The 144,179-nt window shown below is 39.9% G+C and overlaps 2 protein-coding genes across 11 annotated transcripts; one reads left to right on the forward strand and one right to left on the reverse strand.

Annotated features, from left to right (window-relative positions):
• The first annotated feature begins 1,266 nt into the window (after positions 1–1,266).
• SEMA4D (semaphorin 4D) lies at positions 1,267–112,730 on the forward strand. 10 transcript variants are annotated; one of them, XM_053968789.1, is made up of 20 exons: positions 1,267–1,569; positions 56,033–56,095; positions 63,362–63,753; positions 65,921–66,066; positions 67,247–67,309; positions 69,644–69,742; positions 70,862–70,955; positions 71,889–72,002; positions 72,915–73,066; positions 74,775–74,950; positions 75,078–75,234; positions 75,974–76,196; positions 76,618–76,733; positions 79,713–79,885; positions 80,109–80,152; positions 83,941–84,147; positions 94,605–94,814; positions 97,496–97,593; positions 106,992–107,039; positions 111,694–112,730. In XM_053968789.1, exons 3-20 carry the CDS (start codon positions 63,660–63,662, stop codon positions 111,790–111,792), a joined length of 2,313 nt encoding a protein of 770 aa, XP_053824764.1. In that variant the 5' UTR covers positions 1,267–1,569; positions 56,033–56,095; positions 63,362–63,659; the 3' UTR covers positions 111,793–112,730. The 10 variants fall into 10 exon arrangements, with proteins under 10 accessions (XP_053824764.1, XP_053824765.1, XP_053824767.1 ...); XM_053968790.1 differs by lacking the exon at positions 106,992–107,039; XM_053968792.1 differs by lacking the exon at positions 83,941–84,147.
• Positions 112,731–127,398: 14,668 nt separating this feature from the next.
• On the reverse strand, positions 127,399–130,509 carry CKS2 (CDC28 protein kinase regulatory subunit 2). The gene is made up of 3 exons (XM_053931782.1): positions 130,334–130,509; positions 128,786–128,913; positions 127,399–127,842 (listed from the first exon to the last, which is right to left on the reverse strand). The coding sequence occupies exons 1-3, from the start codon at positions 130,390–130,392 to the stop codon at positions 127,790–127,792; spliced, it is 240 nt and encodes a 79-aa protein (XP_053787757.1). The 5' UTR covers positions 130,393–130,509; the 3' UTR covers positions 127,399–127,789.
• Positions 130,510–144,179: the final 13,670 nt, after the last annotated feature.

Consider the following 144,179-nt stretch of genomic DNA (forward strand, 5'->3'; position numbering starts at 1 on the left):
CTGTAAGACTCAGGTTAACCATCAGAAGTGGTTTTGCCCCTTCCTTGCAGACCATGGCTTCTCAGCCCCTCCTGCCGCCGTCCCCCAGAGCTGGGTATGACTATTTTCTTCTCCATGCTTCATATCCAATGTTTTGATGGCATTATGGCCTTATTTGATGTCAATGGTGTAATGAACACTGGTTATCCATTGTTAAGGTAGACTGTTACATCACCATTTTGAAAATGTAGTGCAGGAAAACTCATTTACCACTGTTCACCACACAACAGACTGTTTGCTGCCTATGCTAATACCCTTCTTCATACGTTACCATTTCGAAGACCCTGAAATATCAAGGTTGCTTTGCATGTAACTTCCTTCATCTGAAGTTATTATCATGTCTCTATGCTCTAAGAGGCTTGATCTCCTCAATGATTTCTTCTTGACGTTATTTCTTACCTACAGCTAATATGAATTATTAGAGATTGCCTAGCATGTTATTGTAAAAATACAATATTGTGTAATGCTGGAATTTAAAGGTCAGCCAGTAAAGCAAGTGCTATTATCTGACAAACTAAAAATTTTGTTCAGTCTTGCTTCAATGACTACTGCTAACCAAGTTATGGCAATCTCATGACACTGGTATCACCTGTTCCACAGCAGTAAAAAAACGCAAACCAAACCCCAATTCAAAACCAGACACCCATGTGCTGGTCCATGTCATTCATCTGAACAGTCACACCAGGCGTGCACGGACATGATGGTAATCAATAGCTCATCAGTGACTCAGCAGAACGGTCGCGGTTGAGATCTGTGCATTTACTGACCTATTTTCTGTCCTCCTTTTATATACCGCCAAGCAGTCACCTAAGCGAACCTATGCTTTTAAGGTGCAATAATTCCATTAACATTTGCTTATGATACGAGTTATTTCATTCCCATGGTACCGAGAGACTGGATCGCAGGTGCGGTTTTCCCTGTGGTCTGCGGCGAGCGGATCTATCCTGCCCGCGACGAAAAGGCGGGGGAGAAACAGTGGAATGCGACAAGTGGCACTAGGTGCGAGGAGCTGCGGCGGCTCTTGCTCGGCCCGGCTGAACTGCGGGACACCGCACCTGCTTTCGGCAGAGGCGCCTCGGTGCCTTGCCAAGCCACGCAGCCCCAGGTGGCGCGGGAGGAGCCGCTCCGCCGGCGCCGTGACGGGGCTAATGTCACCCGGCGCCGTTGCCGCTCCGGCCGCGCCGCGAGGCCGCTGCCGTTAACGGGGCTGCGCCGGGCGCGGGGGAAAGGACGAGCAGTACCGAGGACAGGGCGGCTCAGGCCCCTGCCAGACCCCCGGGAGCGAGGGCCCGGACCGCCCCCAGCACCGCTCGGCCGCCATACTGCGGGGCAACCCAAACTTGTTACACACGGGCACCAACTCCTCCTCCTCCTGCTCCTGCTCCTGCTCCTGCTCCTGCCCCTCCCGCCGCCGCCGCCCTGCCCCCACCGGCGCGGGGAGGAGGGGGCTGCGCCGGCCCAGCCGCAGCCGCGGGGAAGGCGCCGAGGCAGGCGGGGGCCGTGCGAAGGGAGCGCCGCAGCCCCCCGCAGGTAGGAGCGCCCGGCGGGGCGGGCTGTGCGCCGGCCGGGGAGGAGGAGACGGCGGCTGGGGGCGGGCGGAGGGAGCGGGCGGCGGCGAGGGAGGGGTCGGCGCTGGGACAGCGACCGCCCGTGCCCGCCGCGCTTTCTCCTGCCGAGGTGGGTGCGGGGCTGGGGGACCCGGGCTTGGGGGCGGGCGGCGCGGCCGCACCTACGGAACGCAGTCCGTCCTGCCGCCTGACAGGGCCCGGGCCACCGCTGGGTTCGGGCGGGGGGCGAGCGCGCTGGCAGCCCCCGCCTGCGACGCGGCCGGAGGGAGACGGAGAGGAGGAGCCTCCAGCTGCAGCAAATGAGCGAGGGCTGCCAGGTTTATAAATCTGCTTTTCCCCCCACCGTCCCCGAGCCCCGCCGACTCCGGCGGCAGCGACCGCCAGCCTCCGCCAGGTGCGTGCCCGGGATGGCGGTCGGGCCCCCACTGCCCGCGCTTGCCGCACCTGCCGCGGAGACGGGGGCCGGGGGCGCGCCCGAGGGTGGTGAGGATGGATGTGAGGCGTTTTCGCCTGGCTGAAAAGCGGTCGGTTTCCAAGGGCCAGCAGCTCAGGTTGCCAGGAGTGTGTCCGGCGCTTCGGGGAGGCCGTTGTCTACTGGGAACTGCCGTCCCTCATTGAGCGAAGAGCAGTACGCGATACTGGGTGCTTGCTGTCGGGGAACCGGCTGCATGTGTTCTGAAGAGCTGTTATGTGCTGCTTTATTTTTTAGCTGTCAGGAGCGTTTAAATCAGGTCTCCACAGAGGTGCTGAGTTTGCAAGGTATGGGTGAAGAGAGAGTCTTCGGTCCCCATTTGCCCCTCAGCTAATTCTGAGGGGATGTCTTCACTGCTTCCCGGAGGTGTGGGTTGTTGCATGGTATTTCCCGCGTATACAAATCTACGCATCATGGGCGTTTAAAAGGAGAGGGATTGAGTGGATGAATGCAGCCGTGGTAACTTCATTGTTGCAGCTCCTTTCTATTACATGACTGCTTTTAGCAGGGAGGGGAACAGGAGCTTGATTCTGCTCTGGTGTAGGAGGGAACCTGGTGGATCTGTAGATTGAAGGGATTTTTCAAGTCTGCTTTCTGGTTTAATGCTGAAACATTTTCCTGTCTTCCTTCATGTCTTTATTGTCATGTACCTGTTATGGGGAGTTACTTCGGCTGAAAAAATTTTTAAGTTTAAATGTTTAAACCTTTACGTTTATAGCACCCAGGTATTTCTAGTATCTCTGGAAATCAGTGTAGTAATAAAGCCTCTTTTTAAAATAAAATTAGAATTCACACAGTAATTAGCAGACGTCTGTTGAGTGCTTTGTGTCCATCAGGCTCAGAAATAGCTACTGATCTCATACTCCTTTTTGGATACCTGTATGGAGGTTTTGTTAGAGAACAGTTTAATGACTTCTTTTATTAGAAAGAGTGCGAGCTCAGGCAGTTACGCAAGTGCGCCTAAAGGAAGCCGTGCTGGCTGCATGGATGGCGAATGTGGAGGCCGAGCCGGAGTGGGAGTATCGTTTACAAACTGAGTTAGAAAGGGGCATTGTAAGAGAGAGAGCCGAGTCGAGTGGCTCGTGTCGGGTGAAACACTGTACGTACCATGTTCCCTGCTGTGCAGGGAAGAGCGTTTGTACCTTGTGCTGCCTGGGTGTGTGGCAGGCTATGTATGGATGGCCACTCATTCTTTCCGGTAGCAGAGATGAGGTATAGGTGACTTTTTCCACTGGAAGCAAACGGATGGCATGGGAATGTGTTACTGCGTTTAAATTCTTAGAGGAAAAAAAAAAAAAAGGCAATGTAAATGGGGAGCTGGATTGACAGATGAAGTCTGTCTTTACTATCATCTCTGGGCTTGTAGAGGAAGTATTTCACCATCTCTCCACCTCTCCTCTGAAGCAATTACTTTATATACCTTTTTCGATGGTCCTGCATTGCTACAGAGTCTGCTGACAGAAACTGCTTGCATTCATACCTACCAAAATAGGTCTATAGCTGGTTTTTAAATTTCTCTCGTGTTGTTTTTTTTTTTTAAGAAACAAAAACCATTGTAGCTAGTGGGGAGGGTGGTAGCTACTTCCACATCAAGCGTTTGATGTGAATGTTCTATTTCAAAACTCTAACACTGATTCATAGGTTTTTCTGGATACTCTTAAGTACAGGTGTGCCTACAGACTTAATTTAATATGCTGTGTTGCCATCTCTTTGCTGGTATTTTGATTCAGTCTCCTCTCCTCCCTCCATCCCAGTCCCTGCCTAAACAGCTATTACATTGAGCACTCGGTAACCTTCTCTTGTTAACCTTGCATGGATACAGCAGTACCCTGCCAAAATGTGTGGATTTATACCACTAAGAGGTCCTGCAAACAGAAGAGATGTTCTGGATGCCCTGGCGCATCCCATATTGGCCTGCCTCCTGAGCAGCTGAGCCTCAAAATTCCCTGCTTCATGCAGCCTTTTGCTGGGGAGGAGCTGGAGAACTCGAGAGGATCTGTCATCTGCTGAAGGCCTCTTGGGCGGAGTTGAAAGCTGCACTGTGCTTGCTCTGCAGCACACTCTTGTCCTCTCTCCCAGCTGTTTTAGGGGGTGAGTGCCAAATGAATATTTTTGTTTTAAAATACATTTTCTTAGCTGTTTTCTTGCAGTGAAGCAAGTGGGAGGTCTCTTTCCGTCATGTCAAAATCAGTTCTTGTTCTGGGCTGCTAGCATTAGATAAAATACTTGCTTATGTCACCTACTTTGCAAAAGGTGTTGAATAAGTTGATTGGTGGTTGTGCCGTAATCTGATTTTTAAGGATGACTTTTTAAAGTGGGACGCTAAATCAGTAGAAATAAAATCTTGGAGCATTTCTATCATAGTTACATTATCTTGGAACTCCGACGATTGTTTTTAGTTTTGGTTTTCTTCAGGAAAAAGGGAATCCCAAGCTAGTTGTTGCAATAGGGATTTTATAGATAACAAGAATATAAAGTATTTCCCCTGAATGTTCAGAGGTGAAGTTACTTATGCCAGGTCTTGCTGTGCATAGGCAATGAAATAATTGCCAAAGTTGACTAACATGTCTTGTAAGCCCTCCAGTGCTTCCAAGTGTTGGATCTTGTTGAGTTCATATTCTGTGATTTAAATGAGTTGAAAAGTAGCTTCTGAAGGTATGTGACCATGAAAGCATTATTCATGTATGGGTGGTGATCTACTATGAGTCTTACAAAACTAAAAATCAGGTACTTGTAGACATGACTGAGACAATTTTTCACAGTATTTTAAATTCTGGGTAGCATGTGAGAGTAGGGTTGGAGATTTAAAGATGACAACAAAAACAAGTAAAGCAGATAGGAAACTTTCATTGTGGTAATATTAAACAGTTTGGTGAGGGAGTTGCTGTATACTGTGTTAATTAACTGAAGAAAGGTATGCTCATTTGGAAACCTGCATAATAAACAAGGAGCTGGGAAGTGCTTTTGGCTTTTTGTTTGGTTGCTTTTTGTCTGAAGTTTTCTGCCTCCGTTTTTCTAACTAGTCATTTCTCTGATGATAAAACAATATTTTATAAGGTCGTCTTCATCTGGCTTTGCATAGTAGTCCTGTGCTTGAGCGTCTAGGTAGATAGGTAAAAAAAGTGTATTGAAAAGAATGAGAAAAGTCCCACTTAACTTTACTTGTGTCTTGAGCTTGGGAAGATGAAGTGGCTGAAGAGCTGCTTTTTAGCATACAACTAGTTGAGTACCAGAAGGAGCTTGGGAGTGCCAAAAGGCACTGTTGAAGCTTCCATTTGCAGTTAACTTGCCTGTGTGTTGATATAGTGTGCAGGCTAGATGTGGAAGCTGTTTTAATTGTTTTCCTTCTGATATGGAGGTTTTGTCCTTGTTTCTTGGATGAATTGATGAAAGGAACCAAGAATTAGTTTTTCTGTTCCCATAGCTCTTCAGCCACAAAGAGAAAAAATAGAACCTCCAGTTTCAGACTAATGTGTGCTGTCATCCTGGATTGGGAAGTTACAGATCTTGCTGTCGAGGACTGGATTAATGAGGTCTTACATTTAATTGTATTCTGGCCAAAAACTTTTATATTCTTTTATCTGCCTGTAAAGTTCCAGGAATGCAAAGGCCTGTTTAGCTTCTGGATGTGCTGCTGTAGCCTGGCTTCACCATGAGGGAGGATATTGCCTGCAGTAAGAAGGGTGTTGAGCTCCTCTTCTAGCCAAGGGTGTCCAAGAACTGCTCTGTTTCCTCCTGCTCTCTGTAGCACCAAGTTGTGCAGCGAGCTTTTAGGTATGTCTGTGTTTCTGAAAACAAAATTAATAAATATACCAGAACTTACTTTCAGTAAATGTATTGCTTTCTCTTTTTTTATTATGGGATGGAAGAGGAAAAGAAGACTTGTATTGAATGAAAAGTCATGAGTGTTTTTTTCAGTACTGTAACTCTGAGACTTTTGACACATAAGTCTTTTAAAGCACCTGACAGCAGCATTTCCTTCCAGAGTGTGTTGTTCTGTACTGAGGGAGCCAGTTCTTGTGGCCTGGAGGGGGGAAACAAAACAGATGACAAAATACGAAAGAACTGTAAACAGAGGAAAATAACAATAAAAATCTGTAGATGTAAGCAGATAAGGAACTTAAGAACCTTTATAAAGACTGTCCATATAGTTAATTGGAGACCATGTTTATTGAAGACCCAGTTTTTTGGTACAAGTAATAGTGGAAACATTTTTTGTCTTTCTCTGCTCTTCCACCTATTTCTTTTTGTCTCTATTCATGTACAACAGTGAACCCATAATCCACTAGGCATTTTCTGCATTGATCCTCTTAAAAAATTAGTATTAGCCTATATATGAAGCAGACAGGCTAAAGAGGATTGAACACTGCTGCAAAATTAGTACCTGTTGGCCTCATTGCAAGGACAGGCAGGTTCCCTGTTTCTTGTATGGAGCCTGGTTGTGTGTTCCACTGCAGGGTTGTGCAGGCTGAGCAGATGTGTAGGTGATAAAGCACTGGTATGGAAGTGACTTGGAAATACATGGAATTAGCAGACTGGGAAATTGTGATGTTGTTATTGCATTTAATTTCTTAGCTGGGAGACAGAAAGGACTATGCAAAGCAGGGGAGGGTTTATGGAGATGGCCGGTTCAACTGGGAAAGCAGGGAGGAGAGGAAAAACTTTTACAGACTTGCTTAGCTCTTTGCTGGTGTGCAACATAGAGACCAAAGGTTGTCTGTTACCTAAAGCAGGTCTGACAGAACTGCAGCAAGGCAAGACAATGGGGAGGCTGGAGTTCCCTGTGCCTGAGTGAAACCTCCAGGTCCATACAGATTTAGCATACATTGCAAATGGCAGAGACAAGGAGTAGGGGGAAGAATGCATGAAACGTGATTATAGTTCTTGCTTTGTTGAAGAGTAGTTTTCACAGCCAGCCTTTAACAGTATTTCTGAGGTTTTTTCCTTCTCCCAATATAAAGCAGGCATTCTTCTTGCCCCAAATAATTGATTTATAAGTATATGCTCAGTTGTGTTTTTTTTTTTTTTAATAAACAAATGATGCTGTATGCACTTTGTCATTGAATATACAAAGAGATGAATAGAAATGTGGAGGATTTTTGTTTTTGTAGAATGTCTTTGTTCTTATTTCCACTGAAAGAGATAATGAGTTACGATTGTGTGTTACTGGAAAAACAATGCAGGGTGAGGGGAAGGGACCTAGAGATGTGGAAGCTCTTGGATTAGTATGTGAATTCTCTCTCTGTGTTAATTTTATATGTTCTGGAGAGAATGGAGCAATATAGACTTTTTAAAAAACAAAGTGCACATTGAATTGATGTCTTAAATCAGGTCATTGAAGTTGTGCTTGACATTGGTTAGGTTTGTTGTAATTAAACTCATAATTCTGGAATACTTCAAAAGGAGCTATTGTTTGGTTTGCTGAGCATGATACAGACTGGTCAAAGTTTGTATGAGGACACAGTTAATCCCATAATTTATCTCCATAAAATGCATTACTTTACCTTTCTGGTTTGCAGATCATTTCTTGTGACAGTAGGAAAGACTGAACTGGCAATACCATGTAGTGTTTGGGATTGTCATATGCACATGGATAACTAGTTTGTTTGCTAGAATTACAGTAACTTGTAAGAATGTATGTCAATACAGTATTTTACATATACTCTTCTCTGTGCTTTCACCTCATCTAGTAATGCTTGAATTTATTCAGAAGATATTTATTAAGTCACATTTAAGAAATAAAATCCCAGTTAACGCAAGCTGAACCTTTGACTGTTCAGTAAAATCAGATGGGACTCCTTTTGTTTGTCTGAGGATGTAAGGAAGACAGTTTGTGGAAGGGGGGGATCATTGGACCAGCTGATACAATGACAGGCTTTGGGACAATCAGTATTCTCTCAACCTAATCTTATAAAATATTTATTGCCCTTCTTTCTGAGCCCCATCTTGGATGTTCTCAGTAGACTGTGTAATTCATGCCAGACATTGCACTGTGGGCCATGAGATATTGCCGTGTCTGAATCTGTACTTAGTTTGAGTATGGTAAGAACTGTCTGCAAAGCATTTAAGAAAAGTGTGGTTTGCACACAGAAATGAATAATCAGGCCCTCGTCTTGTAAGCAGGTTTGTGTTGGTGGAACATAGCTGAAGCTGGGCATATGCCTGCAGAGGTTGTCCTCTAGTACAGGGACTTGCCCAAGTATGCTTTCCTGGCCTCCCAAAGTAATGACAAAAATCCAAACCAAACAAAGCCCCCCCGCAAGAAAACAAGACAACGACAGCAAAACGATCCAAACCAACCAAAACCACACATACACACACACACAACCTCCCAAAAACAAAACCCCCCAGTAACAAGCTTTAGTTGTCTGCAGACTTTAGGAGTCTGCTAGACCAATGCTGTGCTCATAGCTTTTTTTTCCCCCCATATATCTGTTGTTTCTTTTCACTAAAAGTGCCTAAAATGGCCAGAGGCAAGAAATTCAGGCATTCCTGTTTCCACTCAGCAATTGCATATGATTACTAAGGATTTGCTGTAGGTGCATATGTATGCTTACACAGATCCCCATCTGTGTATGGCTGTAGACCTAAAGTGTCCATTTGTCAGAAAATAATTCATTGATGAGAGCTGTAGCTATAAAGAAAATAAGTACCTTTGATGGAATTAATATCCCCACTAAGAAAGCAAAGCTACAAAAAACCTTGCAAAGCAATTAAAAAGTGTCTGTATTTGCACAGTGGTAGGAATTAATTTTTTTTTTCCTGTTAAAATCTAGTCTTATTTAGATGAGAGAGTGACTGCCTTTTTCTTCATTAAATTATTGGGATTGTTGAAAGTCTAAATGTTTAGCTGCTTGGTCCTGTGGAAATAAATTTACTGCTCAGTTAAATCTTACTTAGGTTTTACTCAGCATCAGTGAAATTGATAAACTGCCTTGAAAGGTCACCCTGATTATCTTCTAGGTAAGTGAGACATAGAATGTAGTTTCATTTCTTTTGTACTGGAATTAGTTGTGAAGGATTGTGTGAGACCTTTCCATAGGCTTAAGAGCTTTTATCTCTACAATTTCCTTTCTCTAAAGAATTAAAAAATAAAAGAAGCAACCCATAGGCATACATTCCCAGTATATTAGCTGTTTAATGTATTTGACTGGCTATTTTTAATGAGGGTGAATACTAATGAAATAGTTACTTTCTTCAAATATGTAGATAAATTTGTTCTAAACGCATGTTGAATCTTTTCTTTTATGTGTCTAAGGGATTTATTACTCCAATATCGGAGGGTTTGCGACACAAATCTACTTCATACAAACACATGACTGTATAAATGTGTATATTGGCTCATGTGTGTATTAAGATGTCAATAAGAGCACATTCTTATATGGTTGAATTTGCCTCTTTGGAATTAATTTAAAATAATATTTTAAAAAGGCATCTGTTTTGTATTTCCCTTGAAATGGGCCTCCTACGTGCATAAATTGATTGTGCATCAAATGGTACATACTGATATCCAGGAATTCCACTGAGGTTTTTAAGAACTTTTTCCCTCTTTAGCAAGATGTTATTACCAGAGGTAAAAGTAACTGTTATTCAGAAACTGTCTTCTGTTCTCTAATTTAATTGTTGGCTTTTGTGAGAGTTCAGTTCCTGTTGCTGCATGTCTGCCTCTGTTTTTCTTCATAGCTCTGCTTTCCATCTTCCGGAATAGGATGCAGATTTATTATATGTCAATTGCTTTGGAAAAAGGAATTTCACAACAGATTATGAAATGATGCTCTTGATCAAGTGAAGGATCTGATGGCCTGTGCAACGTCCGGTTTCTGCTTCATGGTTGCTGAGAAAGCAGTGTACTTTGAAGATGAATTTGCTGTAGTGTGACGGAGGGATGGTGCTGAAGTGAGTTTGGGAGCATGTCCTGGGAGAATGGGTGAGTGCAGCAGAAAATCAGTTGAGCAGGAGTAGTTACTGTTTGTCTGTGGAAGGTGAATGGAGTCAGCTGTGCTAATTTCTATGCAATAAATGGCCTTTGAGAGTGAAAGGTGTTAATGTGGCCCTGTCATTACAAGGCGCCTGACAGTGAAGGGAACTTTGAGGTTCCCACAGAGAGATGTCAGCCTGCATATTTCCATGGCAACAGCCATCCCCTACACATTTATAACCTTTGATTAAAGATACAGAAAGGAGGGGGAAATGTTTTAAAAGTTACAAATGTATAGCTTTAACTAGATCTTTCATTTTGACAATAACCCTTATTTACATTCCTTGGAGTGTTGAGAGTTTTTAAGGAGAAGAGCTGTAGACTTTGAGATGACAGTTGGGGGCATAAGTGATGTTCTGGAGATGAATATCTGACTTTGATCGTAGCTACACCAACATCACCAAGTTAGTTGCTGTTGATTTACATTAGTGTATTTTGTACCAAAACTGTGCTCAAAGTTTATTATGCAAGGGGTTTGTTACTCTGATAAAAGTGATTGTGGGGATTTGTGAAAGAATTTAAAAGAAATTAGAGGCAAAACTTATAAATTGTTTTAGATTATGTGATTTTTTTTTAATCTTTTACATAAGCAGGAAAGGTGAGTTTAGCTCACATTCTTACCACATGGCTTAGAAAGTCAGAAGACTTCTAGTTACAAAATCTTTAGAAAATTTATTAACTAATAAAACACTATTAATGAAGCTATTTATGCTTTTAACTTAATCTTTAAATATTTTTCTCATAAAGACTCATGCTACAGTGTAAGCTTTCTTAACTAATCATGTTATAACACACAAACCTACAATACTATACCCTGAAACTCTAAACTTTCCTCTACTTAGTTTGACATGTTTCTACTTTAAATCCACATCCTCACTTCTAACACCTAAATTTAGAAGACTTTTCCAAAGTCTCAGATCAAATCCTATGTTTAATTCTAAGCTTTGCCTTACAAGCCCAAAGTTCTGAGAATTCTCTACATTTCAAAATCCAACATTTGAGGAAAAGAACTGCTACTTCTCTGTTGAATAAGACTTACTTTCAAAGAGGAGGAATGTGAGATAGCCTGAATTGTAGTTTCTTAAGCCGTATAGTGGCTGATGTGCAAAAACCTTAGGCTGGAGGGGAGAGCAAACTGTTCCTGCAGAAACTTGGGCTTGCTCTTGGCTTGCAAGCTGTGTGGAAGGGCATATTTATGCTTGCTGCATCTTCAAATCTCTCCCTCCTTTACCCATCTCTGTGTTCTTGACAGTATTTTTCTTCATGCAGTGGTGGCCAGGTATCAGGATTGCAAAACCTCTGTCCAGGTTAGCTATTCTCACTTGTAATTCTCAGGTCCACCATGTTGTACTTCCTGGGAATTTTTGTTATCAAAAAGCACCAGAATTTTGCCATCCATCACTTTCCTTGGATCATCCTTGTAAAGAAATAGTGAATTACTTTTGGGTTTCATGTTTATGCTAGAAGAAGTTGAGCTGTAATACCAGAACTAATGCAGTGGGACCTTTGCAGAGGGATGAAATAAAACTGTGATACTTCTGTGCTTTTGCTTTGGACAGCTAGGCTGTCTTTTTGCTTTTGACTAATCAGTACTGACTCTAGGTGAGTCTATTGCTATCATGGTGAGGGAAAATGACAGGTATTTTGTTGTGTCTGCATGCAGAGTCTCTTCAGCATTTTGCCATCATGTCTTTCAGAAGGAAGAGGTGTACAGATGCTACGAAGTTTAGTTGGTGATTGATAGTTTAAATGGACAGAGTTGCCTAGGCTTGCCAAAACAGGGAGTTTTAGTGCTACAGGTGTATTGTTCCATCAGAATTGCTAAGGCTGAGCAGACTGTGGTTACTACGAGCCTCAAGTACTGCTTCTGCCTTGACCATGAAGCAAAGCACATTTCATGCTGCTCTCTTGTACAGATCCCTAATGGTTCTTGAGAAAGTTTTTGGTACTGAACGACCCAGTTGGTTATTGTGGAAAGTTCATAGTGACTATGCAAACAGGACCGGAAAGTTCATGATGCTGGGATATTTAGAAGGATAGTCTGCATTATAAAAGAGATAAGAAAAAGAAAACTTGGAGGAAAAATTAGAAGGTATTGCAAACTCCTTTTTTTTCATTTAGGCTGCTAAGGATATTGATAGTGTTACTAATCTGTGTAATTTTTTATTAATTCTCATGTGTTTGGGATGGTTTACAGTGACTGTTCTGATACGAGTATTTCTTGTCACTTTGAAATAAGAGAAGTGTTGTCTGCTAGGGATCTAAGTAAAAGCAGAAAACAGGTCTTTCTGACATGAGGACCACATGTCAAATGGACATGGCAGCATAGATACAACATTTCCATCCATTTTCATGAATTAGAAAGGTGAGGTTTAGCACTAGTCAGTGTGGATGTTTTTTATTTTTAAGTAGACAGAGGATGAGGCATTGTTTTGACAATTTTTGGTTTTAACCAGAGTTAAACAGATGCATTTTAAAGCCAAAGTAGCTTTTGGGTCAAGTTGCCTTACTGCCTGAATGCAAGACGTTATGCAAGTGAATATAGGTACATCCATGAAGATCATGATCATTTGTCTTCTGAGAGAAGAGTGCTGTCAGTAAAACACCAGTCACAACCCCTCTCTCTGAGGTTTTGTTCTGCCAGTTACCACCAGAGAAGAAAGTTGTGCTGTTTTTGTCAACTTCTGCAATGTGGCAGAAGAACATTCCCATAGCAGTTTTACAGTGCCAGGAGTGGATTGGAGTAATGCTTGAGAGTCGAAAACATTGTTAGCTAGCTCCTATCTCAATTACAGCTAAGATTCTAACCACTATTTTAGGGTCCTGAAAACTTGTTTGCAAACTTTGTGAGGGTTTATATCCTATGTCACTAAGAGAGGATAAAACCAAGCAAGATCCAGATAAATAACATTAATTGAAACTGCCTAAAAGGGAGATAGAGATGTTTAGAGGTGGGACTCAAGTGGTCTAAAGGATACTGAAAGCGTGTGTTAGAGTTTGAAGATGGGTACTTAAAATGCAGAACAGACTCTGATGATCTGAACATGTACTTCTGGTTGGAGAGGTGGTGTGGCAGCTCTGAACTTGAATGTTCAGACGATGATGTTTGAGCAGTCTTTGAACAGTTTGCCCTGATCCTGAAATGTCTGCCTGGATAAAGCTCAGCTGGATAGATACGGATGTAGAAGATAATACTGTAGCCTTGTTTGGGATTTGCAGGTTTTTATGTTAGCTTCTGAAAAATGTTTCAATGATCTCACTAGGAAGAGCAGTGTGGATTTTTAATGTACTTACATTACAGCCAGTAGCACAATAAAAATGTTTGGTTAGATGTTCTTGCGGGATTGCTGCTGTGACTTCAAAACTTCTTCAGATGTGATCAAATGACTTCAGCAGGCTCTTTTGAGACCCTTCCTGAGGTGTTGGAAATCCTTTGAGGTTGCATGAGTTCAAGATGTTCAGACCTTGGGATTTAAGATTTACAGAGTCGAAAATTGTAAATGTAGCTGAGATTCTGTATTTGGTTACTTAGGCAACATGCTATTAGTTTTTTTCTTTATATATTGCCACCCCTGAGCATGCCCTCTGTTCAGATAGATGTACCCTTTGGTTAGGGTTAAAATTAATCAAATATTGGCAGTAAAGCCACAAGCATTTTTTTATAGGCCATACTATCTGAAGGTGGCATATATTAAGATTCTTGTGGGAAGCAAGAACAAACGAAGTTTTATTGCTGAGACACTGACAAAAATGATGTATATCAATTTTAGCATTCAAAGAGGGAAAGTACAGTTTTGAGCCATGGTGTTTGTTTTGGCATGTAGTTTTTTTTAAAAATGCATTGATGGAACTGTTTGTACTGTTGTGAGCCAGAACAATGTCAGGTGGGTACTGCATGTACTGGAACAAGCAACTTTAGTGTTTCCTGAATCATCCTAAGTAGAGTAATGTGAAGGACAAAACTGTAATAAAACCAGATGATTATTGCTTTTCACTGAAAGAGAAAAGCTGTAGCTAAAATTCAGTTTAGTTTAAATTCTTCATGTTTCATTTCTTTTACTTCAAAGGAGTTCATAAAAGCATAGTTGATACCTTGCTTTTGAAGACAAATATATTCCATGGGACTTAGAAGTCAGGCTTCATTAAAATTAAAGTCACTTTAGTCTAAATTTTAATATCAAGCTGCTTAGAAATTGTTTTAATCTGAATTTTAGGTTAAAACTGCAAAGATTGTTGGTGTAGTGTGTTTTTAATGACTGATAAATGTATCTTGTTATATAAATCAGGTTACATATGTGGATTTCTAGTACCTAGGACAAAGAAGTATTGTATATAAAGAAGTATTATATATATTGTATATATATTGGTTTTCAGTTGCCTTAAATTCCTAATGCTATCACGTACATCAAATTACAAACATAGCTGTTTGTTCTCCTTGCACATTGGCACAGATTTTCCAGACTCATCATGCCGAACCAGTAGTGGCATTTGTGCCAAAGGGTTAAGTGTATGGAATAAGAGGCAAGGCATGCAGAATCCAGGACAGCACCAGCAGTGTGATAATGGCCTTGTATTTGTATCAGTACTTTGAGTGCCTGTGTTTGTGGCAGAGGCAGGGAGTGGGAAGGTGAAAGCTGTTTACTTTTCATAAAGTGCACAGCAAGATGCAGAATTCCTCAGAGGCTGTGTCGTGGCCCAGCTGTTAGGCAGCAAGTTACCCATAGGAGTAAAGTACTTGTGCTTGTTTTGGGGTTGAACTTTGTGGCAGGTGGAAATAGGAGTTCACTTTATAAAACAGCTGGGTGTTTGCTGCAGTAATTGTGGCGTGTGTCTGGACTTCGGCTGTAACTCCCTGCTCAGCTCTTTGGCAGGAGGACAGTGTGATCTGTCCAAAGCCTGAGGTCTCTGAGAGGCATGTGGAACAGCCTAGCTCTGAAACTGCTGAAGGGGGAGAAACTCTGATAGCAGGGAGGATTAGTAATGATGCTTAATGCTTCTTGTGGCCATCTGCAGAGTTGAAAATGTTTTAGTGAGGTTCGCTGATCATTTTGTAATGGCTTTGTGTTGGGGGACATATAGACATGCATCATAGAGGAATACATTAATTAATCAAGAAAATGTTTCTAGTGAGAACGGGAAACACTTAAAAACCTGAGCTTTTCATTAGTACTTCCCCTTTCCTGTCCAGCCTTTCTGTTTGATGAAATACAGGAGTTTTACTTCTGGAACTGACTTCCTTAATTCACAGCATTAAGTGGCAGCCTCACTGGGGCTGCAGCCTGCTTATTGGCCTTGGCAATCTGGCAAAATTTTCTTTTACTCAAGGTTTCTTTATCTGATTATATTGCTGTAATGTTTCTTCAAGTTTCTCAGGATGCCTTGATTATTTTCAGGATCTAAAGCACTTCTTACTTTTGGATCTCCCAAAGTACAGTTTGGGAGATTCTTTCTCCATTTTCAGAATTTTGATTTAATTTTAATTCCTAATTGTATTTGTTTTTCCGAGTTTGCGTGAAAAGGTTGAAAGTATTTCTGTATTACTGTGATGTGACATAAAGCAAGGGTGGTGTAATGTTTTGTAGTTGATGAAAATGTGAGCTTTAAAAAACATTCAGGAAACAGAGAAGAAATATAAGTGGTATTTTGAGACATTGAGGAAGTAATTATAAAGGCTTCAGAAGCTCTCTTCCAACAGTCAAACTGTGCCTGAGAAACCCAAATTAGGTAGTTCCCTTTATGCGGAAAAGAGGGACTTGGAGGTTGTGAAAGGATGATGTTTGTCACTTTCATAATTAATGAGTTCCATTTTCTGCAAAAATCTAAAGACTTTAGGCTCAAGTGTAATTGATGACTTTATGATGCTACTGGGGCTGTCATATTCTGGTGACATTCGAGGGCCCTAAACGGGCAGATGTATTAAGAGTTTATGGTACCTAAAGGCCAGTGGGAAACGTGGTCACTGCCACATGAAGTAGTTTAAAACAAGAAGAAAGTGAGCCTCATGGAAGGAGGAGGAACATAGTTTTGAAAGATAATTTGAGTGGTCCTGCTCCTTTGAGTCGCTCAACTTTGCCTTTGGCTGTTATATCTGAAAATGCTTTCCAAGTAAGTCTTTCTGCGGAAGTGAATCCCAAATGCTTGGAGGAGGGAAAGGTGGCAGTAGCTGTTAGTTTATGGAATATACAGCAAAATTAAAGGGGTGTGGGGAAGGGTATATATGAGCATCAGCCATGTGTCTGAGCTGTGTGGCACAGACATCAAGAGTGGATAGTTAGAAAGGGCGTGGAGTTGGGATGGATGGAAAACTGGATAAAAAGAAAGACGTGGGATTTATGTTTTCTTACAGAAAAGGTGATTTATGTCTAGATTTTCAAGTGAATTTGTCATATGGAAAGAGAGGGTGACTTGCTCTGAAGAAATGCATCCATACAGTTTCTAGATTTTGATGTTTCATTGTGGAGTGAAACTATAGTGTGTATTACTGATCTGATAAAAGCCGAAACATGTATTATTCTGATTCACATGTTACCTTTTTGGTATACCCACTGCAAATACATTAACAAAGCCCATGATCACTTTTCTTCTTCATCCCTCCAGTTTGCTGAGAAATAGGTAACTAGTTTTATTTTCTAAGGTATTTGTGCAGAGAAGTAAATTCATTGCATTTTGTAAATCTGGTAAAATTTTACTGGTATCCTTCCTATGCCAGAGCATTAGAACTTGAAAACCTGCTGATGCTGATTATCATGTTCACTCTATGGTAAAAATTTAAAGATAATGCAGTTGATTATTGCTTGTGGTTTTGTATCTAGGTATACCAAACATGCTGGGAATTCATTTCTACAGATGGATTTTCCCTGAGGTTTGTATTCAGGCTGCGCTGATTCATCCTTGGCATAGCTGTATCAATAAGCTAAGTCCTAATAGGCAGCTGGTAATAGAATTGGATTTTTAGAGGGCAGCCTTATTGGCATATGGCTCTCATTATGGGAGAGTACCACATCTAAAGTCATCTTAGTTCTTGATGTTACAGTAGTGCCGTGTAGAGATGGTGCTATTGCTCCAGGGAGAAGATGGAAATTCGTCACATCACTCAGCTGTCCTCCTGCTGATTAAGGAGTGACACTGTCCAAGATGCCTTTAGGAGGCAGGCAATTATTTTCAGACAGAGAGATGTTAACCAAGAACTGAAGCCTTATTGGGAGCAAAGGGTAAGCAGGGCTGGAGAGGGGGAGGCTATTCCCAAAACATTTATTTTGCTGCTTTTTAGTATCAGTGTCTCTTGAGAAAGGTTTTCCATTTACATGGTGAAGCATTTAGCACTTGTGAGCTGACTATGTGAAGAGCTAAGTGTTCTCTGTTTCATATTCTTTATCTTTTCACTTGTTCAAATGTAAAACAACTTAGTGCTAATTTGCATCCTGTTAGTGAGAGCAGCACTGATGCTCTTTTCTCTTTCTACTCATTTCAGATAGTATTATGGAGGTTGTTTTGTTTTTGTTTCAATATTGATCTAAAATCTAGTTTTAAGCAGCAAAGGGATTTATATACAGCAGGCTGCTGCCATGTGGTCATTATTTTTGTGGCAGGCTCATTACTTGATGACAAAATTCAGGGCATTGCCAACTGCTCAAGGCAACTGTTTACTACTGTCCTTGTAATAGAGCTCTGAGAACAGCCATGCAGCTTGAGTTGCAGGTAAGAAATTAATTTTTTAGGTATTTTGTTAGGCAGAGTAAATTGAAAGCTCATTTAGAGATTCATCTAGTAAATGAGGTGTCACAATAGGGAGTAATTTAGTGGTAGTGGAAAAGAATTTTTTAACTTGTAAAATGGGCTCCAAAATATAGGCTCCAAATTGGAGAGGTTTGCACAGTATCGTCACTGTTGACTGCTCAATTTCATTACATCATAACTATCAATGAAGCTCTTCGAATTGCTCAGCAGATTGAAGTTTCCTAAACTGACTCTGAGTCATGTTGCCTATGTGGAGATTAATTGTAAATGTTCTTATGTGTATGTGTACGTCAGGATCTCTTTCTGTGACTAGTTTTCATCATTTTGGTAATAGCCTTGGTTCATCTGGAGGCATATGTAAGTGTGGTCCCCAAGAACAGCAATGCCTGAGTAAGGGCCTCAGTGTTGTCTAGTAGGACCTACTGGGAAGCTGTTTTCTTTTTTGTTTGTTTTTCTTTGTTTGTACATTGTTTATACATACTGTATGTTTTCTATTGCTATACAGCTTAAATGTGAAGAAATGAAAAACAGTGATGCCTGTTTTGAGTAAATTGTAACTGAACAATTGGCTGCTTTGTTTACACTATAAGTGTGCAAAACTGTAACTTGAATCTTGAGATTTATTTTGAAGATATCAGGCTTTGGTGTGATTTGTAGAAATGTATACAGAATAATCTGTGTTTACAAAAGTGAATGGCAGTTGCATATCACTATGCCCAAAGTGACATGCTGAAGTTAGATGAACAAATGGGGGCTCAAATGACAGGCACAGACCTCAGTTGTGCTTGTGCTCTTGAATGTATTTTCTGGTTATTGGTTCTGAATCATGCCATTGCTTTTGCTTTTTATTGAAACTTGTGGTATGTATTGCATTAACTAGCATTTGCTTTTTCCAGTTTTGTGATTTTAAAAATTTAACTGTACCTTGATTATCAGCATCACTGAAACTCACTTGAATGAGTGAACAGTCTGCCCAGTGCAAACATCAGTAGGGTGTTGTTTGGAAATATGTGCAAAACAAAACACTTTGAGAAGCTAAGAATTTAAGAAGAAACATACCTGGTACTCACTTAACATGTATATTTTCTTCAATAATTTTTAATACGTTAATTTTTGCTTTAATGTGTTTTAATATGACCTTTAGTCAAGGTCTCACTGAACCTATGAATTCCCGATGAGTTTTTTTAAAATGTGCTTAGACAAAGAAGACCAAAATGTTACAGTTACCACTGTAACAATGACCGAAAAGCAAATTCAGAGAAATGAATGTTTGTCATTGAGTTGTTTTGTATTGATTGGGCGTGCAGTGCTGTCTGAAGTTCGATATCCTGAAATTTCTTTTTCTCTCCTACTATGACAAAAAAGGTGTGTATATATATATATGTTTATTTCCAGGAAAATCAGCAGATAGCAGACTAGAGATGATGATGTAGTGTGCAAAATGGGGAAGGATTTTACAGCAAATGAGGTGATGGCACACACAAAGAATTGGATATCTCTCTTGAGGAAGTCCATCTTTGTTGGGAGGGGAGACTTTCCTGAAGAATGTGGCTGAGAAGATGGTGTGCACAGATCAGTGTGCAGGGAGCACTGAATGGCTGCAGGCGGGGGAGTAGAGTTTGGCTTGGTGGTGGTGGGTCCTTTAGGAAGAGTTTGCCACAGCAGGCTTTTTTTTTGTTTTGGTTTGGTTTTGGAGGCTGCTGGGAGATGAGGATTGTTTTTGTGGGTTCAGGTGGTTTTTCTTTTTAGCCAGTTGGAGTGATTTGAGAGGGTGGTCCCATCTATCAGTGGGAGATGTGTGTGATACAGACCTGCTTTTCTCATGAATGGCTGAAACCTGGCACATGGCGTAACTTTCATTGGGGAGTGGTAAGCTGATACTTCTGGTCTGCAGTAGCTATCATTAGTGTTTTGCCCTCTCCATTTTCTGTCTGGGTATGTAGCTGTGTCTGCTTTTACCTCTTCCTTTCCCTTTTTAATTTTTATTTTAAGCTAATGCCTTATGACTGCTGTCTTGCATAACTCTCTACAGCTTTATTTATTGATGCACTTGAGTACAGAATGTTATTTTTTTCTTTACTTTTGTTCCTGTTGCTTATGTGGTAATTAGTTTTCCTCTGAGCTCTGCAGATGCTGCCAGACAGGGGCAGAGGCGCCAGTGCTGTGGGGCAGCTCGGGAGGTCCTCTGCTGACCTGGCAGTGACTGATGCTGTTGGGAAGCCTCACTGAGGCTCCAGCCTGCCTGTTGGCCATACCTCCACTCCAGGCCATGGGCTGCTCTCTCCAGGAATAAAAGCACTGGAACAGGCTGTTAGGGAACCTTCACAGAGGGAGCCTCTGGGCTGCGCAAGGTGTCAGGACATAAACCGCAGCTGGTCACAGCAAGTGGAACTGAGAGTGTTCCTCATGTGAAAGTTGTGTCCTTCTCCACTGCTTCTCATTTTACAGAAATCACATTTTGCCATTGTTTCTTTTCTTTTTTAACCTACAAAACCATGAATTTGCCAGATAATTTTCATAATGCAGTTTTTATTTATGTGCTGAGAGTTACTGCTTTTTAGTCACAGAATTGTGCTGTAAGCTTCAGCTGAAGAAGTGTAGTTGCAGATTAGAAGTGGACTGTGTTCAGGTTTTCTTTCTCATTGTTCTGTCAAGAATGAAATAGTTAAAACAATGAGAAGTTTCTGGTTACTATGTTTGTATCAGCTGACCACGTGTTTTTCTTATTAATGAACTATAGCTGAGTAGTTGGCATTTGCTGAGAGGGAGGGTGAATGGGAGAGGGAAGTGATCAATCATCAGACTTTGCTTTGTAGACCAGCTATTTAACATAGTGCAGTAAAACTTAGCAATTTTGGCAATTCAGAATGATGCTGGCAGATTCACATTTTTTTCTGTGTGAACAAAGTAGCTGTGACTGTTCTGGTTGTTGCTATTAGCCTTCATCAGTGTAAAATAAGGTCCACAAAACCTGCTGTGAAACTAATGATCTCTTTTGAAAAAATCACAAATGTTTGGGATTAATGCAGGCACTTCAGCAGAGTGACCAAGGACCAGAATGGGGGTATGTTAGCACAGCGTGCAAGAGCAGAAGCCAGTGGTGTGTGCAGTGGTTTGCAGAAATAGTGCTGACAAAGTCACCCCATTGCATGAGCTACCAGAGATGCAAACAGTCAAGAGGTTTGGGAAGAGCTGCAGTGACTGAGTTGCCATGCTTTATTGGCCTCTGGAAAAGTCACTGTATGAAGTGCAGCTGAATGAAGTTTCTTTTAAAAAATAGTTTGTTCTAAAAAGTTTTAAGTGACTTTGGGTGATAGCATCATGATCTTGAAATTAGTTTATGTGGGCAATATAATTTTGCTGTTAGAATTTTACAGCTGGGAGGCTTTCAAAAAGATCAGTAAAGTAAGGCACTTATATTTGCTTCAAAGACCTAAGTAAAATGAGTGCATAGCCCAGTTTTCATTACTGTTTTTTCCTTTTATATTAAGTGTTGCTTTAAACTTTAAAGGCATCAGTCAATGAAAGAAGCCTGTACTTTTCAACATTTTTCTAATAAATATAAGTAAATATATCACTGTATTAATATCTATTGTAGTAGCTAACATATAATATATACTAATATATTATTATAACTAATTATAGTAATTACATTATTAATCATGTAAATACAGATTTTCTTTTCTGGAAATCTAGTGCAGGTCAGGATCCTGAAGGGCCATATTTGCTTGAAGTTCAGTGTTTTTCTGAGGATGGATGAGGAACTACGGGAAGAAAAAACAAGTTATATGTGTTTCTTTGATTAGAGAAGCTACTAGTTACAAGCTTAGGAGCGTTTACTGCTTGTATTATAGGATCTGCCTTCTTGATTTCGATTTGTGGGTGAAAGAAGCAGATGAAATATTTCAGGACATTTCTCTCTTCAAGAATGGAGAAGGGAGGATACTTGAGCTCAGCGTCAACTGGCTGTGTTTTGTCCATCTTACTGATTGATAGGGATTCATTACTACCTGAAGGGACCACCCGTGCCTTTAGATGCTCCAGACATACAGGGTTTCTGGGAAAAGGGAGTATGTTTAACTCTGTGTCAAGAGTAGCACTTTAACACCAGGCACTAGATCAGTGGTCCTCCTCTGCTTAGGAATTTGTAGTCTTGTAGAGAAAGACTGGTGTAGGAGGAAAGATCCTCAGTTGAAAGATCCACCAGGGAAAGACTGGTGTAGTAGGAAAGAGCCTTGCTGGCACTTGCTGTTGACTTCAGTTTGGCAGATGATACGCAGATTAAAGTGTTCTGCTAAACCTTTTGGTCCATAATGCCTTCTTCAGAGTAGAAACAGTATAAGCACAAATACTCTGGTCAATTGATAATTTGGACAAGATGTGTGATACTGAGAGGGATGAGAGAGTTCCTCCAAACAGTGTTGCTACTGTAGGCAAAACATGACACATTGCTGCTTTTCTTCTGCTCCAGACTGTCCCAGACAGCTTCAGATCCAATGTCAGGTTTTCAGAGAGAGTTTTCCGAAGGCTAGCATGTATGTGGAATGTACAATGTCTGGAAGCTGAAATTTTCCCATTTATGTGATTTTACAGTGTATCACTTTACAGTTCTACAATGAAATTTTTCTTCACATGGGATTTGCTATGAAGGCTCTTAATTATCCTGTGCGAGCTGGGGAGTTCCATTTGCATTGTTACATTGTATTTTACCTTCTGTTATAATTGCTGTTTATGAACTACGCTATGCTAGAGTTTTTCTAGAAATGGTGAAATAAATGGTGTAGCACTATGTAAGCTTAACATGTGAAATGAATGTGTGCTGAGACATTTCCTTTTCATGGCATGAAATTTCTCAGTTAAGTATGTAAAAATACGCAGTGAGAACATTTGTAATTAAGCCATGTAAGGTTAATGGAGTTAATATGGAGAACTTGTATTGCAATGATTCATAGCAAATAAGAACAGACTTAGGGAAGTGTGGCTTTGTTACAGAAACTTTTTAAAAGTCTAGGTGGGATTTTTCAAAGATATGTATATAGGCAATGAGAAATGAGGAAAGTTTTTTCACAATAATTTTCATATAGGTCACTGAGTAGAGCTTTGCTCTGTAATCACTAGATGTTGTTTCCAAAGCACATATGTACTGATGCTAGGGTTTCGCTTCCAACTTGACAGTGGGTTGGGCAGTTTGATAATGGAAAAAGATCTGTGTTGAAAGGATAAATTACTGTTTTTTGGTGTGATGTGAGTTTTTTTGGACTTGTATTTTGTTTTGGGTGAAAGAATAGAGAAATGTATTTAAAACAGTCGTAAGACTGCTGCTTTGGTCTTTGTTGTCTTTCTCAGAGGTGCACACGTATGAAGTCTTTCTGAGCTCTACATGGGCTGGTGAGACAGCTGCACTTGTAGCAGCAGACTGCGGAGTGGGTTTTGCCCTGAGAAGGGGCTGTGCTACAGAGCTATGCATGCTACTGCTGCAGCTGTGCTCTATCCTTCATTGCTTCTGCAGCTTTGTGGCATGGCTACATTATAGACCTGTGTAAAAAATGTAAAAGATAGTAAAATTCTTGATAGAGCCCCAAAATAATTTTTTGTAGCACCCCAGAATTACAGCAGCTGGTGTCCTGCCTACTCTTTCAATGCCCACTCTCTTGCCTGAGATGGCGGGGGTGGGGCGGGGAGGTAGGTTGGCGAGCTTCAGCTAAAAGTGAAAACATAACCTGGTGAAAAAAGTGAGCCACTGCTTCCCTGAAGAAAAGCTAATTAAAGGTGTTGCCTTAGTCCCTGAGTAACACAAACCTCTGGAATGGATGAGTGAAATTTTTTAATGAGACTTGTCCACTACTCTCATCTTCCCCATGTAGAAAATAGATCTTTCCTCATTTTTATTCTAATGATTGCAAATCCCCTATGTCATCTTATTTCTAAGCCTTAATTACTCTCCTCTGTGAGAGCCTGCACATTTTGTTGTTGATCATCAGTTTCTGGCTGTTGGATCTTTTCATACCTTATTAAATTAGTGATCATGCTATCCAATATCACCTTCTCCTATCAACATGATAAAATTTTAAATTGCTTACCTATTGCTTAGACTGTAGTAGGTGTTTCATAGGCAAATTGGTTACTGTTGGAAGCATTGATCTTTGTGGACAGAAAGTCCACAAAGTAATGGACTTGTAGTGTTTGTAGTGTTCACATTCCAGAATATAGTTTTGCAAAAGTGGAACACTTCAAATACTGTAAAATGACATCATAGAAAGAAGTTACTGAACAAAATCAGTACTGACTCTTACTGGCTTTTTCCCCCCATGGATTTACTAAATGTTGTAAATACAGTGCTGGATAGTTCACCATCTAAAAGCACAGTCCTGGAACACTCAACCTGATAATTCGGTTTTAAGTAAATAAATAATTTGGCTGCTTTTACTTTTCTATGTGAGGGTTGAAGAGGTGGATGAGTGATTATGTTATTGAAAGTACTAGTTAAATATCCTAGGCTGTTTACACTGTAACTAATAATGCTGAGTAACTCTGGGAGTGAATCTGTTTTTACTTTGAGTATACAGCTGTAATAGTTGCATGCTATATTAAACTGCAAACAGCTTTTAAATACAGGTGGAGTAGCAATTTTTGGACCAGCAAATGCAGTAAAACTTGAATTGAGCTTCTTGTTCAATTAGTTGTATGTTAGTAAGTGTATGTTCATCTATTAACCTGAGTGGCATCGTCTGCTGCCTGTCTGTTCTGTAAAAATGAAAGCAGTATCCACCTGCAGCAAATTTAGGCTATGTCTGCCTTAAATCCTACTTTTGTGAGCAAGTGAAAGGGGGGTGTTTTAAAGAAAAAACAGTCCTGAGGGGAACAACAGAGGCTTGGGGAACGCTGCAGTAGACAGTGTACATGGTGGTTGGAGTTCCTTGGAGGTGTGAGTTGGAGTAAAAGCTGCTTTTTGTACATTGCCTATAGATAGGCTTTACCAGTGAAATAGACTCAGCAGCTGGAGTCACAATACTGGAAAAATAACCTTTTATTCAGTTTTCCTGTAATACTTTAGCATAGGGAACAGTTGCTCACTTCCCGGTTGCCTTTTTTTTTTTTTTTGTTTTTTTTTTTTTTTAGCTTGATGCATCTTTCTGAAGCTGAACCCAAACTTCATAAGTTCTTGAAAAGCTTTGTAGGGAAGTATGTACAAAATCAGTTTAGGAGGAGGAAATGGTTGCTACCAGTTACATGACACTGTTCATGCAGATGATGCTGACTTGCAAGGAAAATGTGTGCTCCTGAATTTATACCCTTAACTTCACGATGCTGGTGTGCTTCAGTGGTGATTCTCATGAGGTGTACATATTCCGTCTCAAGCATGTCCCTTTACAGTAGCCTTTTGTGACGTAGTCTGTTTTTCAGCACAATTTACTTTGACATTTGCTTGAGTAGGTTTTTCTGTTGAAAAGGGTATTTCAGATACAGTATGGTAAGGTTTACAAAAGAGTTGCATCTAATTGCTCAGACTGAAGTACTCAACCCTCCTGGCTTGCACACACTCTGCCCATGAAACATGTTAATCCCCTCCTGCCCTCCCCCCATTGAAGAAGCCTGATACATTTCCTTTTGCATTAGTTGGGCCTTCTGGGAAATACATGCAGAAATAAAAGACTTTTCTATAGCCCTTTTTCCCTCAGGAATGCATAGAAACTAGCTCCTTGGATGTGGTCCACAAACTTGAAACTTGATTGGGGGTGGGGGAGGGAAGGAAATCTATAATCCCATGCACATGTTACTGAGAGAGTCTTATTGAAAACTGAGGTAGAGGTATAGAAGCTCAGAATATCTTACGGTACTTTGCAAATAAAGAATTTGTTTGGTTGGGTTTTTTTTTTTTTTAACCTATGTGTTTTGCTGAGGTTTGACTCCAAAGCAGGTATTTAAAACTTTCTTAGCTTTGTGACCTTTGTTTGTCCTTCATCTTCGTTAGCAGTGTCTGCCCAGACAGTCTGCATTGAAAAGGCTTGCTTTGTTTGCAAAGATTACTCAGGTATGGTGGTAGTTTCTCAACTAGCAGTGGTACTCAGGCATTTTACCTTAACTATAGCCCTTGCCTTGGGATAGTTATTTGTGCATACTGGTTACACATGGCTGGAAGCCCACAAGAAAGGTGACAGCAGGCTTTTACATGGTATCGCTGTGTTGGTAATTGATATCTGTAGTGTACTACAGGCAGAAAGGCCATGCTTGAGATTGGTGGAGTGTTTGGTTGTATAGGAGTGCCTGCAGCTTGGGATGGGCTGGCTGTCATGTTGCAAAGGACACCGAGTTTTGAGCTGCCTGTGTATGGCAGTAGCTCTTGGGGCATGCCAGTGCTGCACCTTTACAAGAAGGACCTTGTGAGGAGCTTACCTGGGGATGGTTAGCTGTGGAGGTATGGTGGTGCTGCCAGAGCATAGAGTATCGAGTGTTGTGGTTGCCTGTCCATGTTGTTGGGTATGGGGCAGTGTCCATGCTGTCCTCCTCCTGCCTGAAAGAGGAGTCTGTGATTTGAGATATGTGAAGCACGAATGCAACCCCTTATGGGCAGAAGAGTGTGGTTGTTCCCAACATAGGCTTGCCTGTGGGTTCATCTTTGCTATGGGCAAAACCAAAGTTGCCTCTTTCTCCTCCATCATTATATTTATTATTTTAATGTAGCCTGAAAATTGCACAATAGATCTCTTTATTATGAATACATATGCAAATATCTAACGTCACCATTTGCTCATTAAGATCAACTCAAATATAGCAGCATTAATGGTGCTTTATGTGTTTCTCTTGGTCATGGCGTTCATGGAGACTTGTGCCTCTCGCTGTTGGTGCACCGCTGTCATTGCATATGCCAGAAAAGCCAGTCGGAGCTACTTCTGCCTGTTCCCACTCCCCTGAATTGCTCCCTTGCAGCTTCCTCAGAAGTGGTAATGCCGCTGCTTAGAGGCCTGATGCTGCAGTGCATCAGTGCTGCTTGCTGATGGTGTGTCTCCACCAGTGACAAAGCAGCACCGCTGCAGGGCCAAGAGCTGCCTCAGCTGGTTTTGCCAGTAAGAGGAGTATTGGTGAAACCCTGGTGTGATCTGTGCTGTGGTGAGCTGGAAAACGGCCTCAGCAAATTAAGAGTGAATCTGACTTGACTGAAGTGACAGTTTCTTTCAGCTGACAAAAATATTTCCTAAGTGTTGGCTTTCTTTCGCTTATTATTTAGTGTGGAATTGTATGTCATGTTCATTGGCAGCCACCAAAGGAGCGAATTATTTTAATTCCATTCCTCTTTGTGAAGCAAGAAATTATGATCTCTGTGATGATGGGTTGTCAGGCTGTCTCTTACCCCCCCAGGTTTTAGGATGGAATTGCAGAGGATGGAGTGTTGGTGACCTGTTGCACAATGTCCTCTTCCTTTGATGCTGATGTCTTTGCCTCGTGTCTCAGTGCTCTCTGCACCTTGATTTCTGCTATGGGTCAGTTTAATATGACCATCTGGCATTCTAATGTCACCAGCTGACAGTTTCTTAGAGAAGGCTGCATTTTTTAAATTTTAATTCAGGTTATTAATTGATCTTGTTTGTCAAGGCACAGATTTTCACCGTGGGGTTCACTCCTGTCCTGGTTTTGGACAAATTAGGGGAAAACACCTCCAAAGGAGCCCCCTATAGGAAACCAAACCCTCCGCAACCTCCCCCCCACCACCGGGTTCGGGAGGAATTCCTTCAGAGGGGAAAGTGGAAAAAACTTGTTTATTAAGGCACAACGAAAAAACACTCCCCAGCACAAGAGAAATAGCCCAAGATGACCACAGATGTTTTCACCAGTCCAAGGGGGTTGAGCTCTATCTCTCTTCGCCGCAGAGGGTACGCAGCTTCTTTCGCAGACCCCGGGGGAGCTCCTGCCCGGAGTAGGTCCGATGTCTTCGGGGGGGGGGGGGGGGAAGGGAACAACGGAAACCGGGAAAAAGGGAAAAAAAAAAAATGGCCAAAAAGCAAGCCAGCAAAAAGCAGAGAAAAAAGAGAGGAAAGCAGAGCCAGCAAAGCATGCAGCCAGCAGCAAGCAAAGCAGCAAGCAAGCCAAGCAGCAAGGCAGCAGCCAGCCCGGGGGTGGGGGGGGGAAGGAAGACAAAACAAACTGAGGACAGGGAACAAAAACCACGATTGGGATAATGAGCATGAAAATGTCCTGTCCCCACGACAACTCCCAATAGGTGAGTGAGCTTAGTTTAAGTCCAGACCTTCAGTGTAGAGGGAGGGCTCTCCTTAAAGTATGTAAGGGTGGTGTTTGGCTTTGTAGGCTTTAGGGGACACTTTCCAAGACTGACCAGCTCACTATGATTAATTACTTGGCTACTAATCAATGGGGGGATGTTTTCTGCATTTTTGTTATTGTCAATGGTTGGTGCTTTTTCACAGCTTGCATTCTGCTTAAGTAGTTTCTCTAAGATTTAATACACTGCTTCCAAATTATATTTTTAATTATGTTGAGCAAGTTGCTGATTTTAATATAGAGTCTTCATTTAATAATGACTTCTCAGGCTGTAGGCGATGTTTCGCTACAAAACTGGTTCACTTGGGCTCACTCATACGTGACAGTTGCCGTGAAGTTTGCTGGTCCAGTTGTCTTAACAGCAGACTACTTACTAGGTAAGAAGGCTGAAACCAGAAGTTTTTGTTAAATTTAGAAACTAACTGTAGTTAGATTCACTTTGCAGACAATCATACAGTACATAAATATAGCATGTGGTTAATCTTTTGTGGTAGCACTTGCTATTGAATGGTGGAAAAATTCTAAGAGAAGTGTGTTTGAAAACACAACTGTTTAATGACAGCTCTTAATTTACTCCTTGATGTTTAAATTTTTAAGTACGCAGAAATACTTCTGTATCAAAACTTGCATCACAGGGACAGTATGGTGGGCAGCATCTTTTTAATAATCCTCCTGAAAGAATGGTTGCTATAGACGTGATGAATCTTCAGTCTATTTGCTGAGGGGTGCCTGGAGGGAAAAAAATGTACTTAGTCATACTGTATGTGTTTATCTAGAACTTTAAACTCCTAATTTTCCATATTGTTTCAACTGCATTTATTTCAAGTAACACATTTGACTATGGAATAGGGTTTAGACATGGAAAAAGTATTTCCTCCTTTTACAAGGCTGGTATGGTGCTCATGGGTTGGAAAACTGCATGTCAGCAGAGTTTCTTCAAAGCAAGAAATAGGTGAAAGTTGGGTAGAGTTTAGTGTTGGGGATTTTTTAAAATGTCTAGTTAAAATACATATCATTTGACAGGTTCTTGGTGAAAAACTTGGGCAAGAGTTTCAGGGCATAAAGTGTGAACTCATGAAAGCTGACTTTGCCTTAGGAAAAGAAGATTGACCCATAATGTGAAACAAACTGATCAGCTGATGTTTTTCAGCATGGATAAGATGCCTTTTAAGGGTCTGATAATTCAATTGTGTGGTTTAACATTGAACAAGGCCCTTTTTAAAAATAATAAAACTGTCTGGTATTGTGTCTTAAATTCTTAATGGTAGATGATAGCTGTAGACCTCCTTCCTTTTTCTGCAAGGTATTTCAGTGTCTGTTGAGTAGGGGCCCTCTGGCTATTGCAGCAGTGTTGACCAGCAGCTGCTGACTCAGTGTGACCAGTCTTTTGGGGCAGCCAAAGGCTGATTGGGAATGTGAGATGTGTTAGGGATCCAGGGAGGTTCTGACCCAAACACTTCACCAAACAAAAATACCACTGGGCATCCATTAAAGGGGGATAGTTACTGCTGGAGTGGCAGGCTCTTCAAGTTTATGTCATCTGAAGATTGTTAGGAGTGCAGAGTTAATTTTCTTTCTAAATTAGGTGTGGAGTTCACCTTTCTTGTGCTTGACAGTGACTCTTACTTTGAATATCTTGATATTAACTTTTTTGTTCCTCCTTTTTTTTTAAGTATGTGGAGTCTGGCATAGCAAGATCAGCCCCAGAGTCAGCATTGCTGTCCTCACAGGCCTTTATGCCCTTCTTCAAGGCATGGGGCGAGGATAGGGGACAAGGAGGAGCAGCTGCCAAGCCCTTCCTTGCTTTCAGGTAGTGTGACAGGAGAGCCATCCCTGTTCAACATCAGACTCTGGGAAGGGTTGCTGGAGCTGAACGAGGCCAGGAGGAGCCTGTTCTGAAGGATGGGTGGGAAGCACGTTGTTTTGCTTTGCCCTCGGTTAATGGTTGAGAAAGTTACAATGCCACAGCTCCTTTCGGCAGCACTACAAAAATGGCCTCCGTCTCTAGTTTTATGCCTCTCACCAGGTTTTTACATTCAGTGTTTTCCATGGTGATCACTGCCTCTGTCAGCTTCTTGCCTAGCTGTATCCCCATCTGCCTGGCTGCTCCCTCCCTGCCCCCTGTGCCTGCCCCCTGTGCCTGCCAGAGAGACCAGGCTCTGACACTCTGGAAGGTGCATCCTCCATCTTTTACCTTCCCTGTGGTTTTTGGGGAACAGTGCTGTGCAGCATGGTTTGGTTTACATTGCAGACAGTTGAAATGGTGGTTTGTGAGCATACAGGTCCACACTGGCTTCTGATCCAGCACCAGAGGGAGAGCAAACCAAAGCCCTCTGGCACAGGGCTTGCGTTGCTGGCCCTGGGAGGTGGAACTGGGCCTGCCACACCAGCTCCATGTCCCATTTAATGTTGGTAAAGAACTGTGAATCACCTCTTTGTATCTGTAGAAATTGGATTCAGCAAAAACAGCAGTTTTAACGAGTAAAATGCCTGTCCTAGGGTATTTGTATTTGATGATGACAACAGGGCCTATTGTGAGGGTTGGCCTCTGTCTCTTCTGGGTAGTGATGCTGTTAGTAAGGTTTTCTAATGTGTAATCTGGGACTATTCTTTGTCCAAACTGATCTATTTTGTCTGAATGCTAACTGATACCATCTTGGTCCATCAGGTTTCTACAATTTCCAGGGCTCACTTACAACACAGTATTGGATTGTTTGGTTTGTTTGGGTTGGTTTTTTTTTTTTTTGTGTTTTTTTTTTTTTTTGTTTTTTTTTTTGTTTTTTTTTTTTTTTCTTTTCCTGTTTTGGTGTTGCTGAAGTCTTCTCTGTAATGTTCTCAATTCTGAAGGTATCCATTTTTAAAGTAGTTTTGCCTGTTTGTTGAGGAGCTTTCTAGAGCAGATGAGGTAGCCACTACCTTAAATTCCCATGGTCACTGCTGTTCTGGTGCCCTAGATTACTGAACTGAGATGACATCAATTGCTTCCCATGTAAGTCAAATTCTAAAAAAAAAAAAAATGGGCCCCTACACCAGAAAGTCAGCTGGTGGAGAACACAGGATCCTTTCTCTGGCCTTGCTTTTTTTCTCCATTGTTTTCCTCCCTGTGGCTGAGTAGGGCACTCACATCTGAGAGGACAGGAGCCAGATGCAGTGGTGGCCAGACTGGCTGAAGGACATGGGGAAGCAAAGCTATGTTGTGGGGCATGTGCAGCACTGAGCATTATAGTGTGAGGGAACTCTTGTTGGGGGAGGCAGTCCTGGGGAAGATCCACCAGGCATGCCTTGGGAAACTACAGTGGTGTAAGGGAAAAGCATTACCCTAGGGTCCCCGCCTTCTCCCATGTCTATCATTGGTCAAACCCTCCCCTGTTAATGTCCATCAACTAGTTATGCCATCCCCAGTTCTGGAAAGTTCCTTGTTACGTACTGTTATTGGTTTCTTCACTAAACCACTCCTTCCCATCTCCCTCATTGGTTCTGTTTAATGTTACTTCATTCCTGCTCCTCCCAGGAGCTTCTCCCCTATTGGTCCCTCTGTAGCCTGCTCCCACCTTTCCTTCCCCGGTTATAATCCCCGACCCCGATTTTGAGTGATTTCTGCTAAAAGGTGAAGGTAAGAGGTTTGTTGGTTTGTAATGAAAGGGGAAGAAGGAAATAACTCAAAACGTTTAATTTTGTTTTATAATCCTATATGCTCCTTTTCCTCTTGCAAACTACTTTTATGTAGGTCTTAGTTGATGGGAATAAGGGGATGGAGGGGTTTTTGTGTCTTTTAGCAATTTAAGAACGGAACGCAGATAGAAGAGAAGTACACGTATTCATGGCATGGCCAAAGTTGTACCACAAGACAAATCTGTTGTGTTTAGTAGCTTATCTCTGTTCCTTACTTGGTTAGAAGGACTTCTACCTGACACCCCTCCTTTACCCCCATGAAGTGATGTAGCTACAGTGGAAAAGGAGTGCAAAAGTATGCTAAGGCTTAACTTTATGCTTCTTAACCTTAGGAACCGTGCTGAGCTGACTAAAAGTTGTGCAACTTACTGAAAGACCTTTATGTACTGAAAAGAAACTGTTTTAAGAAGGGAAAAAAAAAACAAAAACCAACAAACCCCAAGAAATGGCTGCACTTGTGCCCTCTATGTTCTAAAAAGTATCTCTGTCTTACAGATTCTGGAAAGTAAATGGTTGCTTTAGGCTTCTCTTTTCAGTAACTGTAGAGCTACCTAAATTGACATCTGAGGACTCCAGTGCTGACAGCCCCCAGAGGCTGCTGGTCTCAGTCATGACTTTCGGCTCTGAACCTGGTTGCTTTCAAAACAGGGGGTTTTGGACAGACATTGTCTGAATGTCTCGAAAAACAGTTTTAAAATTCACTTGCAAGGATTGTTTTGAAAGTTTGGAGCTTTATTGTAATGTCTTAGCAACTGGGACAGATTCCATATATGTTTTTAATATGTGATGCTTGTAATGCATTTCAGTTTAGTGGAGCTCACAAAAGCTTGGTTTAGTCTTCCTCCATTATCTTATTTGCCTGTGAGGGAGTACAGGATGTTACCTGAGACATGGAGGGTTGATAAGTACTAGAAAATGTTTACAGTGAGATAAATTCAAGAAGCACTGCCTGGGTGACTTGTCAAAGAAAAGGTAATGGGCATAAATGGACAAATACAAATGCTGAGGAAGAAAAATTTAGCTGACTCTTTAGGGTAATATATGTAAGACTGCAGTGTTTGGAAACTGAAAGCGGGTATTTCAGAGCAGTAATGAAGCACATTTCCATAAAAGAAAAGTGGCAATGGATTCTACCACTGCAGGAGGCTGTATGTTGGGGACTGCTTTTCTAGTAACAGATTTTCACTTCAGCTGACTTGTGGAGGGGTTTTAGCAGCCTCAGTTACTCTGAAGGGCAAGCCAATTTTCAGCGACAGCTTTGGTTTTGTTAACTGTGTGTTTTTTTCCTATCCATATCTTCCCTTCTGTGAATGCTTGTCATGTAGTATTTGTTCTTTATGAGTTTGTTTCATTTCTTACAGGCTTCACCTGGTCTGATTCACAGCACTGTGTTAGTGACTTTTGTCTTTCGACTTCATGCGTTGTTTCATCTGTATCCTAGTGCAGAAGCAGAGATATTTGAAAACAAGAGAAATGTTGGTAGTTGGGAGAATTACACTTTATATCTAGTATCTAGTTTCTTTTGGTTGATTTTGAAGATAGCATTAAGGCATGTTTTTATAAACTTAAGGTCATAAAAAGTAGTGAATTTTAAAACTTTAAGGTATTCATCTATCATTTTCATGAGATTATCACTTACAGGCACTTGACATCAGCCAACTCAGATCCATTTTGCTAATTGAAAAACATTATCTCCCTTTGTGAATTCCTAAATCATGTGGGTTTGTTACATATCCTGACACTAACAGGCTGTGATTGAATAAATCAGTACTACTAGAGGCTCTTTACTTGTCTCAGCCTGTTATTTAATTTTATTCTGGGATTTTTTTTCTTTACTTGTTTCTGAAGCTTTATGTGTTCTTTCATCATTTTTCTCTTCTCATGAAAATTGGTATGAAAGTATTTAGTCTGCTCTTTTCAGTTGGTCCTCACATTGTGCCACCTGTGATTGCTCTTTGTAACTACTAGTGTGGTTAATCAAACATCACAATTTAGAAACAACATGGATACGATTGATTTTTATTTTTAAATGTGTTATATGTGTTAATGGAACACCACCAGAAGCTCAAAATCCTTTTTACCTTCCTTTATGAAAGGAATTTTCTCCTTACCATTTCCTTACGGTGTTCTGCAATTTCTTGCATCATATTTTTGCTGAAGAATAACTGTCATATCACAAATGTTTTGGAAGAAGTAAATATCTGATTTTTTTTTTAGATGTTTGTCTCATACTTGAGTGTCAAAATGTTGTGTTTTTTTCATAGGTTTGAAAAGTATCAAAAGAGCGCAAAATATGGTGACCAAGGAGAATGAAAGGAAGATAAACTGTCCTTCCAGGGGAGGGGTTTTGTACTACCATTCTAGCTAATGGCAGTAGTTAAGTAGTATGATGTTGTACTTAAAATCTGATGGCTGTTATGAAAAGCTGCTGTTTAGTGAAAAACTGTAAGAGGAAACTTAGGGGAAACTTCTTTGTTTTATTTTTACTAAGAGTTTTCACCACTTCTTTCAGTGCAAAATCTTTTTTCACTGTTGTGTTTGTTGAGAGAAGTGGAGCTACCTGCAGAAGTTCAAGTCCTTGTTAACTGTACAACAGTCACCTTTTGTTCTCCATTTGAATATGTAAAAGACTGACTAACAATGGTTTCGTTATGTGATGGCTCCTGAATGCTGTTGCCTGATGGGCAAGGAAGCGTCAGCTTTAATTAATGGACAGTCTGTTAGTACAGTTTGTTTGTTTAAACTGTGCTAGGAGGCCCATTGCTCAGTGATACACGCTAACCTACAGGAATATTTAGTTGTCTGCATTAGAAACCTTTTAGACTGGTGTATGAGTTGCAGCATCTAAAACTCATTGATTGGCAGAAAAGTTAGACTTGTGCCAGTAGCTGTGAATTATGATTTATCTGTTTTGAAGCTCTTCTTCTGAGAGTGACAGGCTTACTATCCAGTTCTTCTGACAGGGAAGCAAGTGGATGCCATCACACTTAGGCAGGGCTTTAATCACAGACCCGGTTCTATTTCTCAAGATGGCAGTACCCACCTAAACTGTTTTAGTAGCTGCAGTGTTTTCTCTGGGAGCCCCTTACATTTAAGTAAGGTAGACAAACCTTTTAAAACAAAGTTTCACATACCCTTTACTCAAGAATGCATGGCTTGAAAAGCAAAGGTTAATGAAGTGCCTGTGTGTGAAAGTCTTAGTTGTATGTTAACTTTTTTTGGCAGCTCTAAAATATCCTGATTACAGCTTTTGTACAAAGCGTTTTCTGTCTGCTGCAGCTGTCGAGACTATGCCGTGTGACATGATCAGTCTGTCACTGTTCATTGATCTGGAGGGGGGTAGCCATTAATTACTCACTCCACTACCTACTTCTCTAGCAGTGCTTTTAGAATCTTCTGATGAGAGTACTGTTCTAACTTTGATAGCGTGAGAGGACAGAATTTGGTTAAACTTCAGTGTATTTCAAATTAATGTACTTCATATGGTTTCTACACAGAACTGTGTCTTTCAGATGGGTTTTTTGTTCTTCCAGCCTTTTGCTGTCTGATGTTGCATCAGGCTGAGGGCTGTGAGAGTTTGTGTTTAAACTGTAAATGTAGTTGGTTTGCATTTGCCATACCCATTGCCTTGATTTTCTAAGTGATATTTATGGTACATTTTCTGTCGTCAACATATGGCAAGTAAATTTTAAACATGCTAACCGTGCATACTTTTTTGTGCTATCCAAGTAGTGAAACCAGCTTGTGGTACAAATTATACTTGCTGAACTTGTCATCAGGCATTTATCTGCTGTATCTCACAGCACTCAAAATGGCTTTTGGCATTCTGCAGTCAGTGAAGTTGGAAGACAAAAGTAAATAAACAGGCTTCAGCATAGGTGACTTGTCCCTTGCTAGTTTTCCTCAGTGTTCATTTTTGAGTCCTGCTGTTGACCATTTGTGATGCATCATTATATTCTCATAATGTTAAATCATTACGTCCCTGCCAGAGTCTGCTAGTTTTCATGGGAACGCAAGAGGACTGTGGGACTGCTGTCATTCAGTAACTTATTTATTTATTTATTAATGTTCTGTGAGCAGCTCACATTTTGGCTGGCAGTGAGAATGGAGTAATGTGGGCTTGGCATCTCCCATACACTGCTGTAGAGAGAGGCTTTGGAGGCAGCTGAAGCCCACATTATCTGTCTGCTTAAGGAACTGAAATGAGGTCTAGGATTGGAAGAGAGCAAAGATAGTGGGATCTGCATTGAGTCCTGCTATTCAGAACTCGGGATCTTCCACCCTTTAATTCACCTGCATGATAAGCTTTGACATGTAGTTGGTACTGTTGTAGGTAAGAATCCTGTCTTATGTAGCTGTGTGTCTCAGTGATGCTCAGGTTGGTGTTTTTGAAGTGCTCTCCTGTGTATTTGTGTGACAAAAGCTCATCCTGGGCATTTGCACTTATGCCTATTCAGTCCTCTGGTATCAGCGCAGAGTTTTCAGAGCCTCAGAGGTCCAGCCTTTCTGTATGCTTCTCACCTTCACTGTAGCTCAAACACGAGTTAGCACAGACTTCAAATAAAATAGGCTGGTATTCTGCAGTGTTTTCTCACTTGGTTAGCAAGAGCGTTAACCCTGTGTGTGCTGTGAGCTGAAGAGGCATGCATCACAGTTTGTCAAGTGGAGCTTCCAGAAGGAAAATTACATATAAGAGATTCAAAAGATACATTCATGCAATTAGAAATTGAAGAGACAGGTGGATGGATCAGTGGAAACCTGAATTTGTGAGGAACACATTCAAGTTGCTTTGTTCCATGGCAGCAACTGGTCTGGTAGCTTCCAGTGTGTTTTCTCTGGTTGGCAGAATTTCAGTCAAAACATTAACAGTTTCCAAAACTGTAGTTCTGCACTCCAAAAGAGAGCATATTCTTCCTGAAAATCTGCAGTTAAATGAGCTTTTACTTCTTTCCTTTCATTAGTAATAAAATTTGTCTGGCTCTGTATTGAGCTGCAGTTAGAAACTGATCTGGCTGCAGCATTCTAGGTGCATTCACAATAAGGCCCATCTTGCCATCCCTCTGTAGATGTGCCTTCAGTGTGGCCCAGGGGGTGATGCTGATGCAGTTCAATTAATAAAGATTTTGCTGTCATGGCACAAATTTTTGGGCCAGAGCAGAGGAGCAGAAGTATATTTGTGTGTTTTAAATCAATGAATGTAGCAAACACCCTACTTACATAATTTTCCTTTGAATTATGAACTGGTTTTGCTTCTTAGAACAGGAGATGCTGTGTGTTTTCAACACTTACAGCACTGTCCTAGTGCTTTCTGATTTGATTTTCATGAATCTTGTGCTTCAGTCACTTAACAGAATGAGGAAATGACACCATTTGGAACAGGAGAACTGGCTTCTATGAAAAGTTTAATTTTGGCCTTATGGAGGCCCTTTGGTAGCTTTGGCTGAGTTTGGAAGCCATCCCTGTGAGCCACTTGTTATTTTAGATGACTTACCTGTGGCTGTGAGCGTAGGCATGTGATTGCTTTTGAAAAGTTTTTGAAAAAAAAATACTGCTTAATTATTACAGTACATTGCAGTTCTACTTCTTTTTCTCCATGTATAAAATCCCAAAATTACAGCCTTGCTTTCCTTGCTGTTTGCTCTTTGAATCATGAAAAGGCCAAGTTTGGGAGGTGCAATTCTGGTTTTATTGCAAAGAAATCTGGGAGAAAAAAATATAAATGGAGATTTCCTCCCCACCCCTCCCTTCATGCTACAACAGGCTTGGCTCTCTCAAGAAGCAGCTCTTTGACAATATGTTCTGAACTATGAGCATGGAATTTTGACACTTAGTGCTCTGAGAACAGAGCAAATGTTTGCACACAGGTTTTGGTGTGGAATTTTGCTGGTTTTTGCTTTGGTCTGATTTTTGCCTTCCTGTGCTACTGCCATAACTTTCCTGGGCACCAGCTGTTTACTGAAATTTGGATATGCAGTGTATCTTAGTACATTAAGTGTGAGTTCCACAGAGAAACCATGCTTAAGATGTCTCCCCTTCTTTTTGCCAGTCTTCCAGAAAGTCTCAGTGTAGAAAAAATGAAACCCAAAACATGCATGCTGTATATTCAGGCTGCTACTCTTGGTGTCTGAAGACTCTGTTTCCCTGCAAACAAAGTAAGGTGTTGTTATTGTGCCATTTACAGTTTTTGTTTTTGGTGGTTTTTTTGTGGTTTTTTTTTTTTTTTTTTTTTTTTGGTTTTTTTTGGTTTTGTTTTGGTTTTTTTTTTGGTTTTTTTTTTTTTTTTTAATTTAGCATAACCATTAACTGCGTTTGAAAGTGATCTAGAAGAGACAGACAAAACTGAAGGTCCCATTGTGTTTGGTACCATGATAAATGTAATTTCTTAATCGATTTGCAGCACTGTTGATTTCAGAGTTGTGTTGGATGCACAATGAAACAGGTTTTGAACTTGTGGGTAAAGGGAGTATTTTTCAATGGGAAAACCATGCTTACTCTTAATTTGTACTGCCAGATGCAGCAGAAGTTAATCCTTTCCTGCGATGTATCTCCTTGAAAAATCATGTTTTAAGCTGCTGCCAGAGAGATGCTAACAGATGGGAAATTGGAGAAATGTGCCTCTGAGTTTGTAGTGTGAAAAGTCAGTACATGTTCTCTATCTGTACTATGTGTAAAAGCAGTAACTTCACATAGGAGACTGACCTCAGGTTCATTCTTGCTGGTTATGCCACTTCCAGTACTCTTGTCCTGTACATCCCGCATGGATAGGCAGCATCCTGACAGCTGAAACCAGCTGTCCCAGGTGTATGGCAGTTAAACATCACACTTTCCTGCAGCGCCTGCAGCAGTTGTTTTAAATCTGTATTTCCTGATAGCTATTTTACAGATGCATTGGATAGAGTTTAAATGAACAGAAGTTGTTAATTTCTTGCCTGTGCTTATATCAGACTGTAACACTGAGGTATTTTTAAATTGTCGATCATTTAGCTTCCTCAATTGTACATTGTTTACATTACCAATTAATCCATTCAAATATTTAAAAACAAGCGTTCCAAGATTCAATTTGCATTCCAATTTACTAGTTTATTGCCTTTCTTCAAAATACAAGTATTGTCAAAAATGTTGTCAGTAACGTGCTATCTGCATATGATATATGCAGATACTGAAGTATTTTAATGTAAATATGAACAAAATATTTTCAGGAATTTTTGTATGCTTCTTGCTTTGCTTTTTACAAAGGTTGTAGCCTTGGGATGCTAGCCAGACTTTGAACTGTAAAAGAGAGCATGAAGAATGCAGGATGTTTTTAGAATACACTGAACTGTGAGCAGATGGCTTCATTAAATTCTTTTTAGGCTAGGAAAGCAGTTGCTGCTTTTGGAGCAAAATTGGCTAGAGCAACTGCTTGTACATTGCCATCCTAAGTGTGTGGCAGGTAGAATATTTGTACAGCTCTGTGTAAAACAATTGGTCCATGTACCTTCAAAATACAGATGCAAGTGAGTGGTGCCTCTGTTCTGTGAAATGATAGGTATGATTTAGAACAAAAGACTGAACGTTTCATCAGTAAACTTTCTGTGCATGTTTCTCTGCTAGTTGATTTTTTGCTCCTTGACCCCAGAATTATGTTCTTTGCCACAAAATCCTTTGTTTTGCTCTTTTTTTTTTTTTGCTTCCTTTCTGGAGAGCACAGTGGAAAACTACATTGATAACTTAAATGTAACAAAATGGAGTTAAAAATGCTTTTGAGGGAAAGTGATACCCAAAAGGTAATTTTCTTCTTTTAGAATAAAAAAACCTTCTGGCAGAAATGTATCAAGAGCATGATTGCTCAGGGTTTCAGTGTTCTTGTGTTGATCAAAGTTTTGTGTGTGCAGTCTAAGCAAATTTTTGCTTTGCTTGCACCTTGCCATTGGGTACTTGATGCACAATTTTCTCCTATTCCTTCTAGCTCCAGTGTTAAAAAAGAAGTTCTAAAGTTTGGGTCAAGGCAAATAGTCTCAAGTCACAATACCTGAATATCCTCCTACAATAAGAATGTCTGCTGAGCTTCAAAGATAGCTTTAAGGAGGATAATTTGAAGGGCTGTTAGGTCCTTTCAGAGTTGAGTGTTTCCTTTAATTTGTTGTCTTTACAATTAAATTTGAAGGCAATAAATCTGTTATCTGGGAAGACAGTTTCCTGCTATAATGCTAACTTTATTGGTATTGATTGCAGCATATCCATTCTTTTCCCTGTGAAATGCCTCTTTATTACAAATTAGATACTAGCTTGTTTTAAGTAGTGGAGGAGGACTGCTACGTCTGCTGCTGGTAGGTCTGAACTTGCGTGTTAAGGCTTGTCTGTTGCTATACGGTTTATTCTGGGAATGTAAAACAAGGGCTCTAAACAAGCTTCTTTGTTGGTTCCAGCTCTGTTAAAATGCCTCTAGCAGATAATCTGGGACAGTAGTGTTGGGATTAATTTGTTGTTTATGATTGAGTCAGGGGAATGCCTTTATTTATCAAGGTACTTGTGTACCGGTTTGTTTCACTATACTGAACCAAATAACTCAGTGTAGTAGTTGTGCTGAAGTTTGTTGCAAATGTTTACATGTATTTGCATAATCAAGACCATAGTTTTTAACCAGGTTGCTTTTTTAAGGCTAAATTTGTGATGTACACATGCATTGTGGAAACTGCCTGAGCCAGACGACATATTGCTGGGGGAAATTTTGTGCTTAATTAGAATCAATACATTCCACCATGAGAGTAGAAAATGACCTTGAATTTGGGAGGATGAATTACTGGCATATTACTGGCCTTGTTTGAAGTTTCTCCCTGTGTTATTTGCACCCTGAATTCTCCTGTTAAGCTTTGTATGTCTATGATACTTTCTTTTAAAATGCTATCTTTTATCTGTGTGTTTTCCAGAACTCTTACGTGGTACTAAGAGAGCTGGACAGTGCCACTATTGTGATAGAAGTATCTGAGCAGATCCACTGTAAATGCAATTCTGACCCTAGCTATCTCATGCCTGCCACTGTTCATAAGAGAAAGCTTTTGGACTTAACCTGGTACATGTTTATGAAAACAGTCATGGCTGTAAATGGAGCAGTTCACCCCACCCAGTGGTGTATCAGGTATTCACAAGATTGGCAGCATTTTTCTTACCTCTTTTTTCCTCTCTGCCTCTTTGTTGCTGACAGGTGCAGCACTACTTCATAAGGTTGTGGGGACCCTAATGGGCAGGTGTTTTAGATTCTAGATTGCACCCATTTTCACCTTTCATTTGAACAAGAACTGAATGTTTTATAACCATAGTTGTGGTACATCACTGTTTTAGCAATATGTGCTACGAAAAGTAGTCTTGTTAAACGCCAGGCCTTGCACGTCCTCTGGACAGGAACTCAGTGCTATATTTGTGTCTGTCATTCTCTATTGATGTTTTGCAAACAAAGACTGCTAAGCCATTCGGACATCTGGGCTGAATCACGTTTAAACAGCTTATGTGAGCAAATGTTTCTAGCCGTTCACGTGGTGAAATGTTAGCAGCAAAGCCTGGGATGTTCTGCATAGAGACGAGTGGCTTAATGTGGTTATGATTTAACTAAATTCATGCAGCTTGTTCTAACTATGGCCTTTTCTTCGTAAAGGCAGAAATTACTGCCACTTTGTAGTCTAGGTTTAATCTTCCAACCCATGGAAATTCTCTGCTTTTGCTCTTGTTCTGTTTAGCTTCTGTCAACTGCAGATCCTTTATAAGCAGAAACAAAGGAAAGGATGTCTGCAGACATTTTGCAGATCAGATGCCTCTTGTGTCTGGTCAGCCTTGGTTTGGACCAAATAATACACAAGACCTGAAAACAGTTTTTTCTAGTTTGGTAGTGTTTTTTTTCTGCTGGTGGAGTAGATTTTCAGCTTCCTTGAAACTGGAGATGTAATAATGATCCATATTTTAAGATAAATCGTCTGCTAAGACTGGAATGCAAATAATTCTTAGTTGGAGTCTACTTTGTTTCCATATTTTTCCTATTATGCAGCATAGGAAAATAGTGTTCCCGTATTTACTTCTGCAACTTTTGCCTGGTTGTCAGTGCTGTAGCTCATAGGTGTGAACAGCTTCACACTACTCTGAGCTGCTGCAGAAAGGCCCAAGAGCAGGGTGGGAGGAAGGCCAGTACTCCAAGGATACAGCCTTAAGTCATGGCTTCAGGTTATGCTTAATTGACTGCAGTTGCCTCTTCCATGTCCTTTTGCTCCCTTCCCTAACTAACCTCTTGTGCTGCTGGTACTGCTTCTCTTGAGTGAGATCTTGATGATGATGGGACTGTAGAGTGGCCTGGTTAAAAATTTATTCTTTGTCTTATTCCCCTGAGATAGCTTTCTTCTGAACAGCTGTCTGATATTTAAATTTGATTTTTATTTTTACTTTTTTTCACCACTGTACTGTGTGGCATGTTACTTGCCCAAACAAGCTGTGCCTGTTCTGTTCTTGTATTGTTCTCTTTAGTGCTTAGTGCAAATCCTGCTAATCGGTCGTTGTTTCTGTTTCAGGTGCAAAAAACTTGAGTCACTGTTACACTAGCGTCATCAGGTCCTGTTGATGGGCAGCATCCACTGTGTAGATTAAGAATCTGAATGCTGTGTAAACCCTGGCCTGACTATTGTATTGTTTGCAGAGTGGACTAGTAACTTGACTTTCAGGCCTGTAGAGTTGCCTTATCCTCCCCCTGCTGGTGATCAGCCTTCTGCAGTCTCATGGATGTATTTCTCACAGACGGGCTTCTAAAGGTGACATGTCCAATAGAGTTTCTAATCTTTCTAATCCAATAGAGTTTAATCTTTTGGACTACAAACAATTGACATTATTGAAATGGGATTTGACAATATTTTATATTCTCTAAGCATTTTTATTTGCTATTTCCTGTTTAAATTTGCCAAGCTAGCAGCAGAACAACTCCATGTTCCTCCATAGCTTTGCTGGTATGAAGACCTCTTCCTTGAGAAACAGTTTTTAACAGTTTTTGTTAAGTCTTCCAGTGTGCTGCAGTAACACACTGAGGTGTTTGCTTTATCTGCTTTAATAGATCACTTTAAGGTCTTGTAATCTTATTTGTCTCAATTTCAAGATGGGAGGGCAAGGATTGAAGGACTACAGACTTTTATTGGATGAACATTTCACCTGAAAAATACCATTCAACTCTAGGTTGTTTAGTCTCAGTGAGGCAGTCCAAATGATGGCACATTTATTCCTTGAAATCATGCATCTCTGCTGTTGATACCCCAAGAACAGACTCCGTGCTTTGCTGTCTGAGGGAGTGCTTCTTGATGCATGTTGGTCTGAAAATATATTAATCATCCTGGAGTCAAAACTATGATATAGGACCCTGCATAGCAATGGGAGAGAGAAGTTCACCTGACCCGTGCTTCTGGCAGCATGGAAGAGAGCAGAGGGTCTGGCATCGGGTCTTTGCTTGCACTCGCACCTCTCGCTTATCAGCAACTAATGGAGAGGGGTTTATTTAGGGCACAGGATATGGCTGCTAGAAGACCAGATAGAGTGCTCCTGAGATAGAATAGGCACTTCTTGAAATCTGTCTGCATTCGTATTCATGAGACTGTCTCAGCTGATGTGTGTAAGTACTGAAAGTGTGCTTGTGCTACCCCTGTGGCTGGCATAGATCGTTCATGCAGAAGAGTCCCGTGGTGGCAAAGGAGTGGTTGCTAGAATGAGGTAGCTCTGGTAGGTGTTGAGGTAGCTTTGAAGGAGTGTGGTGAGTGGCTGGGAGATCCTCACAGAGGAGGATGAAAATTGATGGGAGGTGCTCACAAGCAAGCTATGCTACCAGCTCCTGTTAAAGGGACAGATAAATAATGTTTATTAAACTTGTTTTCCCCCTGAAGCCTTATGAAGTGGCTTAGTAGGGAGAGAACTGTTTGGTGAGTAACATAAGCATTAAGATGTGTAAGCTGAAAGTAGTGCAAACTTTCACTGAATTGTTGAAATTGTAACACTTATAAGCCACACGAAAATCTTCACTAGACAGGCTTCTCACCTTCTTTCTTTTGAAGTTGCTGAAGTCTTCAAGTCTTTCTGATTAGTAAAATTTTGCTTTTTTGAGCTATTGTTCAAGTGCCCTACCAGGAAGGGGCTTTCACTGAGTCCATTGTGACATTTCGGTAGGCTTCCTGAGCCAGGCTTTCACCAGCAGCCTCTGCGTGCCACAGGAGCTGGTGGAGTGCTCTGCTCAGTAGCTGTTTCCCCAGGCATGGTCACCTTCTGCTTTTGCAGTTAACTGTGTCCTTCGGAAGTGAAGCAGTTGATGCCAGGCTCTTGCACTCTTTCTCAGACATGGAACTGGCAACTGCACTGTCGTATATCAGAGAAGCTTGAACATAACCCATGTCTCTGAGAGCTGGAAAATGTACCAGAGCACTGGAGAGAAGATAGATGCCATTGACAAATTCTGAGCCTTGGATGGAAAAAGACTCATCACTCATGGACTGGTCTGAGCAATTGCTAGTCAGCAGCTCATCTTGGTCAGGATCTGACCAGATTGTTTTCAGGACATGCATTCTCAGGAAGTGTCCTGTGAGGCCTGTCTCTTGTTAAACAGGAAGGACTCCTCTAGGAGATCTTGCAAAAAATCCTGTAGTAGATAGAATGAAGCAACCAGTTTTCATAGTTTGAGAAGCAGTGGGAGATGCATCTTTGGTTCCCTGTGCATCATGAGTAATTTGGAGAAATTAGGTGAATGTCAGCAAGATGAAACTTTTATATCACTGCTGAAACATATATGAAATAATAATTCTTTACCTTGTCATAAGTTCATCGTTGTCTTGGTGAAGGTTCATTTTAAGCAGTACTTTCAAATGTTTGTGTTTTAAATTTTTTGTTTCATTCTAACACAAAGGTAAGTAAGCAATGGCTTTTTTTCCTGCTGAAGGATGACGTCGTTTAACATCACATAAGGTGATGACAGTGTGACAAGTGTTTTGCTTGCAGTCTTGAGGGAGGGGTCAACTGTGGTGAAATTGCATCACCATTTTCTGTCACTTAAACATTGGATATGCCACCAGCCTTTCAGAGCATGTTAAAATTCAAAAAACTTTAACTTATTCAGATGTTTTTGAAGTGCCATGGCTCAAAAGAGCTAATGATAAAGTGCATAATCCCCATTATGTTAGAAAGATAGAGAAGCTGTTTGAGCATAGATACTCTGGTACCTATATTTTCTAGATTATCTCAGAGAACAATCAGGGAAATTTTGTAATCAATAAGGAGCAGCTTATGTTGTGCCTCGAGGTGTGCAGTTGGCTGACCTTGCTGGTGAGCAACTTAGACCATTGCATGCAGTTTCTCATGTGTCACTGAACAACGAATCTCTTGTTAAAGACAGTATTTTGCCAAGGAGAAATATGTCTGCAGCCTGTAAGAATAAGGAGGCTTAAATAAAGCTTGCTAGCAAACAGTCCAGCAGGAGACAGGATTCTTAGCAAGAAAAATAATGAGATCTGTCATTCTGTCTTAAATTGTAGAGGAACGATAGCAAAGCAGCTAATACATGGATGTTAATCTGGTGTACTGATTTCAGTTTGTGTAGTGTGTATACTCTTGGTTACCTTGGATGACTTCTAATAGATCTGCAAAAGCTACTTAAGAAAAGCAAGCTGATTGTTAGTAGATTTAAATTCTTAGTGCAGGTCTACACATCCTATAGGAAACTTGAAGATTAGTGGGTTTCAATTAAAAAAAAAGTCTGGATTCAAAGAAGTCTAGATAATAATTTGCTGGAAAGAAAACTGTATATCGGAAGCTGCTCTACAAATAAATAACATTATCCAGCTGGGTTCACATTTTAATAATGGGACATTGTTTTGCATTTTTTTTGGGTTAAACTCTTGCAATAGTTTAAAGCTAATATTCCAATTAAAAAAAACTGGAGAAAGTGTCAAGGGAGAGTGAGAAGGAAAACAAGACTTCAGTAAGAGTCATTCATTTGTTTACTGTATTAAGTCTGCCTTTATCAAGCAAAAATAAAAACCAAAACAAACCACCAGACTTTTAGCAAATGAGCTGCACAGCAATTGAAATTTAAATTTAGAAAATTAATACATCCACAAAGAACATTAACCTTTAAAGTTTAATTAATTTGAATTGATGTAGAAGGATGATACTTGTTTTGCTTTGTAGAAAGGGCCCATTAAAGGGCTGTATGGGGGGCTTTTGTTAGTTTCTTGCCGTATTAAGCTTTAGAAGAGAAGGGTATTTTGTGGTGTAGGATGATGCTTGGAATATAGACAGTGAAGGTGCCCTCTCAGGTCCTGTCTCTTATTTATTCAGGATTGTGCACCAAAGAAAGGGAATAGAGCAGTCTTAAGGATGTTCTTTGGATGTTCTCTGGTAATGTCTTACCAGTGTCTGACAACCGCAGAAAGTTAAAAAGGGATACAGGGAAGCAGCTAGGGGCTTGAACGCCTCTGCAGAGTCTGGTTCACAAGCAACATCAATTGCCACTGAATTCTCTGACATATCTGTCTTGTTTGGGATTAAGTTTTGCATTTGGCTCAGCTTAACGTAATTTTTGAACTCTGACATTTGAAATGTGAAAGCTGTAAGTGTTCTGAGGGGGGGGGGGGAATATCTGGTTTGAGATAAAACATGGTTGCAGTGGCATTTGCAGGTCAGCGCTGCCAAGGAAGGCTTTGTTTCTCTGTTGAGCCCCAAACCTTGTAGGAAGCAGATGAATCTCATCTTGCCTCTAATGCCTTTGTGTAATTTTCCAGTTCTGCTTTTCTGTAATATTAAAACCCCTCAAATTTAGCTTTCAATGGCTAGAAACTTGTAGTAATTATCTGTTTTGTCAACAGAGTTTGAGGCAGAACCTCTGTGGTGTGCATGTCTCCTATCTTTCCTGTTAAAATATCTATAATGATAGTGCAAACAAGGTTTTCAAAGTTAATCATCGAGTGTTATAATGACTCTCTGCAGCATTTCATTTGGCATAAGAAAAAGCTCATTTTAGATTTGCAGGAGTTAAAATCCCAGTAATGCTCATGAGAATGTTCTGCGAGCAAAGCTTCTGTTAATCCTGTTCCTGACATGCTCACACATAATTTGATGTGAAATCTGAAGCACCTGTACTGAAAGATCTGCACCTGTGTTTTTGGATGTACGGAAAGCAGTAATATGGGCACAAACTGATACCCAGTAACTAGGTAAAGGTCAAAATGACCTTTGCATTATTAATATCAGTACAAGGGTTGTATTGAGGCAGGAACAGTTATGATCAATGCTGCATAACCCCATAGAATAGATCTAACAGCACATGATTAATCACTGCGTTTGTGGAAGATATCCCAAAGTCAGAAGGTTTTGGTTTTTTTTTTCCAAACTCCTGAGTCAGTCATTGCTGAGTTATTGCTGACTGAGTTCTGCTTATGTTTAACAAGTTCTGTTCTGCGCAAACATTTTTGTATTTGCTGGTATCTATAATTTATTTGTATATCTTACGGAAGAGTACAGACTCCCTGGCTGTACATAGTTTAAAAAACAGTAAAGGTTATTAGTGAGCAATGGTAAAATAATCTATGGATGATTTGTAAAATCCATGTGTGTGCTGTCTGTGGAAAGCATTAGGAGAGTATTTCAGAAGTATGTTTCTGTTACTTTTCAGCATAAAATATTGAGAGGGTTGATGTATCCTTTTTTAACACAATAAAAAAGGATAATTCCTTTCTGACCCATCTGAATCTTAAACACAGCAAAATCCCAAACCTTTTAAAATGCTTGCCACTGAAGCTGTTTGCATTAGCTATATCTGTTAAAGTGGGATGATGATTTCAAGGCTATTTTACTGTAGTTCTTGCTTGGTAAGAAAACATGAGTTGCATTTTGCTGTTGGAGAGAATCTCTTGTGAAGATCTCAGCTATCTAAAATGACCCTTGCAGTTCGTGGTGAACTGTGAATTTTGATCCTAGACCTTGTATGTCCTGTTTTGAGTGAGGTTGGCTGGGACATGGCAGTTGTGCTGTGGGATGTGATCTTTGCCAGTCCTTAGGGATAGTGGAATTCCTTGAATATGCAAGCAAATGTAATGGTAAGGCACTTTGTGGCAAGGGTTTAAGCTGATGAGAAGGAATTGTAGTTGCTTATCACTGGCAGAATAAAGTAAGTTGTTTTTGTAATGATGTTGCAGCAGAAGAGCAGTGTTGATTCTTGGGGAAGTGGTGTTACCCTTGGATGGACTTCTGCATCTTTTCAACATCTTTTTCAGCAGGTAGTCCTGCAGAAAGCTCCGTACCTGGTGGGTGCTATGTAGCATCAGAGGGGAGGGCTGTATTATGTCTGTCACAGGCCTAGTCATATACAGCCTTCAGGCCTTCAAGGTTTTCTTTTATGGGCCAGGATCTCTCATCTCTTCCTCACTTTCTCTTATTTTGGCCCTGAAGGAGGAGTCCAAGGAGGACTTGGAATGAGTCTAACACTTACTTGCCACTCCCATTTTTTTTCCCCCCTGCCCAAGCAAGGCCCGGAGTTATGTCCCCCATAGTGTTGCACTTATATTTCAATCTGCCACAAGCTAGCATGGCTGCTGAAAGGGACACTATGTGTGGATTTAAACTCCCTTGATCCAGCACCTCCCCAAAGCAGATTTTTAGCCTGTGGAAGCTGATCAGTTGACATCCCTGATCAGTTGCACACTGGTGTAGGTCTGGATGCTGAGTTATGGATGGAGACCAGAGGACACACATGTGACCAGAGGCAGGATGGCTGAAGTAAGCAGGCTGAATGCCTTGCAACTGTTAGGAAGAAGAGTAGTTATCTTGCTTGTTTTTCCCAGCCCAATTCAGGGACCCAGGAAATAATTGTTTTAAGCCATTCACCCTGGCACATTGCTAAATTTATGATGAGTGTCTTAAAACTTGGATGTTCATGTAATTTATCAGTTGGTGGTGTCTAGGAGCTATAGAGCCTAAATGTGCTGTTTTAACAAGAGTGAATTACCTCATCCTGCAAGTGGAAAACTGCAGGAGAAAGAGGAAAAAAAATGTTACCTGGTGGTAGACCAGGTATGAAGGCTGAGAATGTCAGATTTGTATTAATGCAATGAAACTTGAAAAACTGCATTGCTTCTTTATGCTGTTGCTGTGGTATATGAAAATAGAGCTTCACATGTGTTGTCTGAAAGTCAGATATCAAAGAATGGGTATGGAAAGTAAAAATAAGCTATTTCTGTTACTTTCATTAATGCAAGGATAAGCAGACCTGAGGGAAATTACCGGTTTTATAGTATGTTGTTGTTGTTAATTCTTTATTCTGTATCAGGTTCTCAGTGGAAATAAGTTTAGAAGCCAAGACTGCGTTTGCTTTCAGAAGATTCTTTATATGACTTTATTGCATGAATAGGTGACAGGAAAAAAGGAATTGAAGTTCTGAGTAAGTGTTTTGTCATACGGAAACCTGAGTGGTGAAACTTGCTGCTTTGCAGCTTACCAAACAAACAGCACATGCTCTGGCTTCAGCTTGGAGCTTTGGAAAGAGAATTGACAGCATTTCATGGTGACTCTTCAGCTAAGTGCCACAGAAATAAAATTAATTGAGAAAAAAATTGTTTTGAGAGAGGGCTTTACTGCACCATGTTCAATATGTGTAATGTCAGATGGAGTAAAAATTGCACAGATTTTACTGTTCAGGCAGCATGATTCATGTCAAATACAAAGCTGGATTTGCATGGTTGGCAGTAGAAGCAGCTCTGTGGAGGGACAGATAAAATAAAGCGCCTGGGAGTGTTGATGCTTCTATTCCCTCACTGCATCCAAAACTGAGAACTCCAAATTATTATCACAGACCTCTTTGGCATTTTGTTGTTGAAGTTCTTCATCCCAAATGTAACTGGGAATGTGGTACAGGTGGATTCAAGAATGTATGAATTTCTTGTGGTCCATTCTGATTGTCTTGCTGTATTGAATGGGCATGTTTTTGTTGTGCTATGAAGTGTTGTCCTAACCAGTTCTTGTGACATTCTCATTATAATTTGTGCAATTGAACATGAGAGGAAGATAGTTTCAAAGTGGCATGCGTGATAAAGCAGGTGTGATCCATGTTAGTAAGATAAAGATACTCAGAACTACAAAAATTTTACCTGTTCATAAGTCAGAGATGTCCTTGCATAACTTGTAAGGCTTGAGGAAATCCCTTTTTATAGCTTTTTTAGGGTTTTTTTGGACACAAGCAGTTTTGTTTTGGTTTTACAAAAAATGGGTGCATTCCACCTGTGAATTTTAATTAGGATTTTTTTTTTTAATAGTAGATACCGCTGCAAGGTTCAATTTCTGATTTTTATATAGCCAAAGACAATTAAGTTTTGTTTTCGTTACTTCTCCACTGTTTTGAATAACTTGGTTCAAATTCCCTACTTCAGCAACCTTGTGCATCTCCCTCAGGGAGGCTGTGCTAGGTCTTATGCAACAGGGAGCTGACTCTGGCTCCTTGAACTGAAGTTGCCTCTTTCTTCCAGCACAGAAGCTTTTTCTCAGGACGGACAGGTAACATCTTCCAAGGCTTCTCTTTAAGGTGCAAAATGTTTTGCTGTGCAGTTGAAGATTACTGGTTTGTAATTTTATGTGTTGAGGTGAAAATTGCTCCTCCCTTTCCTTCTGTTGCACTTAATGCCAAATAAGTTTAGGGAATTTAAGAAAAAAAGAAGGAAGGCAGTGTTTTGAACATGCTTTTAAAGCTAGTTTAAGGCTGGTTTTGCATACTGTCCCTGAGCAGTGCATGGTCTTGACAGTGTGTAGGAATATGTGCAGCCTTACAAGTTGAGTGTTCTCAGTGGGCACACTGGCCCAGAGATGTTTTGGTACTGAAAACTTGCTGTGTGGAAAAGGTAGTTGTTGTATTTGCCTCCTCTGAGAGTCAAGAAACTTCAGAATCTGGAACCTGTCAGTAACTGGCATATTTTGTTAAAAACGGGCTTGAAAACCTGAAAAACTAGAATCTGATACTGAACAACTGGGTTTTTCTGCACTATCAAGATAGTAAAATACTCAGTTCTAAAGAATGTGAAAGATTCTTCATGTCTTGTGTGTTTTTTGGTTTTTGTTTGTTTGTTTTTTTTTTTTTTTTTTTTTTTTTTAACTTGGGGTTTTTTTTTGTTCTGGGAAGGGGTCGTGTATTTCTCAAGGCAAGAGAAAAATACCAAGACAGTATTGAAAAACACTAAATATAAAACACTGTAAAATCTAGGTGTTTTGTAATCTATGTTCAGATAACTCTTAAACATATTCAGACTATCACCTGTGAGCACTGCTAATGCAGTTTATGTAAACAATTCAGAACAGTAAAACCAGGAAATACTATAGTATTACATAGTTGAAAAGGAACAAAAGTTCCTCTGAAAGTGACAAAATTTATTTGCTTATTTGATCTAAGCTCTTAAGAAAGTAGGTGGTATAATACAGTATGTTGATCTTAGCTTTCCTGGGTTGGCATGTTGTCAAAATGAATGTGGAAATAGGTAACTTCCCTTATTAATATTTGAAGATGTTTCCCCATAATTGGCAGCTGATAGTCTTCTGGGTAAGACACGTGTTTTTGTGGGTCTTCAGGGGCTTTTTAACTCTTGATTTTCCTTTTGGGACCTTAAAGAGCATCTGATAAAGAACAATAATGAAAAATGCAGGCAGAAGTTTAACTTTTGTTTTCTATTACTTCTCACTGAAAAACAAGAGTAAGATTTAGAGGCTTGTCTGCTGTTTCTTCTTGTTCAGGTTTTTTAACCAGCAAATAATTTCCAGGGTTGCTCCCTTTCTGATGGGAGACATGGATTACATGGGATTTTATGACAAGACGGGTAGTAATTATCTCCTTTATATTGATCTTGTTGAAGTAGAAAAATTGTTCATTGTAGAAGTGGTCACAGTGATCTCTGCTCTTTAAAGACTATGTTTCTTTATTGACCAGAATATTGTGGTGATCCTTCTGAATTTTTTTCTTCCCCAAGTGAAGGCTGTGTGAATACATAAAGATTTTCCATATCCCTGAAGTGGTGCCTTAAAAAGATGAATCTCTTGCAAAGTGCTGGTGCTTGTTACTTTTTTTATGCATTTGTGTATCCTTGTTTCTTCTCTCATGCACTGTGTCTGTTGGTCTCACACAGCTGTGTTGGTGTTCTCTGCCTTTACTGGAATTTGATTCCGAACCACTACCTTATTTTTTATTAAAATATTCTTGTTTTGATATTTGTACAGTATTGTAACTGGAAGAAAGCTGAAACTGTGAAACCCACTCAGATCCTTTCCTGAAGAAGGGTTGGGATGCATGGATACTATCATGAAAGCTCCCATTCAGTTTTTGGAAGTTAAGTTGTTTAACTACAGATTCTCTCAATATCCTTAAAAATGGGATAAACTCTCGTCACGGCAGTAGCTGGTCCAGCCTTGATATTTTTATTTTGCCATTGGGATACAGGAGATATATGTAGCTCTCTGCCACCAGTTTAGTCTCTGTATTTTTCTTGGCTTTTTTGAAGATGCTTGTGAGATCTGAGGAGTGCTGAGGTGACAGGTATTAGAACTGAGGATCCCAGCAGAGTTTGGGTGAGATAGGGCTGTCTTTTCAAGATCTAACAGGGCTTTTTTCACTTCACTGTTTCAGAACAAGGTTTAGCATAGGCCTCTGCTTCAGCTTAAAGCTCATGTAAACATCCTGTAATGTTTAGGAAATGCAGATGGGTGTTGATAGGCCAGTAAATGGGTCTGTGAAATTAAGACTTTTTTATAAAAAGTAAACTTTGCAGGCAGGTAAGGGGTGGAAGAAATTTGAGCTTTGCTCTGTAAGTATTGTATCATGTTTGTTACTTAATTTGTCAGCCCCAGTGTCTTGCACAGGTGGTGCACGTATAATCACCAGCCCCATCCAGACTGGGTGGGGGCCGTGTCAGCAGCAGTTATTTTAGTGTTTCAGATCAATTATTTAAATACAGTGTTGGTAATATGTACGGTTCTTGAAGTTTGTAGTCTAGCCTACCTTTTCATGTAATTCACAACTCTAAAACCACACTAACATTAACAGGAAAGTTCTTAGTCACAGACACTGTCTGTGGGCAGCTGTCTGTGCAGTCTTACTCATAGCTGTATGTTGACTTCATTGTGCCTTCCACGTAAGCTTTTAAAATAGTTTTTTAAGAAAGCCAGTATGTATAGGTTGTGGCTGACTTGAAATAGAGGTTGGAAATACAGCTCTAGTTGTGATTATCAAGATATTTATCTGGAAATGGTATTTCGGTGAGGTTGGTGTATAGTGCTGTAGCACTAGAAATGTTCCCAAACTTAAAATTTGCCCCTATGGGCTCCCAAAGAGTCTTCCAAGTAAAGAAAATTTGTTTATAAGCTAGTTTTCTTGAATTTCCTTTCTTCTTCTCTTCATTTAGAATCACAAGGACCTGGTTACAGCAGGATGTGCTTGAATAGAAAATGAAAGAAATGCTTCTGAGCTGGATGGTAATTGATGTGCAGAAGGAAAAGTAGTACATGGTAGTTGTTCTTTGGATTTTTAATTTTTTTTTTTAAATGCAAGTAGGATGTGACAGCCAGAAGTACCTTGTAATACATTAATGTGGTTTGGAATTTGACAGATTAGAAGGCCTTCAAATAAATAAAGTGTATGCAAACACACATATATGAAGGATTGTGGATCTTTTATGAAAAATTTCGTTAAGGTGACTATCCCTTTATTCTGCATAATGTATTCCAGGCTGTCTTTCATTTATAATCCAGTGGGTGTTTTCTTTAATCTTTGAAGACTTAGTCACAGTTGTCAAAATAATGAGCTATTCATGGTGTAATTTTTCTCCCCAAGCTTAAGTAATCATTGCCAGAAGAAACAGTTCAGAGGTTTTTTTTCCCATAAGTTTAGACTTTAGTACTCTTAAAACCTGACAGGGCATAAGATTTGTTCAGGATTTTCTGCACTACCTGCTGTAAAGGATCACCTGTGAGGTTTGGGTCAAACAAGAGCACCTGAAGGATGTCTGCCAACCTGCAGTGCTCATGTGGATGTTTAATTTCATGCTCAAATCTTAGCTGGATTAGCGGGCTTAATTATGTCATAGCTTCTGGCAAGCTGGGAGTAGTTTCCTGTGTGTAGCATGGCTACATGTGGTGTCTTGACAGTCAGGCAGTGGCAGTGTGACCAAAGGAGCAGAATGAGCCACTGCTTGGAAACCACCTTGCACCTTAGCCCAGCCACTCTCACACCCACCCCTAAGCCTGTGGGCTTCTCTGCTGGAAACACTGATGGTTACTGGCCCCTTCCCAAGGACCACACTGAGGAGGGATAGACTGTTCTTAGGAGCAGAGTTCCTGAGCTGAGGTGCCAGAGCTTGGAAGTCCTAGCAGCTCATCTGCTTCTTACCATCTCCGTGGAGATCCAGAGGCTGGCTGAGATGTGGCCTGGCCTCCAGCCATCTGCCACCTGTCTTTCAATCCCCACTGACCTCAGATCATAGTTCAGAAACCTGGAGCTATTTGCTGAGACTTGAAAACCTCCATGTTAGGCTGTTTAAAGTAAGCCAGGAAAGTATACAGATCAGCTGATTTGCTGCTAGGCTTTTCAGAGGAGTTTCACACCTACTGTAGCTATTCATTTAGATGCAAGTGCTTTGTTGCAGTGAAAGTGCTTTACAAACTATAGGCTGCTGGAAGCTCTTTCTCAAGAGAGGCAAAGGAGAATTTTCTTTCTCCCTTAAGGTACCTGAAGCTAAAATAGGTTATTACAGTTTGCTCTGGGAGCCTAAGCTGTAAGGAGGCGTACTTGGATCTGAAAACTCCAGTAGCGATAGTGGCTATGTTGGTTGATAGCCTCTTGTGGCAACCAGGAAGTTTCTGTAAATTTTAGCTATTCACTTCAGTACTGAGTAGCTAAAGCCATAGAGATGATCTGGTGTAAGTTGGTTTGTGGAGAGCTTCATTACTGATCAGATGATTTACAGATGATTTACTTGCCTGCTCTAGTTTGTTTTCAACAGAATGAAAGGTGGATTGGGGTTTTTTGCATCAAAAGTGAGTCAATTACATTCTGCTGCTGTTTGTGAAAAGTAGCCAGTTGGTAATAATATGGATGGATGTAATGGATTTTCGTGGGGTAGCTTCAAAAACGATTGTAGGTAGAATCAGACTACCTTGCCCTCTTTCTATAGCCTAAAAGATACTGAAAATACTGTTTTGTAAGCAAAAGTGTGCTTGATGTAGCTGTTTGATGCCTTTTACTACACTGGTAACCACAAAACATGCACTGTTGAAGATCTCTGGAAAAGACCTTGTAGAGGCTCTCCCTTAGAGACAGACCTGCAGTGTTGAGCTGTTTCTTGTAATTTTCTCTAGCCTGTTTGTTTTGAGGCTTCTGTCTTCTGAGTTGTCATAATCTTCTGGGACAAGAATGAAGCCTTCAGAAGTGCAATGGAGATTTTTTTGTCAGGTGCATCATCTTACCACTTGCGTCTTTGGGAATCTCTTTACTATTGACTACAGTGAAATCTGAAACTTCAGACCATCAGTGACTTGCATTTAGAAAACAATGTCCCTTCACATGGCTTAGACTTCTAAAAGTTCTTCGGTGAATTACGCTAAATAGAATCTGATGTAACAGTGTTATGAGTCTGCATATTGGAAGCATGTTACGTAGAAGAGTCTTGGGATAAATGCTTTGTTGTGCCCAGTTGTGATTGCTTCAGAGTGGCCCATCTTGTCCTGTGATTACAGCAAAATAAATACAAGCATGCTGGGTTTCATTGTCAATATCCAGGGCCTCTTTCCTAAGCTTGTGCATAATGCAGTTCCTTAATAATGCAGGAAAGTGTTGGAACTGCTTCATATGAATTTAGTAAAGGTAGTTGTTTGTGAGCCTGAGTGGTGTCTAACCTCTCTCTAGTACATCCCATACCAGCACGTGAGGGGTCCCAGACTCTTACCAATATCAGTAATTGCTACTGCAATGCAAGTGCTGAATAATTTTGTGCTGGATAGGTATGAGCCAGCTTGGGATAGGAGAAACAAATTGAGTTTTAAAAGGCCTGATGTAGCTGCTTTTTATCAGGTCTGCTTAATATTTTTTTGTGTTACGTGCAGTGTCAGGATCTTGGCTCATTGGATGCAAATGCAGCAGTTCTGGTTTTTGTCAGGAATGCTCTGCCCTGGAGATCTGGAAAAGCCAAACTTTTGGAGGAGGATTTATTATAATTTCCATATCAGAACGTGCCCTTCAGGATTATGTAGTACTTATGTCAAAGCCTGTTTCTTACCTCTTTTCAGAAAGGACGTTTTTCTGACGCCTTCGCAGCTCTGGAGTGTGCAGGAGGCTACAAAGGGTGGCAGGTATGTGCATTGAAACCAGAGGTACATCCCCACAGCAATGGGAGGTTGTGTTGGATTCGTGGTGACTTTGTTACAGGTGTCCTTGTTAGCAAAACAAATAAATGTACTTCAGGAATACTGGGGACTTGGTGCATACCAAAAAATGTAAATCAGGATTGGATTATAAGTTTGATTTATTAGATTCTTTTGCTTCAAGACCAAAATACTTAGGAAACATACCAGAAAAGGACTTCTTTGACTCAGGAACATACTCTTGTATTTACCTGTTCTTTAGTTACCACTAAAAGGTCATGTTCAGGGTTCCACCTTCCCTGTGTTACGTGGTTTATGTGTATGAAGGGGTACTGGCCTTGCTTTTGGATATGTTTGACTCTGAAAGTGTTGCTGGACACCTAGGATAGTTTTTTTTAAAGCACACATACCTGTTAATTTAGACATGCAGGTACTTTCATGTGTGCCATTAGTTGCCAAGAGGCATCTTCAAATAACTTCAAATGACTCATTCAGTCCTATGAGCCCAAGAAAAAATGAGAAAGAAACTGAGCAATGTTTTTGATTGTGACAGTATGTTCAACTAGTAGGAAAAGAGAACTCAGGAACTTTCTTGCTTGGTTTTAACTGCAGCACTGTCACTGTCACAATGCAGGTTTAATATCTGGGAGTACTCAATCAGGCAGAAAAGGGTCTTAGAACATGCTGAAGGCAGCTCTCGAATTCTGTATTTGGCATCACTCAGCATCAAAGTTAGCTCTTTACTGTTGCTCTTTGAAGTTGAATCCTATTCCTAGAGATCTGCCCACAATAATCTTAAAAATAAGGATTTTAATCTGTCTTGTCATTATTTTTTTTGCACAATACTTTATCTTCGTGTAATCTTTGCCCACAAAAAAAGAATGTAGTAGTAAAAGAACAGAAATGTGAATTTTAAAAAGTAACAGATCTCTAGCAGTATCCCTCTGAAGATAAATTCTCTTATTCAAGAACAAACATTAGTTTCCTGAGGGCTTCTTGATGACATATTTATCATGCAGAAACAGAAAATACTAATTTCTGGTCTAAAACTGCAAATTTGTTTCCTCAGCTTTTATATTTTAGCACTAGTGCACATCCTCCAGCAGGCTTTGTGGTAGAGATAAAGACCACACCAAATTGTCTTAGAAATCTTCATCTAATTTGTACTCATCTAGCAACTACAAAGTATTTAGGTTACAGTTCGAAATGCAAATAATCCCATGTTCTATATGTATGTTAATTATAAATGGCTACTGTTTGCTAGTTTGAGGCTGTACCTTACCTCAGGAGAAAATGAATCCATATGTATTTTATAATAAAATGATTGTAAATAATGTTTTTCATTAGACTGTATAAAAATGGCACTGTGCTTGAGGTTTTTAAAAGGGTGAGAACTAAAGCAAAGGATATAACCACTCTTGTCTTTACTGGTCTGAAATTCACAAAATGTATAAATAAAACTTAGGTGTCAAAGGTAGTTTGTACACTTCTCATTGTGCAATTTTGATTATTTAAAATACAATTATTGCTAACTTTTCAGTTTTGGAAACAAAATCGAAAAAGAAGAAAACAGGTTTAAGCAAAATCTCATTGTTGGATTTCTCTGGTTTGTTTTTCGAGTATGGATCCTTAGAATCTGTTCTAAAATAGGCATCAATAAATATTAAAACAGACTTGTATACTATTAAAGCTTCAAAAGAAAGTTATTTAGGGAGAATTCGGAATTTATGCCCTCTGACAGTTGAATCCTTTAACTTGCCCTTTTCTGCTGGCGGAAGCAACTCACTCATAAATTCGCTTGTCTCCACATATTGAGCTTCATGTCCCTCCTCATAGTAACTTACAAGTTATTCCTTGCAAGTTCTGCAAATGTTTTTGGATTTTCTGTTGTTTGAGTTGTTTTTTTTTTTTTTTTAATTATCTAAAAATACTGGGGTAGACTGCCTGGCAAACCTGCCATGGTTGTTTTACTCCTGGCAGTGGGAAGGAAGGGTGTCTTACAGTTAGTTGTTCCTTACTGTGAAGTCCTCATTTTGCTGTCCCTGGACAACGAGTGATGTGCAGTGATTTTACAGAGAGGTAGGGAAGCATGTATTTTAAAGGACCTTCCTTTAAGGAAGGTGGTCTTTTGTCTGGCAGCCCCTCCTTGGGGGCTGGCATCACTTGTGGTCATGGAGCTGTTGGGGAAGAAAAGTGGGTGATGGCATGAGTAAGTACAGAGTAAATGAGGGATTGCAAGGAAAGATAAACCCTGTGGAGGAGAATAAAGTGCAATACAAATAGGAAGGAAAATTATGGAGGCTGGGGAATCATGAAGAGAGTGACAGAATTAGGCCAGAATAGCCAGCATGTCTTTGGCTTTCTTCAAGGGAGAGGCTGGATCCTTTGTGATGGTAATGATCATTTATTGGGAATCACAAGAGTCCCAGCTATGATGCTGACTGTTTCTGGTGTGTTAATAAATTCTCCTGGTTTTAACCTTCATACACAAAATAAAACTAGATCCACTTAGCAGTTTATGTAATACTGAGCCAAACTGAGAAGTTGCACAATGCAACTAAGTCTTTATCGGAATTAAAAATATTTCAAAACAAGTGTTGCAAAATTGACAGTTTCCTAGCTTTGAAATTCCAGAATCTGGCTAACTTGTGTGGTATTTGCTCATACGAAATAGATACTTGGATTCAGCCGTACCATGCTGACAGGGGAAGAAGACACTTGCCTCTGGGTTGCATTAATTACTTATAAAAAAAAAACTGGGTACTGGCAAGGGTTGTGGAATTGATATATCAAAGATGAAGTTTTGTTTTTTGTGAACTTCTTTGTGTGTACTTTGCCTCTGTGTCCTGGAGGATGAAGGATTGACAGTCTCCTTCCCATGGTTGGTTTTCCACCTTCTCACACTGCATGACTAGGATTTTGCTTTTTTCCAGAAGGTGGACTAAAGTACTGCTTCTTTGATGCCTAGTGACACAGGTGATGGGAGAGACCACTGATGGTTTCTGATCAGTATATGCCATTGCAATGCCCTGGTTTCAGAACTTGTGCTAGTATTCCTTACTAGCAGTTATGCAGCCTAAAATTTTTCTAACAGCTTTGAATATCTATCCTTCAAGAGAGCAGAAAGCTGTTTTTACCCATTTCTCTTTCCATGCATTACAATTTTATGTGTCAAGGGGAATGTTCACAGCTTTGAGCTTCCAGCTGTGCTGTGCCAAACGGACAGGAGCTGCATTGATTGCTTCTACAGTTGCCCTGGTTTTAGTCCCCATAAATACAAGCATCACAGAAAACTCAATTTGCTCCATTTCATCATTACACATTACATCATGGATGTAAAATTATCATCAGAGTCGCTAAATTATGGATTTGCTGATGATTTACCTCAAAATTTTTAACAGTTTTACAGAAAAGTAGACCCGTGGTCATTTTAATCAGAATTTAATTATGTAACCAAATATTTCAGGTTACTTTCTCCTTTCCTTCAGTGTACTTGTTTCCAAGCAAATGATGGCTTATTTTTTTGGGAATAATGCTCAAAGTATTAGGAGAACTAACTTTTTATAAATTCAGAGTACTCAGATCTAATCAAAGCTAGTGAACACTGATGGAACTGAGTTAATCTGGAAATGAGGCCATTGTCTGGGTTGGTTTTTTTTGGTTTGTTTTTTTTTTTTTTTTTTACTTCTTGTACCCCTTGTGTTATGTAAAAAGTGGTTCATATTAGATTATTAATGACCTCTCAGTGGATGTCTGTGAAGGACTTATTCCAGATAATTTTCAGCACAGGGAAGGGAGGGGCAGGGGAGAGTAACTAAATTGAAGGCTAAATTAAAGGACAAGGTTCTGAGTTTATTTTCATCTCTGTTTAAAGTTATAGAAATGAGAACAGAGTGGATCTTGCACAATTGGGCATGTAATGCTCACAGTAGTAATTTTGTAACATGCAAAATTTTGCCCTAGATCAAGTAATGTCCAACAAGTCTAACTAATGTGAAAAATGACCTTTCTTGCAATCCTGTACAATAGGAATGAAATCACAGATTTCCATTTTGTTTAGCCAAAGCAATTCTCAGTCCACACAGGAAAGCAGGCACTAAAGGATCCAGCCAGATGCTTTGTTTCTTTGAAAAGATAATGTAATTTGTTTCAAGCTTCATTGTCATTTTGCATTTACTGTGGTAGGCAAGCTAGACTAGGAATGTAATTTGACTATAGGAAAACTCAGGATTTTTCTTTACTAGGGCTTAGATTTGCTAATCCTATTTGAAAGTCCAAAAAATTTACAGGACTTCAGAAGTCTCCTCTGGAGTTGTCTCTGCTGTATGGTATTGTACATATGTATGGTATATGTATGGTATTGATAGGTTTAAGGTGTCCTGGCTGTATCTTTAAAAAATAAATTAAAAATAAATAAAAAAAACCTTTAAAAATTAAAAAATAAATTCAGGAGTTAAGGGGGAATTGATTTTTAAATGCAGTCTTTTCAGAAACAAAAGGTAGCATTAAGAAAAGGATTAGCTGTGTTCAAACTGCTTTTTTCCTCTTTACGTTTCTCTTAAAATAAAATAGCTAAACTGCCTGGAACTTAATAATTGATTGTTCCCTTTTTAAACACTTACCTGTAAAGCTGCCTCAGAATATGTCATGCCTTGTAACTCAGATGAGTGGGCACTTTTTAATGTATTGGAGAGCAAAACCTGGAATTGCTTGCGTATGATGATAAACAGGAAGGATGAAAGACACATAAAAAAACCTAACTTAAGTAAGCTTAACTGAAAACATGATTAAAACCCAAAACGATTTATATGTTCTGCTAGTTGTATTTGTGCTTACCAAGTGCTTACCAAGACCAGAAACACCAGAAAAAAATACAGAATTACAGGTTCAGCTTGAGCAAGTTACAGTCTTGTATGGATTTTTTTCTTAGTAGATAAGATACTTATAGAAATAATTGAGATTTCTAAATCTTTTAGTCTTGCCTGTGATCATTTAGTAAAGCAGGTGTAGACACTTAGAATATAGTTGCCCATCTTCTACTTGGCTACCTTACTTAAGATCCACTGGCTGTGCTTATTAAAGATTATTCCTTGCCTTTTCCTGCTTAAACCCTGGTCCTCCCAGAGGAATCTTGCTTGTGCTTAGAGAAGTTCTTGATGCAGCTTTCCCTTAGTCTTTCTATCTCTGTGTTTTACAGGTACTGGCCCCTTCCCTTTCAATGTTACTAATGATTTTGTAACCTTCTGTCATGGGTTGACGCTGGCTGGATGCCAGGCTCCCACAAAAGCTGCTCACTCACTCTCCTGAGCAGCTGGACAGAGGAGAGAACATTTAAGGAAGGGTTTATGGGTAGAGATAAGGACTGGTAGAGATCGCTCATCTAATATCATCATGGGCGAAGCAGGCTCTAATTAGAGGTATGAATTGAAAACATTACTAACACAGAGCAGAATAATGAGAAGTAAAAAAAGCCCTTAAAAACAACTTCCACCCCACACCTTCCTCCTTTCTAAGCTCTACCTCCTTACCCCAGTGGTGAAAGAGGACAGGGAATGGGGATTATGTAAATTCATCAGCCATGGTTTATCCTGCTGCTCAGGGGGAGGAGCCATTCCCCAGCTACACCTTGGGGTTCCTCCTGTTCTCCATGTACTTCTCTGACATGAGTCCCTCTCAAGAGCAACAGCTTTCTGTGACCTGCTGCAATGTGAGTCCCTCCCATGGACACACAGTCCTCCCAAAACTGCTGCAGCGTGGATCACTCTTCCACAGGGTGCAGTCCTTCAAGGAAAGACTGCAGGGGAGCAGAGCCTCTCTCTTCACAGTTCTCTCAGGGGGGTCATAGCTTCCTGTAGCATCCACCTGCTCCAGCCTGGAGCTCCTCCATGGGCTGTGGGTGGATCTCAGCATCTCCATGGACATCCCTGGGCTGCTGGGGCACAGCTGCTTCACCATGGTCTTTACCAAGAGCTGCAGGGGAATCCCAGCTCTGTGACTGGAGCACCTCCTTGTTCACTGACATTGGTGACTGCAGGGCTCTTGATCCTCTCACATGTTCTCTCTCTGCTCTTTTCTGCTCACAGTTAAAACTGTTCCACCAACTGTGTTTTGATTTCTTCTTAAATATGTTATCACAGAGGCATTACCACTATTTGTAATCAGGCCAGCCTTGGCCAATAGCCTGTCTGTCTTTGGAGCTGCCACAGACTGGCTCTACTGGATGTGGTGGAAGCTTCTCGCAGATTCTTCCATGAGCCACCCCTGTAGCCCACCCGCTACCAAAACCAGGCCATGCAAAATCAATACAACTTCACTTGCCCTCCTGCTGCATAACCTTCAGGTATTACAGTTATCTTGTATTGCAGTGTATCTCTTACTAGAGTCACCTCAGTGTCTCAGGCAGTGGTGGCACAGTGAAAATCCAGCATTTTGTGCCATGCTGCAAAGGACAGTGTTTTTTTCATCACCAGCCCAAGTGTACAGGCCTCAAAACCTATTTATAATCTAGTAATGATGAATGCATTCACTGCTTCTGGAGTCTTCACCTAGGAGCGGTTGTAGGAAGACAGGAGGAGTGGAGACTTCTGGAAGATGGTGTAGAAAGCAGTGAACAGTTTTGTTTATTAGGACAGGCCTTTCTGGGTCTGAGAGTAATAGTTGACTTAGACTCACAGTGACTTTCATGGTACTGTCTGTCTAACAGTTTCACTGTTGAAGTGTTTTCGCAGTGCATCAGCTCTTTATTTCTATAGCTGTATTTCTACCTCCTGGACACCACACACCTTGAGCGAGTTAGTCGTGTTACAGAAAACTTCACTAAAAAAGACTTTTCTAAGATCCCAAGTATGGGGAGGTACAGCAGATTTGTGTAACCATTATTACTATTAATGCTGCACGTCTCATGTTCTTAGTGGTTTTTGTTATCTTTGTTTATTATTTGTTAGAGAGATGGGATTTTCCTTGACACACTATTGAAAGAATAGACTAGAATCAAGTTTTGTGCATTAAGCATAATTGACAATTCAAAGTATTTACACTTGGAAATTCTAGATTGAAATGATTGCTTTCAATTATTGTGCATTTGCCATGTAATGTATGTCTTGTTTTTAAGAATAGAATTTTCACCAATTAATATATTTTGTACCCAAATTAAGATATGCAGACAGCTGTAGAAATACTGCAACATCAGTGCTATTTTTTGCAGTATTTGTTTTGCTTTATCTTCTACTTCTTTCTTTCCTCCTCTCTCTGCAGCATCATTTATTTCTCTGGCAAACAGAAGAATGCACTCAGTCACACTTCTCAGCAGCTCTGCAGCCTGGGGAGTGTGTGGGCAGTCTTTGTATGCAGCATCCTGGAAAATGTGCGTTCTCTTGAAGTGATCTGCTGAAAACCACGTACTTGTACAGTTGTTCCAGCCTCCCTTGCTGTGTTGCTCTCAAGAGCTGAAATGCCTGGTGTCTAATACTCTCTGGGGTCTCTATTTCATCTGCCAAAGAAACACTACCTGCTGCAGTTATCCAGTGAACCCCAAAGAGCACGGACACTGAAGATGGCTCTGTGTGCTTTTTGTACAGTTTGGGGTTTCTTACTAGAAGTGGCAGTAGCATTTGGCCCAGTGCCAAGGATCACTTGGGAACACAAAGGTAAGAACAGAAATTTAAGTATTGTAATTTGGGACATTGCCACATCCTCAGGGTTTCTGTGGGATTTGAAACTCACTGAGGCTTTAGGTTCTTTCAGCCAATTTTCTGTGAATTGGTCAGGAGTTGCTACTTTGCTCACCTCATGAAATGCTTAGGACTAGAATATTCAAAAGTCACTCAGGCACTGGGTTAACTGATTTTGGTTCCTTCAAGCAGCTTTGAAAGCATAGCTGTTTTGAAACAGAGGAGGAATTCAAAATTTGGCTTTCTCAGCTGAAGTATATTGCAACTGAAACTTGTTTCAAGAGAAAACCCCAGTAGGTGTATTTCATTTAAAACAAATTATTTGTTTATTAAAATAAGCATTTTATTTTAATAAGCAGTTATTTGCTTATTAAAATAAGCATTTGGCCCTCTTTCAACATTGTTCTATGGTGTCTAGATACGAAAGTCTTTCACAGAACGGTGCTTTTCTTGCATTTGAAATTGCAGCACATATTCATAATCTCCCAATACAGTAATCAGAACTCTGCAAATAAAAGTGCAAAGAGAACAAAGAGAAATAATAGAAATCAGGGAATCCCTAGCTTTTGGTTTAACAATTTAGCCTGGGTCTGAAAAGAACTTCAGAGCAAAGTCTATAGAGTAGTTAATTTGTAAATATATGCATTTTTCCTTTTTTCTGCTCCCCGCCCTCCCCCCCCCTCCCCCCCATGGGCAGTTTTAAGAGTTTTTGTCTTTGGGCCCTTCTCTAACATTAATAAGTAGCAATTGATTACTTACCCAAGTGTACAGTAACTGAACAAACCCAAACAGATACATTGGCTGTATAATGAAGCAATCTTAAATAAAGATGTTAAATTCTGAGTAGACATTCTGTAGGAAAAAATAGATGGAGATTAAGAATGTAGTAGGAATAACCAGATTACAGGATGACTGTAGGAAGTGTTTTTCCTGATTGTTAGTATAGCAGTTAGAGAGTTGCTGACACAGCCTTTCAGAAATGGTGGCCTAGACAAGTTGCTGTTTAATGGTATAGTGAGGTACTGCTGACTCACATCCAAATTAGTCAAAATAAATGGAGTTTATTTTCATTCCCACTATTTCTCTTATCTGTCTGCTAAAGATTGTTGCATTTACATGTTGGAAACCTACTTTGAATAGGAGAGGGAATTCAGTTCAGTGGAGTTGTATGAATCAGTTAATCCATTTTGGGAGAATTTTCTTGCCAAGTAAAATATTTCAAAATTACATGCTTGAGAATCTATTTTATAATTAATGTTTCTGGAGTATTACAGTTGAAAATGTGCAGTTACTAATGATACAATTGGAAGTAATAGTACATTGTTTTAATCTGTATCATAAAAAGCCATGCTTAATTAATCCTGCATCTTCATGTACAAAAGCTTTCAGTCATTTTTACATTATAATTGTACATTCAGAAAAAATACTCTTTTGTATGAATCAGTTTGTGTCAACTTTCTTCAAGCCATTCTCGTCCATTCCACATGCTTCATCATTCCACTGCCTTTTCTAGCATACCTCCCTCTTTTTCTTATTTCTGTTCATCTTAATTTTTTCCCTCATGCTGTTACTTTGTGGGTATGTTGTGTATTTCATCTCTGGTTTTCACAATCAGCTGCAATTATTTGTTAATTCTTCTCTATCTTCTTCTTGTTATTGTCAGTATGCTGAAGAGTTGTCTTAAGGTGGAGGATGTTTTGTAGGATTTGCTCAGGGTAGTTGCAAAGGGATGTGGTGACTGGCCTGATTTTCCGCATTAGATTGGTATATGGAAAGGAAAAGGTGAGGAACAATCTGACAGTGGATGTGGAAAATACTAGTTTAGAAAAAGCAAGTAGAGAAAAAATGAAGGAAGAAGTGAGTTACAGGGACAAGTAAGAGGACCACAAGAGGAAATACTCGAGCATTTGAAATTGAATGAGAAAGTCAGGATAAGTGATTTTGATGTTGGTGGAAGCTGCTCTTTCTGCTGAATCAAGCTTCTAAGGGGTCCCTTGTCTTTTACACGGGTTGTCTGAATTAACCTTTGTTGTTTTCAAGTTTTCCAACAGCTGTTTAGACAACTGAGAAGAAATTGTTCATGAGTTTGTCCCTAAGTGATTGTGTTTCTTCATGAGGTGCTATATTTTTTCCGTTTCAACAGAGGTCCAGCTAATACATTTTAATGAATCAAAAGTATCAAACTATTCAACCTTGCTGTTAAGTGAAGACAAAAATGTTCTATATGTAGGAGCCAGGGAAGTGATCTTTGCCTTAAACGCAGTGAATATTGCTGAGAAGCAGAACGAGGTATGCCTTTTAATACATTACCCTCCATGTAAAAATTGTACTCCGAATTTGACTTAACTTCCTGATATCAGTAGCATTGCATTTTAAACAAATAGGTACCTAAAAGAGAAATTGCTCTGTATGGCCTACTCCAGTATTATTTCTAGAAGATTTTACAGAGTAAAAGAGAGTTAAGAAAGAAGAAGCTGGATATAAACAAGTAATTGGAGATCTCCTTGGGTATTTTCTTCTTGGGAGCAAGGATGGATGAGAGGGACTGTGGGTATCACCTGTAGTGGTAGTTCTTACATGTTTTCTTAATGCCAGGAGTGGGCCATTTTCTGTTCATCTGAGTCAAAATGTAAACTGAAACAGAAGCAAATCTGAGGCTTGCTTGGAGCAGGCTGCAGATGCGCTGCAAAAGAAGGCCCTGTCCTTTCAGTCTCATCTTCTGTTTTGTGTCTAGGTGTGTCTGCACAGCACGTGGTGGTGCAGACAAGTCTGATCAGCTCGCTCAGAGAAGTACTTTGAATATATTTGTGCTGGTTTCTCAAAGTAGATTAGCTCAGGCAGAAGTCTGCTAATGTTATATTGCTTCCAGGTCCTTCCCAGGCTCCTGCATTTCATCCCATCAGCAACACAGGCTGACATGTAGAGGTACAGCATGGACTACCACCCAGGGTGCTTTAGAAGATACTTAAATGATTTTTAATCTGAAGAACATGTTCATGGGTTGTGGTGGGCACTTTCACCAGCATATACATATACAACACTGCTGTAAAGTTGTACTAAGTATAATGCAAATTAGTCGAGTAAATTTTCTTAGGTTCCTTCCCCCCAAGTGTTTTTTATTCAAGTGTTAATGAACTAGAGAAGTACTTCAAATTGAAAAAATACTTAAGCCAGTTACAGTTGCATTTCCCTAATGCATATATTAATGAAAAGTTCATTAGCCATTTGTGGGGAATCATCATTATGAACCCAGAAGATGGCAGTTTAGTTCTGATTAAGGCACATGGATTTGAAAATGTCACCTCCCTGGGAAAAAATGGCTTTGAACCTTTGAATGCTACTTGCAAAGTGTCTTGCATTTCCTCTAGATGGGGTTGCCTTTTCTTGTGTGTATTACTGCAATATTTGCAGACCTTGCATTGAGTTAAAGATCTTTCAGTGTGCTTTTTTGTTACGTTTTTTTACATAGTTACACTGGAAGGTCGCAGAAGATAAAAGGACTAAATGTGCATTTAAGGGCAAATCAGAACAGGTATGTACTTTTATTGAACTTTGAGAAAGATCTTGCACATTTTACTTCAAGAGAAGTGGCATTAAAAGAAGAAAGTCTCCAACTGTTTGAAATTAAAATTTTTTAAAATCACCTATATTTTTTTAATTAACTTGAGTGTTAGAAACTACAGCATGCTTAGTCTTTTTTCTTCTTAGTTCATTATTTTTGTTGTTGAATATTATTTGAATGTTTGAAAATCTGAACACACCCTAATGTGTACTGAATGCTAATGGTTTTCCATTAAGATAATAAACCAGTATTGCTGTCACTGAAGTAATTGATAGCAACTGTTGTGTTTTGTTATTGCAATATTTCCTTCACAGCATTTGATTTTGAGGAGTAAATGATTAATTTTGTGTGCTTTGCTTTAGGGCATAGGGTTTTTTTATTAAGCCAGTGTATTTTTTCGCTAGCTCCGTATATGTGTATTTTGTGTTGCTTGGTGCTTGTGCCTCTTGTGGTGTGACTCAGACAGCTCAGAGGGCGGCCAGACCTCCTGTCAGCTTGGCAGGGTCCCCTGGTGTTTCTGGGAACCACCAACTCCTCATGACTGCTAGGGCACAGGCTGGCCTGTCTTGCCTTTCTTGCCTGTTTACTTGGGGTAGTTGACTGTATGTGGATGTACCTTTCTGTTTGTGTAACACCATTTCATTTAATGATGCAGTAAAGCAAGGATTTGCTGGGAAAGGCTGATGGTCAAGCCTTCAACACAGGTTTGAAAGTAGAAGTCTGCAAGTCCTCTGAATACAAAAAGCAGATCTGTTCTGCACTTGGAGGGATGTGATGCTTGAACGTGCAGCCTGTTTAGTTCGTACTCGTAAAAAAACCCCAAATGCTGCATCCAGGACTGATGACAGCTATCCTGCATTCATGTGGTTCATCAGGATGAGAGTGGGCTGTCTCCCTTTGACTAGCTACTTCTTTTCCTTGACTGACCACTGATGATCATCAGTACATTATTTGAACATGAAGCGTGACAGATGTTTAAGGTGTGTTTCCTCCTTGTCTACCTCTGCAGGATAGGATCAGAGAATACTTTTTTTTTTTAATGGACCAGTTGTGGTTGCTATTAATAATACTGATACACAGCCATGACAAATATGGGATATAAGTTTCTCTTATGTGTGAACAAACATATGTTTAGCAGACATGTGTGTGAATCTCCAAAAGTCCTCTCAAAAAATTTTAGTGGGGTATAATAGACCCCATAAATATGTACTTCGATAAAGCTCTGAATCTATTTTATTTTCTCCTGCTCCCAGTTTAGCAGCTCATACTTACTGCTAGCCATGCATTTTCCTCACTTTATTTCTAATCTTCTACTAGTCCCATTTATGCTGTAGCTAAGGTGTTTTGCACAGTGCAGTAGTTTCAAAAGGGTCAAGGTATTAAGCCACTGCTGCTATTTCTTAAACTTAAATGTGCAGTTCTCTCCCCCACCCATCAGCACTGTACTGTATAATGTCAGCAGAAAGCATTCATACAGGTTTTCAAGAGCCTTAATCTGGCAGAAGACTAGTTTTAGACTCCTCCCCCTGCTTTTTTCTCTCATGCAGTCACAGAAATACCTAATTTGTCTCATAAGAAGGAATAGTAAGGACAGTGCTTAAACTTGCTTAAGAAGTTCCTGGAACAACAGGTAGTGGAGGGATCTAGCAGTATATCAGCAAGAATTGAGAGGTGTTATTAACACTGTTTTTTTCTCTCTCTTTAAGTGGTTGCTTAGAGTTGTTTTACTTCATTATTCTTAATTTTTATTGTATCCTTTATAAAAGATTTTGTTCCAACTCCTTATTCTGTTTCAGAGCTAAAGATATTATGAAGCTTCCTTGGACAGTATCAAAGACTGAAAAGAAAGAAAGAGAGCTATAGGCGACAAAGCTTTGTGGCTAGTTTAAGGGTATTAGAGATTTTGCACTTAACAAACAACCTTGGATGTCATTGTTTCATCTAGCTGTACAAGGGATGACAAAGTCTAAAACTCAGTTCATGTTTAACTAGTTGTTCCCATGGACTTGGAGGTGTGTTTGGAGCTTGTCCTTCCATAAAACAGCTTGGGATGGACCCTGCTGATCATGCTGTCCCGCTAGGACACTGAGGCAGTGCATACTACTGGCTTTAGGAAACCAGCTGTTCGCTGGATTGATTAGAGCTCGTGGAGATTCTAGGGAGATGGTGTCCCAGTGTTGCCCATGTGTCACCTGGGCTTGCTAGTGTAATGTGGCATAAGTAGTGGCAATGGACAATGTTTTTTGTTTATGTTGGAATGTGGAAGCTATGGTTTATTAGTCCTTTCCTCATCCTCTATTACAGACAGAATGTCGTAATTATGTGCGCGTCTTGCAACAGCTGAATGATACTTTCCTCTACGTGTGTGGAACTAATGCATTTCAGCCAACGTGTGATTACCTGGTAAGAAATGTACACGTGTTTTGACCAGCACCAGCTGGAATGTAAAAGCAGCTCAGGCAAACAATGAGTTGCTCTGCTTTCCTAAAACTGTTGGATCTTCACTGCTGGCTTGTAAGGTCAGGAGCACTTGTTGCACTGTCCCATCATAATGGCAGAGTATAATGCTCCTTTTTCAGAGCACTTAATGAATTACTGACTCATCTTGTCTAACTGCAGATCTACTTTTTCTTATCTTTTATGCTTCTTCCAGTATTGTGTGTTAGCATGAAACCACTTACTAAAACTGAAATCACATTGTTTGCAACTACCACTCATTACTGAATCTGCCTGAAATTTCTCAGATTCCTGTCTCTGCTTGTCTCTGCTCCTGGCTGTGCCAAAGATGTGTAGTGCTGAATCCTTCAGACTAAAGTTTCAGCACAAAATTATAACTCTATTTTCTTGCCACTGACTCTTTTATCATTTCCTTACTGCAGCACTCAGCAATTCAAAAATTGAGAAATCTTGTAATTCTTTGTGCCTTTAGCTTCCAGTGCTTTCATTACATAGTATAACTGATCACTTCCCAAATACCGTAGCTACCTTTCAGCTTTCTGATCCTCATTATTTTGGTTTGCAGGGGATTTATAAAGTAGTAGGAAAAGTACTCTGTTGCTTTTTAAAGCATAATTGGATTATGCCCTATCTCACAAATTTACCATCGTCTCAAAAATTGTTTAATCCATCTCAGAAAGCCTTCTTGATTTGAGTCTGCATTTTTTTTCAAGCTAATTGAATAGTTGCTGGTTCTTTCTATGTATTGGTTAATTTCTCTGCCTTTCCTGCTGTCTAGCTTTTTTGGGTGCTCATTCTTGAGGTCTGTCTGGATTTAGCTTTTCATCTTTTGCTCTTTTCTGCTTCCACCATCACAAATTATAGGATCATGTTTTTTCTCTGTTATTTGGGCTTGATAAGATTTTCTGAAAACACATATGCCTTCTATAATTTTACACAGAATGCCTTTGATGCTGGAAGTTGATGATATAGCTCATTATTTAGTGTTTAGTTTTTAGCTAACTTTGCACAAGTTGAGTGGCTGAAAGAAAAAAGTGCTAATAGTTGTTCTGTGGTTTTCAACAGAATTTAATTTCATTTGAACTTGGAGGTAAAAATGAAGATGGTAAGGGCAGATGTCCATATGATCCTGGTCAAAGCTACACATCTGTTATGGTTGGTAAGTTCCGACTTTGCATTCCTCATTCTTACGTTTAAAAATGTTCTGTCTTTTCCACTGTCACCCTCCAGTCTGTCATTATCAAAATTGTGGCTTGCCATCCATATTTTTTCATCTGTATTGTGTATCTGTATAGATGTTAAAATACTTACGTAGTCAGCCTAAGTATGTTTCTTAAAAGGAGAACTTCAAACTCTAGGTTGTTTGGAAGCAATTTATAAAATACCAATTTTCAAACTGTATTTCTTGATGCTAAACTTACTTAGTCTGGACAGTCTAAATGTACTTAGACTGCCCTTATAGTATCAATTACTGTAATTCCAGTAAATATAACAAGCAGTATTGTTCTGAAGACATGCTACAGAATAGGGAAGTGAAATATTTAATGCAAGTGTACTTACTGCCTGGAAACACAACACTGAATCTTAATTTGGGGAAGCCAGAATTTGTGGCTTTTACCTACATGTATCAAGATCATAAAAGAGAAGCTCAACATTACATGAAACAGGAAATGAGAATAAAAAAATAGCCTGCCTGCATTGTGCCTAAATCTGTACAAATAGAGTTTGAATAATGGTGGCATAGAAAGTGAGGAAAATAATTCCAGACTTCTGGTGCATTTAAGTAAATTTGTATGTTTGAAGATAAACTGTAGGTTTTCATGTTAAATGTTAAGATGCCACAAAAACAAGGTTGACTTTTGTCAGTTCTTGTGTTAGAGCAGTAATAATAATAAACCCAAGTGTGGAAGTGTTCGCTTGAGAATGATTGACAGAATTGTAAACATAAAGGACATGTCTAGGGCAATTGGGAAGAAATCTTTGTCTACCTTTTCTTGTGGTAAGTTAAAACTTACATAGACTCACAAAATATTTATGTACTCTTTTTGGTATCCAGTCCATAAGTTCTAATATATTTGGTTTTGTGTTGAAGATGAGGAGCTTTATTCTGGGACTTCCTACAATTTCTTGGGAAGTGAACCTATTATTTCACGGCACTCGCATCAGAGCCGTCTGAGAACAGAGTATGCAGTACCTTGGCTTAATGGTAAGTGAGCATGAGAACTGGCCCAAACAAGTTACTTTTTCTTTTTCAATATCATATGTGCAGAGTTTGAGTGTCTTACCTGGGTAAAGAGCAATTGTCTGATGTCTCAAAGAGATGGATTTGGTTATACTGGCATACACTGTGAGTGTGTGCCCTCATGCATACCACCAAGAGATTTTATTTCGAAATTTCAGGGTTTTTATCAGCACTGATGATGAAAACAGCTTCAGAATGTTTCAACTTGACATTAATGGTTTGTTTCTCATCTGCTTGTGTATCCATGCAATAATACAGCTTAATTATGATATGGTTTGGAATTGAATGGTTTTGGTCTTGAATTGGTTCTTAAATTGAGCTGATCATGGTTCTTGACACTTCAAGTTCCTGAATTTCTAAATTCACTGAATTTTGTGAATTTTCAGGGTTTTGAGGCTTTGTGCCAAAAAGGACCAAAATCATGACCATTGTCCAAAAAGTACAGGATTCTGAGTTCTGTAATAAATGTTGTAATGGCACTGTCATTTTAGTGCTTCAGCTAATAGCTGAAATAGAGGAGAGGCAGGCAAGGGAGGATTACCTCTCCAGGCCCATTAGAAAACCACATTTGAGTGTGGACTGAAGAATGCTGAAGTAATGAGCTGTCAGATCACAGCGATCTTGCACTATCTTAGTGTTCTCACATAGCTTTTGTGGTGTTCTGAGTTTTTTTCTGTTTCTGTTTTTTTTTGTGGCTTGGGTTTTTTAGAAATCCTGTTCATATGATGTACAGCAAACTGTGTAAGTAGGTCAGCGAGTGGAGAGGAGGGTAAATGCAGTGTGGAGTTTGGGTGAAAGACAACTTCTGAGGGTCTTTGAGAGAATCAAGTTTGTAGTCACATATATAATAAAAAATTCTTCTGTTTGTATCTGTAGAGCCCAACTTTGTTTTTGCTGATGTGATAAGAGCAGATCCAAACAGCACAGATGGAGAAGACGACAAGATATACTTCTTTTTTACTGAGGTGTCCGTGGAATATGAATTTGTTGGAAAATTGATGATTCCAAGAATAGCTAGAGTATGCAAGGTGGGAGATAGTTCAGTTTACTTTTACTGTATCTCACAGAATCTTGCATGTGCATGTTAAAAAGCATTCATTATTCTGGACCTACTGCCAGGTAAATGGAGGTGTTTGAGTTTAGTAGACATAAATGAATAAGCTGTTCCATTTAGTTTGTCAGAACTGAGAAGGCCTAATGATTGGTTTGTAAATAAATACATTATTTGGTTTTGCACAGTTGTGAAATTTCAGTACATCATGGGGTTCTGGTCTTCTGGGAGAAAACAGAGCAACCATGACAAAACCCAGCAACAGAAAAAGTGTTGCTTCAGTTTTCATTGTTAATTTTTTCAAACAAGTACAGCTCCCTGTGAAGAAGTGACTTTGGTTGGAGCTTAGCAGGTAGGATGTGTGTCAGGTGACTTATAAGTAGCTGTATGCAAACACAACTGTAGCCATGTCCACAGCAAAATAGTTCTTGACTGTAGTGTAGCAGATGGGACTTCTATGAAGCTGCTACAGCTGCCGGAGCCTGAAGGGAAATGGTCACCAGCAGCCTGATTCTGTCACACTTGCTGTGCTTAAACCTCAATGTGTTAAGCTGATTCAAGTACATCCTCAGGAGTGCTGGTTAAAAGTCTTGATGGAAGTTTTTTCAGTAGAAAATGTTTACCAATTTTTTTTTTCAGTGGAATGTATCAATTTCCTTTTTTTCCAACAGGAAATTTATCTGGCTGTTTCATTTTTATTTTGACTTTACTGCTTTGTATTTAAACAGGGAAGTCAAAACATCAATAACAAGTTAATGCCCTTGAGATTTCCATTAAATAAGGAGCTGGAGGCAGGTTTAGATGGGGATTGCTATTATGGCACTCTGCCCACAGACAGCTTGTGCACACTTTAAAAGGGGAGTACAGTGGAATATGAGAGCTTCATTTATTATATTGTTATATATTTCAGAGTGTTGTTTGAAATAGAAATCAGTGACAGATTGCAAATCTGTAAGCATTTATGCCTAATTGTTTTAATACATTTTGCAGATTTCCTTTAATACATTGCATACACAATTGGATAATGAATGGAATTATTAATACTGTTTCAATATGTCCTTTTATAACGGAAATATCAGAGCTACAGCTCAATTATCAAATATTTTGAAATGTATGTCTAGTCAGTATATCTTAAATTAAGCCTTGGTACCTGGCAATCCTTAATAAAGGTGGTAACTTCTAGGAGGATTAAAGAATTGCTGGATTTCTTCTAATGAAATTATCAGTGTCAGGCAAGTCTTAAGGCATATTGCAGCATTAGCATTTAAATCAGTTTTGATGTCACTGAACAAATGCAGTATTACGTATTTCTCTTCAAGGACAGTATAATACTTCCATGCTTGTTTTACTTTTTTCCTAATGATACATTGCCCTCTCAGTTTTTGTGAGTGATGCTGAAGTATGGTTCTTCATTAACTCTCATATTTCATCTTCCCTGTATGTGTGATAGACATAATTTTGCATTATTTTTGTTGAACCAGTTTTCCTGTGGCTTTCATACTGTTTTGTTTGTGAATATGTTAATATTTATTGCTGTTGCTAGAGATGAAATAGGTGTTGCTATAGATGAAATATTATAAAACACCAGGGCTTTGTAATTGCATGCTATAGAGCAGTGGTTCTTAAGTGCAAAAATGCTGCTAGTTCTCCTCACAAACACCTTTTTATTTTTTTAATATCATAAGAGAGACCAAGGAGGATTAAGGACCTTGCAAAAAAAATGGACTTCATTTCTCAAGGCCAGACTGATTTGTACCATCCCTGATAAGAATTTAATTTTCAATGTTATCAATGATGCTTTTATTCTCAAATCTCCAACTTTGAAGGAACCAGTGATATATGGAGTCTTCACCCCACAACTGTAAGTGTGCTATAGCCTTTTCCTGGATAAGTACCTTTAATCTCAATTTGTTACTACAAGAAAATTATGTTACTCCTATGTTTTGTTGGATTTTGTTTTTTTTCCTAATTTCTTCCTGAATTAATAGGAATAATGTGGGGTTGTCAGCAGTGTGTGTATACAATCTGTCTACTGTAGAAGAGGTTTTCTCAAAAGGAAAATACATGCAGAGTGCTACAGTGGAACAGTCTCATATAAAGTGGGTACGATACTATGGGGAAATTCCGAATCCTCGACCTGGTGCGGTAAGTTTCTATAGTCTTGGATATCGTGACTTTTTCAATGTTCAGGAGGAACCAGACTAGGGAATACTAGTAACCTACTAATACTTGCCCTCACCTGGTTACTTCTTATAAAAACTTCATAGAAAAATACTCAAGTGATATGTTCTGAACTTTATATCTGGGAATCAAAGTCTGGGTTTTTTTAATTTGGAATTAAGTTGTTTGCTAGTTTCATATTTCATTATTTTGCTAATAATTTTCTCATTGTGAAATAGAACTCAGTTTACACTAGCAACATCATACCCTTTTTGTTCATATGAAAGGAAGTGTAGCAACTGTTGTATTGTCTCAGTAGAATCAGCATATTTATCTAATGTAGTGCACTGCATTTCCTAGTGCTGGGTCTCTTTCAGACTTTTTTTACTTCCTTATGTTCCTTACAGTCATACTGTTGCTAGTACTGAAAGAGGTAATGGTTAAAAGTACTGAAGGTGCGTGAGAGCACAGAAGGAATATTGTCCTAGATTGTATTTTGGACCAAAACAAAAATGTAGTCCAAAGCTCAGGGATTAGCACATCAAAGTGCTGTGAGGACCTTTCTTGGTACAATGAGTATAGTGTACAGGTGTGGTTACTGACCAGAATAATGTGGAGAAGAAAATGCATGCAACTGCTGTTAATTGTCTTTATTTTGTACAAGTAAATGGTACAATTTGGTTCTCTTCTTTCTTTTTCACTTGCTCCCTATCCCCCCTTCTAGTGTATAAACAATGAAGCCAGAGCATCAAACTACATGAGTTCTCTGAATTTACCAGACAAAACATTACAGTTTGTTAGAGATCATCCTCTAATGGATGACTCAGTGACTCCAATGGGAGACAGACCTCGCCTAGTAAAGCGAGATGTGAAGTATACACAGATTGTAGTTGACAGAGTCAGAGCACTCAATGGCACCATCTATGATGTTATGTTCATCGGTACAGGTGAGTTCTGCAGAGCACCTGGTTTTGGTGATGCACTGATTCTTAAGTTTTTTTAGAGAAACTCTTGAGATTTCCATATTTACAGGGCTTTTACAGTAGCTGATGTAAAAACAAGTAAGGTGTCATAGTAAGTGGACAATCTTAGGTGCTTTGAAAAAATATTGCATGAAAAGAACTGCAGAGCTTCAGTGAATTTAGCAAAACCACACAATATAATTCCCAGCTGGTCCTTCTGTGCCCCAAAATGTTATTTCCTGCTTAGAAGTCCTGATCATGGCAAGTTTAATGGTTGCCTTTGACACAGAATTGTTCTGCTGAGCAGCAAGCAGATTACTGAGAAAACTTAGAGCAGTTGTGAAGGCTTTTTTATTGCCTTTTAATTTCAAAGCTCTTACTTAAATACATTGCTTTCTTGTTTCAGATCGAGGAGCCCTGCACAAAGCTATCAGCTATGAAAATGGAATGCATATTATTGAAGAAACACAGCTTTTTCCAAATTTTGAACCAGTCCAAACTCTCTTGCTTTCATCCAAAACAGTGAGTGTTACAAGCATCACAGCATTTATTGCCTTTTGTTCTTTCACAAAACTTTTTTTGCACCACTTTGTGACCTTGGGACAAGAGACTATCGCTGTGCATAGAGCCAGCCAAAGGCTGCATTTGTAACTCAACATGCTGCAGCAATCACATATTGCCTGCTGCATTTCAGTATGTTTGGTAGGTGGTAAGCTTCTGGAGATATTTAGACTTGGGGAATGGCTAGAGGAGCACAGGGTCTTCACTTGGTTTCCATATGCAGAAGCAGGAAACTGTAAGATGTTTAAGAAACTAGTTTCAGTTTTGCAGGGCTGTAAAAAACCTGACCCCTTGTGGCCACTGCAGATTTGTGAGGAAAATTCCCAGGGATTGAGGTTAGCAGAGGAGTGTGTGTGGTTTTGAGGAAAAAGACCTAAGAAGAGAGAACAGTCTTCTAGCATAAGGACTCATAATTGTGTAGTTGACTTCTGCTGGCCCAATTCTCTCAGGCTTCTGCATGCTGGTTGTGTCATGGGAGCAGTCACGTTGCTGCAGCTGTAGGTGGGGGCCTCTGGTGAGGTCCTGTCTGCCCAATGGGCACCAGCTGCAGCTCCAGCTGCATGGCACAAGAGCTGCTGCACACTCCAAACCTGGCAGCTGTCCTGCACTGTTTATCAGTTGTTTGGTTTAATCCTAGAGTGCTTTTATGACAGTAGGAGAAGAGTCACTGTGTGTAGTTTGTTCATGAGTTAGATTTCTGCCCCTGCTTGCTCAGAACTTCACATCCATGAATATATCTGTCTGTGCCTAAAGTCACTTGTAGCATCAGCATCAGTGAGGTGTTCTGGGTTTCATAAAGATTGAATGCCTCTTTTGAAGTGTCTAGTGGTAATACCAGTATTCAGTAGCTACCTAGTGATCCATACATAAATGCTCTGCAGCTTAGGTGCTTAGGAATACTTTGAAACAGCTTTTATGTTCGAGTGATATTTAATAAAATTTTGCATGTCAACATGATCAGCTCAGTGGAACTGAGCTTTATGCCATAATTTTTACAAGCTCATTCTGTGTGCTTATTTATCCTTTCATGCTTATAATAGAAAGAAAGGACAGAGTGTGTTTTTGCTAGACAAATGGAAAGCAGGATTAAAAGCATCTGTGCTTAGTTTTCCATAAACTTATTTGTATTATTTTTGTATGATATGTCATACTGACAACTCGCTTATGTATCTGTGCAGTTATGTATTATATGTGTATATATACACACACACAAAATAGTTGCTTAATCTGCAAAAAAAGGTTCAAATTACTTGTTTTGACAGGCAGTTTTGGAATTTGCCCTGTCATAGGAGGTAATGATTGATAGCTCTTCTAATATATATGCTAATACCCATTAATTGTGGGATCATTCCTACACTGGCTTAATTATGATTTGCCTATTTCAGGGGAATGCTAAGAAAGAGATGGGCATTAAGCCTGATACAGATACGCATCATGTAGCAATTTCAGCATGCACTTTGTATGCTGAAGGCTGCTGTAGGAATAATAGCATTGAATTTATTCACTCTGGGTCCAGGTGCCACATTCTCACTGAAGTAATGCTGTCCAGAACATTCCCATAAAACCAGAGATCCTTTTCAGTGATGGGGAGTGGGAGTTTGGGTCAGCTGCCAGAGTCATGGTAACTGTATAGTCACTATACCACCCAAACAGGGATTCCTGCTGCTCCCCAGCCTGAAAACACAAGTTTCTGCCTCCACAGTCAGTGGCTACTGAAGTCCATCACAGAGCTGGTAATTGTGTTACATGTCATGGCATCTCACAGTAGTGGACTAACCACAGAAGGGTAATAATTACCCTCATGGTGGGCTTTAGACCTCTTTGGAGTCAGAGTCCTTTCTAAGAGCATTTTTCAGTAGTCTCTAGGTTCTTCCCATAGTGTGTGGAGGGTGGTGGGCAATCAGATGAACCTACAGTAGATCACCTTAATTCCTGCTTGACTGGAAAGTGTGTCTTTTTCAAACAGTTTGCTCAGCTCACTGCATGTTCCCTGGAATCTTTGATGTATGAGCTGGGAAACATGCCAAGACACTACAGCCCATGTGCAGTATTGCACTGTTGCAGTGTTATCCAGCAGAGCATTTGAGAGTGAGCAGTGCTTAGTGTACTTTGGAAATCCTTGAGCAGAACGGGAAGCTTTTCCTAGGAAGTTGTATGTCTCAAACACTTTAAACTTCTTCTGTGAACACTGCAGCACTTCCCTTTGAGGTTTTGCCTGATAGTGTGTAAAGTTACAGTGTACCTTTAGCTATCATTTTCCCTGAGCTCTAAAGCAGCTGAGTGAGATCGAACAGCTGCCTGCCTTTTACATTGAGTGTGGTCTCTTCCTGCTCCGCTCCCAGTCAGACTGCTTTGGGATCCCCAGCAGCAATGGTTCAACAGCCATTACGATTATTTTCCCCTTCTTCTCGGTGTCTTGCCACTGCTGTTTCCTTTGAGTACTACCAGTGTTTTTTCTTAAGAAGCATTTGACTCTCTTAAGGATGATGCTGATGTGGCTGCAGAGAGTGGCTGGCTAAAGAGCTGAAGGCAGTAAGGCTGCTTTGCGTTAATAGGAGCAGCCCTACTGCCTGCTCAGTCTTGCATGTGCCAACTGCAGCCTTGTCACCAGCACAGCCATGACTTGCCTCATAGAAGGATTATTGCATTCATATTTCTGGGAAAATTGATTTAGTCATAGTTAGACATGGTTACTTTCCACATACCCATTCCAGTTTTTTGTTGTCTTTTTTGCACTTTTCAGCATTGCTGCAGTATTTCCAAGATAACTTTCTAGAAACAAAAGCTAATCAAATGCTTACTCTACTGAGGCACCACTTTTTTACAAAAAAGGCTGTATGTATGCAGTTCTTTAATAACACTTAAATTGTTACATGAATTGGGTTGTTTGGGTTTGAGGCTGTGATTTTTTTTTCTTTAATTGTACTTTGTTTTCTTTAGGGCAGAAGATACCTCTTTGCTGGTTCAAATTCTGGTGTGGTGCAGTCTCCAGTGGCATTTTGTGACAAGTACACCACTTGTGTTGACTGTGTTTTAGCAAGGGATCCTTATTGTGCTTGGAAACCTCTTGAAGCTTCCTGCATTGATATTTTTAAAGAAGGTGAAATGGAAAGGTAATAGTATCCTTTGATGTCCTTACAGTTACAATCAATAGTTAATCAGTCTTGTCCCATACTGATAATTGGAATTTTAAAAATGGAATGTTTTAAAATACAAACTTTTTCCTATCCATTTATATCTGCTAGTGCTGTTTAGATGACTCTTATTAATCCAAGGGGATGGGCAGACTTTAGGAAACAAGATTTGAAGTTGTAACGGTTGGACTTCCTTTTACAGGAACTGGATTCAAAACATAGGTGGAGATGCATCTTCTTGTTCTGGTGAGTTTGTCTTTGAAGAGCTCCTTCATATGTCTGGGTGGAGCGGTGAGAGAGTTCTGTTTAGTTCAGCTTTGCTTTTGTGATTATCTGGACATTCATTTACATTGTAATAGGTATGGGATTCTGCCTTGAATATTTGAGCATCTGTACAACCTGCATGTTGTCTTAAAAACTGTCTGTGTTTGTATGCATTTCAGTGTGCAGTGCACAACCCCTGAAATGAATGGGGGCACCTCAACAGTGACTTGTGAATGAAAGCAATACCAGAAGTACTTCTAATGCAGAGGCCTCTGTCTCTTTGATGCAGCATTTGACATTCTACTGTGAGCTTTGACAAGTGCTTGGTTATTGCTGCTAGATCAGATTAAATTATTCCGAAAACTGGTTTGATGGTGAATAGAGAGGGGAAACTTAGAACATGATACAGAGCAGCTGAAGGACCTTCCATAGTGCTTTAAAGCAAGTAACCACAGGTCCTTTCTTTGTCCTGTGTGCTGCTGCCACCAGATCAAGGAGATCATAAAGTGGAGTAGAGTTACAGGAGATTTTAGCTACAAGTAAAAAAAGCTCTTAGGAGATTGATGTACTTACTTTTTATTTATAATCCAAGCAAAGTATGGACCACCATGAGAGCTTTACTTTTAATTTTTTTTATTAACTTATGGGATGCCATAAGTTGTGGGTGTGCCGTAAGTGGAAATATCCTTTTTTTCAAAAGAGAGTTCCTAGTTCAGTTTCCTCTTGGATACTTCGTAGTTGCTGCTTTACTTGAAATGCACTGATTGGATATAAAGTGAGACCAGGTACAGTATCTTTCTCGAACAGTGACTTCGCAGGTGCACACTCAGTTGTGGATCAGTGAGGTCTCACCTTTATCTAGAAGCGGAGGCTGTCTTAGAGTTGAGGTGTCCTGTCTCTTAGTTTGTCTTGATGTTCCACATGCAGCTTGGTATTCCACTGAGATTCTTGCATGCTGTCCACCTGGTTTTGTGAGGTGAATGCCATAATCTTCATGCTTCCAGTAAGACTGTAACACAGTCTGGTGAAGCTGTACAGATTAGAGCAAACTGGAATCATTGCTGATACTCTGCACGTTCATTTTGATGTTCCAGATAAAGTAAGAGAGAATCCCCTACAGCATACATTCAAGCATGGGAGCACAGCAGAACTCAAGTGTTCTCAAAAGTCCAATCTGGCACAGGTAGTTTGGAAGTTCAAAGATGATGTTCTGAGAGTGGAGAGTCCCAAGTACCGTCTGCTGGAGAAGGCACTGCTCATCTTCAATTTATCAGAAGGAGACAGTGGTGTTTACCAATGCTTGTCAGAAGAAAAAGTGAAAAATAAGAAATTTTCTCAAGTGCTGGCTAAGCATGTTTTGGAACTGAAAAAAATGCAGCATACCGTGGTGGGCCCCACTGCAACAGCTGCACCAACAGAAGGTAATAGTGATGTGCCAAAAGTGTCAGCTGCCTCCAACACAGAGCTCTTCAATTCAATTCCTGATGCAGTTCCAGAAAAGACAATGTTCCTCAAGTCAAATGATAACTTCCTGTTGATGTTCCTCTTCCTCTTCTTTTTCATTCTCTTTTTGTGCCTGCTTTCCTACAACTGTTACAAAGGCTACTTGCCAGGGCAGTGCTTGAAATTTCGCTCTGTGATGCTGCTTGGTAAGAAGAAAACTAAGTCAGATTTTTCTGATTGCGAGCAAAGTGTGAAAGAGACACTGGTGGAGCAGGGCAGTGTCAGCCACCAGAGTGGGGAGCAGCCCAAGCCTGCGCATGACACTGGCTACGAGACAGAGCCCGACTGCGGGAACAGCCAGCTGCAGGCTGGGGATTCGCAGGCGTCCCGCGAGGCCAAGGACAAGCCCTTCGACGTCAAGTGCGAGCTCAAGTACGCCGACTCGGACGTGGAGGGGGACTGAAGGAGCCCGTGGTCCCTCTCAGTGGCGGAAGTGAGCTGTGCTCCCGCAGCTGGCTGTTTGAGCACGGAGACCCTGGGTGTAACCCCATAGCAGGGGTTACAAGCGTAAGCTGTACAGCAAGCCAATTTTCGTTCAGATCTCAACAGATTAGAGAAGTGGTGTACTTGTCTGGAGACATAGCATCTTGTGTGGTACTGTCTTTTTTTCTGTTTTTTCAGATGGCCAGTTTCAGATCACTACTTGTTTATTCCCAGTTTTCCCCCCACTGAGCACTTTGCTCTAGTGAAGCTACTTGCTTGTTCTTTGGCCATATTCTTCAATAGAGTAAAAGTAACTTTACAATTCAGTTGGCTTTAAAAAATACTTCAGTCTTCACATATTTTTAGTTGCCATTAAAAAAAGATCTAGTTCCATTTTAATTCCAAATTGGAAATTGAGTTTAGTTTATCAGATTGGTAAATTATAGACTTTTGTCCAGATTGGGACATATTTTTTCTTTCCTTCTAGTGATTGTTTTTAGTTTTATGCTTTGTGTTTTGGCACACTAGATCTTTTTAGTTAAAGTTAATTTTTTAACTGCTCTACAAGTATCTTAGATTTTAAGGTATAATGGGGATAGCATTGCCTTGATTTGTGTAAGACTCAGGGATAATCTTGTTTAAAGGCTCTTTGCTGCTTTCTAGAAACGTAGGTACAACAATATCAGTACAAAACATGGAGTAAGTGGGGAATGGGGAAGGAGGAAACAAATGTTTCTTTTTTTAATTTTTTTTCCTCCCCCCCACCAGCCAGCCAGCTGGACGTAGTCACATTTTACTTTCTGAACAAAACTGGATTTATTTTTTTTTTCTTTAGTTAATAGAACAGTACAGGCAAGCAACTGTCAGTTAGCAGTGACAAGGAAAGAGGTTTCTTGCATTGTGGAAGCAAAACAGGAATCAAGAAGAATTAACTCCAACAATTCAGCTAGTGACTCGCTGGAATGGACTGTTAGGACACAGCCTGATGAGAAAACGTTGCTGATTTTTTTCTTCTTTTCAGATTCAGAAATAACTCAGCTTCTTTTTGTGACAAATACTTGCAGCGTCACCCTTTCTGGATGATACCTTCACTCTCCTATGCAACTGGAGACTGGAACTGGAGCTGCTTAAACAATCAGTCCTTTGAACTGTTTATGTGAATCATGCCTGCTAATGTGAAAGTGTGCATTTGTTCTCAGCCTGGTTCACAGCAGCACTGTTTGTCTGTAAAAGCATTTTATGTGTGCAGTACAGTCCTGAAGAATTGTTCTTCTCACTGCTTCGTTCTGTAAATATTGCTAGAAGTAGAATACATTTTAACAGTAAATAGCAGTATGCCTGGGCTGCTTTTCTGTGTTGAACCTTCATGCAAACATAATTTAGACCATCTTAGTGTAAACAGTTTATATTTTATAAGATTCAGTTTGGTTTTATTTTTCTATTTTTAATTATGTACATATAACAGAATAAATATTAAAATAAATTGTATTACATCTTGGATTTTCTGAAATGTGACACGACAGTGCTTTCCATTTGGCAAGCACTAATGTTCCTTGTGATTTCCTTTGGGGGGAATGTAAAAACTTCATAATTAATTTGAAGCAGCCTCTCAGCTTCAACTGAATGGGTAATAATGGAGGGTGGGGAGATGGGAAGGATGGGAGAAAAACATTTTGGGAGGAGGAGGAGAGTGCTCTTCTCTAGGGACCTAGGGACACTTCGTCTTACTACCTTTCTAAAACTCATTTGTCTTTTGCATTATTTTCTCATTGAATGATGTATTTCTTGCAACTTCTTTCCTTAGTACCCTTTTACTTTCTTTTCTGTCCTCTTCTGTCACACAGCCTCATCTCCTATATCTTTCCCTCCTACTGGTACCTCCTTTTTGTCCTGTGTGGGAAGTGATTCACCTCCTTCACCCACCAGTACCCAGCCTGATGTTTGGTCTAGCAAAGACCCTGTAAAGGTCATGTTGTTGCCACCTTTCCTAAGTGACCAGGCACAGCATGTTAGTGTGCGGGGACCCTTCCACCTCTTCTGCCAAGCCACAGGTAAGTTGGAGGACCCCTGTATAAGCCAGCACTTTCTGCATTAAAGTTTTAGCTATGTCACCATATACTGTATAAATCTTCCTTTTGTGATGTTTGGGGGTGGAAAACAAGAACAAAGAGAGTATAAGGATGCCAGCATGCATCAGGATGCCAACATGCTCTTACCAAGAATAAGTCACTGCAAGTACCATACCGTATAATGGAGGCTCTGATTCAGCAATCCACTTCAGTATGTTGATAGTGGATTTTATTAGGCTCACTTGCGTTCTGAAGGAATTCGGTGAATCAGGATTGCATCTGGATGTTTAGCAGGTAGATATTTTCATTGTCAGTGTGTATGCAGTTTAAAAAACACACTTCTTATTTGAAATTTGAATTTGAACTTAGCATATTTTGTGGACCAGGTCAGTCATTCCTTTTTCCATCTTACTTCAAGTGGCAAAGTATATACACTAGTAACTTCCATTTTATAGCAGATATGTTATCTGACGTGTACAGGAGGACACAGCTATTTTTTCACAGCAGTTCAGCTTTTTTTCCAGTTTTTGTTTGGATTGTTACAAATTATAATTTGTAATTGCTGGTTTAAACTAAGTATGATTTAATGGATCAAAACAGGTCTTCATATGTAACCTTATTCTTTAAAAGAAGAAATTATATAGCTTGAATATAAAAAATAGTGTTGTTCCCATATTGGCATCTCTGTTAGCCTTACGTGGAATCAGATGGAAATGCATGAGTCTTTATTAACATAGATCTTAACAAACGCACTGTTCGTATTTCCATGGTTAAAAGGAGCAACTGTGGGATGAAGGTTCTTTCATAGACTAGAATAATTCAGATTGGAAAGCACATTTCAGCAGTTATTTGTTCACTTTTGTGACAGGTAATTCAGACACTTAGTAGTCCACTATGAAAATAAAGTTACAATAGCACAAAAGACTTAAACAATTTGATAATTGTGCTACAGACCTAGACTTCATTTTAGAATTCCTTTTTTTCATCCGCCAGTACCCAACTTAACATAATGCTGATGCTGCTCTTAAAAATTGTCAGTAATTGTATTTGAATTTAGGAAGGAAGGCACAGTGTCCTAAAGTCAGCACATGGACTCCACTCCTCAGGAGGTGTAGGGGTGAATAGTGGAAGAAACTCTTAACAACCACCTGAAATCCAAGGGATGCAGTAATGGTACAGGTGGGGTCAAAGTGACCAGCTATAGAAGCACTTCAAATGCATGTCAAAGCAGGGAAGGGCTGGTCTTTGTATTATGGATGGAGTTTTTGCTCCCTTTGGGAAGCGAGGCAATTGGCTGACACATCAAACTCTTCTTACCCAGAATTACAATTTCAGTCTCTTGATTTAAAAAACATGCAGACCAGCAAATGCAGACCAGCACACAGAACTGGTGCAGATACTTGCATCTTTCTGTGTCTTGCACGTGAGGCTATATTAATTAATCCTGGGTGGGGGGTGGCTAAATAATTGCTTTTGCAAGGAAGGTCTCTGTTTGGATTTGTTCAGTATCAGTTTATATGTCTTTATATTAACATAGCTTTAGTGGAACTTGATTTCTCTCAGCTATTAAAATAAGGTAAAATACGTTGCAAAGTGCAAAAGGGTTAAATGAGACTGGCAGAGAATTGAATGTTGTGCCTGGTTGTCTGCAAAAAAGGATATGGCATCAGTAAATGTATGATGCAAATACATTGCCACATCATCCAGTAAAAACCTCAAAGCTTAATTTTAATTAAGTTTCTAGCTTAATTGTTACTTTATCAGAATTGTTGAATCTCTTCATTTTTTTAAATTGTAAATATCTATTTCAAGCTGTCTGGAAACTCAGCAGGAGTTGGTGAGTTCTTTTGATCATCTATTACTCATCCCACATGTTTTAACCTGAAAGCTCACCTAAGGATAAGACTTTACAACCTTGTAACTGGCTCATTTCCATAAGGTAAAGTTAAGTGGATACAGCACAAACAGCATTTGTGGCAAACTGGTACATTTTTTCTGAAAAATAAGTTTTTTCAAGCATGGAATACTTCCAGTCTTTTGGAAGAGGGAGGGATAAATCTCCCTTTGCAAATTTTCTCCCAGTTTGTCTGTTTACCCCCAAAGAGTCTAACATTTCTCCAGAGACCTGTCTGCTCTATGTGTGTGGACAAACATTAGGTTTCCTGTGTACTTTCTCTAATAGAAAATTTCTCTCCCATTACAGAATTTTTTAAACTTCTAGAGGCAGTTCAGGCAAGTTTCAAATAAATTGAACAAAGTACTACACTGTCTAGTTCAGGGGAGAAACAGTGATTTGGCGATGTACGCACCTGCTGTATAATTTCTCTGGTGTGCTCTGTTGAAATTGGGTATAGTAGGAACAGGTTTTTTCCCAGAGTTTTGATTCTACTCGAATATGTTTTACTGGAATGTCCTCCCCCTGCTTTAGCTACATGTCCATAATTTCACAGACAAAACTAAAATACAGTGAGTGTGCTGTGTGATAGTTTAAATGCTTTTATAATCAAATGCTGCAAAACACTGTGCTTCACCTGCAGATCAAGCCTCTTTGTGTCCATGGTGTCAAGATGACTCCCTCCCTTAAATTCATCTGTAGCTGGAGATTTTACATATTGGATTGTTTTCATTCTCAGTAAAAAATCCCTAGTAGTGTGAAAAAAGTTCTGTGAACTTGGAAATACACTTTCAAGGAGTTGCTATTTCATGGAGATACTGAGATGGGTATCTGGTAACACGTACAATGCCTGTTCCCTGTGGTTACACTGTTTTAGAAGGAGTACAAGAAAAGTTTCCTGCATCTGTGGAAGAATAGATCCATAACTTGCAATAATCAGAGTTGCAAGTGGTTCATTAGAGATTCCTCTTTGTTGGAGCCTGAAGTTGCACTGAAAAACATGCAGAAGGGTGGGGAAATTTTTTTCCCGTAGGAGGAGGAGGTCACCTGTCAGAGACTGACTTACCCATGGAAATGAGTAAGTCATTCTTGGATGAGAGTTTTTTGGTTGGTTGGTTGGTTGGTTGGTTGGTTTGGTTGGTTGGTTTTTTTTTTGGTTTTTTTTTTTTTTTGTGGTTTTTTTTTTTTTTGTGGTTTTTGTTGTTGTTTTTGTTTTCTTTTTGGGTTTTTGTTTGTTTGTTTGTTTGGTTTTTTTGCCTCATTTGCATGATTGCATCAGCCATGGTGCCCTGGGGTGGTCTGGTCTGGTGTTGAGCTCAGGTAAGGCATGGAGGTGTGCATCAGCCAGAGCAGAATGAGCCTGCCTAGGAATGTTCTTTGTGCTGGACAAAATGTTTGTCTGGAATGACAAATGACATCATTTAAATTACAGTGTATCAGTATCTTACAGTGAACTTTACTTGGGTTGTTACTTTTCTGTTCTTACAAGAACACCAATATCAAATAGAAATTTTTCATGCACTGGTGTTTTATAATCAGTTGAAGTTGGTAAGTGGCTCTTAATTACAGCTAGGGAGAGATACAAGGCTAGTTTTTGAAATGTGGTAATAGTTTAATTGGTAGCCTTGAAAGGAAAAGCTCTGCATCTTCCAGGACAAATCAATCCACAAATATTTCAAAACTTTAGAAAATTTTTGAATTTTTATGCAGTATATTTTCAGACTTACACAGTGATGCTTTCCTAAGGAATACCCATGACTTTAATGTGCAAGAAGAATACCTTTTTGGGTTTTTTGTTGTTGCTTTTGGGATTATTTTTTGTTGCTGTTGTTTGGTTGTTCTGTTTTGTTTTGTTTTAACTTTAAATTAGTTTTCCTGTAAAGACTAGAATAAGTTCAATGTAAAAATAATTTAAGATTAAGGCAAATTAAAAAGCATCAGGCATCAAATTATAAAAGAGGAGAGCAAGGAAAAGAAGTAGAACCAAAAGTGTCTTGTTATTTTTTCCTTAGAAGATTTCGTTAATTTATTGTTTTCCTACATTTCACAGTGTGCAGCTGACTGCACTTGTACAGGTTTTTCCTGCGGAATGAGTAATAAGGTGCAGGTGGGAAACATCTTGTGTGGCTTTTGGTAGTTTATAAATTATTAAAACATAAAGACCCTGAAGTACCTTGGGAGATTCAGTCCACCTAGGACTAGCAGCTGCAGCCTGCAGTAGTTAGTGCTTTTGTGATGTGCATAGAGCACTTGAGGCTGCACACCTGCTGCAGTGTGTCCCGTGCACAGCAGTTGGTGTTTTGTACACTCACCACTCAGTCTTACAGGCTGCATCTCATGTCAGCAGAGGGCTTGGGGAAATAAAGCCCTTGCATGGTTTTCAGAGCTTTGCACTGGTAAAAACCCCAGTTTTTACCAGATTTTAGCCTCACAGTTTGAATAAGCCACCCTTTTGAGAGAACAACTTGTCAAAAATTCTGGTGAGGCCAAGGCAGAGAGCTGGCACCTCTGTGCAGGAGTACCTTTGTGAAACAGCAGCTTTGCTATTCAGTTGTACAGTTCATCTTTTCAGCTTGCTTGAGGATTGGGTGCTGCATGGGCTGTCAGCAGAGATGAACTGCCTGGGTCACAAAACGGGCAGTATTCTCCATTTGAATTTAATGTACACAATTTTGGGAGACTGCGAGGGAGTAGAATTTGCACCAGCTTTTGTAGTGTGACTAGGTATCTATGAAAGAAGAAGCTTGCTTCACATCGGGGACTTTGAGACCCAAATACCTTTTGGAATGCCTTCTCTCAGGAGGGAGAGGGATTAACTTAGGTGTGTATTTTCTTCTCTGTACTGCTTGCTTGCAGAAGTTTACCTGACCTCCCAGTTTAGCCTTTCTTTTTTTGCAGTTCAGCATAAATATTTCAACTTTTTCTTCTTGCTAATGTGGAACTCTTGATTCAGTAATGTCTCAGCTTGAAGCAGTAACCTGGTAGTAACTGCTACACCCTGGCCTTGATTGAGCAGCTGTATTTCCCAGCCCTGCCTAGTGAGATGTGATGGGTTTGGACTGGTACTGGAATCTGGACCATAACCACAATTTTATGCTATTTTCCTCAGAACATCTTGTTACTTCCTACTTCAGGATTGCAACCTGACTACCCGTACACTTGTTTTACTTCCCCATGAGAGCTACAGCCTGTAGACTTGTAATTATAATCCGTCCGTGTGGTGGCTGATAAAATGAGTTAAACCAAATAATTTAAACCAAAGCTGTCATATTTTTTTAACTATTTCAGCAGGAACTGCTACGAGAACTGTCTCAGTGTTTTGTGTGCATTGTCCCCGGAGTAGAGATGAAAATGTCATTTCCATCTCTTCAGTCATCTTCCTGCTAGATCTACCTGTCAAACACAGCAAAAGCAGTAGTTTATGTTCTCTGGAGAATAGAAGTGATTTTTGGAGAGCATGTTACTCCTTAAAATATGTTGTCCAAATTTCTTCACTTTATTTTAAAACTTAACATAGTAGCCTTGTTAACTGATAGGATGGTAGAAAATAATTAGGCAAATACTAAGTGCCAGGGGAAGTTTAGGCTGGACATCAGGAAAAAGTTCTTCACAGAAAGAGTGGTGGGGCATTTTGGAATAAGCTGCCCAGGGAGGTGCTGGAGTCACCATCCCTGGAAGGGTTTAAGGAAAGACTGGATGTGGCACTTAGTGCTGTGCTCTAGTTGATAAGGTGGTGTTGGTTTATAGGTTGGACTTGAGGATCTCAAAGGTCTTTCCCAACCTCATTAATTCTGTGATACTGTGAAAGGGGAACCTAATTTTTTTTTTTTTTTTTTTTTTTTTTTTTTTTTTTTTTTTTTTTTTTTTGTTACAGTGCCTGGTTCTACCTTACTAGTGCTTCATCAGATTTTTTTTTTTTTTTTTTTTTTTTTTCACGGACAATTATTCAAGTTCCAATTGCAAAACCTTTTTCTGGACACTCTCAGCATGTGAATAAATGCATGAACAGTTACAAATTGCATTTTTTTATCTAATGGGCCAGTCAGCCTTTTTCCCAACCTGCTTTTAAATCCACTCTGAGAAGAGTGGAATCCAAGAAGGTGGATGCTGTGTCCTGCTTGCACCTACGTGTGCTGTGTATCACCTCTAGGGACTGGTTGCTGCTCCCAGCCCTTACATGGTTCACGTTCCGCAGGAAGCACTTCTTGCTGTTCATCTGCCATAATAAGGCTGCATCAGCTTGTGGTGTTGATGTTACACAAAGGGATGGGTAATTTAATGAAGCACCAGGTGTCTGCAGGACCTCATGCATTCTTCAGTGTGAAATACTTGGTATGGGAAGTAATACTCTTCGGCATTTCAGAGAGGTCTGTTGTCTTTGCTTTCTATTGGCTTTTTTTTTCCATTGCTGTCAAGCTTGTCTTCTAGAATGAATTGCCCTGATTTAACAATCCAACACCAACCAAAAAAACTACCCAAAAAATGCACCCCAGTTATACAGGCTACAGGCTATGTAACTTGCATACTATTTGCAGAAAACTGCAAAGATGCTTGTCTCAATTTAAAGATTTTTTTCCCCTACTTTTCCAGTCAGCTACCTTCTGATGGCTTCAGTTCATACTGATTTATTATTTTAGTATCAGCAGCAATGACTCAGACTCCTACAACTCAAGAAACTGTGACCAGCCCTAAATCTTTCATTCACATACTGACTAGTGCTGGTGATAATGTTTCATGTTAATGATTGACTAACCTCTTCTGGGCTAACTTTGATGTCTGATTTAAAAGACCTTCCTGCATACAGATTATAGTGCCTTTTTAAACCTTAATCCCTGCTCCAGATGAGAGCTTCCTGTATGATCTTGGTTTTCAGAAATCTGGGATGTTTGCTTCACCAGAATTCAGCAAAGCTGCAAGCTTGATAACAAGCATTAAATCCAGATGTCATCCTTAATCTGATGCACATGGTGAGCTTTGAAAGAGGTTTTGATGTATATTGGTTATACAAGGGAGGTTTTTTCATAAACTTTAACTTCCCATCCCTGTGGATAGCCTCTGGTTTGTTTAGATTATAGAAATTTGTGTAAAAGACTTTTTGTTACCCTGGTAGAATTTCTCTCTGGGATACCTGTCGGTTTATCTTCACTGGATTTCAATTTTCTGTCAATTTGAAGAAATTATTAGCTGGGGTGTAGGTTTTCTGATGGCTCCTGCTTTTATACTAACTCCCCTGTGTGGAAATGTTTTCATGAATTTAGGGAAGTCTTATTCAAATGCTACCCTTCAAGAACTGGGTTAGAAATGAGGGAGGCCTTGTGCTGAACCACCACCAGTGGTTCACCACTGCTCACATTTTAAAATGCAGCTTCACTGGGCTGCTTTTGAATGTCTCCACAGCTCTCTTCACATGGCAGCACTTGGCACAAGGAGTCAGCTTGGCCAGTGCTCCCTCTTGCTCCCCCTATCTTATGTCACTGAGCTGTACTAAATCTACTAAATCTGCTTTCTTTAAATTAGTGTCTCCAAGCTGTCTTGAAAACCATATGTCTATTAGGATGTGATGCATATATGGCAAATGCTTAATTTGGTGCATCCCCATGCTGCTCTGAATCTGTAGCTTTAGTTCTTTAAGTCTGGTTTCATTTACTTAATTCTTTTAACATTAGGTCAAATTTACATCAATAACCCACTGAATGCAGTCAGACTGTGGTAGAAGATTACAAGCATTTGCAGTTGTTTGAGATTCTATGCTAAAAATGGTGGTTGAATTTTTTTTCCATTTTTGTCAATGGAAAATATTGAGAAAAAGTTATCTGGGTATTAAATATGTGGTTTTTATAACTCAGCCTGATTTGACACAGGTCATAGAACCCATTCTGCTGGCAGAAACTACCTGGGCCATTACTACTCTGGCTTTTACTACCTGGGCATTATCATTTCATTCAAACTACTGAAAACAGAGAAAATGAAATCTATGTGAGAAAGAAGCAAACACTTCAGAGACACTGGAAATTTTGAAGGCCTTATGCAAAGGAAAGGGTAGTTCAGATAATGCCACAAAGTTTCTTGTATTTTTGTTTGATAACTGTTAATTCCCCTTCTGAAATCATCAAGGTGTTGAAGTTGATTTTATTTAATCATGTGTAACTAGCGTAGTTTATTGAAGCAATGTTTTTGAAATTAACTGTTTGAAATATATTTCATGGCTGCTTAGGCATAGTTACTTATGTACCTATCTTCTTGTGCTGTTTAATTCTCTGCTTGATTATTATGTTTTAATAAAATTACTTTCTTAAAATCTTTCAAGCATTCCTAACATGGATGGCAAAGTAAGTACATCAGGTCAGAAACTTGTATTTTAAAGGTTGCACTAGACATGTAATTAATTTGTATTATAGTGACGTTAAAAATAAAAGCAGAGTATATGTTTTTATTATTTTCCTTTATCTTCAAAAAATATTTCCCTAACCACTACACTGAAGTCTGAATTTCTTTCCAGGGAGTTGTAGAAAATTTGCATTTAACAAATGTGATTTAAAATTTTTGCAGATGAAACTTTGTCACAGTGTATTTTTTTGTATTGATCCATCCTGAAAATGAAATCAAAGTAGAGAAGGTAATTGCCTGAAAATTGGAAACAAGCTGCCCTGAAATAGGATCAGGAAAACCCTGAGTACCTCTTGCATCTAAATTTTGCTGTCAACCAGTGTAAGTGGGGATGAGTGTGTATCTCTGGGGATTTCCAGTGCTTCTGACTGCACAGAAAAATAAGAGAAGGGTAAAATTGCCTAGTTGCACTTCATAAGGGGCCAATCTCAACCAACACAGCTTGCAAAATTTCATGTATAAGGAAATTGCTACATTTTAATCTCTCAGTGAAATGTGGATGTAAACTGAAATTTCGGCAATTTTCCAGCACAATTGGGATCTTTAGCACTAGAAAATAGAGCAGGTTCTCTGGTGCGAATAGTACATTTGACATAAGTTTAGGGAAGTCTCCTGCACTAAACATGCTGCTTCCTTGCATGGCTCTAAAATGGCAGTTAGGGATTTTGATTTTTTTGCTGTGATTGCACTTACCAATCCTCCCATTTGTTCAAATTCCAACTTCAGCTTTAGGTTACTAAAGTAATTTGTCCCTGGTTCCAGACTTCCCATGAACTTAGTGACATGTAACCTATCTGCTGTTAACTGTAGAATGAGTACACTCATCCATAAAACACCTTTGAAAAATAAAAAGGGTATGTGCTAGACCAGGTATTTTCAGTCCAAGGTATGCTTGCCCTTTCTGCCTTGTTAGAGCTGCTGTCAGCCCTTCAGACTGTGCCACTTCCCTCAAGAGAAACTACAATGCTTTTACTAGATCATGTCCTCTATCATTCACACTTACCCTTACTGCTAGTTTATGTGCCCATATTTGTGAGAGATTTGGAAATAAAACTTAGGAGTTAAGAATATGCCGTGATCTCCTTTTTGCACAACATAAAAATGTCTACTATGTACAAATACGTAATATGTACACAAATGTAAAAACTAGTGGTTTTTTTCCCCTGCATGATTATCTAAAACTTAATGACAGGATTGTAGTTTTCTAGGGAAAAAATGCCACATCAACTTGCAGTATGAAGTGCTCACAGTAAAAGCCATAGTAGGCTCTGTCAAGACATATTGCAGCCATAGTTCATTTTCTTTTTACCCCAAATTTCTCTTCACATCTTCTCTTGCTAAGGCTAGTCTGGATCCTAGGCCCAGAGGGAGAAATAGTTATGTTTTAAACATCAGAATTACCAAGTTCTTAGCTTGGCTCAGATGTCTGTATTTTAAATTGAAAGGTTCTGATGCTGCCAAGTGCACTTCAGCCAACCTTCCTAGCTAGTTTTCTGGGAGCAGCTGTTCTGTCCTCCAGGCTACTGTCAATCTCTGATTTATTCAAATATTGCCCTTGCAGGTTAAGACAAATAATAGTAACAAAGCTAAAAAATTAGATTCCTCTTTGTTGTTGATCCAAGGTTCTTTCAAGTTCTATCTTGCTTTAGTGCCTGCTGTGACTACTGGTTCTGTGCTTTTTCCAATTCTACCTCTCTCATTACTGGTTCCAGCATCTTTGATGCACTGAGTTCTTGAACTTTTCCCCTCCTGGCCTTTTTTTCAGATTCCGTGAGGCATGTCTCAGGTGTTTTCAGCTTGGTACCAGGACCTAGGTTGTGCAGCAGTAGGCAGTACGTCCTGGTGCTACAGGAATTCGCACAGGCAGATGGTGCTGGTGTTCATCATTGGCTCTTACCACGTGTGCTAAGTTCCCCATTATGCAAATCCACACAGAATTCCTCAATACAAACCCTCAACTTGGGCTCGAACCTCAATTTCCCGTGCTAGCTCCTCTTAATCCCACATTTTTGGTATCCAGAATTTCAACTGAAGAAACCTAAGAAACATTTCAATCAACCATTTTTATTTTTAAGCCCAATCTTGACATGATGGGGCTTATTTTCTTTTCAAAGACTCATCTTCTATTTTCTTACAGAATAACCTGACATTTTTACAGGTCCGAATAACTCCTACTTTGTCTGGAGGAAGAATGGACAAAAGATGAAGGCATGCATCACAGAGCAATCTCACATGCTGCTTGATGGCAGAGGGCATTTTCTCAGCTGGGTGAAAGATTCAATATCAGAAAACACAGAATACAGATGTTCATTCATCTCAAAAGTTGGGAATGTAACGTCAGAAGTGCTGATCACAGTGGAAGATAAAGGTAGGCTTGTTTCAAGAGTATGCCATTTTTGGCCTGACCCTGATAAGAGTAAAGCTCTGTAATATTCACCCAGAAAACATGAATATCTAAAGATGGTAACTTTTGCCTACTCTATTAGTATGCACTTCATTTATGGAAAGGTTTTAGAGGCATAAAAACTCCTTCCTCTATCTCCTCTCTCAAAGGACTAATGTAAATTAGCAGTTAAGATCTAGAAATTCAACCAAAACCTGATAAACTAATTCAAAAAACCTGAAAATCAGATGAGTAATGGAGAGTTACAAATAAGTACTCTGATGGAATTCTACAGGGTAATGTAGAAAAATTCTTTAATTTATAAGGACTTAAGGAAGTCAGATGGTAAAGAGAAACCCCCACTATGCTGGATTTTTAAAATTGCATGATTTGTAAACCACTTACGGTTTGAACTGGGCAAGGTCAGTTTCCTCTGCTCCATTTGGACACTTAGTAGGCAGGAGGGCAGTTAGGTAACTTCAGCAGCTGCAGGATTTTGGGGTGTCCAGGCTACCTACTGCAGTTAGCTCTTGAGACCTTACCCAGGTGTAGAGAAGGTCTGAATAGTCTTTAAAAAGACAGCAGGAGCAATGAATATGATATAGCAGGGATTTTCTTGGCAAGATGAAGGAAGAGTGAAGAAGCTGGTTAATACCAAATGTGAGTCTGTCAAGGAAGGCTCAATGCTTCTTTTTGCAATGACAGAGAAAAGCCATGCAATCGCTCCAGTTACTTTGAAGTCTGTCTCAGAAGTAGAATTAAGAGCATCTCAACCAAACCAGTGTAAATGTAAAACAAATGAAAAACACTGTGCTCTAAAAACATACATTTCCACTGTCCCAAAAGATAAATAGAAAATATGTCACCATAAGTCTTACATTCTGAAAAAAAAAGCTGACAAATAGACCAAGACGCAGTAACACAACCCTCCTTAAATTATCAATGTAAGGAAGTATAAGGAATTCTTGAGTGAAATTACATGGCATCTACAGATGGCTGAAGGATCAGAAGCAGCAGCATGGGTTTAGGAGGGGCAGGTCCTGCCTGACCAACCTGGTCTCCTTTTATGACCAGGTGACCTCCCTGGTGGATGCAGGAAGGGCTGTGGATGTTGTGTGCCTGGACTTCAGCAAGGCCTTTGACGCTGTCTCCCGCAGCACACTGCTGGACAAGCTGGCAGCCCACGGCTTGGACAGGAGCACTCTTTGCTGGGTTAGGAACTGGCTGGATGGCTGGGCCCAGAGAGTGGTGGTGAGCAGTGCTGCATCCAGCTGGTGGCCAGTCACCAGTGGTGTCCCTCAGGGCTCTGTGCCAGTTCTGTTCAATATTTTTATTGACAACATGGATGAGGGTGTTGAGTCTTTCATTAACAAGTTTATGGATGATACCAAGTTAGGAGGAAGTGTTGATCTGTTGGAGGGTAGGAGGGCTCTGCAGAGGGGCATAGACACGGTGGATTGATGGACCAAATCCAGCAATATGAGGCTGAACAAGACCAAGTTCTGGGCCTTGGACCAAGTCCAAGTGTTGTGGCTACATTTTGGCCACAATAACCCCTAGTGTTACAGGCTGGGATCAGAGTGGCTGGACAGTGGCCAGGAAGAAAGGGACCAGGGGGTGCTGGTGACAGCGGGCAGACACGAGCCAGCTCTGCCCAGGTGGCTAGGAAGGCCAATGGCATCCTGGCCTGTATCAGCAACAGTGGCCAGCAGACCCAGGGCAGTGATGGTACCTAGTACTCAGCATTAGTGAGGCCTCACCTTGAGTTCTCTGTCCAGTTCTGGGCCCCTCACTTTAGGAAGATGATAGAGTGTGAAGGTGAGATGCTTGGAGCATTTCCAGAGAAGGGTAACAAGGCTGGTGAAGGGACTGGAGCACAAGTCCTCTGTCTGTCCTCTGAGCTGGGGGAGCTGGGGTTGTTTAGCCTGGAAGAAAAGGAGGCTCAAGGAAGACCTGATTGCTCTCTTACAACCACCTGACAGGAACATATAGCCAGATGGGGCGGGGGGGGGGGTGTCAGTCTCTTGTCCCAGGACAAGAGGACATGGGCTTAAGCTATGCCAGAGGAGGTTTAGCTTGGACATTAGGAAGAATTTCTTCACAGAAAGGACAATTAAACATTGGAATAGGCTGCCCAGGGAACTGGTGGAATCACTGTCCCTGGAGGTGTTTAAGGGAAGACTTGGATGTGGCACTGGGTGTCATGGTCTGGTTGACAAAGTAGTATTGGATCATAGAGTTGATGATCTCAGAGGTCTTTTCCTGATTGATTCTGTGATACTGAAAAATGGGGAATACTAACTGGACATGTTCATCATGTTAACTGGTCTGTTCCAACATGTCACTTTCTCTCCAGGCTTATGGAGCATTCCTGTGCTTGTTAGATGGGTTTGAACTATTAATTTGTCCATCCTACCTTCTGTATCTCAAATCACAGATAATGGCACTAAACCTGTTTACTCTGGAGGCTATTAAGTTTGCTGCACAGTGTAAGAGACATAACTATTTCAACAAAACTTACTGCCAAATAACATTAAAGGATGTAGAGCAAAATGAAGGATGGGGGTTCCTTCTAGCCCCCTTCCTGCAGGACAGGCCGTCCTGAATCTGATCAGGTACTGTTCTGACATTACATGGTTATACAATCATCCCATTTCCATTCTCAGATAGTTCCAGTCAGGATGCATGGACCAAAGAATTTGATACCTGGAAAAGTGCCATCAACGAACATGACAAGATGATGCAAAAATGGAGGAAAACATGGGTAAGACTTTCATAGACTGCTTCTTGTACTTCTGCAACTGCATGTATTAATATAACAAAATGACCAGTGTTCCTGTACATTCATCATTCCTGACCCACTCACTCAGCAGTAAAGTCTGTTCTATGTACAACATTCCTTGAAGCTGTGTCAGCTTATTCCTTCAGTCCACTAACCAAGTGCTCATCAGTCAGTAGTTGTGTTCCCGCCCAAAACATTAAGTCTGTGTATAGTGAGTGGGGTAGATAAATTTCATCACATCTGTAGACTAACTGGATTACTGGATTGCAGAGACTACTGGACTTCATAAATGGTACTGTCCATAAAAGCTGACTTTTTTTTTTAAAAGAAGTCCATACCCATCTCTTAATATTTTTCTCCAACAGCTAGAACAAAGATCACTTTTGAAAACCTTAGATATTATGTGTTTGCTGCCTGTGGAACAGTTCGTATAGGCAACCTTAAGCCCCATTTTCATTTTTAGAGTGGTATTAACACATCATTCTGAAATTTTTCTTCAGGAGACCTGCAACAAGAGAAACAGCCTCTAATGGACAAAGGAATTAACAGGCTAGAAGGAGAAATATATGCAAGTTAAGAGTACCTGTTACTCTTATTATTAAACCATTTGGAGATGTCTTTGCAAGTGTTAGTACTGATATTAAAACTCATATTCAGGAGAATCACCTAAACCATGAAGTGGAAGGGGATATTCTTACTGCACCAAAGAATAACTAAGCTAAATTACATGGTACAAGAGAGGCCACCCATCCCATGCTGCAACTACCTTTGGTTTTCTGATGTCAGCTATTTCAGCTTAATAAAGAACAAAAGTAGTCTCAGCAAGATTTGTGCTGTTCAAATAATGTAATATGATGTTTTCTGTTTTGAGTTCATTAAGCCAACCAGATAATTTTGGGCTTGAGGATCTTGGCATAAGATTTAGAAATTAGGACGTGGATCACATTTATTTAAAGGCATTTCAACTTGTACACTTATTTTTCTTTTACTATGTTTACCCTTATGTTGCCAGTGTTTTGAAGAGCATTCCTTTCTAGTGTCAGCAAGCTCATTTGTTCAAACATATTTCCACTGGTAATTGTGCTGGGTTTTAGTTAATTTTCTTCACAGTGGTTGGTGTGAGATTGTTTTGGATTTGTGCCAAACACAGGGTTGATAATGGAGAGATGGTTTTGTTACTGCTGAGCAGGGCTCACCCAAAGCCAAGGCCTTTTCTGGCTTTCTGCACTGCCACCATGGCAAGGACATTGGGGGTGCAGGGGAGGTTCGGAGAAGACACAGCCAGGACAGGTGACCCCAACTGACCAAGGGGATATTCCAGATTATATGGCATCATGCTCAGCATATAAAGGCGGGGGGGTATATATGGAGTGATGTCATTTGTTTTCTCAAGTAACCATTATGTGTGATGAGCCCTGTTCTCCTGGAGATGGCTGAACACCTGCCTGCCCATGGGAAGCACTGAATGAACTCTTTGTTTTGCTTTGCCTGTGTGCATAGCTTTTGCTTTTCCTATTCAACTGTCATCATCTCAACCCATGGTTTTCTGGATTTTACCCTTCCAGTTTTCTCCCACTGTGTAAGGCTGGGTGGTGCTTGGTTGCTGGCTGGGCTTAAACCATGACAGTAATAAAGTTTCTATACCAAATAAAAAAGTTCTGGCTAGTGCTTAAAATACAGATAGATTACAAAGTATGCAAGAAGACTCTTTAGTTTTTGCAAGTTCTTCTTCTATATTTGAGATAATGTAGCTTAAAAATTCTATGCTGAATGAATTCAAAGACCATTCCTTATGATGATCAAGTGTGATGATCAGACTGAAAATGTGAGGACCTACCCTGTCCACAGTAAACGTGTTCTACTGCATTACTGCTAAGAGTTTTGTCCTTTTGTCCTTCTGCATCTAAGAAACAAAAGTCTCATGTATAAATTAAATTTTCTCTATTATCTGCTTAATGGATTTCAACAATCTAGAAGCAAGTAAGATGCTCCCTAATAATCAATCAGGTGGAGAGCTGCTTCGAGCAGTATCAGAAAGCTTCAGCTCACCCCTAAGCTCTCTCCTAACTGTTAAGATTTAAATTAGAGTGTTTCTGATATTAAAGAGAGCAGTCTCCTCATGCTAAGACTTGAATGATCCTTTTTTTTTCAGTATCAGATCATCTTGTCACACGTGCAGGGTGAAAACTCATTTTTTCCCTACTTAAGCATTTTCCCTGTTTTTCACATAGGCATTTCATTAATGCTGATGCTAACTTCTGACACCACCAGAGATAATTTTTTTGTCATTTGTTCTCATATTTTTTTTCTTCTCAGGACAACTATAAATAGACTTTTCTGAATTGCTTCTCTTCCATTTGTTAACTGATTTGGAGAACACTTAGTTCTGTGCTTCAAAGTTTAGTTCTGTGGAGCTCAGTGGGAATATAAAGTAAGAGAGGGGTCAGGGTTATGGGTGATGTAGCTAAGCTTTGCTTGTTTCTACAGGAAATTACAGCAAGTAGTAAAAAGTTGCTGAATTTTTTGTTTAGTTCAATTTTATGGGGAGAAAAAAAAATATATATATCAGTGTACCACTATTAGTTACCAAGGCGGTGACACCTTACAGTAATTTTGTTTAATACTCTCTAAGAACTAGAAATAAATCCCTAAGATTGTGAACAACCTCTAATGTTTCTGAAGTTTTATGCTCTTCTACAGTAATACAAAATAGAAAACATGGTCAAAACCCAAACTTCTTTACCAACTGGTCCTCATTCCATGCAATGACTGGATTTATCAGTTCCAGAATTTTAGATGTGCATCCAAGTGCCACAGATACAAATGAATAAATCACAACTTACCTTTGCATCAAGGGTATATGCTGGCCAAAAGCATGTTTTGTCACTGGGACCTTTCACCCCCGATTTCCAGTTAAGATTAGAAGGAACTAATACAAAAAATATCATCACCATAACCAACGCATTTCAGCGTAAGGCTGGCTCCCCTTGTCAATGTTCTTTCCCAAAAGTGATGTTTCAAGTATCACTAAATTCCCACAAGACGAGCTTACTTAAGTCACAAGCATTCTTTATAGAATCAATATATTGTAACAGATTTTATACAATTTATAGTCTACAAAACTGTTTGCATTTCAAAATTATTTGAAGTTTTTTACACCACTTCTATCATCACAAGGCAGCTACTTTCCAAAGTATTGCACTATAAATGTTCAGTATGGTGAAGCGCTTGCAGACACACCTCAGAGATGCTGAGCAGCATATGGCATCTGTATCACCTTTCAGAAAAGCTGACACAAGTTATATGTGCATCCCTCCAATTACTTTCTTTAGGCTTGTCCTCAAAAAACTGTGTATATACACCATTCCTACTGAGGTGCTCCACCACTACTATAAACACATTTTGTTTTTAAAATTTTATTTCCACTAGGATACAAACTTCATTTCTTGTTAAGATATAAATTTTTTTCTATTTAGATACAAACTGGGATTTCTCAAAAACTCATAGTTTTATATACCAACACAACCCCAAACTGAAGGAATGAGGAGTCTCAGCAAGGAGATGGTACAAATAAGCAGGCTAGCACATTTTCTGTCCTGCAACATCCTTTAACTTCAAAGCAGGATGTATAATATTCTATTATATTATTCTACTCCCAGTAGCAACAGAAACATCAAATTTATAAAAAATCTAAATGGAGCACATTCACTTCAGGAATTTCAGACCCTTGTAGTCTGTGCTATCTCCTTCGCACCTGATATATGATCCCCAAAGAACAACACAGAAGAGCTAACTAGGAACTTTGTCATCATGGCCTTCCTTAATTAGTTTAAATCAAGCTACCTGCCTCAAATTAATTTGTTGCTGACTAGAATAAAGTGACATTGATAGCAGAAGAAGAAGACATTTCTTCTTATTTAGAAGAAAAACTAAGAACAAACCCAGAATCAATCAACAGCTGAAGTTTTTTATGCAGGAATTAAAAATTAAGGGCAACTCTCCTTTAGCCCCTCTGGCTCAAGGAATCTCTTCCAGAAGAAAATCAGTTTTCTATCAGATTCTTTTGGTACATTCTACCCCAAGAAATCAATGCTAGTCCATAAAATCATTAAAGTATGCCAAGCCAGTTCAAGTGGTTTGGGGCTACAACAATTTGGTGTTGTCATCTACTGTAGTAATCAGAGAAACACATAAAATACAGAGACATTAACGAGTGCCTCATGTGCTCCAGTGTGTATTTTGCTTAAAGGGATTCAGAACAGTCTGCTTAGCTAACTTCAGGTATATGTTTAGATTATGTTATTTTTGCTACCTTCTTCCTAGGAATCTAACAGAAAAAAATTAAAAGCCCAATAGAGCTGGATCTGGATTTACTGATGGTCTTCCAAATTCAGTATCGCCATGTCAGCAGTTGCACTCTTTTCTAATTCCAGTGCATAGGGGTTATATTCTTCTTCAAGTTTTCTCTTCCAGACTTTAACTAAGGAATATTGGGAGGGAAAAACAAAAACAAAGAAAAAAACAACAACCAACATGTTACCATGTAATACTTGAGGAAAAACTTAAAATGAAAAGTCAACCCTAATTTTTTACTTCCCCTTCAAAATAAACACGGAGATTAGCTGACACACAGGCATGCTGGCATTTACATTATGCAACATCAGATGACACACAAAAGAATAACTTAAGAGTGATGGGGTCCACTGAGCTCCTTGTGTCCAACACTCTACTCAAGTAAGGCTAACTCTGAAGGTGCTTCCAGCTTTAAAAAAAACAGCTTTAAAAAAGTTTTCAAAACTTTCTATCTACAATACATTGCACCGTCTGTTGACTTAAGAGCAGAGCTGGAGGAAAATGTTTCTACAAACAAGTGCTTGTGGACATGAACACGGATCTCAAATAGGCTTCTATACAAAAGCAAGCCAACCATAGTCATAGAGTATGGAGATCCACAATTAATCTTAAAAGAATTTTTTAAACAAATAGAAATATAATTAGGAGCTCTGTTAAGCCTCCTTTAGCAAAGCAATGAGTACTGCCTGCCATTTGTGGATTTCAGGGAGGAACTTTCTTTAATACTTTCCCAGTGAAAACTGACTTCAGAGTTATAAAAAAACCCAAGAATTTACCTCCACTTTCCCTCCTTACTAATGACTACAGCAGATGTCATTTGTTTCAGTGAAAATCACAGAACTGATGAGCACTATAAATGAAAATGGAACAAAATGCAAGTCAGTAAATACTTACTGTAATTTGGTACATCCTCATCTGAGTCCTTGGAAGATGTTTTACAAGTTTCTAACAAGCCTTTTTTTTCAGTTTCAGGAGTTAAGATGCTGGGTTGGGTTTCTCTTTGTCCTGCTTTAGCTTCTTCCTCTAAAGCTGCTATCATATCTTTGTAGGCCTTCCTAGCCTCTGTTGTCAGCTGTACCATTCTATGAAAATGGTCCTATGACAATATAAAATACAAGAGTTTAAATCATGCAGCAAGTTTTAACATCTCCTTGACAATCTAATGAGCATTCCTTATTCAGAATGTGTAGGTTCATGTATAAAAGCTGAGCAGCTTTGTATGTATGAAGACATGAAAGAGCATTTATCAGCATTTATAAAAACAGCAGTTCTCTTGAAAAAAATCATCATGGGAGATAAAGATGAAGAGCATGTCAGAAGAAGATGGCAAGAATATTTTTTTTTAACAGTGCTGACTGCCTGTACTTCTAAAATCAATTTTTCATATAAGCAATGTATATGACCTGTGATGAAGAGTGTAAGTCTGCAAAAGCAAAACAAACAAAAAAACCCTTAAAAATCACAGTATTTTCATCTCCTCTTCCAAGTAAAAAGTGAAGCTTTTTGAACAAACACATGAAGTGACTTATCTCAGCTTACCTGAGCCCCATCATAACTGAAAATTCCCACCACACTGACAGGCACTGCTTTGTTCACACAGCGGCCCAGGGCCTTGCGATTAAGGGCAAAAACAAACGGGATATTCTGCTCACAGGCACAGTCAATAATGTTGTGTAGGGTCTCGTCCAGCCCACCTGGAGCAGACAATACAATCAGGCTGATTGGAGCTAAAGAATCATACTGTTAACACATGGCAAAAAATATCCCAAGATTATGAGTGCATTCTGAAACTACATCTTATAGGAAAAAAACAGAGATCACAATAGTAGCGTCGAATATTCATTTTTAAAGGACAACTTGACATTTTTTTCTTAATTCTTAGCATTAATTTTAGACTGCTTCTATTCCATATTTTACTATATATGTAGTACAGTCTTATCTAGTATCAAAAAAGACCCAGCTGCTAAGGCATTATTTAAATAACAATAATTACAACAATTACAATAAATCAATGCCAGTAATGACAATTTTTAGGAAACTATCACTAGTGATTTATTGTCAGTCTGTGTTCTGAAAGATAGATACAGTGGGACTTCTTGTGATAGTAGAGCTGGCATCAGCACCCTTTGGATTGTCTCAGCTGTGCAGTGCAATTTTTTGTGCAGCAGCACAGCAGATCAGTAATAAAAGAGACCCTAATCTCAGGTAACTTCTCCCACTCCAGATAGTCTTGACTCAGCTCACAGCAGTATGTGTTTACTGCACAGCAGGAGCAAGGAAGGCAACTTTATGTGGCTGGATTTCAAAGGATACTCATATAAATTCCTCCAATAATAATAATAATATTGCTGTCAATATACTGTACCTTCTTTTTTGCATTTCTTTTATTAAAGATACTTTTTGTTAAGAACTTATTTACCCTTTGACTGAATCTTTTCACAGTTAGGAGAGATGATGACACACTTCAGTTTTTTCAGCTTCAGATGTTTCAGAACTTCTCTAAGACCCATAACAAGCCTGCGTTTTATCTTGGCCTTTACTGGGTCTTTCTGATACAAGCGATCTTGGAAACGAACCAGTTCTTTTAAGAGATCTGTCACACAACTGTCAACTTCTTTACTAAGTACCTGGCTGCAGTAACTGGAAGAAAGGAGCAAAATGGTTAGATTCAATAAAATTACAAATATGTAATATTTAAATTTGCAATACATTAAATATACATTTAAAATTCTATGTCTTTGTATTTTTTTCTGTTTCCACTCCAAACACACTTGTCATATACGCAAAAAAAATTTACTTCTTTTTAGTGTCTGAAAATTTGAGAGGAAGAAATTTTGTTCCTTGTTTTACCTGGCTTCCTAATCAAACCATATTAAGATACATATATATATGTACAATAAACCTAATCTATCTATATATAGATATATATTTTTTATTCCAAGAAATAGGTATGTGCATGTATTTTTATACTGAAGCATTTTTCTGAGGGCATTTATTTTGACATATATAAATTAAAGTACAGCAACCAAAGTACAAAAATCTAACTTATTTCTGTAAGTTCAAGGCTATGTGTACCAAACATGGAAAACTGGGTCACATTCCTCCTCTCTACATTCATGTCTGTCATCCTTTTTCACTTATCTGACTATGGATTTGTGGTGTTCGTAAGGAAAGGGTACAAAACTATGTAATTCACCCTCTTAGTACACTCTGGGGCAGATCAGAGTTAAAAATTATTTCACCCCACTCCACTTTTACATAAAGAATTTTCCGTTGAAGACGGATATCAAAAAGAGATGTATCAACTGCATTGTAAACAGAAAGAATTGCCAGTGGCAAATTCACATAAGATAAAGAGATCACAACATCTATCCTGAATCTTAGACATGCAATTATTTCTAAATTTTATTTAGGTTACAAGAATTTTTACTTACTATTTCCTACTGGTTTCACTAAGTCTTGAAGACAGATCTACTGGAACACTAAAAAACCTGATCTAAAGAAAATAATCTAAGCTTTGCTGAATGCTCTACATCCTGTGCTTTCAGTAAAACACTGTTACATAGACAAAATTAAGCATTTTTTATTGCAATTAGAAGTTAAATTAAGAATTAACATAGCAGGAATGGTTGTATCACTATTAACCATTACTATGACATGAACTGCAAAAAAACTGCCAGTGGTGGATTTGCTTTAGGGGAGGGGAACTAAAAGTTAAGACACTGCTTTCCTCAAGAAACTGTTTCAAGCTTTCATGACTGGATCTCTGACCTCTTCACATGACTATTTTTGACTATTGTGACTTCACGTGACTATAATGACTATTTCTTTTTTATAAAGAAACATGTATACACATCATCCTAAACATGTGGCTGAAACTGCACACAGTAACTCCTAAGTATTATCTTTATTTCTTTGCCCAGCCACAACATCAAATGTCATCTAGTTACTTGACATTTTTGCCTTTTGGTCTGGCAGTAGAAAACCAAACTACAACTAAAAATACTATTTAAGAAATAAAGTAGCACACCTGTTGAGCTGTTACCCCATTATTTAATATAAAGTACTTATATCTTAACAGCAGCCTCTTTTCTTTTCTTAGCCTCTAGTGACTTTGTTTTTTTTTTCTTCAAGGAACATGCATTTTCAAGTGAGAATCACTAAACACACTAAGTTTATAATTTCTTTGTATGTCAGCTTACAGAAACACTGAAAGAAAAAAAATTTAGAGCCTTTAGTCTAAACTCCAGTTAGTTTTGCAGAGAATGCAACTGGATTACTTTGTTTGAAAAATGCGTCATCAATACAATCAATACTTACTCTCTAAAATTCCTGCTGTGGATTTTTGGAAGAGTGGCAGTTAGCTGCTTTGTAGTCACAGAACCTTCTTTAGATTCCTTGATCCCCGTGTGCTCTGGAAACCCTTCAGCAACTTGTGTTACAGCAACAGCTATCATGTAAATCAAGATACTTTCATTGAAAAGACAGCCCAAATGCCTTGTGAAGAAATTAATCTGTCAGGCATGTATGGAAGAGTCACTACTTTAGTAAGAGAACAGCCTATGGTAGTAGGGAAACAGGTATAACTTTTTTCTTTAATCTCCTAGGGTTTTTTTCTCATTCCAAACCTCATTAATTGCCAAAGGTAGGCGGGAACTCTCCTTACAAGATATCATAAAACCAACAGGCACAGAAGTATGAAACAGAATAATCAGAATCCCTATTACTGACTTCCAGCTTCGGCCCATTTTACAGTCAAGATAAGCCTGAGGTAAATCAGAAAACTCTGAGGTTGCAGCCTTAATTTGGCAGTATTTAGTACTTTTTTCCTAAAGTACTAAATGTGCTCAAATTTCCAGCTACATACTGTATTACAGGTTTCCTCAAAAGATACCTGCTTGACTATCCTGTAGAAGTGTTGCGTTTTCAGTAACATTTCCTTCCGTCTGACAAATGTTATCTTCATCTTTCGGTGCTGCTTTCTGTTCTAACAGGTGCTGCTGTTTTCTTTGTTCTCTTTCTTTCAGAATAATCTAAAATATGTATCAAAACCAAACCAATTTGATGTCATGCAGGTAACAAAGCATTACTCGTACCACATATTTACATAAAACCCATTTATAAAGAGGTTCAGCACTAGCATCTGAAGTTTACAACCTTTTCTTTCTATTTGCACACAAAAACAAGGAAAGATCATTCCTAGATTTACATAGGAAAGGACTTTTACCTTGATTACCAGTATATGGATGGAAAAAAATTCACTAGGGATAAACTATAAGGACAGAACTAAAGTTAAAAAAATCCTCTGTATAGAAGACGTGACAGGAAGCAACACGAATGGGCAAAGAGGAAAGACACAACAGACATCACCAGTTGGCCCTAACATCTGTTGCTGCAGAATCAGCTAGAGTTCTGGCTTGGAAGAGCACAGAAACATTAAATATGACCTCTGTTTGATCCATTCTCCCCAGTCCTGTAAATAAGGTCAACTTTGCCAAGTAACAAACCAAGTAGTATTTCTTTGTATGTTTCCCTGTATCAATGATGTGTGGACACTTTTGTAGTGGCACTTTATCATCTATCAATTGATTCAAGGGAGAAAGTGTATTTTTTGGAATTTAGCAAGACCACCCTCTTCTACCCCTCCCCTCTTTGAAACCAAGAAAAGCTAAAACTGAATTCAGGCAAGTGGACACTGAGATGCAGATCTCCATATGAGATGACTTAACGGACTCCCAAAGTAATATACTATCCTATAGTTTTACTATTTAAGGTAAAAAAAAGAGGACCTTTTTAAGAGGTGTTGGTCTCTTTGCTTTAGGTACTTCTCTCTGTTTCCCTTTCTTTACCAAAGGAGCGCTGGAATCCAAGGGATTATGAGGCATCTTTCCTTGCTTTAAACGGTGACTTCTCGTGGCAGTAGCAGGGTCTTTAGATAGCAATGGTACAGCACCACCAACTGAGATTTAAGAAGAAATTTGCATCAGACAACTAAAATGAATACCTGAACTAAAATCCAATTTCAAGTTTAAGGCTGGTATACACATATTAAAATTGTGTTGTGTTGCTATTAAGAATATTTACAGGCAATCCTCTATCATCGAACAATGTTATTTTTAAAAGATACTCCTTACAAAGACTGCTGTGTCCCCTACTTCTATTATACCCCTGGAATCACAATCTCTGTCTCAAAAGCAGAATTTGATCAAACACTGCAGTCCAAGCTACCTTCAACATCATGCCATACCATCTTGGTAAACCTTCAGGAATTTCTGTTTCATGGTGGTGACACTTCCTCCTCCATAGGTTCCATACTGGGTTAAGATAAATACTGAGTAGTAGTATCACAGATTTTAGATTTACTTGCTGTAAATAAACTTAAGCATTTACGCCTACCTTTTGTTACACCTTAAGGAAGCTAGATGAAATTCACTTGCAAATGGGTCACAAGCAATGCAAAGCTACAGCTAAGTCTCTTTTGCTTAATGTGCAAAGCTCGCTGAAATGTCCACTTTACTTGCATTTTTTCAGAGGATTTAGAGCACAGCAGCTTTAAATGACTGGACAAATGGCTAAACCTGGATCTTCCACACCATGACCTCATACCAAATAAACTACTCTCTCTCACTATCAGTAGGAACTGCTGTATCCTGTAGAGCACTTTGTCAAACTTCAGTTACCTGTAATATAAAGCAGTTCACATTAGCAAGTCAATGGAGAGGATGACTAAGTAAGTATCAGTGGAACCAGCTGGACACTTCCCTCTGTGACTCAAACAACCTCTCTCCCCTAAACGCACAAAAATATTCTGGCAGCTTGTCTTAAGCCATCTTCATTTACTGCTTCCACAGTATTTATATGCAGATCCTCCCACATCACATGCAGTACTCTTATCATAAACAGTTTACACTATAAAACTGCTACACTGATGTTTCTTTTTCTGCTCTGTGTATCAAAGGCAAACTGAGAACACTGCCAAGAATGTGTAGCACAGGTGGCTACAAAAATTGAAGCTGGATTTGCAGCTATAAATAAGCATACATCCCACAGATACATATTTCCTTAATGTGTACATCATCATTTCAAGTTCATAGTTTTCATGTTCCTAAACTTGATGATTTTACCAGTATTATCTATTATGTGAAGTAGTACCTGGAATAAAAACAACTGTCTGCGGTCACACTCCTTTCCATTATTGTTCACTGTCCTCTTCTTGGTAACAGAGGTCAGCATGATGCCATTTTGCAAACTGAAGTCATACTTTGGTACACACCAAATTAATGGTGTACAAAACATTAAAACAGTATAAAGCTTAAGTAACATCAGCCTTATGTTTCCAGGATACAAACATGACACATCAATTTCTCTTCTGCAATAGATTCAGGCACAGGAAACTTAGTATTAGAAAACAGGTATTTTGACCCGTACCTTTGTGGCCAACCATCTACTCATCAACCCATGCACTGTATAGTTTTATAGAAACAAAACTGGTTATTAGCACCTCTGCAGCATTAAGTCTGATTGACCCAAATGAAAATAAAAGGAGATCAACTGAAAAAAATAAAGTATTTTAAAAATGCATCTCATAAGTTCTCTCAGCTTAGTGAAGGAAAATCTCACCAATGCTTAGCATCTTGAGCTTCATATTTAAAACCCCAGCTATCACATTAAGGATTGTGAGATAAAATCTCTTGTGATTAGATCTCTTTCTGAAATAATTACTAAAAGAAAAGCCTTTGCTGAAATAAAAAAAAAATTATTGTCACTGAATGCTACCAAATATCATGGTTCCTTTTGCAAAATATACTACACCAGCATAATCAAGATTAAATTTTGACCAATAATGAGAAAGACAATGGCTATTTTTTCCTGCTTCCATCTGAAGGACTGAAAGATCCTCTCCATTAACAAAACCTAGCATTTTGTTAACATCAATTATTTCACAATTAAGAGGTACAGAACTCATCCTTTGGCTTGGGCTACCTGACTCTCGTGTGCTTGCAAAGGAGCTTTTTCAATCAAGCCCCAGCTCCATGATTTCTAGCAACAGAGGAGATTTAAGAAAGTCTTTGTTACTGTGTAGCTCCTTCCTGCCTTTTTAGACCAGAACAATAACACACATATATAGGGGAGAGCAAAAACCTCCACAAACACTGGTATTTCTGTCAAACCAACGTTTCAGTCGTGCCTTGTATTTGTACAAGGCACTCTTTCACAAATCAGTGTTTCTTTCTCTAAGTCTTCCATCAAACAATTCAGATTGCCATGCTTTTTAAATTCCTTTTTAAAGAACCTTAATGTTCTATAGTGAGCTGTGCTCTTGCCTGCATAGAGATCATCACAGATCAGAAATCAGACTACATTTAATGTCTGAATACTTAAAAACAGCTTAAGGTGAAAGAAAGGAAATTTCATAGTAACCAATACCTGAAAATACCACAGGTTTAGGAGACTGTTTTGACTTCTCTGTTTGCTGCTTCTGCTCCAAGACTGCAAGCATGCCACCCAAATCCAACTGCACTGGAATTTGACTCTTCTTACCACTGCTCCTGGATGTTTCCTGAAAAAGTTCAGCACCAGTTAGTAATACCCTCCACTTCAGACTGTAAAGACCATTATTTTTTACGGTATAATACACTCTTTTTAACATCTTTATCCACAATACTTCTGATCTTTAATGTCATTCAGTGATCTTTAAATAAACATCAACTTTAATGTCAAAAAATATTAAAGAATCAGAAATAGTTCAGGTAACTTTAAAAATGCTACTGCAACGAAGCATAAAGTCTTCAATAAAGGAAGGCCTTATGTCAGGGTGCCACTTTGGTCAGACTGTAATCTATCTTTGAAAGAGATAAAAGGCTCATCAGAATTTAAAGTTTTCTTAAAAGTACAGAAAAACTACTGTGATTCTTCCAGAGTATGTGACTGCAACACATACAAATCATTATCTCCAATGTCTCACTAAAAAGGTCATCATCTTTGCACCAGCTCCTCATAAGCACTCATCTTTCTCTCCACTTTGAAGAGAAGGCAAAAGCCATGATCCCTATTTAATAAGGCAGAAAATAAAAAGGCTAAAAATGAATAGTGTGGTGAAGACTGTGAACAAACTACCACAGCAAAACATGCAAAGGAAATGACTGCCAGATTTGGCACTTTTAGAAGTCTTATTTGCACTTTTAGAAGGCAATCAATTCATTGTAATTTCTGTTCAATCTTCAACTGGGATCTCACCTTGCATCAGAGCTGTGCCAGAACCTACTCACCAGCACGTAACTACTTCCTGACCTCACTTGTTGCTCCATATTTCTCCTCCTTGCCCCAAGACAGAGGGATCTCCTTGCCTCCGTGTTCTGTCAGAACTACTTTTAGGAGGTCCCCAGTTCCTTACGACAACCAGTTTGGACTGGATTTATGCCATGATCAAGTAAAACAGGTGAAAGAAAAATTCCTGATATCTGAAATCCACAGATATTAATGAAGTTTGTATTTTTCCTTAAACACTGTATCAAACCCTGGAGGTTGGCAATTATTACCAGTGATTGCTTCTAATTAGAGATTAGAATAGTGACCATGTCACTTACCTCAAAGTATGAATGCAGAATCCCAGATGAGCATGGATTTAGTCTTGTATTTAAATAGGCTCATTTCATTTGTCTATTTTAAGTTGTGATCTTCTCTTCAACATGAATTCACTTACCTGAGTTTTCTTTCTTTCAAATACAGAAGATGAAGCTTGTTTCCCTGACTGTCCATCCACCTTGGGAGTTTCATCCAGAGAGGGAGACCGACTATCACAAGGCTCTTCGGAGAGATGGACCTTAGGAATTTAAAAACAGAAGGTGACAAGGAGGAAGAAAAAAATATATAAAAACAAGACACATGGAAAAGGGTGAAGATGATATTAAATTCAAACCAAGTGCACCTTCAGCATGTCTGTGAATGACACCAAGCCAATCAGGCTTCAGGGAAGTCCTTCAGGGAAGGGATGCCAACCAGAACGATGGATGGCATTCTTTACAGTATTGAGGGATGTGACTGTGTGAAACTCATGAAGTTCAGCAAGGTCAAGTGCGAGGTGCTGCACATGTTGTCGAGGCAACCCTCAGTACCAACACAGACTGGGGATGAACAGAGGGAGAGCAGCCCTGAGGAGAAGGACTTGGGGCTGCTGTTGGATGAGAGGCTGGACTTGACCCAGCCATGGGCACTCCCAGCCCAGAAAGCCAAACGTGTCCTGGGGTGTGTAAAAAGAAGTGTGGCCCATGAATTCAGAGGAGTAATTATCTCCCTCTTCTCTGCTCTTGTGTGCCCCTACCTGGAGTACTGTGTCCAATTTTGGGATCCCCAGCACAAGAAAGACATGGACATGTTACAGCAGTGCTGGAGGAGGGCCACAGAAATTATCAGAGGGCTGGAATTCCTCTCTTATGATAAAAGGTGGAGAGAGTTGAGGTTGTTCAGCCTGGAAAAGAGAAAGCTCTGGGAAGACCATACGTGGCCTTCTAGAAGGGTGACCATTTATTGGCTGCCATACCACTTAATCACATTCAGAGGGCTTGTATTTTCAGATTTGGAAGAAAAAGACAGCAAGGCAGCTTCATTTTCAAATACTTGTTACAGGCATATGAATCATGTCTCTAAAGTTTATGTAAGCTTTGAGGGGTTATATCCCACTTACGTCTACAAAGCTAAGGGGTTGCTTTCATCTGAGTTTCATGTGCGTACAGCACCTTTCTTTGTAATAAATATTTTTTAAGCAACTGCTGTGCCTTTTGCTACTCACTCCTCCTTGTCAAAGCTATTTACTGCCTCAAACAAAGCAAACAAGAGTTTTGTTTTCTTGTGTTTTGAGTTTTTTTTAAACTGCTAAAATTCACAGGGAAATAAAGCCAAGGACAAAATTTTTAGTAGCAAAACTCATTTCAAAGCAACGGAAACCTGGAATTTTACCATTATTATTTACCCTACTTGCTTTGACAGAACAATCACATTTTCAATCCTTGTCATTTATGCTTAGGATTCATCCGCATACTGAATGCAGTTCCAAATTAATTCTTGAGATTTATTTCATTCATGTAAAAAAACTCAAAAAAACCAAACAACTTGGATTCATAATTGATATTTGACTCACATAATGTTGCAAGATTACTTACCTCAGACTGCTTTCTGACTGCAGAAGTAAAGGATAGTTTCTGAGGTCCTATCCTGTTTCTCTTATCTGAAGCAGCTGCCAGATGAGGAAACTCCTCAACATCCTAAACAAATAACCCAGATGATGATTTCCTAAGAATAATCAAGTCTGTATTTTCAAAACTTTTCCCACACTCCAACAATTTTTTTCCCTGCTTATCAAACATTTATCATAACTTGTTCCACTGTACAAAAATACAGAAGGCAAGGGTAGTGCAACCAGCAATGACAAGTACAACAATGGTTAAATCTTCCATGCAGCAGCTAATTCAAGGCTGAAACAGCTTGTAACAGAAATGCTTCCAAAAGCAGCTTGTTATGGTTGTCAGTTAACAGAAATCATTAGAGGTAAACACCTCCTAAAGGAGTGTTTTTCAAATAATTTAAAACCTTGCAAACAAGTTCCCTCTTCCTCCAGTACAGTCTCCAGCTGTGCAATTCTGTCCTTAACATGTGAATGGTGAAGAACAGAACAGGCATTATGTACTGGAGTACATAAATAAACGAATAATTACTCAAATGATTATGGCTTACACACAAGAGGAAGTTTTATTAGCAGATGATCCATTGTGCAGAATCTGGATTATCAAGTGCAGACAGGCTGAAGTTCGGCCTATACTCGCCACCCTATACCCACTGCCTCCATCATAATGATCCCAATCCATCAGCTAGGTTTTTGTTTCTCCTCCCACTTTCTGAGAGGTCTTTTTAGCTGTGATACAGTACTATTGAACACACCAAGACTTTTTTCCAGCCTGAAAGGCTTTATTTAAACACCCCAAGCTAGGAAGCTCTAGCACAAGGAATGACACACTTAAACCAATTAAATAATTTTGAAGAAGCTTACAAGTAAGCCAAAAAGCAACTGCAAGGAAGTGAAAAAATATTTCACAAATACACTCTTTTCAGCTTAGAAGATAAGTCTGTCCAATTGCTTCTGAAATGCAAATAGATTTCTGACATATGCAATACCCTGTAGCAAACCAAATAATTAAAATGGAGCACTCAGTGAGATGTTACACCTCCCTGTATTTGTTCTTACCATCTGTAAGAACATCAAACACTAGGAGAAAGGTCAACTTCCTTTTTATTTTCTTGCAACTGCTATATTGCCATTTAGCCATCTCTTGTACATACTGAGAAGTCCTAATTTTGTTCAGTCTTGCCTCCCACAGAATTTGCCTCATACCTTTGATTATTTTTGGAGCCTTTTGTCTATCATTGTTAGTTCAAATATGTGTATTTTTTAAGGAATGGGAGGAACATAAGAAAACAAAATCCATGCTATATTTAGATCAGACATGCCCTGAAATTCTGTGTTGTCATAATCAATTTTCCTTTTTATTTTCCTAGTAATTCCCAGCACTGTTTACATCACTGACCAGTACTACTAGCACTGATCTGATTATCAATAGCAGCTTCAATATTTAACTCAAAGAAGATATCGAGGTCAGGAACTACCAATGTGTATGAAATGACAGGATTGGTTTTCTCCAGATGTATCCATTTAGGATTATTAGCCGTGTCTATATGACTAACTATGTCTATTAGCCAGTCTAAATGACTGACCTATATAAAACTAGAGAGCAATTCAATATATAGCTCTGTTGAGCTGCTGCACATAAACAGAACCTTCTTAAAACTCCTGGGTGCCCAGAAGCTCCATGTGTGTCATCTCCTCATGGTTTATTATTTCAAGAGCATCACACAAGCATCTCACCCATTTTTCAAACTGATGAGGACACAAGCATTCCCAGCAAACCAGGAGGGTCAGAAAGCTTTCCCCTAATGCCACAACAGATGCTGTATTCACATCACAAATTTCAGTGCAACATGTGTGTCTTGTTCCATGGTTCTATGCAATTTCTTTAAAATTTTGACTTCAACGGTGCCAGTACCATTCTGCTATTTTCCATAACTTCTGCCATCCTCTTTCAGTTTAGAATGCCCATTCATAGCATACAGCATTTATGGTAGCATATAGCAAAAATGGGGATAGTCTCCTGAAGAAAGAACTAGCAGATCTTTGGTTTTACCCACAATCCTCTAACAAAGAGGTCTGTTAATACTCAATTCTTATGTCATTCCTGGACAAGGAACCACACAATAAAACCACATAGACATAGTTCTGCTTCATGTTCCACATTGAAATGTACAGAACAGAAGCCAGCCAGGAAGGCTTCTTTATGCTGTCATTTCAGAGATTGAGTATTATGTACACCAAATCAAACATGTAAATCAACACATGCAATGCTGTACAGTATTAGGCCTACAATGAAGCACTTTTCAACCACATACCAGCAACATTCCTTTAATGTGGGAGAGGCTCATGCCTTTGCAATACTGATACATGAAAGTATCAAAATACTAATATGCCTATTATAGTTACATGAATTTGGAAGGAAATTAAAAATCAGAAATGTAAACATTGTCAGCCGTGTTAGACAGAAATTGCTTCCAGATGTGAGACAACTAGAATTCTAATACTGTACCACAATCATTAAAACCATGGTACATTGTAGCACCCAGTATCTTCTTATATTCCCCATACCCCAAGCAACAGCTGCTACAGAATATTTCTAATTTAGGAACTTGTGCTCACCAAACGTGTGGTAATTCTAAAACTACAACAGTTTCTGACCAGTAACCTCTGACAAACATCTCAATTGAAAAAAAACTGTACCAACATGCCCTACAAATAGGATTTGAACTTAAATTTGTACAAAGCTTCTAGTACACTCATAACACTTAAAAGAACAGCAACAAAAACGTATTCAGTTTACCTCAATCTTCGGTGGTTCCTGTATTGTGTTAGATTCACTTTGAGGTCTTTCTACATCAGTGGGTGACTTTAGTTTTTTCTTCTTTTTCTTCTTTTTTTTCTTCTTTTCTGACCCTTCTTCAGGCTCAGTTTCACTTGCAATATTTTTTGTTTCTGACTGCTGCAAAAGACCACGAGGCATGACCTTTAAAACCTTTTTCAGTATCACCTACCAAAATATATGCAATGACTAGCCTTACACTACTAAAGGACATCTTAATCAATCCAGGCTGGGACATTAAGCAGACAAGGAAAATTCAGTATCTCTTAGAAATTCATAGCTACAGCAAGAATTCTTCAGTTGCAGCATACAGCATTGTTCTCAGAATGTATTGGGACTACTGGGATTTAATTAGGAAATATTAAGCCAAATGTGGCAAGAGTTATACGTTTCATGTCTTATTCTGAGGGTCAGGAATTTGAAAAAAAATTCAGCCTCAAAGTTGAAAGTTCTTATTCCTAGGCTGTCTTTTATATCGATATCCTGTGATTCTTTTCCATGACAAGAAAAATTCTAGTAAGAACAAGCTGATTTCATATAACCTCCTTTTAAAAGTGGGTACTGCACAGAGCCCAGGGAAAAAAATGGCAATGAAGAGACACAAACACAGTGACAGGCATTAGTTGAGAGCAGAGAATTCTCAAGTACCTTTGGTTCACTCTCCTGCTTCCCTTTGCCTCTGGAAAGACCTTCAGATGCTGGTGATGAAACAATTTTCTTTGGGGGCTGCGAAAGTACCAAGGCCCAAGACACATGTGGCTGAGCAGAGCCATCTGCAGGTGCTTCAGGAAATGACACTGAAAAAAATAAACACAAAGATGTCTCAAAAATAGTCCTCAAATATTCAAAAGAAAAAGGATCGGTAATTAATTAGTCAAGGCCTAGCAAATAAAGCAGAGCCATATTCTTTCTGAGGAAGGACTTGAATAAAACATACATTTTATTTCTCCAGCAAGCTTTCCTGAATTTTAACTACTCCATATACTGCCCAACACTATATACATAAACAAAATTAACTGGTATTTGGAAATCTGTACTGTATGATACTAACTCCACACTCTGATGCTCATCTTCAAAATACTGAAAATTGTGCTATGTTTATATTCAAAACTCCTTTAATATTCCTCCCATAAAGTCATGTAGCTTTCATGCAGAAGGCCACATCGGTACTTTTCACTTTCTGAAAACTTCCTGGTGTTACAGGCATACGAAGCAGCTGAAATATTTCCTAGTGTGCTTCAGTGTACAAGAATGCCACTCCCTACCACTAAGATGTATCAGTGTTTTGAAAGCCATTTTGAAAAACATAATTAATTTTGTAAATATTCCTAACATGAAGCAAAGATAGAACACAGTCTAGATTTCTCTTAAGAATGAGAAAGCCTTTCCTTGAACAATAAAATAGCATAATGGGTTTAGATGGCTAAATTTTGGTAGCAGGGCGAGTTTGCAGTAGCTGCTGTGAAGAGATGGACACGGCCAGCCCCAGACAGCTCCAACACAGACCCATGGCCAACCTCAGCAGGGCCCACTGCTATTTTTTTCTCAGGGATAGGAATTGACAATAGTATTTAACCAAAAACTCCCATTACCAGATTACTTTAAAAGTTCTGGAATAACTTTATCTTTAGAAGGCCCTTCAAGGCATTTCAGCAAATTAATATGTCCTCTCTGAATCCTTACTGAAGTTACTGGGAAGATAAGGACCAAACTGTTCAGACTGGTACCTGTCCGTGTATGCAAAGAAATCGAGTGAAAGGCACTCAGACAATTCAATTTTAATGTATGTGATGCCTCCAAGACAATCCTGATGAACAGAACTCTTTGCACATGAAACTAGCCATGTGATATCTTGTAGCAATTTAAAAGAAATCTTTTCAACCCCACAGCCAGACAACATGCAAACAACAACAACAACAAAAAAGCCCAAAGCCCCTCTTCCCCTCACAAATTCCCAAGCAAAATGAACAAACACAAAAAAAGGGAGGTGTTTTGACATCATGGTTCTCTTAACAGAAATAACATAGGACATAGAAAAACTTTAGGTACATACTAAACTCTGGGGTGCCAGTTATTTAAAACAAATTTGCATATAAAAACTAATCAAATATCTGTCTCTGATTTATTCTTGGAAAAAATCTGCATATGACTAAACAGACTTCCAATAAGCAAAACATGTTCCTTTTCTCACCTGAAATAACATGAGAGGCAACTACAGAAATATTTTCCCTTGAACATCAATGACACAACAAAATAGGACTCAATATTGGAGACAGTGTTCTTCACTTTCCCCTGTGCTCAGTATTGGGGTCAGTCTTGTGTAATATATCAATGACCAGGATCAAGTCAACAAGTTCACCAAACCAGGCAGGAGTGCTTTCTGTTAGGAAGGTAGGAAGGCTCTGCAGAGGGATCTGGACAGGCTGGATTGATGGGCAGAGGCCAACTGCATGAGGTTCAGCAAGCTGAAATGATAGGTTCTGTCCTTCAGATTGTCACAACAATCTCATGCGGTGCTACAGACTTAGGGAAGAGCAGCAGGAGAGCTACCCACAGGAAAAGATCCTGGGAATGCTGGTGAACAGCAGTTGAACATGAGCCAGAGTGCACCCAGGTGGCCAAGAAGGCCAGTGGCACCCTGGCCTGTGGCAGCAATAGTGTGGCCAGCAGGACCAGGGCATTGGTACTTGGCACTGGTGAGGCCACACCTTGAATATGTCCAGTTCTGGGCCCCGGACATAGAAATGCTGGAGCAAGTCCAGAGAAAAGCAACGGACATGGGAAAGGGTCTGGAGCACAAGTCCTGTGAGGAGCAGCTGAGTGAGCTGGGGGTGTTCAGCCTGGAGAAAATGAGGCTCAGGGGAGGCCTGATCACTCTCCACAACCACCTGAAAGGAGCGTTTAGCCAGGTGGGGATTGGCCTCTTCTCCCAGGTAACAAGAGACATGACAAGGGGAAATGGCCTGAAGTTGTACCAAGGTGGTTTCAGATTGAACATTTGGAAAAATTTCTTTACCAAATGCATTATTCAAGCACTGGATGGGCAGCCCAGTGTAGTAGTTGATTCACTCTTCCTGAGATATTTGAAACATGTGGAGACTTGGCACTTAAGGACATGGGTTAGTGGTGGACTTGGCAGTGTTAGTTATGATCTCTTCCAAACTAAATCATTCTTCAATTCTAAAATTCCACCTGATGAAATAAGAGCAAGAATGAGTGAAAAGTGGTCATCTCATTTGAAAGAAAGTGATACATTATTATTTCTGGGTTTTTTTCTTTTATAATGAGCTTGCTCCTAATTTTTTTTTTTACTTTACACATCAACAGCTCCTCAGAACACTTTAGTTTTCCAAACTGCTGAGATACAAGCAGTTAAAAATGCAGGCAAATAATTTTTGTTTTAAGAACTTACCCCTACCATCAAATGAAGAGGGAATTAAATTGGCTCCTGCTTCATCTGAAGCTTTTGTTGAAGCTTTGCTTTTTGCAGAAGTATCTTCCTGCAAAACAGATGGTCAGGTAACATAAAAGGATTAAAATCACTGACCTAAACATGATAAACCACCATAAACTAAAAATTCTCGACCCATCTACAGATAAGGGCATAAGGATCTTTCCAGCCTTTCTGTTGCTTATTAGTGGAACCATCATTTCAGCCCTATGGTATTACAGAGTTTGAGGAGGTGTCTCTTCACTGGTGTACAAGCAAGGTTATGCCTTTGTATAATTTACAAAAGCATCAAAACAATGATCTAACAATAAACAAGAAAATATTTGGATATTTCACGTATGCTAAAAACAAATTCTATCATCAAACTCAAAACAAATAATGAAAAATGACACTCAAGGGTTAGCAGAAAGGTCTTTTTTCACTACAGACAGTTTTATACTCAGAAGCAACAGAAATATTGTTCTGTTTGGATCCTTCAAAATTATTAATCATTAATCACTACTACTTGATTCAATATATGCGACACACTGCCGAATATTTCAGTATTTTATTTACTAACAAACAGGGAGCCAAAGAAATAAAGAATAACATTCAACAATATTTCTTCCCCTTCTGGGATCTAGTTTCTTATTTTTAACCTTTAGCAAAAAGCAATTAAGTACAACAACCTAGACTTTTTTTTTAAATGTGTGGAAACTATTGGATAAGTGACTGCTTACTTATTATTTCCAGGTGAAAGAGAAAACAGTCAGCTGCTAAGTACAGGAACATAATGTGGTCCCTACAGGCAATCTAAACCATACCAGTACATATTTACATTTATTCCTGGTATTTACATTTATTTCTCCATTACATTTCTTCTATCAGTGGGCAGCATAGACAAGGAAAGAACAGTAAGAAAGAGTAGGAGACAGCAAGAACTGACACCACCACCTAGAAGAAGAGCCCTAAAACTTCTAGCTCTGAACTCCCTTGCTCGCAAGGTATTTAAATAGGTCTTAAACTGCCATACTCAATGCAAAATACTTGCATTAATAATGCCTGTATTTTTGACAAGTTTTATCTTTACAAGTTCTGCAACATGGGTTATCCTTGGTGTCCAGCAGAAGAGACACATGAGGTTGACTAAGGACATAGTGTTACTTTCCATCAAACTTACTGGTGTATTTTTATGGTGTACATTCAGTACTTCACTGCTTCCCAAACTCTGTGACTTGTGGAAATCCAGAATGCCAGCTTCAAATGTGGGTACAGGATGGGACTCTGGTTTTGGAATTTCAGTTGACTTCTTGTTTGTAGCTTTATTGAACCTGTCTAAATAAAGCATGTAAAGCCTAAGTAATTAAACTTGCTTGTGATCATTTCTAAGTATGTTTTATACACTAGTTAACATAACTGCAGCAATCATCATGAGGACTGTTGCTATGAACAGCTCATATTAAATAAAAAACCTAGCAATTATAATCAACATGCAAACACAATACTGACTGAACAAGCAAGTATAAATTCAGATGCTTGTTTTAGAAATGTTTTATATCAGTTTACATTAATTTGTTCAATCAGGAAAGGATAGGTCACCATTCCTACTCAAGAGAGTCACAGAAAAGGGTATCTTTTTCCTTAACTATTCTAGATTTAGCCACATAGTCACAAACAGCAGCATATTGCACAGACACCCATTCCACATCAGCATGTTTGTACCTGGCTTCACAGAATCTCTGCTGCATGTAGAAGTCTGGAATGAAGTCCTGTTCACAATTCTGACAGAAGCTTCACCTCCATCATGCCTTTTTTTGTCCAGTTTTTTCTCACCTTCTTTTGATCTCCTCTGCTGCAAGTATTTGTGACATATTTACTAAGTTTTACTGAAACTTCGTAAAGCTAGCAAGTTTGCCGTGAGTTACAGTTAACCACCTCTGCATCTGGAGTCTGACCATCAAGTTAATATGAAACAAATAGTTAGTATATCATAACCACAAATAACCAGTAAAAATATTAACAGCCATGTAGAAATATGGTATTTAATTTCATCTACCTTCTTCCCTGTGCCATTTTTAGCATATATTACAGCCCAAGTAAGATGGATATATACATATACTTCTAGACATCTGCATTTTTGCGATCTAAGTTTTTAATCAGAGCATTTCCAATAGTTTAAAATTGTTTGGTATTAAATCATCCAGTATGATCGTCTAAAACAAAATTTCTTCTAGAACAGGGCTAAAATCTTAAAAGCATGCCATCTTTTGACTAAACTACGTATCATGGGCAAACTGTTCAAGACTGATGTCACAACATCCAAAAAACTTGGAGTAAAGTAGTTAGAGAAGATACACCTATGTGATCCCTGTAAAGGACACACATTCACCCATTCTGCAGAGTCATGAAAATCTTACAATTCTTCCACAAAATACAGTTTGGCAGAGCTGGGCTTAGAAATCAGCAAGCAAGGAACAAGCACCAGGTTTGCATCTACGCAAACTATACCATACTAGCCTAGACGAATGGCTGAACTCTGATCACAGGATGCTGGACTAAATTCAGAGGACATTTGGCAGCAAAATTGTTTTCTTGGGTGGGAGGACAAGGCACTTCTTGATATCCAAAGGCAAATCATTAAAACGTTAGGACACATGATCCAATTAATGCAAAGCTGCAAATATAAATCACTTCTCTGAAATTCACAAAAGAATATATGACAGAGAAAAAAAGACAAAAAAACTATAATAAACAGTACAAGGCCCCTACAAAGATCACAGAACTCCCCCCAGAAGCTTAACTAAGTTTCTTCATATTACATCACTTGTGCTAATGCTGAGCTCATCCTCTCCCCAGACAGTTTCAGCACATAATCCTCCTCTCAGCAAGAAAACTAATAATTTTAGGTATCTAGACTTTGTACCTTATGTCTAATAATGCACATTTAGGACCTAGTCCATACAACTCCTCTACATAGGCTTGATCACAGTGAAGTTACTTAGGTCTCTGCCTAGGGAGTAAGGTGCAGCAAAAGGATGTGACTGCAGAACAGATCAGATGAAACTGCTGGAAACAAAAGCAGTTGTACAAATCTAAGAAACACAATGTCTAATCCCAGAGGGAAATGAGTTTATAATACATTAGAGTTTTCCCCCTTTTATATTTTGAGAGGTTTGTCTATTTTTTGTTTGAAAATATTTTGCAAGTTTCAGGAAATTTATCCCCAAACAGAGAGAGACAAAAATTACTGAAGATATTTAAAGAACATCAGTATATTTATGACTGAAAAAGACTACATTTCTAACATGAACCTTTCTTCCCTCTCCCAGCAGCACAAGTTCCTCATTTCTTGTGGATTGTGTTCAACCTGCAGCAAGTCTTGGAAATCCTTCAACAACAGATGTGATCTTTGACATATCAGTCAAACAGATGATTACAGATACCAGGTCTGTCATATGTCAGGCTAATGGAAGCTGCCACAGGGCTTAAAAAAAAAAGCCCTTCTCCTCCCCGCAAGTCCAAAGAGTGAAAAAAGAAAGCACAGCTCACAAATGAATGGTGCTCCCATCCATGAACTTTTCAGTATTCTGAAGCTGGGCACACTACACTACTATCCTTTTTAAATATCATTGATGATCACTACAAGAGAGATTATTCACTTCAAAAATATGAACCAAACATTTAAAAAGACTGATTTAAAGTAAGAACTTAATATTAATTTTTAAGAAAACACAAATTTGCTCACCTTTGAAAGACTCCTACTTTCTTGTCTGACTGGATATGTTTGTTCAGCAGATTCACTGACTATTCCTGAACCGTTATAAAGTGTTGAGTTGTTAGACTGATACTGTGAGCCAGCTACTGGATACACATTTGCAACAACATCAGGTGAGTAAGAGCAGCTGGAGTATTCACAGAAGGCAGGATCTCCCAGAACACTATGTAATGGATATTGAGAAAGAAATGAAAGTCATCCTGGGGCAAGTCTTCAGCACCTACTTGTTGCCTAGACAAACACATTCCTTGTCTAAAGAATTTGTTTAACAAGAAAGCTCTATTTCAAAATAAAACTATACCATGTTATTTCAATTAGGTATTTATTAACTGCTACAGACTTCTTTAAAAACAATTAATTTTGTTTTGGGAAAACGTGTAGTTAAGCAAGTATCTTAAAACACACGTTATCCATTTCCAAGTTTCAAAGCTAGTCTGCTTTGCAGTTATAGTTCTCATGCCTGTTTAAGGTTACTGAGATTTTTCATGCTTATTTTCAGTAAGTGTTTTCTTGTAAAACAAACCAAAAACACAGTGTAAGGACATGACATGCATCACATATTGACTGCAAAAAAAACAAACATTAAAACCTGTCTTAAAATGACAATAAAAAAAGTGGAAGTATAACATTTTATGTAGTATAAAACATGTATGAAATACAATGCAGAATTATAAAACAATAATTAACTGACCTGCATGTAACCATCACAGTTAATGAAAACACAGCATGTCTGGGGCATGCCTCTTTCCTTCAAATGTTTGCTCAGAAGTTCCCTTTCAATTTCTTTCTATACTTTGTCCAGAAAATACATAGAATTCAGATTTGATTAGGGAGAATAGAAATTTCTCAGGTCCAGAAAGTTGCACTCAGTTTTTAAAGCTGCCCTCCGTGAAGCTGCCAGCCTCAGAATTTTGTGTAGATAATGACATAGAAACTTTCCCACTGGTACAAAAGACTTCAGATAACATACTATCTGCTGCAATTCTGGCAGAATGTAGTCAAAACAATGCTTATAATCAGTTTACACACAAACAAGAAATACACCAAACGAGACTCAACTACAACTATGTCTCAGTCCCAACAAGGCAGTACACTCATTAGAAGACTACTGTTGTCTGGGTTGTGGTTTTTTGTTTTTTTTTTTGTTTTTTTTTTTTTTAATAGTAATTGATGTCATGCTAACACTGTGGGCTTTCTCTAATGCACAGAATAGGCCATGATCACTGCAATGTTAAATTTCTAGTACAAATGAGAATAAGTTGAAAATACTAAGATTTCCTGTAGGACAAAACGATGGCCTACAATGATTGTGTTCACTAATGCTCTGAATTTTTAAAGAAACACCATTAACTTTGCAGTAATTGTATAATCAACCCAATGCTCAGGGTCCTAAGAAGCAATGAGAGAACTATGTAACATCATCAGATTCTGACAAGACTCAATTATTTCCTATTCTGCTATGCAGGCTTTTTTCTAGTTTGCTCCTTATAAAATATTTTTATAAGTCTACCACAAATACCATTCCTGGACTCTAATAGAAAAATCCCAACACTTTCAGAAACCTGTAGCATTTTTAGTAAAACTGCCTTTCTGGAGATGCACAGGTTGTGGACTGGAGATCCAGGAGAGACCCCATATAGTAAATATTTTACAGGTTTAGAAACCTTCTTGAAGAAACATTTTCCTTGTGTACAACTACATCTACCTCAGCCTGGTTGCAACACAACCACTTTTTCATCCAAGGATTGGATTCAGCTCCTTCCAAAACACACAACAACCAGACCAATCATTACAGAACACCAAATTCTCCTTAACACTCTGTAACAATACAGGCCCTTGTGAACAAACGACCAGGTACCTGGTATACACCCAGAGAACATAAATATAAAAACTAAATCATGAAGATAATGCAGAGGCATTTCTACAGTTGGACTAACGATATATCGGAACCTTTAATCTTACTTCTTAAGAGTACTCAACATCCAAAACCAGAAGGTTAAAATCCCCCAAGAAACAATATTCAGAAAATATACATACTTATCCAAAGATGGTTCCTGAACAAATGGGTAGCATGTAGTTAAGTACCTAGGAAAGACACATGCTTCTGAGGATTCTGACCATGCCACAGTTACCGCCGCATGCTTTGGAACAAATGGTTTGACCTCTGCTGACAACTTGATGCCCTGAGAAACAAAACGTTTTTTGGCTACATGCATTTGGAGATTAATGTTATTTAAGTGAAAAACACTCAGTCTCATGAGCTTAACTGTCATTGGAAAGGGTTAGTTTGCTCTCTTCTACCAAAACATGCAAAACAACAAAGTTCACCAAAAGGAAATGGAGAAATAAAATGAAAATAAAACTAAGGAATTCAAAGAAACATCTGACTGCTCTGTAAAGTCACTTAATACCCTCATTCATCATGAAACACTGACAAAGGTCAGTTATGTAAAGGAGGGAAGCCTGCTTAAAACAAAATGTACTAAATGCAAATATAAGAATTCTTACTTCGTGTTTGAACAGTACAAACTAAAATTCATAAATATACTAACACCACTGTTACTCAATCTCTGTAACATGTATGTAATAGTAATGACTTTGTGCACATCTGTATTTTAAGGCTGAAATGAACACTTCATTTTATAGCCTTCTTGTTTCTAGCACAACACAAATTTATTAAGACAAGCTTTCCATTTGCTCTGAATTACCATCGACTTAAACTGGATATGTGTATGTGGAAGGACAATGAAATGAAACTCAAGTATTTACTGCCATGTCATCAAAACATGCAGGAAGCAACGACGACTGTAGCCTGATCACTAAGACCCCCGAAGTTGACTAGGTGATAGGTCTATGTGACTAGCACTGCCACTATTGGTTAGAACCTGGTGTCCTTGCAGCCGACCCTCCACTGTGAATGAGAAACTTCCACACTTGAGGTCACTGGAAGTTAATGTCTGGAGCTGCCCATCCCAACCGGTGGGAAGCGACTCGCTGTGCTCCAACCTGAGAGACCCATGGCCCCCGGTTTTGACCTTCCAGAAGCTCTCTTCCCCCAGTCCGAACCAAAGGCTGATCCAAGGAGCGGGGGGAGTCACCCTGCCCGGGGAAGCGTATAGGCAACCGGAGCGCTCGGCCCAGGCTGGTGAGCGGCCCCCGGTGCGGAGAGCGGCACCGAGGAGCGGCCCGAGGCCACCCGCCCCCAGGCGGCTCCAGGAGAGCGAATCCGCGCCGGGAAGAGCCGGGGAGGGGGCAGGGGACTGCAGGTGCTGCCACCGCCCTTACCTCGCCGCCGCGGCCCGAGCGCGGCCGCCTCTCGGCCGACATGGCGCGGGGGGCGCGGCCCCGCTCCCGCCGCCCGGCCCGGCGCAGGGCGCGCCGCGATGACGCCACGGCCCCGCCCCGCCCGCGCTGCCGGGGCGGTGTGCGCGCGCCACCGCCCCCGGCGGGACCCAGCGGGCGCAGGACGGGAGGGGAGCGACAGCGGCAGCGTGCGGGGCTCGGCGGAGCCGCCCTGCCGGCAGCTGCGGCAGTCCTGTCCCATAGGAGAAAGGACGGCACGCAATAAAGCCAGGCATGCACCGGTGACAACCACCCAGGACTCCGGTGGTCACACATGACTTAAGAAGAGCTCACAAGATCCTCAGTGAAGGTGCTTGCTTCAGACTTGGACAGTCCTGCCCTAACCAGGCCTGGTACAGACCAGCACTTGAGACAGACATTTCTGGCAGCTTTTGGAGGAAAGACTACAAGGGTTCTTCTCCTCACCAAACTTTCCAGGTTACTTTCTTGGTCTGTCTCCACGAGAGCTCATATTACACAGGCAGAGCAGGTACTTTTGTTGTATGTAGTTGTATGAAGGCCCTGCTTTTGTTGGCCTTCCAAATTGTGCACAACCGTAACGAATTTTGCCTTTGAAATGAACCTGTTACTCTTAAGAGTTATTCAATATACAGAACCACCTCCCACAAAGCCACAGTGACAGTTTGGGTGCAAGACAGGAAGAGCAGGCTAAAACCCCAGAGTAAAAATTAACTGGTATTGGCAAAGTTGAACAAAGGAGCCTAAAAATCTCTTTGAAAACTCAACCCCAAGTTTATACCAAGTAATACCAGGTTCATCAAATGAACCTTTGTTTTTTGAAGATACACTCTTAAAAAATATTAGACAATGAATATTTGTTTTGTCCATTAAATCACAACACCAGACTCTTATTTTTCATGAAATATTTAAACAGTTTATTTCTTAAGCCTACTTACTATTAAACGGTTGAACTACTGGATTTGAACATACTACACTACAGCAGAAAATGAGTGCAAAAGTTACAGGACACTAACAAGCGATGAGCTAATGAGAACATGCAACACAACACAATTTAAATCAGAGAGGCACTTACATTAACAGTAAAAGATAAAAGTAATCATTCTTTGAACATCATAGCAGCCTGCCTGGAATTTCATTTGACTGAGCTTTGTTGCTGTGAATAATACAGCTCATGCACAGGTTTGGATGTAAGTTTTGTAAATTAAAAAGTATTCACTGAATACTACCAACATATATACACTGATATACATAGTTCCAGAAGATTCAAAAGGCCATGGCTTATTTCTGCTCATCCTTTGGAAGCGGTCTTCTGAAGAGCAGAATATGTGGTTCTGCAGAAAGAAAATTGAACAAAGTGTCAGTTTGTCCAAATCTTGATTAGAGGGATTTCTTTAATCTTGAACAATAGTTGAGGCTTAGTTTCAAATAAATAATTAGAAAGCCTAAGTATGGCCCCACATGTAATATCAACAGACCAAGTTTGCAGTACTCCTACAACAGTCAAGTTTTTATTTTTATACCCAATGCTGATAGTATCATAAACTTAAGATCTTACAGGAGGGAAGTACTGGGAAAATACAGAATATTTTATAATGTCTCTTTACATGAGGCTGTGTGATAAACACTGTTACTGTAACTTAGGCTAACAAACTGCTGATACTGTCTGTGAGGCACATATCAAACACCAACAAAATTCACTTTGGCTAATACAGCCAGCTTATATTATTATCAGTCTTCTTAATTTTAAATGTCTCCAAAAAGTCTAAAATATCAAAGGTATCCAGATAAGGGAAACACTGGAAGGCTATGCTAATTTCTTCACCTGATTCTTCAGAAACTTGGAACTTCATGCTGCCACAATTTATCAATCAACCTGTTACTTTTTAGTCAGACTTGCCAATGGTACAAGCCTGGAATGGCTGTTCCCGTAATACCAACATCCTAGTTAGTAAGGGTCTTAGGGCTTTGCACCCCATTAACTGAAATACTAAGTTTTCAGGAAGCTCTGCAGCTAGAGATAAAACTATTCTCTAGAGTTTTCAGATTAATACAGGACCTTGTCTATATGAGCATCTATTAAGTTGTTGTACAAAAATTATGTGTGTCAGTTTTACGATTTAAAGATATACCACTATATTAACTTTGTTTCAGTCACTGCATAGTCATGTTGTTTAAGAACTCATAAAAAGCCTGTTTCTGTGGGCAGAGGCAGGAACAATCTCCAGTCTGATATTTGACTTTTTCATTTGTCTAATTCTGTTCATATGGGCTCACCTGGCTCGTGGATCATATAGTGAACCCAGCCAAGACTCTGCTGAACACCAAGTCGTCTCCACTCTTCTTCAGACATCAGATGAGATTTTGGCACTTGTTTTGAAAGTTCCCGTGGCAGCATCACATGTCTGTAGAGGTTTAATTATTAAACACACACACAAAACAATATACACTGGAAAACTGGAACAGATCTGCACTGAAAGATAGTAAGCACGTTATGAATACTCACTTTGCCTATAAAGAAAACGAGAGTACCTACTCTTGGCATGAATTTGATTATGAAACCCATCCCAGAACCCAGTTTAAAATCACGACTATTAAACGTTACATCTGTAAAGCAACTGCATACTGGGAGCCAAACTGTCTTCTAGATGAGATTTAGATCCCTTCAGAATCCAATGACTATACACTCAGAGAAGCATGTGCTCCTGGCAACAGGCTGATATATCAGCTACTTGAAAAATAAGAACTTTGGACTTCTAAAGTATTTGTACTACTGCTTTCAAGTAAGTCTAGAAGAATTCAGCAATCCTCTGTCGGCAGGGGACGACGCTGCCCCATCCCAGGCTCTGCCACAACCCTCTGAAAAACGCCAATTACTTGGTCTTTAAAATTTTAAAAGTTTAATAATAATAAAATAGTTATTAATAAAAATAGTAATACAATTAGAGTAATAAAAATTTAGAGTTAGGACAATTACAAGACAATAAAAAGCAAATAATTACGGACGTCCGGATGCTCTCGGGCACTTAAGCCCCATAAGCATGCCTTGTGAACAAAGGAATAACCTTAAAAGCAATAGCCTGTTGCATATTCATACATCTCATACATGACGCATAAATTCCTTGCAAATTAAGAGCTTTTCTGGTTTTTGTCAACTTCTTCTCCTTAATCCTGGTGGTACCATAAAGACGGAGAGAAGGTGATTTCCGATAAGGAGGCCCTAACTCTTTATGGACCCCGTCACTGCCATCTCTGTGCGAAGAATTTCTTGATTATCTCATCTCTTTCTTGAGCTAGTTAAAAAGTATCTTACATAGTATAGTTTCTATTTTAACATCGTGTTATAACCTAAAAATACATTTAACACACTACTTCAGAGAATTAATACAGCATAACTTTCTAGCATTACACATATAATATTCATTGTAATATTTGCGAAAAGCCAATCATAAAATATGCATTTTTTCACAAGCCCTTCCCTGGAATTAGCAAGGTGGGCGCCGCCCCCCCGCCATCACCCTGTGGCCAGGGCTTGTGTTGGCCTCTCACCGAGCAATCTGCTAACCGATAACAGCATTCGGTCACTCATCCCCTTCGTCCCGCCAGTCCAAAGCCACGCGGAAACCCCCCCATGGAGAGGCTCGGCAAAGCCCCTTCCCGGTGGCCTTGCGCCCTCTCTGGCTCCATTCTCCCGGCGGAGCCGCCTCACTCCTTGAGAGCGGCCCGCACACCTCAACCGAGGCGCCTGGCCGAGCTGCCCTTCTACGGAACCGCTCTTCCTAATCCCTCCAGCTGGCCCGCCCGCACTCTCCTACAGCTTCTTACCGGTACTCGTACTGCTCGTCAGAGTACTTATCGGAATAGTAGATCTGCTTGTGGGCCATGGCGGGCGGCAGCACAGGCTGGAGCAGCGGCACGAACAACGGCCTCCGGTCCTCCCTCACGGACGCCTCGCACACTAACTACCCCCTCGCGCGCCCCGCACCGTTTGAATCCAGCGGCTCGGCTCCCATTGGCTCTCGCCGGGGCCGGCCAATCGCGTGCCGCGCCGCCGCGCCCCACCCGACCCCGCCGCCGCGTGACTCGCCCACCCGCCGCTCCCAACCAATCCCCGGCGGCCGCGGCGGGCGGGCGAGGCAGCGTCACGTAACGGGCGGCGGCGTTCGGGCGCGGCGGCGGCGCGGGCGCGCAGCGGGGAGGCGGGGCTGGCGGGGGCAGGGGCGCGGGCGCGGCTGATTGGCCAGCGGCGGGCGGGGCGGGCGCGGCTCCTGCCTGCGGCTCCTGCCTGCGGCTCCTGCCTGCGGCTCCTGCCTGCGGCTCCTGCCTGCGGCTCCTGCCTGCGGGTGGCGGGGCGGCCGCGGTGCGGGCGCTGCGCCCGGCTCCCGCATGCGCGGCTCGGCGCGGCGCTCACCGCCCTTGCTTTGGACTGCTCCGCTCGGCCCGGCCTTGCCCTGCCCTGCCCGACTTCGCTGGGCCCGACTCGGCTCAGTCCAGTCTCCGGTGTCCAAGGGGCCTGCTTATTTTAGGGTAGCGAAAGAGTGATGCCTTCGTCCTTTTTAAGTGAGCGTCGTGTTCAGTTTAAAATGGTTTACCCCTGGGTATCTGCTGTAAGCCCGTGGTGTCCTAGGGTGCAGCTCTCAGGAATGGCCGCACCGTCGGCCGTATTTGCTCAGGGTCAAACCAGATAAAACGCGGAGTGCAGGTGTCCTCAGAGCAGGGCGGGAACTGTGGACAGCGTTTCAGTTTACAAACATCCTTACCCAGAGAAACAAACCATCGAATGCTTGCCTGGGAATACGTGCGTAGCAGGCTGCCAGGGTTTGCTGGAAGGTGCTGCAGCTCCCCAGATAAGCGTAAGCGTGCTATTTCTGCCCTGTGGGATGAGATTAAGTGCGGTGGGAACGTGGCCAGAAAGCGATCTCACGGTTGCTTTCATAGAATCATGGAACGGTGGAGTGGTTGGAAGGGGCCTGAAAGATCACGTAGTTCCAACCACCCACCGTGGATAGGGACACCTTTCTCCAGATCAGGTTGCTCAGCCCCATCTAACCTGGCCGTGAACGCGCCCCAGGATGAGGCATCCACAGCCTGCCCGGACAGCCTGTTCGGTGCTTTATGCCCTTTCAGTTAAGAGTTTATTAGTGTCTAAGTTTCTTCTCATGCCTCATGCCCCCTGCGTGTAGTATGCTCCTCTCTCCTCTCCTTTCTGGGCCTCTGCAGAAAAAAAGGAGTCTTTAAAGAAGTTACTGCTTCCTTGGTGCTGCCAGAAACGTGGATGCTACCCGAGGTTATGTAATGCATCTGTCTGAAAACAGTTCTGATGGAGGAAAAAAACCAACCAAATCCATGTGATGCATGACTGCTGATACACATGCGTGGGTAATAGGTATGATTTTTTTAGTAGCATTGTTTCTACTGGCACTGCAGCTTGCCTTAAACAAAAAAGGTTTGAGCCAGTCTCACACCAGGCAAGTGCTTCTCATAATCTAGCAGTAATATTTTTTTCTTAATTTGACTGAATGTTAGAGCTTGTTGGGTACAGGTCATTAACAGGCAAAATGAAGTCAGTGTTTTTGAACTGGTGTAGCTAAATATGTGAAATTAATGTAACAAAGGAATATATATTCCAGTATAATTGTAAAAGTACAAACCACCTGCAAGTTATCTGAAGTTTTGGTTAGGTTATTCAAAATAAAGAGGTTTGGAGTTTTTTAGCTAATTTCAAGTAGCACAACTGTTATTTTTATATACTTGAAGCAGAATGTACATAATGACTTGTGTTAGGATTGTCATTGTATAATAATGAGGAAAAAAGATTAAACCAAATGGTTGAAGGACATTTCCTCTCTGTGTCTTCTTTTATAAGCTTTCTGCTTATCTCGTGCATACTGAACTTGAGAGAAAATTGATCTTTATGTAAGGCTAGGTGTAAGCCTTTCTCCTTTGAGTTTGTTCAGAAGTGAAAGGGGACATCATGCTCTTGACCAACTTGTTAAAGAGCAAGAGAGAGAACAGTCATTGTTTTTGCAGACTTCAGCAAGGCTTTTGGCTCCAGGTAATACCTTGAAAGAGAAGCATTTGATGGATGGACTGGGTGTGTAGACAAAGACTTCAGGTGAATGGCCAGGCCCAGAGGATGGTGACACATGACACAAGTCTAGTTGGAGACCAATAAGTGTCCCAGGGGTCAAAACTGGGCCTGAGGCTTTTTAACCTCTTCATTAATGACCTGCACAGTGGGGCAGAGTGTACTCCCAGGAAGTTTGCAGGTGACACCTAGCTGAGATGAGTAACTGAGAAACCACAGGGTTGTGCTGCCAGGTCAAGGCACTGCAGAAATAGGCTGACAGGATCTTCATGAAGTTGAGGGGAACAAGTGGAATAAGGTGAAGAGCAAAGTTCTGCCCCTGTAGAGGAATAACCGCAGGCACTAGTACATGGTGGGAACTCCCCAGCTGGAGATGTGTTTTCCAGAAAAGGACTTAGGAATTCTGATGAACACTGAGCTGAATGTGACCCAGCACTGTGTCCTTGCAGTAATGATGGCTAGCAGTGCCTTGGGCTGCAATAGGATGAATGTTGCCAGCAGGTTGAGGGAGCTCATCCTGCCCTTTCATACAGCCCAAGTGAGGCTTCTGCTGGAGCCCAGCTTTGGGCTCCTGAGTGCAAGAGAAAGATGGAGCTGCTAGAGAGAGTTCAGTGAAGGGCTACAAAGGGCTATGTGTGAAAACCTGAAGGCAGGATGCAAAGAAGACCAGAACCAGGCTTATAGCAGTGGTGCCCAGTGACAGGACCAGAGGCAGTGTGCACAAACTGAATCATGGGATGTTCCTTATGATCATCAGGAAGCCTTTTTTATTGTGAGGCACTGGCAGAGAGCTGCTGGAGTCTCCAAATTTGGAGACCTTCCAAAGCCATCTGGACATGATTCTGGGCAATGGGCTGTAGGTGACCCTGCCTGAGCAGGGATGTCAGACCACATGACTTCCAGAGGTCCAGCCTCAGCCACACTGTGTGGTACTTTGTGAAACAGGCTCCTCATCACTGTTTTCAGGATACTGCTACTCACAAAGGCTCTGTCAGTCACATTGCAAAGAAGGAAATAAACTGTTCTGTACAGATTGGAGAGAACAAAAATGCTTAAACTTTGTCAAGGCAGCTTTGTCTACACCTAAGGAAACATTTCCTACCAGTACATAATTTAAATGTCTTAGAACATAAAAAAAAAAAACAACAACAAAAAACAAACCACCAAAAAACCAAAACCGGACAAACAAACAAACAAAAACACCAAAAAAAACAAAAAAAAAACCCACAAAAACCAAAAAAGCAACACCCAAAACCCCCCCAAAAACCCAAAAACTAAAAAAAAAAAAAAAAAATCAACAACAACAAAAACTTTCTGTGGTAATGTTTTAGGTCAAACTGATCCTGTTTCTGATCAGTGCTTTCTTTGCGGCCTGCTTTCTATGGTTGTGTCAGTTATGCTTTCCCACTGAACTTTTGCAAATACAGAGTGTAGAACAAAAGTAATATTTTTCTCTCCAGTGCTCTAGAATGACCTTTTAGTTGAAACTGTTTTATGTGTTCATAGTCAAAGAAGTTAATTTCTGGAATTAAGATTATCAAGTGATGAATTGAATCCTCACTCCAAAGATTCTGACCCAGGTCAGAAGTGAGTGAGACCACAAATACCCATATTTATTAAAGAGAAAAGATGCTGAGAAGCTTTGTCACTCACTTTTGCCTAAGCATGTCGAAAGTGTGTATTAAAGCATTTATGAAAGAAGTTTGCCATAGCACAGACTAAAAAGTATTTCACATAGCCTTAGGGATTTAGGTTTGTTAGGAGAAATGTGAGCGAGGTGCACAACTGGAATGTAAGCTCCTGCTCAGAGACCTGTCTGATTAGCGCAGCAGCTGTGATTATGTTGCTGTTGAAACACAAGATAAAATGGCAGAACACAAAGAGAATGTTCTTGAGTGTCCCTCTCTCCTGTAGCTGTAGCACAAGCACATATGAAATGGAGCACTGGTATTCTGCACTGTCTATGTGACTAACATGACTAGTCAGCATAAAGGCTCTTCAGAGCTAAAGATGGACTATGACCATTATTGTGGGGATGATTTTGTGTATCTAGACAGGAGCAGATTTAAATCCTCCATGTAGCTTGTTTGCTTGTGACTAAGACCATCCACAGAGATATGTGGGCTATGACAAAACAGTTACAATGAAGGGCTTATGTGCACCATAACTATTGCATATACAGAGTTCTGGTAAGTTACGGTACATGAAAATACTGTCTGTGTTTTTTGTCAGAAGGGGGAGATGAAAAATTTCCCATCTATGTTGTGCATAGCAGTCTCTGATTAAAAGTCTCTGCAGCTTTTCCTGTTTAGTTCTGTGAGATATTTTAAAAAAAGAAAAGTTTTATGTACTTTTACATGTCCATATAAAACACTAATGTCAGATACTTTAAAGTATGTTTCTGAATAGAACAGCAAGATCAGCGTCAAGGAACCTTTTGTGCTGTCTTCATGAGTCATAATCATATACACAGTTAATAACTTTTGAGTAATTTGAATGTGAATCACATTCATAGCACATATTGATGAACTGATATCTGTGATTTTATATTTTCAATGTTTCTTATAGAAGCAAGGTGTACACAATTGTACTTCTCATGAGTTTTGATCCTCAACTAGCTTTTGAACCTATTGGCTCAAACTTAAGACAAATGCTGATAAATTATTGCAGGTTTCATGATAACAGGCAGGCAAATAGAGCAGCAGAACTCTGATGGGGGATGGTGTTACAATTAAACTTGCACCTTATTAGACAGAGAATCTGTCTAATGGGACAAAAAGCTTTCCATAAATGCTTTAGGGATAAATATATTTTAGCATTTGGTGTACATGCCTTATGAGACTGTAGAGCCAGAAACCATGAGTAAGTAGAAAATAAGTCTCATTTAATTCTTATATTCAGTAAGGTAACATTCTATTTTCTGATTTTATTTGCTGGCTTTATATGGTGTTTGCCTAGTAATCCACAACACTAGTTGTCCCCAAAACATTCTCAGGCTGCTTGTATGTGTAATTTTAACAATTTGTCTCTGAAGGCTTGATCTTCAGAATTTACATCAATTGAGATAGTTAAATTTGAATTTATTGCCTTACTTAATTTGAAGGACTTTCTCCTAAGTGTTGAGTTGAGTGTAATTAAAATTCCCTTAGTAGATGTGAAGATGGATTATTTTTGTTTTGTTTTGGTCTGCACAAAATTGTGGAGAGACTAAAGAATGATGGTATGGTTTGATGGTCTAGCTGACTGTGAATAAAACAATGTAAGTGTTGAAAATAATCCAGTTGAATTGCTGAGGTTTGTCCTCTGAGAGAGGATAAACTCCCTTGAAAAATAGAGCCAATTTTGATGCATGCTTCATGCAGTTCCTGTGTTGCTTCAAGAATTGCATTTTGAAGGTATTCTTGAATAGATTATTGAATAAATTATTCCCAAGTCATAGAAGTGCCCAGCTTGCAGGATGAGTATAGAAATACAGAATGTCTGTGATGCATTCAGATCATTGCAGAGGTTGGAGGCTAATGTTGATCTGTGTAATTTCATTGAGATTTAATTCTCTTATTCTGCTTTTATGGATCTTCTTATGGAAGTAGTGATCAGAACCTACTCAAAAGACTACAGCTTAGATCTACAAAATGACTCTGATGAGCCTGGGGGTGACACGCCAGTGTTGTGGGTGGCATGGACAGCCCATCTGAAGTGCATCTGCACCAATGCACCCAGCACAGGTCACAAACAATGGAAGCCATTGGCAGCAGGAGGCTGTGATGCAGTTTTCACCATGGGAATGTGGTGGGATGACTGGAGTGCTGCAGTGGATGGCTACAAGCTCTCAGAAGGGACAGGTGAGGAAGGAGGGGCTGTGGGGTGGCTCTGTGCACTGGGGAGGGTTTTGGCTGTACAGAGCTCAGGGACAGTGGGCATAAGGCTGAGTACCTGTGGGTGACAGCCAGAGGGATGGCCAACAAGGCAGAGATCCTGCTGGGAGCCTGTCACAGACCACCCAGCCAGGATGAAGTGAAATATTCTATCAGTGGATGTTTCATGATCACTAGCCCCTGTTCTTGTGGGAGACTTTAACTTGCCAAATGTCTGCTGGAAACGCAGCAGTGGAGAGGAGACAGTCTAGGAGGTTCCTGCAGTGTGTGGAAGGTAAATTCCAGACACAGCTGGTAGGGGAACCTACCAGGGCATGCCCGGCCAGACCTGCTGTTCACAACCAGAGAAGGTCTGTGGGACATGTGGTGGGCAGAGACCACCTCAGGCACACTGACCATGGAATGATAGAGTTTCTCTGTTCTTGGTGAAGTAAGGAAGGGATCAACAGAACCTCTACCTTGGACTTCCAGAGGGCAGGCTTTGGCCTGTTCAGGGCACTAGTTCAGAGAGTCCCACAGGAAATTGCTCGTAAAAACAAAGGGGTTCAGGAAGGCTGGACATGCTTTAAGAAGGAAGTTGTAAAGGTGCAGGAGCAGGCCATCCCTATTTGCTAAAAGGCGAGCTGGCAGAGAAGAAGACCAGCCTGACTGAAGAAGAAACTTTCACTGGAACTCATGGAATAAAAGAGATTTTATATTCTTTGGAAGATGGGGTAGGCAACTCAGAGAGAGTACAAGAATGTTCTTAGGTCATATAGAAAGAAAATTAGAAAGGAAAAAGCTTAGCTAAAACTCATTCTGGCCAGTGCTGTGAAAGATAATAAAAACTGTTCTTATAAATACATTAAAAAACTAAAAAAGACACAAGGAAAATTGTCATCATTTATTTGATATGGGGGAAAATATTGGCACCAAGGATGAGGAAAAGGCCAGGTTGCTTGATGCTATCTTTGCCTCAGTTATTAATAGAAACCCCAGTTATGCTGAGGGCAGCCAGCCCCCTGAGCTGGCAGACAGGGCTGGAGAACAGAACAGACCCCATGCAGTCCAGGAGGAAGCAGTTAATGACCTGCTGTGCCCTTGGACACTCACAAGTGCATGGGACTGCATGGGATTCTCCCAAGTACTGAGGGAGGGCAGGAAGAGCTCACCAAGCCACTCACCATCATTTATCTTCAGTCCTGGTTAACCAGGGAGGCTCCAGACAACTTGAGGCTGGTCAGTGTGATGCCCATCTACAGGAAGGGTTGGAAGGAGGATCCAGGGAATACAGGCTGGGGAAGGTTATGAAACAGATTATCTTGAGTGCCATCACACAGCACATAGAGGACAACTAGCAGACTGGGCCCACCCAGTGTGGGTTCAGGAAAGGAAAGTCCTGCTTGACCAACCTCATCTCCTTTTATGACCAGATGACCTGCCCAGTGGATGAGGGAAAGGCTGTGGATGTTGTCTACCTGGGCTTCAGCAAAGCTTGTGATACTGTCTCCCAGAGCATTCTCCGGGACAATCTGTCAGCCCATGGCTTGGACAAGGGCTTTGATTGCCGAGTTAAAGCAAAGACTGAACCCAGAGAGTAGTGGTGAATAGAGTAACACCCAGCTGGTGGCCTGTCACTTAGTGGGACTCCCCAGGTCTCAGTATTGGTGCATCTCCTATTCATCTTCTTTATCAATGATCTGGATGAGGGGTTGAACACACCCTCAGTAAGTTTATAGATGACACCAAAGTGGGCTGGCGAGTTGATCTTCTGAAGGGTAGAAAGGCTCTGCAGAGAGATCTGGATAGGCTGGATTGATAGGCAGAGGCCAATTCTGTGAGGTTCAACGAGGTGAAGTGGTGGGTCCTTGTGTCACAGCTCCAGGCAGTGCTGGATCAGAGTGGCTGGAAAGCAGCTCAGTGGAAAAGGACCTGGGGCTGCTGGTTGACAGTGGCTGAACATGAGCCAGCTGTGCCCAGGTGGCTAGGAAGGCCAATGGCATCCTGGCCTGTATCAGCAACAGTGTGGCCAGCAGGATGGGGCAGTGATTGTCCCCCTGTACTCAGCACTGGTGAGGCCACAGCTTGAATTGTGTGTTCAGTTCTGGGCCTCTCACTGCAAGAAGGATATTGACGTGCTGGAGCATGTTCAGGGAAAGGCTGATGAAGAGTCTGAAGCACAAGTCCTGTGAGGAGCAGCTGAGGGAGCTGGGGGTGTTTAGCATGGAGGCTCAGGGGAGGCCTAATCCTTCTCTAGAACTGCCTGACAGGAGGGTGTAGCTAGCTGAGGGTCAACCTCTTCTCCCAAGCAACCAGTGACAGGACAAGAGGATATAGGCTCAAAGTGTGCCAAGTGAGGTTCAGGTTGGACATCAGTAAGAATTTCTTCATGAAAAAGGTTATTGAGCCGTTGGAATGCTCTGCCCAGGAAGGTGGTGCAGTCACCAGCCCTGGAGCTGTTTGAGAAACAGCTGGACATGGCGCTTAGTTCTGTGGTTTAGTTGACAACATCAACTTCTGTCAAAGGTCAGACTCAATGATCTTGAAGGTCTTTTCCAACCTTAATGGTTCTATGATTCAATTCCCCTGTTAAATTCAATTATGCAGAATTTAGCAGATGATTTCCATAGCAACCAATGCTCATAAAACACAATCAGGATGATACTGTATAATAACTGAAGAATCAAGCAGAAGAAGATTCTGTCAATGAGGCACAGTCCTGCTCAGATTTTTCATGGAGGTTGCATGGAGTGCAACATGACAATGTCTTAGAGTGGATCAAGGGCAAAGAAGTGAGAGAGTAGTGGAGAGTTCTTCAGTTACTGGATATTTTTCATACAGTGTTTAAATACTTTAAGTAAGGTTTTATTTAAACCTGAATATGTCAGTGCTAGACCTGAGAAAAGATACGTTCAGCCAGACTTATCTTTGCAGCTTTCTCTAGTGGTAACTTCTGTAATGGAAGAATGTAAGAGTTGGAAGAGTATTGTGATGACACATTCCCAGTTTAGTCTAGATTCCGTTGAGGGATTTCTTTGCCCATATGGATTTTTGCTTCTTGAATTTTCAGGTCATCTTTGGGCCAAGTGTCTTCTGTCCACAGTATCTTCTTACAAGGAGTTCCATAGCTGAACAATAGCTTTATGAGAAGAGGTATTTTTTAAATTTATATTAAATCTGCCACATGCTGGGTTTTACATTGAAAAAGCCTGTGAATGTTTATTCATTGTCCCAAGAGACAGGGTATATATCCTACAGGATTATAGGCTAAGATTTTGATTTTGAGCCCAATGCATTGATATTTCCCCACCTCCCTTACGTAAATATTGCTCACTGGCTTCTGTGAAGTTACTCAAATGTTTAAAACATATCACTCATAAATTTTGTATATACATAGGAGTGAAAGTGTTTGTGAGCTGAAAATACATCTGTTTGCAAGTATTATAAAGGTTGCTTTAAGTGTTGTTTAGTTAAAGTTGTAAAAGATGACAGAATACAAATGAAATCAAATGTAATCTGAGTAAACCATGTACATACAAATATTTTTTCTTATGGTTATTGTTACAATTTAAGGTTTAAAATAGCCACTGGAGGGCTCACTGATCTAATGGTAAATGACAAGCTTATCTTTCAAAGCTGGTACTTGTGGGTTTTGGTTAAGGCAGTATTAATAGGTGAGCTCCATTTGAGGAAGACTGGATGATAACAGAATTTTTGAAGATAATGCACAGGAAGTGTCTGCATTTTCAACTCAAAGAATAACAATTCTTGTGCTTGTTACCTGTGTCACAGTGTGGGAACATTTACAAAGGTTTGGAAGGCAGGAGGATCTAGATGTCATAAAATGAGCATAACTTTTCTGTGGTATATACATGTGCTCTATGAAATACACTGTTCCTGAAGTGATTTTGCCAGTCATTTGTAGTTATCTTACTCTTTCTCTTCCTGTGAGAATATATTATACCAGAACTTTACTCAGTGTGTTGCTTTACTTTAAGGAAACTCATCTAGTTTGTTGTTCTCCAGTGATCATTTTCAACCTATTTCAAAATATTTGCCTTGCAATGAGTAGCTGTTTGAATTCTTTGCCATGATTTTGGATCCTGCATTTCACAAAATAATTCTATGTATTTTTTTTTATTCCCTGCTTATATGTTTCCACTTTGAGTGTTCCTCATGGCTTCCCTCTTCTTTATTTTAGATACTAAAAAGTCATCTATTGCAGGGGATACACAAAAATGTTGATTTTGTCCTGGCAGGTAAACCTCTTTTATAATTCACAGTTAAGTATATTGATATTAGGTAAATATTGAGTATGTTTGGTTTCTTAGTTCTCATCTTCCTTCTACCTTCCATCAGCTTTTAAATTTTTCATGTAAAGAAAAATATTCATCAGTTTAAACTCTTCCATTATACATTGTTATGCACTATCTATACAGAAAATAATTTACCAGTTATAATGTAGACAGGAAGAAAATTCTACCTGGAAATATGTTTTGTCTGAATCTGTCTTTCCTTCTTCTCAGACTAAAACAATTTATCAAATTCACCTCTGCATTTCATTCAGGACATGTGTACATAGGGCCATCTTAAAAATGTGATATGAAACAAGCATTTTTCATATAACTCTAAACATGGAATTTATTGGAAATATGCTCAGTTTGAAATGTTTTCCTGTTTTTACAGACGTAGCCCTTTATGTAATGAACGGATTGACTCTGTCCTAAACTATTAGTTTTCCTAAGAATATCCTCAACTGAAGTCTTCCTTGGCTGTACTTGAATATTAGGTCATTATATGCATGGATTTGCAGGCTTACCTTTTTAAAAAAAGGAAAAAAATCAGCCAATTCACAGAAGAGAAATAGGCAAACTGATTCATCTTGCTTTACAGGTATTAAAACTTAATGCCTATTTCGTGTTTTTAGTGGAATATTAGTGGTGTTGTCATGGATATCCTGTTTTGCCATCTTGCAGATGTGCTAAAAATGGGATTTTTGCTTCCCACCTCTTAACTATTCATATGAACTTGCTTGAAATCAGTGAAAAGTCTTTAGCCATCTCAGCACATGTTGGACTAAGATGTAATAGAACAATAGAATGTCAGCACATGTTTTATTTAATAACATTTCTCAATTATTTTTGCATCTCATTTCACTTTGAAAATTAGATGCATATTGTGTGCTTTCTCTCATGCTGGGGCACACCAAACTGCAAGCTTCTGCTGGCTTAGTCTGACAGTGCAGGTCCTGCACCTTGGTGTTCCTCCCAGTAGCCTGTCATCACTGTAAGGGAAGCATGCAGACTCAAAATATTAGGCCTCAGGGCTACTGTTTGTTGAAAATAATTTTTTAAAACTTTTGTTTTGTGGCATAATCTTGTAATCAGAGGTTCAAAGTATGGACTGAGTGCAGATTTGGAAACCATTCCTGTATACAGTGCTGTTTTCTGGTGTTTTTATCATGGTCTGTGAGTCATGATAATATGCCTCCTTTTGGGTGGGCTTGGCTGTGGTGGTTGAGTCAGTGCAGCTGCTGGTGACCCCTTCCCACTGGTGACAGTGGTGGGAAGAGGCTCCCAGGGAGCACCATGGAGAGAACGGGTCAAGCCTAGCCTGCAGACACTGCTTTAAGCTTGGTCTGGCCTGAGCTGCAGTTCCCTGTGTGCCACAGGCGTGCTTGCGACTGGCCCAGGACCCTAAACCTGCTGTCTGTGTCACCAGCACTCCTTCCCATAGGGAGCTATTGGTCCTTGCTTTTCCCTGACACTAAGATACACCCTTTTCAGCTGTGTCTTAGAAACTGTCATGTCTGTAATATCTCCTTTTTTGTGTTTTACTGTAAATTCAAACCCTGCAAGAACTTTCTACCAGCTTGCAGAGGGAGCTAGAGGGATTTCAGTTTCCCTTCTCCCCCAGCCTGTTTTCCAATTCAACCTCCCTTTTGTGATGCTGGAATCACCTGCATTTCTGGCACAGCAATGCCACTTTTGACCCACTGGTCCCACTCATTCTACCATCTGTACAGCACAGAGCTAGAACACTCATGATTCTTGCTTCAGGGTCAGGGCAGAGGTTATATGATGCACTGGTTCTCAAAAAATGGTGGTAGTTCACATTTCATGAATTCTCTATTTTAAAAAAGCCCTTTAGTTGGGTTTTCCTTGAATGAAGTCTTCCTTGGCCGTACTTGTATATTAGGTCTTTACATGCATGCATTTGCGGGCTTACCTTTTAAAACAAAAACCCTTTAGTTTCTGTTGACCATGTTGATTTTAATTTTAGATGAAACATTAAAGGCTGTGGTAAACAATAGCTTGATTATTTGTGAAGACACAAAAAAACACTGTTAATTTGTCTCTTTACATGCCTTCTGGAATGAGGTAGTTGGTAACATAACCACTGCAGTGCAAGTGTTTGACAGGCAGAGGGGTGGGGATGTGTAAACTTGATTCACATTTTCAACTGAATCTGCACTGTGGAACTGTGTGTACATCTATGCCCGTGGGATGTGCCTGCCAGAATGAATCCTGCGCTCTCCATTCCTGTATGGCACAGACCAAGGACTGGCCAAAATATATCATAAATTTGTCTTCTGTGGAAATGACAGTGGGTGTGGAAATGGCAGACACATTTTTACTGAACTGTGATTTGCAACAGTTGCCATACTCATAAGAACCTGGTCCTTAAGAGCTTCCCCTTTCAGTCTCTTCATAAATTACCTTATTTATTTACCTCACATAAGGTAAATAAATTATTTATTTACCTCACATAAGGTAAATAAATTACCTTATAAATTGATATATTAAGATCACTGCTAAGTCTTTGGTATATGTACCTTTCCAGTAGAGTATAATTTTACTATCAAATCATGCAGCTGTATGCAGAAAGAACTGGGTTAGGTGTTGTAACTGCTCTTGGTTTGCAACTGCAGTAGGGTAAGGCTATTAATCTGGAACAGTACTTTTTAAAGAAGCCATAAAATGTATACAGCTTTGAGAATGTACTTTGGTTTTGGACTTAAAAATCTGTTTTGGGAAGGTGCAAGAAATAAAAATTAGGAGTAAGGGAGGTGTTTCAGGACATTGAGTAAACTAATTGATGCTTGAGATGAAGTCACTTTATTTTTTTGGCTCAGTGTTACACAGCGTGCTTACAAAAATTACTCTCTTTGGGTAGACAGTGTTATGCTTGGAGTTTGCATTGTGACAGATAGGAAACATTTCATTTCATTTAAGAAGAAGTGGATTTCAGAGACCTTGTGTTGTGAGGTCTACCATTTTTTACGTATGCATAATGCAAAACAAATCTGAAATTAGCCCCATTGGAAAAATGCAGAAGACACTGCTGTGTTATTACTATTATATAGTACTATTATATGTGGAGTAGGTTTACAATTGAAAGAAAATTAAATAATAAGTTTGAACTCAGACTCGTTTTCCAGTCTGAACCCAGGAGATGGAGTTCTTTCTCTGTGGGCTCCAGCTGGCAGAAATGTGCAAGCATAGTATGGATTTAGATGTGTTCTTTTTCTTGTGAGATGAAAGGCTGCCTATGGGATTAGTGCTCTGGCTTGATCATGCTGTTTTCTGCTGCTTGATATCAGCTAATAATCTGTGCTGCTGCAAGGCAGCCCCCAGTGAAGATAAGAGTTAGTTTGATTTTTAAGGGTCTAAACAGTGTAGCTGGTCATCCAGGTCTTTGATGACAGAGGTGGACTTTCATAAACACA

Source organism: Vidua chalybeata, chromosome Z, assembly GCF_026979565.1.
Source record: "Vidua chalybeata isolate OUT-0048 chromosome Z, bVidCha1 merged haplotype, whole genome shotgun sequence".
NCBI classification, from domain to species: Eukaryota; Metazoa; Chordata; class Aves; order Passeriformes; family Viduidae; genus Vidua; species Vidua chalybeata.

Bases quoted from the DNA above. Each gene is read 5' to 3' on its own strand.
- SEMA4D (XM_053968788.1), top strand. From the start codon at position 63,660: ATGGCTCTGTGTGCTTTTTGTACAGTTTGGGGTTTCTTACTAGAAGTG. The intron at 69,743-70,861 runs GTAAGAAATGTA...GGTTTTCAACAG, and splicing joins AGCCAACGTGTGATTACCTG to AATTTAATTTCATTTGAACT. The intron at 75,235-75,973 runs GTAAGTTTCTAT...CCCCCCTTCTAG, and splicing joins CGAATCCTCGACCTGGTGCG to TGTATAAACAATGAAGCCAG.
- CKS2 (XM_053931782.1), bottom strand. From the start codon at position 130,392: ATGGCCCACAAGCAGATCTACTATTCCGATAAGTACTCTGACGAGCAG. The intron at 128,914-130,333 runs GTAAGAAGCTGT...AAACCTCTACAG, and splicing joins GACGAGCAGTACGAGTACCG to ACATGTGATGCTGCCACGGG. The intron at 127,843-128,785 runs GTGAGCCCATAT...TTCTTTCTGCAG, and splicing joins CTATATGATCCACGAGCCAG to AACCACATATTCTGCTCTTC.